At 42.2% G+C, this 136113-nt stretch overlaps 21 protein-coding genes, 2 long non-coding RNA genes, 1 other non-coding gene and 1 pseudogene across 40 annotated transcripts in view; 15 read left to right on the top strand and 10 right to left on the bottom strand.

Moving 5' to 3' along the window:
* Window positions 1-8031: 8031 nt before the first annotated feature.
* On the bottom strand, window positions 8032-8111 carry TRNAL-UAG (transfer RNA leucine (anticodon UAG)). Its single transcript has one exon. It is a non-coding gene; the product is annotated as a tRNA-Leu (tRNA).
* Window positions 8112-10239: 2128 nt separating this feature from the next.
* Window positions 10240-12238, top strand: LOC103975549 (RNA exonuclease 4-like). Its single transcript, XM_009390546.2, has 7 exons — window positions 10240-10307; window positions 10461-10612; window positions 10693-10823; window positions 11129-11346; window positions 11461-11667; window positions 11747-11827; window positions 11913-12238. Exons 1-7 carry the CDS (start codon window positions 10276-10278, stop codon window positions 12139-12141), a joined length of 1050 nt encoding a protein of 349 aa, XP_009388821.2. The 5' UTR covers window positions 10240-10275; the 3' UTR covers window positions 12142-12238.
* A 907-nt stretch (window positions 12239-13145) lies between these two features.
* Window positions 13146-16728, top strand: LOC103975551 (protein NUCLEAR FUSION DEFECTIVE 6, mitochondrial-like). The gene is made up of 3 exons (XM_009390547.3): window positions 13146-13365; window positions 13735-13853; window positions 16455-16728. Exons 1-3 carry the CDS (start codon window positions 13202-13204, stop codon window positions 16472-16474), a joined length of 303 nt encoding a protein of 100 aa, XP_009388822.1. The 5' UTR covers window positions 13146-13201; the 3' UTR covers window positions 16475-16728.
* Window positions 16729-20634: 3906 nt separating this feature from the next.
* LOC103975545 (transcription factor bHLH162-like) lies at window positions 20635-21926 on the top strand. Its single transcript, XM_009390543.3, has 3 exons — window positions 20635-20823; window positions 21133-21450; window positions 21715-21926. The coding sequence occupies exons 1-3, from the start codon at window positions 20686-20688 to the stop codon at window positions 21781-21783; spliced, it is 525 nt and encodes a 174-aa protein (XP_009388818.2). The 5' UTR covers window positions 20635-20685; the 3' UTR covers window positions 21784-21926.
* Window positions 21927-23533: 1607 nt separating this feature from the next.
* LOC103976259 (serine/threonine-protein kinase 54) lies at window positions 23534-27391 on the top strand. Its single transcript, XM_065138272.1, has 6 exons — window positions 23534-24051; window positions 25146-25267; window positions 25527-25723; window positions 25879-26053; window positions 26750-26884; window positions 26963-27391. Exons 1-6 carry the CDS (start codon window positions 23805-23807, stop codon window positions 27173-27175), a joined length of 1089 nt encoding a protein of 362 aa, XP_064994344.1. The 5' UTR covers window positions 23534-23804; the 3' UTR covers window positions 27176-27391.
* An 8980-nt stretch (window positions 27392-36371) lies between these two features.
* LOC103975540 (proline-rich receptor-like protein kinase PERK8) lies at window positions 36372-41089 on the top strand. Its single transcript, XM_009390526.3, has 9 exons — window positions 36372-37038; window positions 37229-38246; window positions 38500-38910; window positions 39012-39098; window positions 39200-39270; window positions 39370-39446; window positions 39568-39715; window positions 40572-40733; window positions 40813-41089. The coding sequence occupies exons 2-9, from the start codon at window positions 37481-37483 to the stop codon at window positions 40996-40998; spliced, it is 1908 nt and encodes a 635-aa protein (XP_009388801.2). The 5' UTR covers window positions 36372-37038; window positions 37229-37480; the 3' UTR covers window positions 40999-41089.
* Window positions 41090-42383: 1294 nt separating this feature from the next.
* LOC135631592 (transcription factor RHD6-like) lies at window positions 42384-43624 on the bottom strand. Its single transcript, XM_065139330.1, has 4 exons — window positions 43081-43624; window positions 42672-42715; window positions 42541-42594; window positions 42384-42446 (listed from the first exon to the last, which is right to left on the bottom strand). The coding sequence occupies exons 1-4, from the start codon at window positions 43622-43624 to the stop codon at window positions 42384-42386; spliced, it is 705 nt and encodes a 234-aa protein (XP_064995402.1).
* A 1053-nt stretch (window positions 43625-44677) lies between these two features.
* On the bottom strand, window positions 44678-47339 carry LOC135631734 (alpha-1,3-arabinosyltransferase XAT2-like). Of its 4 annotated transcripts, none has more exons than XM_065139555.1 (5): window positions 46766-47339; window positions 46633-46668; window positions 46435-46518; window positions 46225-46323; window positions 44678-46053 (listed from the first exon to the last, which is right to left on the bottom strand). In XM_065139555.1, exons 1-5 carry the CDS (start codon window positions 46908-46910, stop codon window positions 44882-44884), a joined length of 1536 nt encoding a protein of 511 aa, XP_064995627.1. In that variant the 5' UTR covers window positions 46911-47339; the 3' UTR covers window positions 44678-44881. The 4 variants fall into 4 exon arrangements, with proteins under 4 accessions (XP_064995627.1, XP_064995626.1, XP_064995625.1 ...); XM_065139554.1 differs by having other exon boundaries at window positions 46225-46326; window positions 46766-47337; XM_065139553.1 differs by having other exon boundaries at window positions 44678-46056; window positions 46766-47335.
* A 3508-nt stretch (window positions 47340-50847) lies between these two features.
* Window positions 50848-54401, bottom strand: LOC135630787 (alpha-1,3-arabinosyltransferase XAT2-like). The gene is made up of 3 exons (XM_065137966.1): window positions 54131-54401; window positions 53956-54033; window positions 50848-52156 (listed from the first exon to the last, which is right to left on the bottom strand). The coding sequence occupies exons 1-3, from the start codon at window positions 54258-54260 to the stop codon at window positions 50970-50972; spliced, it is 1395 nt and encodes a 464-aa protein (XP_064994038.1). The 5' UTR covers window positions 54261-54401; the 3' UTR covers window positions 50848-50969.
* A 1837-nt stretch (window positions 54402-56238) lies between these two features.
* Window positions 56239-61016, top strand: LOC135583532 (alpha-1,3-arabinosyltransferase XAT2-like). Of its 8 annotated transcripts, none has more exons than XM_065137969.1 (9): window positions 56239-56534; window positions 56640-56711; window positions 58461-58526; window positions 58596-58661; window positions 58746-58808; window positions 58895-58960; window positions 59052-59159; window positions 59289-60400; window positions 60718-61016. In XM_065137969.1, exons 1-9 carry the CDS (start codon window positions 56402-56404, stop codon window positions 60913-60915), a joined length of 1884 nt encoding a protein of 627 aa, XP_064994041.1. In that variant the 5' UTR covers window positions 56239-56401; the 3' UTR covers window positions 60916-61016. The 8 variants fall into 8 exon arrangements, with proteins under 8 accessions (XP_064994041.1, XP_064994043.1, XP_064994040.1 ...); XM_065137971.1 differs by having other exon boundaries at window positions 59061-59159; XM_065137968.1 differs by having other exon boundaries at window positions 56240-56534; window positions 58746-58811.
* A 116-nt stretch (window positions 61017-61132) lies between these two features.
* On the bottom strand, window positions 61133-64472 carry LOC103975539 (uncharacterized). Of its 4 annotated transcripts, none has more exons than XR_010494137.1 (9): window positions 64244-64472; window positions 63915-63971; window positions 63586-63844; window positions 62783-62854; window positions 62480-62547; window positions 62237-62381; window positions 62094-62152; window positions 61885-61974; window positions 61133-61773 (listed from the first exon to the last, which is right to left on the bottom strand). XR_010494137.1 is itself a non-coding variant. In XM_065137978.1 (9 exons), exons 3-9 carry the CDS (start codon window positions 63838-63840, stop codon window positions 61723-61725), a joined length of 762 nt encoding a protein of 253 aa, XP_064994050.1. In that variant the 5' UTR covers window positions 63841-63844; window positions 63931-63971; window positions 64244-64472; the 3' UTR covers window positions 61133-61722. The 4 variants fall into 4 exon arrangements, 3 of the variants coding, with proteins under 3 accessions (XP_064994050.1, XP_064994049.1, XP_009388797.1); XM_065137978.1 differs by having other exon boundaries at window positions 62072-62152; window positions 63931-63971; XM_065137977.1 differs by having other exon boundaries at window positions 62072-62152; window positions 63586-63851.
* Window positions 64473-65771: 1299 nt separating this feature from the next.
* LOC135630789 (small ribosomal subunit protein RACK1-like) lies at window positions 65772-67439 on the top strand (annotated as a pseudogene).
* Window positions 67194-69380, bottom strand: LOC135630790 (uncharacterized). Its single transcript, XR_010494138.1, has 2 exons — window positions 68118-69380; window positions 67194-67775 (listed from the first exon to the last, which is right to left on the bottom strand). It is a non-coding gene; the product is annotated as an uncharacterized LOC135630790 (long non-coding RNA).
* A 2648-nt stretch (window positions 69381-72028) lies between these two features.
* LOC135630917 (LOB domain-containing protein 40-like) lies at window positions 72029-73123 on the bottom strand. Its single transcript, XM_065138219.1, has 2 exons — window positions 72800-73123; window positions 72029-72690 (listed from the first exon to the last, which is right to left on the bottom strand). The coding sequence occupies exons 1-2, from the start codon at window positions 72981-72983 to the stop codon at window positions 72152-72154; spliced, it is 723 nt and encodes a 240-aa protein (XP_064994291.1). The 5' UTR covers window positions 72984-73123; the 3' UTR covers window positions 72029-72151.
* Window positions 73124-76350: 3227 nt separating this feature from the next.
* Window positions 76351-77586, top strand: LOC135631317 (uncharacterized). The gene is made up of 2 exons (XM_065138876.1): window positions 76351-77043; window positions 77166-77586. The coding sequence occupies exons 1-2, from the start codon at window positions 76489-76491 to the stop codon at window positions 77226-77228; spliced, it is 618 nt and encodes a 205-aa protein (XP_064994948.1). The 5' UTR covers window positions 76351-76488; the 3' UTR covers window positions 77229-77586.
* A 1329-nt stretch (window positions 77587-78915) lies between these two features.
* Window positions 78916-80014, bottom strand: LOC135631473 (zinc finger protein GIS3-like). Its single transcript, XM_065139181.1, has one exon. The coding sequence runs from the start codon at window positions 79861-79863 to the stop codon at window positions 79207-79209; it is 657 nt and encodes a 218-aa protein (XP_064995253.1). The 5' UTR covers window positions 79864-80014; the 3' UTR covers window positions 78916-79206.
* Window positions 80015-83889: 3875 nt separating this feature from the next.
* LOC103975533 (protein SAR DEFICIENT 1-like) lies at window positions 83890-86618 on the top strand. Of its 2 annotated transcripts, none has more exons than XM_065139179.1 (8): window positions 83890-84135; window positions 84380-84455; window positions 84730-84785; window positions 84882-85378; window positions 85578-85738; window positions 85820-86017; window positions 86084-86186; window positions 86271-86618. In XM_065139179.1, exons 1-8 carry the CDS (start codon window positions 84047-84049, stop codon window positions 86408-86410), a joined length of 1320 nt encoding a protein of 439 aa, XP_064995251.1. In that variant the 5' UTR covers window positions 83890-84046; the 3' UTR covers window positions 86411-86618. The 2 variants fall into 2 exon arrangements, with proteins under 2 accessions (XP_064995251.1, XP_064995252.1); XM_065139180.1 differs by having other exon boundaries at window positions 86274-86618.
* Window positions 86619-90537: 3919 nt separating this feature from the next.
* Window positions 90538-92415, bottom strand: LOC103975531 (protein FAF-like, chloroplastic). The gene is made up of 2 exons (XM_009390514.3): window positions 92278-92415; window positions 90538-92144 (listed from the first exon to the last, which is right to left on the bottom strand). The coding sequence occupies exons 1-2, from the start codon at window positions 92295-92297 to the stop codon at window positions 90800-90802; spliced, it is 1365 nt and encodes a 454-aa protein (XP_009388789.2). The 5' UTR covers window positions 92298-92415; the 3' UTR covers window positions 90538-90799.
* Window positions 92416-99725: 7310 nt separating this feature from the next.
* On the top strand, window positions 99726-104564 carry LOC135630938 (phosphatidylinositol 4-phosphate 5-kinase 1-like). 2 transcript variants are annotated; one of them, XM_065138264.1, is made up of 8 exons: window positions 99726-101210; window positions 101303-101470; window positions 101559-101724; window positions 102221-102331; window positions 102465-102658; window positions 102761-102891; window positions 102967-103063; window positions 103839-104564. In XM_065138264.1, the coding sequence occupies exons 1-8, from the start codon at window positions 100039-100041 to the stop codon at window positions 104143-104145; spliced, it is 2346 nt and encodes a 781-aa protein (XP_064994336.1). In that variant the 5' UTR covers window positions 99726-100038; the 3' UTR covers window positions 104146-104564. The 2 variants fall into 2 exon arrangements, 1 of the variants encoding a protein (XP_064994336.1); XR_010494189.1 differs by having other exon boundaries at window positions 99899-101210; window positions 102954-103063; window positions 103839-103889.
* Window positions 104565-107183: 2619 nt separating this feature from the next.
* Window positions 107184-112127, bottom strand: LOC135631652 (uncharacterized). Of its 2 annotated transcripts, XR_010494418.1 has the most exons (4): window positions 111637-112127; window positions 111310-111521; window positions 109508-109653; window positions 107184-108057 (listed from the first exon to the last, which is right to left on the bottom strand). It is a non-coding gene; the product is annotated as an uncharacterized LOC135631652 (long non-coding RNA). The 2 variants fall into 2 exon arrangements; XR_010494417.1 differs by having other exon boundaries at window positions 109508-111521.
* A 248-nt stretch (window positions 112128-112375) lies between these two features.
* On the top strand, window positions 112376-116174 carry LOC103975529 (UDP-glycosyltransferase 87A1). The gene is made up of 2 exons (XM_009390512.3): window positions 112376-112920; window positions 115050-116174. The coding sequence occupies exons 1-2, from the start codon at window positions 112383-112385 to the stop codon at window positions 115931-115933; spliced, it is 1422 nt and encodes a 473-aa protein (XP_009388787.2). The 5' UTR covers window positions 112376-112382; the 3' UTR covers window positions 115934-116174.
* Window positions 116175-116291: 117 nt separating this feature from the next.
* Window positions 116292-118335, top strand: LOC103975528 (UDP-glycosyltransferase 87A1). The gene is made up of 2 exons (XM_009390511.3): window positions 116292-116934; window positions 117221-118335. Exons 1-2 carry the CDS (start codon window positions 116427-116429, stop codon window positions 118099-118101), a joined length of 1389 nt encoding a protein of 462 aa, XP_009388786.2. The 5' UTR covers window positions 116292-116426; the 3' UTR covers window positions 118102-118335.
* A 2697-nt stretch (window positions 118336-121032) lies between these two features.
* LOC135631093 (WAT1-related protein At1g21890-like) lies at window positions 121033-122894 on the top strand. The gene is made up of 7 exons (XM_065138496.1): window positions 121033-121279; window positions 121441-121503; window positions 121583-121699; window positions 121778-122015; window positions 122100-122258; window positions 122346-122497; window positions 122572-122894. The coding sequence occupies exons 1-7, from the start codon at window positions 121089-121091 to the stop codon at window positions 122741-122743; spliced, it is 1092 nt and encodes a 363-aa protein (XP_064994568.1). The 5' UTR covers window positions 121033-121088; the 3' UTR covers window positions 122744-122894.
* A 152-nt stretch (window positions 122895-123046) lies between these two features.
* On the top strand, window positions 123047-126642 carry LOC135631092 (G-type lectin S-receptor-like serine/threonine-protein kinase At5g35370). Its single transcript, XM_065138495.1, has one exon. The coding sequence runs from the start codon at window positions 123964-123966 to the stop codon at window positions 126520-126522; it is 2559 nt and encodes an 852-aa protein (XP_064994567.1). The 5' UTR covers window positions 123047-123963; the 3' UTR covers window positions 126523-126642.
* Window positions 126643-129283: 2641 nt separating this feature from the next.
* Window positions 129284-136113, top strand: part of LOC103975525 (heterogeneous nuclear ribonucleoprotein 1) — an 8112-nt gene continuing 1282 nt past the window's right edge. Inside the window, exons 1-12 of the mRNA XM_009390507.3 lie at window positions 129284-129399; window positions 129595-129798; window positions 129899-129988; window positions 131256-131321; window positions 132060-132125; window positions 132297-132382; window positions 132506-132551; window positions 133060-133114; window positions 134451-134527; window positions 134666-134801; window positions 134891-135024; window positions 135106-135210. Of these exons, the coding sequence (XP_009388782.1) occupies window positions 129781-129798; window positions 129899-129988; window positions 131256-131321; window positions 132060-132125; window positions 132297-132382; window positions 132506-132551; window positions 133060-133114; window positions 134451-134527; window positions 134666-134801; window positions 134891-135024; window positions 135106-135210 (879 nt within the window). The 5' untranslated portion in view covers window positions 129284-129399; window positions 129595-129780. The remainder of the gene's footprint in view (window positions 129400-129594; window positions 129799-129898; window positions 129989-131255; window positions 131322-132059; window positions 132126-132296; window positions 132383-132505; window positions 132552-133059; window positions 133115-134450; window positions 134528-134665; window positions 134802-134890; window positions 135025-135105; window positions 135211-136113) is intronic.

Raw genomic sequence — 136113 nt, forward strand, 5'->3', positions numbered from 1 at the left:
AGCCGACTGGGGTTGGATATATGAATGTGGATTATCAAACTAGTAGAAGGAAAGAAAAACAAAGTTTAATAGCGTTATTTTGTTGCAGATGGAGGAGCTGAAAGCTTGATTTTTGATCAATTTCTGTGGGACATTTGAATGAAATGATTGTGAAGTTTATTTGAACTTCATGGATTGGATTTAACTTGTGATAAAAACATTTTATGTCATGTGGTTCTAGGCCTAGTATATCCAAGTCATTAGATCAGTGATATGCTAGAATTGACAGTGACAAAATAGTTAATACAGGTTCCTTATTGTATTGTTGCTCTCTTTTTCTTGCAAACTTAATATGTTGTTGATAGACCGAAGATGGATAGTTGGTCATCAGACGATAGAAATAAATCCACAGTCATCTATCTATACATCATTGTATCAACTGTGAACATCTCTTCTTTTTATATATGTCCTGCATCCGTTTGAGTTGGTTTGATATCTGTCCTGTACTGCTGTTGTTAACTTTTTTAACATTCCCTAATGTAAGAGAAGAGCTAGAAATGTGAGTTTCCTTGTCATGGCCAAATTGCATCCTGAAGTTGGTCCAGAGCTTCGATATCTGTCGTATGTGTAGCTTGATCACTGTGCCACTGCTCCCCTCCATGTGCTGCTGTTTTTAGTGGTTTCATGAGAGTATGATCTTAATTATTCTGGCTTAATGTTTTGAATGGATTGCTTTAATTTTGGTACAAATTTCATTGCTTCAATCTCTATTTTCCCGAAATTTGTTGCCTTTGCACTCTGGCAGTGTTTTTGGGTTCTCTGTTACGTGTACCCATGCAATACTTGACATTTCTTGACATTTTATGATAGGTCTCGGAGTTCTTGTTCTTTCACTTTGGTAATCTGCGCTTCTTTATATATTGTTGACACAGATCCACTTGTGATCAATTATTGGGGACGGGAGACTTGTGGTAGTCACAGACTTGTGTTATTTAACGAAGGAATCGTTCGTGTGATAGTTAGTGCATACAATATCTTTTTGGGCGCTTCGGTATGTATTTAAGATTAATGCTAATATTTTACCATTCCACTGTGCAGGTGGACGGGTGGATGTTTGTCTACTAGTGGCTATGAATGTGACTGACACCCAAGCTACAATATTTGTGTTGATTGAGGTGAGCATTTTATATCATCACCCGCCGTCTTTTTATGCATATCCCATTGTGGTTGGTCAACTGGTAAAACTGGACAATTTGATTATAGAGCAGCTAAGTGTAATCGATTTATTAGTTATAATTGTAAAGGAGAGGGGAGGTTTATGATAACTCGTTTGCTACTACTAAGCAAAAGTCAAATAAGAGGTATCGTAGGCACTCACTCAAAGAAGCACGCTGGGCATTACCCACAACAACTTCTTCTTTTTTTAATCTTTTCTTTATTCTTTTTTATTTCGATGGTAGAGAGTGATCGAGCCCCGCTATGTTCCACGTAGCGGTCGGTCCCCCTGTACCCAAATCTGGTGTCGGCCTGTTTGTATAACAGAGCTCGGATTGCGCCGCGTCCGCCTCGAAGCTGCGGAAGTGGGTCACGATCAAGAAGGGGAACGCCGTCGCACTTCTGGGCCTGGGGTATGACGGCGATCTCTGATCCTCTTCCTAGATGGCGATCGTTTTGGAGTCACGGGTCTGATTTTGGTGCTTGGATCATCTGATGGATCACTTTCGGGTGGTTCATCGGACTCGATGGTGCTTCCCTCCCTCCCTTGTTCCTTTCTTTTCTTCTTTTCTTCGTCTTGAGTTGATTCTCCTCTCCGTTCTTGAGATGGACCGTTTCTTCTTTCTCGAGATGGATTCTTTTCTTCTTTGTTGAGATGGATGATGTCCGTTGGTGATGTTTCCCTCCCTCCTTCCTTCTCTTCTCTTGTCCTTTGTTGAGATAGGATCGTTTTTTCTTTCTCTTTTCTTCTATGCAAAGATGGATTCTTCTCTTCTTTTTCTCGAGACGAATCCTCGTATTCTTTCTTGAGATGGATCTCATGATCTGTTGATCTTGGGTTTGTTACTTTTTAGCTTTTAAGCATCAGGGTTTTCTTTTCTGGATGTTCTGCTCTTCTGGTTTCTGTTATTTTGATGCAGTTTGTTTCTTGAATCTTTCATCGGAACATTTGTTTTCTAATTCATGGTTTTCTTCTTTACATGATCATCTTACGAGCGAGCCGCATGTGCTTTTCGTTTGTTCTTAAATCTGAAGGTTAGAGATCATGAATTTTATTGATTTCCCGATTGCATTTTGTTTCATCACCATTTGTTGACAATTACGTAGATGCAACTGGAGCTTAACAATAAAGACAAAAGGAGAAAGGTTTTTGTGATTAATGCTGGTTTAATCCATCGCACAAGTTCTGACAGTTTCTTATATTCGTAGATTCATTCAATACTGCACATCAGTGACCTTTTTTCTTTTGCCGTGTCTGATCATGCCAAAGTACTATCACCAGCATTGTTATATAGATGTTTCCTGTCTCCTTAATTCTTTGTCTATTCTTCTCTGTTTTCATGCCATGTCTTTGTTGATAGCTTCGTTGTTTGAGTAACGCTCCTCATTCAGCATCCTTTATCAAGAGAAAAAAAAGGGGACTTCTTGGAATTAATCCTTTCAATAATTTTAAGATTCTAAACTTTTGATTCCTTGGTAGTTTGACCCCCCTACCTACCTACCGAAGACACAATGTTCTAAAATGGGCGTGTTGACACATTAGAAGAAAATTTCAGGGACATTTCCTGTCTCCATTCCTTTAATGGTTTTTTTTTTTTTTTTGCATATTCTTCTCTCTTTTCGAGCCATATCTTTGTTGATACTTTAGTTGATTGTACGAGTACTTGGATTCCAAGATACATTCAACACTCTGCATATTATTAGGCAAAAGAACTAAACGACCAGTGATCTCTTTCCACCTTTATTTTAAACGACAAGGGACTTGTTGCTTTCTTGACTGCTCCATCGTTTGACCCCTAAGACAACGTTATAACAAGTTTCAGATGAGTCCTGCGACTTGGACTAACTTTCCGTCCCAATTCTTTCTCGGTCAGATGGCATTCTCATAAATCTGACACGTGGAGTCAGGTTTGTATGGGAGCTACTCTCTCGAGAAACTTGTTGGGGTGGAACTTTAAGCGGTAGTATAGTATAGGAATAAAAGTGCAACCAAAGATTGCAGCACCCATGCTAACTTTCAATAATGGGTACCAAAGTCCTAAATTAACTGGAGAAACCGGATGGTTGAGATAGGCTGGAAGGGATTTCACCTAATAAAAAGGATTAAGTTGGTCGTGCACATTTTCTAGTTTTATTAACACATTTACGTAATTAGCTGCTCTCTGGATCATACGAATGTCTTAAGGAGGCTGTGTTTATGAGTTTTATTAACACATTTTCTCATTCTCATTTTCATTTACAATTATTATTTACTTCATTTGCTGAAAGGATTTTGGGCCTGTTTTTCCCTTCTTCGCTGTTTTCTCAAACTAACATGCTTGGTTTTCTCAAATCCCATACGTAGTTTGCTAGCTCAACCCATTCCAATCATCCATAGTTGACCGAACACCCTCGCTTGTTAATCCTGTTTCCATTACCTCTCAGGGTTTAAGGGTTCAGAGATTCTCTTAACCCTTAAACCCTGCATATATTTTTCTTACCACCTTCGGTGTTGTTCCGTCCACTTCAAACAATTTTGAAGGACATGAAATTACTTTTCTTTAAAAAAAAATAGTGGGAGACATTTTGGAAGGAATAATTTAAGCAGTTTAAAATACATAAACTGCAAATGTGTGTGTGTATATATATATATATATATATATATATATATATACACATGTAAAAAGTATTCCTTCTCATAGAACTATACTTAAAAATCACTAAGCAACTTATATATTTACAAAATCAGAGCGCTGTGGGCTTCAAAATTTTGGTAATAACCCTCTCTGCATCTGCACCGGCGTCATCGTACGTTACAAATTTGAGGTCCTTTCAATCCTGATGCATGATGCAGTTGAAGCGTCTAAATTTGACTGGATCTTCCAATCAGGACTTGTATCCAAGTCCTCACAAACATCAAGAAAATGTTTCCTGATACTGTGATCTTAACATTTTCCTTTTTTAAAATTTTCAGTTTCCGCATATGGACACCTAACTTATTTTTTTTTCTGGCTTGTTTTTTTCTTTGTAGGCAGTCCAAAACTCGAGTGCCTGAAGATTCCAAGCAAAGTGCACCGTCCAGATCTCGAAGAATGCATGCCACCCTAACGGAGTACAGATATGGTTAGAATCTGATTCAACTTAAGCTTGAAGCCGAAACAAAAGGAAATACTTAAACATGAATAACTTCCTCCGACAGAAGCAAGTGGACCATCCAAATCTCTCACACAGAGACTGTGAGAGATTTGTATTCAAATTTAGAAGACTGTTCAATGAGTCATCAGTGTTAATCAGCACCAGGACAGAAGTTTCCAGCACTCCAATCGAAGAAACTTTTCCTTTGATAATTGTAGTCCAATCAAATATGATCTGCAACTTTAAAACTAACAATGTAATTTTCATTTTATAGAAACTTCTTTGTGATTCCAAACCAAAAACAAAGCCTAGCCAGAAGAAAGTTTGTTGCCATTTGTGCGGCCTATATTTTATGGAAGAATAAATGAGAATATAACCATTAATTCCAATGAAATCAATGCAAAAGCATTTATTTAAGTCAGCAATGTTCTCTGCCTCATTTCCCTTAAGGAAATACATAATTTCACAACACAAAGAGTTTCTTTGGATCCTTTACCGCTACCATCTCCATGAAAGACTACCCCCCCCCCCCCCAAAAAAAAAAATACACACACACACACACTTTAATACAACAAACAACTTCCCTCTTTCATAGTCTAGTCCTAGCGGTGCATTTTGTCAGGTCATAAGCAACATCTGTGCAATACATATCATTTCCAAGAGTATATAACACACGAATATTCATACAACATCACTAGCAACCTTCAGGCTCATAAATTTCCATAATGCAGAAAATGTTGAATAGTCATTGAAGTAAGTTATACTCATATAAAAAATAATCACTTGATATAGTAAAAGTAAAACAACCCCTTTTTGATTAGTTACCACTATAAATTTCGCAATACCATCAAGTGGCATCAAATGCCAACGTTGTCAGGACTTGTTTCATATACCAGCGCTGAAGGCAATATATTTTTTATGTGTTCAAAGTCGCTACCATTAATAGTTGAAAATATGGACATCTCCTTGCCAAAAAAGCTCATGGAAGTAACCGACGAAATAAATCAGTATATCTCAAAAAAAAAAAAAAAACAGAATCATCCTGCACTGAGACAGCATTGGATCATAATGGGTCATCACAAACAAGAAAATCTGTCATTCTTTCATTCAAATCGTAAATGCTCAGAACACATATCTCAAAAGATAAAAAAACCCAACAAAAAGTAATCAGCAGAATTAAAGCATCCCGGATGAACAAGCACAAGCCATCCTACTGTACATAGAAACTCAAAATTAAAGCTAAAATACTGGATGAGGCATCGCAGCACATTTTTTGCTTTAGTACAATTAAAGTGATAACATGCAAAAATGCTATTCGATCATAAAAACTTAATTACATTATACTTAGAACAATTTTTACCAACTTCATTGCTGACTTTTCAGTGATCCAACAAGTAATAATCACTGAAGCAAATATGATAGAGAAAAGACACTGTTGAAAGCAAAACAGAAGATCTTGGTTAAAGCTAATTCGATAAGTGGAGTTAAGGTTCTTCTTTGGTTAGAAAACAAATCAGAAACAAGAACATCACAGTAAGAAAATTATGGACAAAAGGAATTCGGTTCTGAATCTTTTTGTTTACATATGTGTTAGTATGGAGAAGAAGGTGGCAGTCAACACTGCAACGAGAATATCTAAAGCAGATAGCAGCAAAAGTTGTTATTCACAACTCTCCATGACGGTGCACAAGTTGAACTGTGGGGTTTTGACCGTACGACAACCAAACATGGAGCACAATGATACAGTTACAATCCACAGTCATAAAAGGTTTAGTAAATATTGAACCTTAATATGCAAAAAGACTATAATTTTGTCTTTAGTCTGGCAAAAGATAAGAAACTTCATTAGTTGACAATACAAAAAATAACAGCATGTTTGGTTAGTAACAGCCTGAATCCACGTTTCCTCCAACTCCTATCACTAAAACCAATTCCTCAGTAGTCAGATGGCAAACCGACAGTATTTTGTTTCATCGATCCCATAAAGTATCTTATCTTCTGCCAGACTACGAATGTGAAAAACTGATGCATCTTTGTTCAATGATCATCAACCAACAAAAAGCAAGTTAAAATGGCCTTTGATTTCTGATACTCCAAATTATACAAGAGTCTCTTTACTCATCAAGATTTCACTCCCCGATCATAAAGTTTACACCAAAACTCCACGATCAGTCCAAGAAAAAGAATTAAGCAACATCTTTAAGAACAAACTAAAAGAAAACACGAACCAAGAAGAGTATAGCTAGACGAGCACCTGAAACGGAGCTGCGGAAAACCAGAATCAAGAAAGAATAAACAAAGAACGAGCAAATACCTAGATAAGCAACTAAAAACAAGATGCGGAACTTAGGGTTCCTTCTTTCTGTCCCAGATCGGCCGCCCTTCCTCTCAATCTCAAACAAGAATCAAGAAAGAACAAACACAGAAACGAGCGATTACCCACATGAGCAACTGAGATGAGGAACGTAGGGTTCCTTCTTTCTGGCCCGAATCGACCGCCTTTCCCTCTCGATCTCAAACAAGAACCAAGAAAGAACAAACACAGAAACGAGCGATTGCCCACACGAGCAACTGAAAAGGAGATGCGGAACGTAGGGTTCCTTCTTTGGGGTCCGAATCGACCGCCCTTCCCTCTCGATCTCAAACAAGAACCAAGAATGAACAAACACAGAAACGAGCGATTGCCCACACGAGCAACTGAAAAGGAGATGCGTAACAAAGGATTCCTTCTTTCTGGCCTGAATTGACCGCCCTTCCTCTCGGTAGGTAGCAAAGAAAGAAACGAGCAATCGCCGGAACAGAATGGATAAGAACGAAAGCAAGAAAGAAGGCGAAGAAAGGTCACCTTCCTCGACAAGAAGCTCCCATCCAAATCCCCACCTTCGCCAAGGATCCCGCGACCTTCTTCTTCTCAAACCCCTTAGGCGATCGCTGATACTATTAACTACCCCACCGGAGATGTGTCCCCGACGAACACCGTTGCGCGTGCGAGTAAGACCATATTACAGGGCGACGATGTGTCCCCGACGAACATTGTTGCGCGTGCTGCGGGTCCCACTGGAATCTGTTGTAACTTCCACATCACCCGATTCTGTTGTAACTTCCACATCACCCACGTGGACGCTGCCTGGAATCCTTCTGCGGGCGCGGTGAGGGAAAGGAACAATGACATCTGTGGTTCGGGATCGCCGGTCGCCTCTGGCACGCATGGGAAAAGGAAGATAAAAAGTGAATACCCCTTATTGGTATGCCATAGAAGGCAAGCTATCGGGATGAGATTCGAGCTTTTGTCCACGTCGGTTTCATCTTTTTCAATAATGAAACCCTTTTTTTCTGAATGACCAATTAAATTACATATCGAATAATTCTATACGGGTCTCAGACATAGTAAATATATATCAACGGGTTTGGGCGGACGTTTCCTTGAAGTGACTACAAGGCTTAAGCAGCAAGTGAAAAGCATCACGTGACATTTAGTACTAATCGAAATCAATCCTTATGCCATAAGGAATTGTCATATGGATTCTGGAATACTTGAAATATACATTTGGTGCGAAATTGATGCTGTGGTGCAGCAATGCATCGTTTTGATGAACCGATTTGTGAACCGAGATATTGATATAAGTGCTTTTCTCTCGATCAAAAGTATTCCGGAGACTGCAAAGAACAAAGTGCCTGACAAGACACACTGAAAAAATTAAAAAAAATAACAATTAATTAATTTGACAGCTGTGAGATTTGAACCCACGCCCTTTCGGACCAGAGCCTAAATCTGGCGCCTTAGACCACTCGGCCAAACTGTCTCTGTTGATGATTTTTCTCTTACAATAAAATATAATCACTCTATTTCGTTTCCTAAATAACCGACCACTTGTGTGTAGCGGATAGATATGCTTTCCTTTCTTGCTTACCTCTGTTTTGTAACAGCCGCTCTCTCCGGCCAAAATGTAGCGGGGAACAGAATATGAAGTCTGAGAGGGAAATGATAACTCCGGCTTTCCATCTTCTACTCCCACTTTCTTGTTTCTTCTCCTCTAAAAAGAATTCTCTTTTGGATAGTGGATTCCTGCTCTCTACATCATTGTTCCAACTTGGATTCAAAGATTGCAATCATTTACTTCACCTTTGTAACACGATGATTGACTGATGTTTTCCTCAGAAAGGACAAAAAAGATCATTGTCCATTGTGAGAAAGTATTATTCTGTAATGCAACGTTCCTAGTCAATGAGCACGACATCAAGTAGAACAGATACATATTAAAATGTACATGCAAAGCGGAAGGATGAAAGTAGCTCAAGGTTTCTTCGAGTTCCACACCATTCTTGATGGTGTTCTTGCTGGAACTGTGGAACACAATCTATATTGGCTTCTCAGGAATCGACACAGTAATACTATAGCATGGCTGAAGGACATGCAAGTCCAAGGTGAAGGGGAGGTTTACAGGTCACTCTGCTTTTAACCCTCCTCTCTTTCCAAAGAGTTGGCCCCTCACGGAAGCAAAGAATACTTTTGGTGGTAAAATCCCATGTTGACATCCAACTATTCATGGCTTGGAATTGGTGCAAACAGTTCTCGTCGGTGGCGGTCAAAGGATCCACAACTTTTGTATTCCTATTAGGGATGACCGGGGATAATATTGATGGTAGAACCCACCACAATGGACGGATATATTCTACTGCTTTAAAGAGAAAGAGCATCTACCAGCTTCCTTCGATCACCTGCGAGGACTGTGTCTCTTAGCATGCAATGTTGGTAGCTACCAGTTTCATTTTAGTGTTTACCGTCCAATATCATTACTTCATAAACATTTTGATCATGTAAGATCGACAAAATTTGAGAGGCTCTGCACGCACTTTGTTCAAACGAATCAACATTTACTGTAAGAGCAAGAACAGATGCAGATTAGAGAACATGATTGCTAGTTATAATACATACACTGTGATTGTAACTGAGGGTCAAACAACGCCTCCAAAAGGCAGAGGTAAATTGTGTCGATGATAAGGTCTGGAATAATCAAGTGAACAAAAGAAACCACAAGGTTAATGATGAGGTAGACATCTCTCGGCGATGTGCAGCGGATGTTCTTTATAATGCAGGAATATAATGCAGGACCTGCTGCTTTATCCTCCACATCTGACTGCATGTCAAAAGCAGATATCCAGTGCTCTCGAGATCCAAGATGAACCACTTGCGCATGCAATTGGACTGCCTGCTAGGGTGATTAACAGATTAAAATCACGACAGTGGCGAGATGACAGTCGACTACAAGAACAAAGTGTGCAAGCTCTATCATCAAGAGACGTGATTCCAGGTAAGGAAAGAATCTGACGAGCTGCTGCCATAGACACATTTGCATGTACACAAGGTCTGCGATGCAGGACAGCACAGTGCAACATGGACATCCATAGAGGATTCTACTTCTCCGACATTAAGAATGTCTTATGAATTTAGCTGCATCTTTTTGTCTGACATTTTTACTGTAGAGGTTCTAAAAGTCAAAGATATTATACATGGTGTGGACATGGAATCCTGAACCCTTTAAACCTTGTTCTTTTCCACCATTTCTTTTGACCGGGTATCTGTGAAAGACAAGAATCCGGTGGGACCATAATGAAAAGGTTACATATGGTGCACAAAGAACTCTCCGAGTCAAAACGCTTTACCCATGTCTGGAGCAATGGTGCCCTTCTCTTAAATCCGACATCGTATAAGGTTGATGATCCTAATTCCAGTTCAACTAATAGATCCACTTAGGGATTCGAAGGATCAAGACTACACCACCTAAAATCTATGGAGATGGGAGATCTCCGGTTTAATTGCTGATGCACTCGTACCCACTAGTTTCTAGTGAAGGCTGTACCTGAAGGCCGCTGCCAACCTTGTATATAAATACGGAACCAACACTCCGTCTCTTGGCCAACCTTGAGCCATTTCCCTCTGGCAGTTCAGAGCTACGCAGATCAGCCATGGACAATAGGCATGACTCTGAGACTGTTAGGTACACCACCAATCCTTCTTCACGTACACTCATCTTTTATGCATCATGCATGTGCACGTTCCTGTTTCTTTTCCTAATGTTCATACTTTATATTGTGTTATTTGAAGTTCTTTCGTATATTTCTAATCTGGCTATTAAATGCGGTGCGAGCAGAAACAAATGCGCAGCATGTTTCAGGCAATACAACAAGGTGGAGCATCTGGTGGAACATATGAGGGTTTCATTTCACTCGGTGCATGAGCCAAAGTGTGGGGTATGCCAAAAACACTGCAGGTTTTTTGAATCTCTTAGGGAGCATCTGATAGGTAAGCGATGTCTGAAGTTGGAAGCAGCTCTCGTCGCTCGACATTTGTATTCTAAGGATCAGATGATATCTTTGTTGAAGGACCACTGCCGAAGATTGAATGTGCCAGGGTATTCAGAACTCGAGGATGCAATCTATGCCTCAACATCTTCGAAAGTCCAAATGCTCTTAGAACTCACCGTGCATCATGCCAACTCTCTCGCGCTGCTTCGGTGAGTGACCTAAATGATAGAAATCAGCTCAAAACACGGCATCATCCCCTTAAAGGAAGAAAGAAGAAGTATCATGAAGGGCTGTGTTTCATGTTCTCATGTTGTTTTCTTCGTATGGTCTGAATTAAGTAGGAGTTGGATCTTTAATATCTGAAATAAGATTCTTTCCAGAACAGTATAGGTGACAGTTTGATGCACTTAATGGATCATCCGTTGATTCTCTCGAGTCTCTAAGTGCATCTTAATCATAGTCCGTAATCATAGTCGAGCCAGCATACCCATTATTATCTTCATTCTTCTTTTAGGGGCTTACCTCTCGGATGTCGAGGATGAGCTTGCAGGGCTCATCGGATTATGGCACTCGAAATCAAGGTTCCCAGGTAGTTGCTTTGGCTTGCAAGATGGTCGGGGGAGGAAGCGATGGATCACTAGACCTGTGTGCCAGGGTCTGCCTGATCGGCGAGGACGAGAACGTTATCTTCCAGACCTACATCAAGCCCCAAATACCGGTCACAAACTATAGGTGCCTTTGTATGCCTTCTTTATTTCCTGTACTTCTCTGAACAAACTCGGTGATCAACATGGAACTCCTTATCACACGAATAGGAGGAGCACCTAATACTTCAAATCGGTCCAGGTATGAAACGACAGGGATAAGACCTGAATACTTGAGGGACGCAATGGCGCTGAAGCAAGCACAGAGGAGGATTCAGGACTTCCTTAGCAACGGAGAACCCATCTGGAAGATACGCTCTCGGGGTGGAAAGGCAAGAATCCTCGTAGGGCACGGTCTGGATCACGACCTCGAGTCCCTTGGAGTTGAATACCCTGAATTCTTGATCAGGTACCTGCTGTATCCAATCTGAGTTTCAAGCGATCATCTTTCTGAGCAAGCGATCATCTCTCTCTCCGAGCGCATGCAGGGACACAGCAATCTACCCACCGCTGATGAGGACCAGCAAGCTCAGCAATTCGCTCAAGTATCTGACACAAGCCTACCTAGGGTGAGTGAACGAACACAAGTAAGGTTCATTTATCATGCTTCAGCTAGCACGCGCTTGTTCACGTATGCATATAATTCATCCGCAGATATGACATTCAAACCGGAACGCAAGACCCGTACGAGGACTGTCTGGCTGCGATGAGGATTTATATCAGGATGCGATCACAGAATCATCCGCGCGACTACGCCTCAGGCTGCGGCGAGAGCCGCAACAATTACCCAGCGTGGAGGCAACGGGAGCTGGAGAAGATGACACCGGATGCGTTACTGGAGCTCTCGGCATCCGATTACTACTGCTGGTGCCTGGACTCTTAAGCAAGTCGTGAAAGATGGCGCATGCATGTAGCCTACGTCTGCAGGACTAGGAGCAATCTTATCTAATCTGCTGTACTTAAAAAGGACTTCGGAGGCAGTCGATTATGCACTAGTTTTATAGATTGATAGGAGTTGCATCTCATGCAATTCTATAGCTTTAGATGTGTGCAATGAAAGTCATGTACTCTGTCTACGTAATCCTACATAATGTTTCAGTGCTACGGCTTATTTACTTGATAAAAAGTATGGAGCACATACATGCGTATGCCAATGTCTGTCTGCTGCATGCACATCCCTTGATTCCATGATTTGGAGATTTCACCAAAATCATTAAAATTCATCCATGATATAAAATCGTTTCTTTTCTGGATTTATTTGAGTAAATCAAAATCTCCCATTTTATTTTTAATATAATTAATCGATTTAATCTTCATCGTATTGTGCATATTCTATAGTCTAATAATACTGTAGTGCTTTTTAAAGTATGCTATGATGTGTCTAACGGTGCCATACCTTTTTCATAAAACGTATATTCTTAAATAACATTCGTTGTTTTTAAATGCTGTAAAATTTTATATAAACAAAGAAGGCTATAAATTTTGTTGGATTATTGGAAATTTAAAGAAAATAAAAGATAATCAATCAAATCATTTGCTGGTTGATACAGAGAAGAACTTAAAAATATAAGAGAAATTTTTGTGAAAAGACCGAGTTTCAAACTTCACTAATTAATTATATTATCATAATCAATCTGCACTATGGAGAAACTAATCAACCGTAAACGTATCGTACGGAAGTTTGACTTGAACGGTCGAGATTAGCGACGCTTCGATGAAGTTACCAATTATTTTTAGGAGCCGACTGAGCCATGTCACGTTAGCATGGTGAAATGGATTGAAGAATCCTTGTTTATGCAAAGACTGTCATATACCATGAGCCACGTCAACCATACGGCGTTAGCATCGTGGTCGTCCACCATGTCAATGTGGCATCGGTGGAACAGTGACTGCTACTACGCAACGGCAAAATAGCGGAGGTTAGAAGAGGGCCAAAAGTAAACATGGCGGCGGCGATTGGCGGCGCACGAAGAGCCCTCGCATGCCGTGGCATCCCTTCTTCTCTGATCTCCGTTGCCGCCACCTCGAGAGCTTTCCCATCTTCTTCTCCTCCAACTCGGGCCTTCTCTCGGCTCTCGCGCCGCAAGCGTCCCTCGGGAATCTCGAGGTACTTCTCCCTCGCATCTTTCGCCATCGTCTTCGATCTTATCTCATTCGTTTATTAGTTTTAACTTAGAATTTGGGCGATATGATCTGGAAAAGTTTACATCTTTTGTACTTACTAATCTACTTTTTTCCATGTGGAAGCGCTCACCAGTAGATTTATTTTTGGATCATCAACGCAGTCAATTTTTTTCAGAATTAAGAACTTCGAAGTTTTGTTATTCTTTTTTTCTTCTCGTTTCGCATCATCTTTCTTTTTATTTGAATATTTTTTATGGGTTCTTGTTTTATAGTTGGATTGTGTGTGGCAAAAGTGGTAGCTTTGTTATTGTAATGTGAATTGTATGCATTACTGACGGATTAGGTCCTGCAGGTCCGCGGTTGAGTTGGGTTGTGCACAGTCTTTGATGCCTTTTCACAGCGTTACTGCCACGGCATTGCTCACTTCTATGCTCTCCGCAAGGCCTGGAGGCTGGACTTGGCTTTCAGAAGGTAATCCGTTTATCCTCTCTTCTTTTTTGTAGTTCATCATAATTAGCAAATATTATATGATAATTTGCCTGTTTTACTTTAAAACATAATTGGTTTGATTCCATGAATTGGATTGAGAGACTATGACGGTATCACTTGTTGTAGCAGAAGTGTTTGTTTTGCTTAGGTTAGTTTTAGTTAGTTTACTTGTTTTACTTTGTCTGAAATGTTACGACAGATACTTCAAATCTAGCAAGTTTAGATCTTTCTTTATATTCTTCCTGACTTCTCAAGTCCCACATATACTTTTAGATCAGTTTAGTTATGAATTGGAACTGACCTCAAAGATGTTATCTGTTTTTTTTTTTGTTATAGAATATTTTAACACAACATACTTTTTTGTTTTAGTTTTTCTATAATTGTAGAGGTCCCTCAGGACTTCTGTTTGTTTGTTTTTTTTTTTCTGTTTGCAGGGTTACTATCACATTATTTAACTTTTCGACAGAAAAATCAACTAATTATAGACACAATTTTTAGGAGAAACAGTAGGTGATGGGATATATTTTCAACCACAAACTTTTAACTTTCCTAGCTGCTGTTTGATCAGTTACATTGGAGTCTTGTGGTTTTTTCTGTTTGTAAGGAATAGGTCCAGTGTAATATTGTTTTTATTATTCTAGTAATCTTCAGACCTCTGATTTTGGGTTTGAGAGTTTGCTCTTTGGTTAAAGAAGATTATGGGCATACCAAAGAAGAACTCTCAAATCCAAATCAGAGTTCTAAAGATTACTAGAATAATAAATTCTTTTAACCCCCTTATCTGTTGGTTTAGTATGCCCATAACCAAGATTCGCAATACCGTATCGTACCGGTATTTCGACCTGGGCTCGGTACCGGTACGGTACGGTATACCGAGCGGTACACCCAGGTGTACCGAGTACTGTAGCTGCAGTGATACAGTAACTTCTACAGTGATACAGTAACTGTTACAGTACTCGGACCGATACGTACCGCCCGTACCGGGCGGTACGGCTCGGTACGGCAAACCCTGCCCATAACCCCCTCTTATTCATTGGGTTTGAGAGCTTGTATGCCCATAACCTTCATTCGAGTTTGTTCTTTTAGCCCCCTTATTCGGTGAAGCGTTTTGCCTGAATTTTTAAAATTAGAAACTTAATTTTATTTTTCCTCTATGAAATTTCAAAAACCAAACAAAACAGATATGTTTTGTGGCCATCAGATGCTTCCAATACAGAGTTCTTAAACTTGTTTGTTTGAGTACCATGATATATTTATTTGAGTCCTGATCCTTTGATAGACTGTGGCATGTTTGTCGGAACTCAAATGGAAGAAAAGTGTTAAACTCTTGTTTTTATTTGGTTCTGGAGTACTAGAAAAAATAAAAAAGAAGGATTAGTATCTGACTGGCACCAATCATCATACTTAATAGAGGGGTTCTTGTATTGTTTGTTGCTCATATTTGTCCATATAATATAAAGGTCAAATAAGGATTTCCTGTAGCTTGATTGATATTTTGGAATTTCTGATATATGTAATGTGATAAAAGTTGAGTGTGCCGGCCCATATCTTTCTGAACTGTTGTCTCTTCTCTCCCTTGTTTCCCCTTATCTTTTCGTGAATTTTTTGTTGTTCATCCCTGATTTGTTATGGGAATCTATCCAGCAGTGTAGTTTTAGCTTCATCCATGCTTGTCAACCTTTGACTCGGTGAAATGTTATGCCAGCCTCACCAATTTATTCAATTTCTGAGTCATGCGTGAGGGATCTTATATGACAGTATTTGCAGAATCAGGAAAAAGTTCGAGATGGATTGTACAGCATAAAATTTCAATATGGAAACGCCAGGTCAAGCAAACTGGATCATGGTGGATTGAGTTGTTTTGAAATAATCAGAAATTTATTTTGTTTGGTACTTGACTGGTGTTCGTCAGTCTTTTGGGGGTTTCAAGACCCATCTCTATAACGAACAGCCAGATCAGATCAGTCCAAGAATAATATGGACCGTTTTAAGTGAGATAGTTGATATGCATCCACTGTAACTAGCATGCACGATATGTGTGGTACATAACTATGTAGTATGGAACCATGTTTTATGGTGACAAGCAACACTTGGTTTCTGTTTGCTAGCATTGGCAGTGCTTTTCTGCATCTCTGCTATAACTATCATTGGTTCTATTTACGGTCATTTCTATAGGCCATGGTTTGCTTAAGGTTATAAATTAGTGTTAGTGTTATCATTGTACTTATTTGGCATGTGCTTCTTCTATTTTCCAATAACTTCATCATGAATTTGACTCTATTGCTTTAGGAAACATTTTTCTAATGTTCCTAACCCGGCATTGTTCTTATGAACAGTCATTTATTTTGTTGCTTAACAAACAGGACAATGAGTGACTTCTGCTGGTTTAAATCATATTTACTCATGTTAAATTCCAAATATATCTACCTTGCTGAGTTTTTCTTTTCCACTTGAACAATGCATCACCTTATGTTATGAACCTTTGTTATCATCACTTGAACATGTAAATCATCTGGTTGTGTTAGTGAAATGTTGTCTGATATTTTATTTGCTTTGCATATGTAACATGATAACTTTTTGTAGGATTTGCAACGCCTCTATGACATCAGAGATAAACTTGAAACAAATGCTGTGCTGAGGATTGCTGAGTTTGTTTCTTGATCAATGTGCTTACTAGAAGGCGTCATTGCTCTAAACGATGATCTTGGTTCTTCTCTCTTCTAAAATAAATGTTACGTTGGATTTCAATTCTAGCATACCAGAAATATCTCAACAATTCCTTTCTGGTCTTGTGTTATGAAAGTGTGTCGCAACCTCCTGGCATAGTCATTCTTATAGTGGTTGAAACTTTTTATCATATTCTCAGGAACATCCAACTGCAGCTGTTTTCCTTTTTGTTATCTGTTTCATGTTTCAGTCACGTTTTTTAGATGCGTGTTTTTAATATTTGGATGCGCAAGGTTTCATTCGGATGCGCAAATGTTAACACAACATTGCTACTTGAGGTGCTGTCATCTGGCCAAACATTATGATGTTTGTAAGTTAGATAAGCAATCAATTGCTATTTTATGAGTCTGTCAGCCATCAAACCTTTAATTCAGTCATTCTAGTCGTTTGATTGGTTATAATAGTCAAGCTTGTTGGAGTTTTGGTTTTAGCTCTTTTTGTTTCCTACTTTGGATACGTCGAAACCATATTAATATCATGCACCTCAATGTGTTTTGTGCTTGGAGAAGGATGAACAGATGTCGAGATAATAATTGAAGCGAAAAATGTAGTAGACGGCATGCTGATTCACACTTTTTTGTATGATATTGTGCAATTCTGCTGTTGAGAAAAAGAGTGGGTGACCACAAGCTTATCAATGTACCCATTTCTTCTGATTCCTTCAGCAAAACATGCAGGTAAAAGGCAGCATCCAACTTTAGTCAGACTGATTTGAGGACTTGCAAGATGTTGCGACTAATTATAGCACTTCTCAACTGGACAGCATATTCTTGGTTCGTGCGAGGTTTGTGGTCATCAGCATCAATTGAAGCTCTCACATTTCCGGAGGATCACACCCAGCGGAGGTAGTGATTGAACTTGTTGAGGGATCTCTTGGGCAGTTCATTTGTAGGCACCAAGTAGCGTGTTATAATAATTATTTACATCATTGCAATTGGGAATCGCCTGACTGACCAAAACACCCGGCTTTGTCACTTCCACCACTAGAATGTCGGCGAATTAAGCTTACTATTCCTCGACTCGAATGTGAGATTCCGAGCGGAAGTGACATACCATTGACAAGATGTCGACGCGTGAAGGCAATGGGCATAGTTGATAATTGGTGGCTGATGGGGCTTCACATGTTGTCATCTACAATTATCAGCAGTCCACAGTTGGTACTGAGATGGGGACATGATGATTAACACGTTTTAGAGACTCCAATAATTGTGCTGAAGAATCGTATAATCGTGGATGATTTGATTGTTCCGAAGGCTGATAATAATGATGCTAATGCTGATGTTTCATCTTCCTGCTAACATGTGAATCTTTCGACGTTCAAGTTAGTAATTCATGATCGCAAGTGGTTCAAAATGATCTCTTTTTTTACTACATTAAAAATAAAATTTTATATTTAGTCAAAAAGGAATAATATTTTACGATGAGGTAGTCCTTAATCACCTCTAACTATCTATTTTATTTTTAATCTTTTCTCCACATAACTAATTAAAAGAAGATAACTTGTAATCATTTGTCTGATTCTTATTTATATGATGGGGATAGTCTCTGTCTCCTTCTATTAATCTGAAATATCATATAAAAATCATATAAAAATTATATATTAGATGACGATCGACTAAAAGCTTTTCAGTTTCTTGCCAAAATAATTCGTGAGGCATGACGAGGGTTTGAACGCTCGAATCGAGTAAAAGGATTCAAATACATGCACGCACACCAAACTTGACTGAATTCTCCATGCCCGCTTCTCTTGAAATTATTGATCCTTTATGCATTCTTTCCTGCTGTTTACAGTACGAGAGACTGATTCCAGTCTTTATTCGTTGCATCTCCCCGTATTATGGGTTGACTGCCGCGTTCATTGAGCTTCCCAGTATCCGAGTTCGGAAGCTGTACCGAACCGAGTCCACTGTCCAGAGAGAAACGTGGGATAAGATGACTATTCCAACTTGGTTTGTCCTGTTCACCGGATGAGATGACTCTTCCTCCGTGAAGCACGAACACATGGAGGAGAACTCCACCGGGCTCCGGCCATGGGCACAGCTGTGAGTCTTAAGAGCCCCAATCAAGTTGTTGGCAGTTTACTTCATCGAATGAATTTATTTGATGTTCCATCGTTGCCCATCTTCGTTAAGATTTGAGTTCAGTCTCTATCGAAGAAGACGTCAGCTGCATGGATTCAAAATGCACATTTATTCCGCCCTTTGGTGTTCTGAAAGAAAATCCAATACCTCCAACGTATGGGAACCGAAGGGAACGTGTTAGTCGTGGCATATCTGGAAGAAGAGGAAGACGAAGAAGAAGAATGGGGGTTCTGTGTAGCTCTCTACCTGTGCGTGTATTCACAGGGCCCGGGCATCAATTGTGCTGGTCGGCTATCATCGAACATGGCCTCATGGTCTCTCCCTGCAGATCTCGGATCTCGTACACTCCACCGTGGACAACAATGGCTACGAGGGTGGCCTTGTCTTCGCAGACTTCATTGCACAACAAAAAGGCACTCGACTGATTAGAAATCGAAGCATTAACCTTGCGTGATTACAAGTGTGTGGTACTGCAAAGGTAAAGCTATCAACATCCACCAACAAAAAACCGATACTTGTGCTTTCAGAGAAGACGTTGTCGTGCTGATATAGCAGATTATGAACATCAAGTGATTGCCACAGCATGCAGTTCTTAAGCGAATCAGATAGTAATGAGAGGGACGATAAAATGATGAATTCAGATCGACCATAGAGGTGAATTTAACTGAAATTACTCGATTCATTTGCAATGTGAACCTATAAACCCAAATCAGCATAAAAAAACAGCCAGTTTTGGTTAGCTATCGGATCCAGAAAGGAGAGACAGCGAGAGCGGAGTGTGTGGTGTAGACGTGACAAGGAGAGCGGAGTGTGTGGTGTAGACGTGAGCCAGCTTTGGTTGAAATGTTTGGCCGGTCAGTATTCATTTTTCGCATTCCACTCTGTTAAAAGATAAAGAAGAATTATTGAAGAAACTTTATTGAAAAAGTTTTGAAAAAGCTTTAGTTTAAATACTGTCCACTCTCCTATTTATACAGATTAAGAGGAATAATTTTCCTCAACGGAATAAAGGATTTCTCTCAACAGAATAGAGAGATTTCCTTGTATAGTTGAGAAAATCTTATTTACTATCATGCCCCCATAAGATATGCTTCTGTCAAGGATACCAATCTTGGATTGATGCAAAGCAAACAGTTTACGAGCCAGAGGCTTCGTGAGTAGAGCAAGAGCAGATCGTTGTTGCTGTTGTTGTTGTTGCTGCGATTGCGACGATGACAGCGACGGTTGCAGCAGAAGAGAAAGCTACAGTAATGAAAAAAGCTATAGCAATACTGTATGTAGCAAAGGAATAAGTTACAACGATGCTATAGCAAAGGAGGAAACTATAGCAGAGGAGGAAGCTGCAATAGAGGTGCAGTAGAGGAGGAAGCTGCAACGATGCTACAATAGAGAAGAAAGCTGCAACAGAGGAGGAAAGGGCAGTGCCACAACGAAAGGGAACAAACGTTGGCGCAGAGTGGCAATGGAGAAGACAATTGTTGTTCGTCGAGGAGAAAAGATTTGTCGCACTGATGGCCTAACAACGGAAAAACAGTAGTAGAAAGTCTTTTCTTTTATCGCCATAGATGAAGAAGCAACAATAATGAATCGGCAGCGAGAAAAGAGCTTGCTCTAGGTAAGCTCTGATATCATGTTGGAAAGAATAGAAGATAAGAATTATTGAAGAAACTTTATTGAATAAGTTTTAGCTTAAATATATTAACATGTCGCTCTCCCTCAAAAGAATAAAAAGATTTCCTCGTATAGTTGAAAAAATTTTATCTGATATCAACTTCTCTCTCATCCTCCCAATCCGGACAGCGGACCACAGATTTCCTCCTCTCACTTCTCTCTTGTTCTCATCCTCCCAATCCCGGCAGCGGACCACAGATTTCCTCGTCTCCTGGTTCGGCCACACTAAACACGGCTCCTCCGCCCACTATATATTCACCAGGCGCTAGGAATCATCAGACAAGGTGCGTGCAGAGAGTTGCAGAGATAATTAATTACCAACAGGAAGAGAGACCATGAGGAACTGTCACGGTGGTCGAGCAGATCTTAAGTTGGAGAGGAAGCTGGCGGAAAAATATAGGAGACTGCACATGAAGACCCTGTACTTGAAGCTTTCCTCCATCATTCCCGCGGAACACAGAACCACGGCAAAGGTAAGCATCTTGCTTCTTCCTTCGCTTCTGTTTCTTTCTCGGATGTTTTATCTCCATCAGAACCCTACTGCCTGATGAATGGGTTTCTCTCTCTTTCTTCTTTCTCTTACATGATTTGATTGATCTCAGAATGCGTCATCGCCATCATCCACGTTGACATTCCTTCCTGTCACAAAGTATTCTTAAACTAATAATCGATGGACAAAATAATTCCAGTAATTGTATGTCCTGAGATAAAAGTCGTGGACTTGTCTACTTTTCTTCCATCATCTGCTACATTATAATACAAGAATTGCTATTGAGTTACAGGATATAATGACAAAGCAAGACAACTTGGATCAAGCCGCATCTTACATCAAATATCTTGGTGAAAGGATCGAAAAGTTGAAGCAGAGAAGGCTCGTGCAGACCAGCGCGGCCAGAAATGAGATGGGAACGGGCTATCTATTGCCAATCATTGAAGTAAAATACCAGGATCTGAACCTGGAGATACTTCTGATAAGTGGTGTGAACAAAAGCTTCATGTTCCATGAGGTGATCAATGTTCTCGAGGAAGAAGGTGCCGAAGTCATCCATGCTAGCTTCTCAGTCGTCGGTGACAAGATCTACCACACAATACATTCGCAGGTAATCACCATCCGACTCTCTTTGGTCTTTACTAGTTTGGGTAGCTCGAGCTAAGGCAGATGATGATTTATGTCCAGGCAAGGGATCTTGTTTATAGGATTAGGACACCTTACCTTACGTAGGTTAACGAAATCCTTCCCAAAAACATATGGTTTTTTTGTGTTTGCAGCTACGATTCCAATCGATCAGGATGTGTCGGTCTTCCTGTTAGCCTACAGCATTTTACCTACATGTGTGATGAGCTGTTATTACCTGTGTTTGCAGGCTGTCAGCACCAGAATTGGCTTGGAGGCTTCGAGGGTATCCGAGAGACTGAAGGAGCTGGTTAAGTAATCATCTAGGAGACATGGTTTTCCAGATTCCTGAGGACATATGGACGTGTACCATGCACTTTTTTTAAGACTGCTATTGATATGGATCGGTTTCGTCGGAGGAGGAAGAAGAAGATGATCCCAACACCACGAACAGACGTAGTGCTTTCCTCTTTCCTTTTTTTGAGTTGAGATTGATGCTTGGAGCTTGCATGATTGTTGTACCCTCTGTAGTCTGCAGACTATTGACTAATGGAAGCTTCTCTTGTTTCAGTGGCATTTTAGTTCTCTTAAACACGTTCTTAGCGCTCGTATGGGAATCTTCCTCGTACTCACCAAACATTTTCTTCGACCGTGTCGGCGATCCGACAACCCTTGTCAGGTTACCGCATTGCAACTGACGGCAGAATGAAACCCTTAAATAGAAAACTTTTAGTCATCAAATGCTCCGTGTTGCGTCGTTTTACCATCACCGACGGTGAGCGGATTCCCCTGCATCTTCTTCGTCGCTACCCCGGGAATCGGGACGTCAAATCGACGGCGCTTCCTCACGTGTTCCCGGTGGGCGGCTGGCGGCTGGCGGCGGCGATCCTGGAACCGGCCCGGTTATGTCTCGGAGGCCCAGTTTACAAGATGGACGATTGAGCCCACATATATTTTCCAGCCCGAACTGCTTCGAGAAGAACTCGTCAACGGACTCTAATAGTTTCGTGCATAAATAGCTTATCTATCATAATATTATAAACATAATTGCAAATCAGTAATATATTTTCACAATATATTCACGTTCGATGGATCGGAGGAAAATTAATGTCGCTAACTAAAAATGGCACACAATATTTGAAATTATTCATTTAAAATTTTAATAAATATATAGTGATGTATTAATCTGTTCTCAAAATAGATGAATATATTTCCAAAAAAAAATATATAAATATGTTTCCAAACGTAACAGTCTACAAATATAAATGTGATTCACGCAGACGTCGATCGACTATTAATGGTTGACTACATAGGTAAATGTGACACGATCGGTCTTTGCTGCTGCTGCTGCTGCATTTATTTGGAATGAAGATGTCCAAAGTGGTCTCGGAATCATCCTCTACATATAACCCCTTCAACCATGCACTCGAAAAGGGTACAGATGAAGGGATTCTGATTTGATGTCTTTCTTAACTTAAATCTTTCTCCCAAATCCTTGTAGAAATCTTCGCATCATTAATGGTCGATCAAGGTGCCTGAATGTGGAATCATACATGATAGATATCTTTGACTACTTATAAATGCAAGGTTCTAATTCACTGTACATGGAATCTTCACCGGGGCCGTCATTATAGCGGACATGTATGTGATCTTCCATTTCTTGTGGGGATGATGGCATACAATGATACTCACTAAAATTAGTTTGGCTCACAAAAGAGAAATAAGAATAAAGGCTTGTATGAATCATGAAGAACAGTAGAGTCAACGCATAGATATGGTTTTCGTTTGGCTGATCATTTCACTAGTCTCGAGTCCAAACGCAATGACAAAGTCCACCACACATGCATGCTAACATAAGGCAGGACGGTCAATGTCTCAGATAAAACGAGGCACGGAAGGTGGATGTAAGTCTGGAGTCAAAGGAGAGCCGTGAAGGAAGTCTAAAAATACTGCAGAAGAAGAAGATTTGGATGTCTTTTGTGATCATGGACTCTTGATAATAGATAGAAAGGTGGGAAATATATAAAACAGGCTTTGATTGGGGGGAGAGAGAGAGAGGCAACCCATGTGCACAAATGGAAACATAGAGAGAGAAAGTGTGTGTGGTGTGTGTGTGAGACAAACACAGAGAGAGTAACAAGAGGGGAGACGAAGAAAGAAGAAAGTCTTTATGGAAAGAAGAGGAAGTAGCCTATACAAGTGGGTGGCATGGGGAGAGGAGAAGATGCAGTAGAGGAGGAGGTGAGAGTAGAAGAGAAGAGAAGCTTATAAAGATCCCATATTTTTGGCTTTGCGTGGTAGCCTTAGAGGCGGCAAAGGAGTGAGTGAGGGGAGAGAGGGATGAAGGAAGGGGGCGGAGATGGGTTCGTGAGGGCGGACCAGATCGATCTGAAGAGCTTGGACGAGCAACTGGAGCGGCACCTCAGCCGGGCATGGACGATGGAGAAGAGGAAGGAGGAGGAGAGGAGGGAGAGGCGGAGGGAGGAGTGGGAGATCGACCCATCGAAGCTGCTCATCAAGGGGGTAATCGCCAGGGGCACCTTCGGCACCGTCCACCGTGGGGTCTACGACGGCCAGGACGTCGCCGGTAAAAAGAGAGAGGGAGAGAGAGGAGGAATTCCGATGCATATTTGGTCTTCTCTGTCCAATAATGCTTGCGTTTTACTGCCGAAAATTGATCTTTTTGGCGATCGATTAGGGCTTTTAGCTCCATCGATTTTTCTCGTTTCGTGATTTCCTTCGAACTCTTCGAGACATCCCCTCTTTCTCTTGCGTCGAATCTACCGAATTCAATTGCTTCGAAGTGCTTCATCATCTTTCGAAGAATTCCCTTTTTTTTCTCTAGATTATTTGTTTTTATTTTTTTTCTGTGGAATCCGTTTAGATTTATGCTCTTTCTCTCCGTCTCCTGCTGAATCTGTTCGTATTTTCTACGATGCACAGACTCTGCTTGTTCCTTTACGTAGTGATGGAAATGAAGGGGAAAAGTATGCCTACTTGTCTCGTCATCAGTTTGGAGAAGATTCAAATGCAAATTTCCATTTGTGATACCATGATCTTTCTGTTTACGTCTCTGCTCTTGTGTTTGCCGGGTGATATGCTTCACCTTTTGGGGTTTGGTACGCCCCGGTTGGGCTTATAAAGGCTATTGTTCATTGATGTAGCCACAAACCTGCCTGTGACTTCACATGCTGGGTGGAGTGTTTTCCGTGACACTTGTTGCATCAGTTGTTTTCTCCCTTGTACTTCATGTGAACCGAACTAAACAACTATTACTGGTTTGACGTGGGTGTTGGTCTTGTGATATCTAAAGCAGAACAGAAAGCTGTAGCACTGACAAATGATGACAAGAAATGGTTGATATGCTATGCACTCTGGGGTGATTGAGTTTGACATTGTGTGGTTTTGATGCATGGTAGTTCATCTGTTTCAGCATTAGCAGGCACTTAAATATGTAAAACAGACTAATAAAAGTTGTGTTTTGCTTCAGAATCATTCTCTGGGGTTTACCTGAGTGAGCACCGGAAACCACATCCCTCTTGCTCATTTGTTTTGATGCAAGATTTTTTTTTTTTTTGAGTTTTGCATGTTGACCATGGATTTGAAGACGATTACACATTCAGCGTGTATGCTGCACTTCTTTTGCTAGTTGTTAAAGGATATCTTTTTTACTGCTCTCAGTGAAGTTGCTAGACTGGGGCGAAGAGGGAAACAGAACGGAAGCTGAAGTTGCGGCACTGCGGGCAGCCTTCTCTCAAGAAGTCTCAGTTTGGCATCAGCTTGATCATCCCAATGTAACTAAGGTAAAGATAGTTACGTAAAGATACGATATTATTTCTGTAACTATTGCAAAACTTTAATCCGAGTCATATGCTTTTCGTGTCCATTTGCTTGATGTATTTAGTTCTTTTATGTTGCTGTCATGTTAAGCAGAAAGATTAGGTTTACAAGGTGTCATCTGGTTGGAAATCTTCTCTGCATTCATCTTTTTGAATATGGTTATCTACTAATTCTTCTTGTTTGTGTGGCATTATGTCATTTTAAACTTCTTTTTATTTGCAGTTTATTGGTGCTGCCATTGGAGCAACAGACCTTAACATACAAACAGAAAATGGTCATCTTAGCATGCCAAGCAATATTTGCTGTGTTGTCGTTGAGTATCTCCCTGGCGGTGCACTGAAATCATTTCTTATAAAACACCACAGAAGAAAAATAGCTTTCAAAATAGTCGTCCAGATGGCTTTGGATCTTGCAAGCGGGTGAGAGTCGGTCTTAAGTTCTTTGATTCAGAAGCTCTTAGTTCACCACATATTTTTTCTGCTTGAATGTATAAATACTTTCATGCTTCTGATCCCTGTTAAAAGAGCTCTTTGCAAAATAAATCTGTTTGTGCAATTTGCATCTCTATCTGTAGGTTAAGCTATCTTCATTCCAAAAAGATTGTGCACAGAGATGTGAAGACAGAAAATATGCTTCTAGATAGAACAGGAAGAGTAAAAATTGCTGACTTTGGCGTCGCTCGAATTGAGGCTCAAAATCCTAATGACATGACGGGTGAGACAGGAACCCTTGGTTACATGGCACCAGAGGTACAAGATCCCTTTTGTGACATTCAACACCATCATTTTTTTTCTCTATTTTCTTTCCAGTACATTTTTCTGCAGCATGAACTATTTGTGGAGCCGTCATAATCATTAAAGATTAACTCATTTGGATTGTGTGTTGTATCAATACATCGTCTTGAAAGAAAGATTTTCTTATGATAAGCATGCTATGATATGTTATGATATTTTTTACTCTTTGAGTTCATGGCATCAATATGACATATTAGGTTGTCTAACGACGAAATAATTCGACACATATATGAATGTGAAAGGTAGTTTCTGGCTGTGTACACAGATAACAGAATGCTGTATACATGTTGTCTGCACCATGTATGATTGCATGCTAGAAAAGAAGAAAAAGTCAATCTGACAGAAAACAAACTGAAAGAAAGCTTCTCCTTAATTTTGTTAGGAAACTAATAGGTTTGTTGATAAAGAAAGATTCATCTAGACAGACACACAAACAAAATGATGGACAAAATAGAGAAGAATCGAAATGGAGCTTTCCTTGAGATGGAAGAATGAGAGAGAAAAGGGAGGTGAAATGAATGTAGCTCGGTACAAGTACAGCATAATCTGTTCTTTGTTAAAGATTACATTTCAGTGACATAAGGGTTTGTCTTAATTAGTCCATTGTCTTGTTTAACCAGAAGCAGTAACATGGTAGTGACACATTTGCAGGTCCTTAATGGCAACCCTTATAATCGAAAATGTGATGTTTATAGCTTTGGTATCTGCCTGTGGGAGATATACTGCTGTGATATGCCATATCCTGACCTTAGCTTTTCCGAGATCACATCTGCAGTCGTGCGGCAGGTATGCATTTCTCTTTCTCCCAAAGTCCAACCGCTACGGTGCTGGTAGGATCACAACTGATCATCCTTAAATTCGCAGAACTTGCGGCCAGAGATACCACGCTGTTGCCCGAGCTCTCTGGCAAATGTGATGAAAACCTGCTGGGATGCAAACCCTGACAGACGACCGGAGATGGATGAAGTGGTAGCCATGTTGGAAGCCATTGATACATCAAAGGGGGGAGGTATGATACCTCCAGATCAGCAACATCAGGGATGTTGCGGGTGTTTCGGCAGGTACCGAGGCCCTTGATCGGCAGCAAGCCATTGCTCTGGGGATGTTTAAACTTGGAAGAGACACAGCAATTTGCACAATCAATTGCAAATGTCGATGCAGAGCTGAGATATTATAGCAATGCATCTAGAGTATGTTCTTTATGTGATGATGTAAAGACATTCATCTTCATGTGTATAACTTGGCTTCTCACTTGTACTCTGGTTACCACACCTACGCATTAATATTCTTCTATGGCCTATCATCTTATGTGGACATGAAGAAGCACAAGGCTGCATCTTCATGTGCATTGCAAATTACTCATTAAGAGGACTGTCAGGCAGACAAAGGTGGGGACGTGTAGCATTAACCATCATCTTATGGTATCCAATGTGTTTACCATTCATGGAATCTTTCAAGTATTCTCTGTCGCCGAGCTGCTTGCTAGTTTGATGGTACTCATCGATGAGAACTCAATAATAACATCTTTCAGAGGCTCCGAAGGTGATCTGAAATGTTATCGCTGTCTGTGTATGGATGTTGCTGGCCTTCGGCAGACAGGTGGAGCTCGCCATATTTATGGCGGCCTCCTAGATGGCCTCGAACGGTTAAGCAGGCAGAGAACGAAGCGGAGGAGACTATCATCATTTGGGTGCCACTTGATGGAACTCTAATTCGAAGCGAAGAAGGCAGAGAACAAAGTGGAGACATTGCCAGCATTCGGCTATCATCATCCTGTGGGCGGTGGTGGGTGGGTCCGGCCCAACCTTTAAATGCCCACAGGAATATACCGACCGCATCATGGACGTGGCGTGCGTCGGCCCAAGCTTGTGTGGTCGCAGAGGCACGTGCATTCCAGAATGAAGCCGACGTGACAGCTTTAACAATCTTGTCCAAACGACATGACGACCACGAGAGCAAGCTGACTGACAGCTTTAATAACCTTTGTCCGAACGACATGACGAATACAAGAGCATAATAGATAAGGCTTTCTCATCGAGCTCGCCATTTCTTTGTCACCACCATATCTGTTTAAGCTGGAGAAGCTTGCCTAGCCAGCCTGCCTACAAATACAGCAGCGTCTCTGTCCCCTTATCATGCATGCATCAAGCAAAACGTCGAGCACATGGAAAATGGCTCTGCTACAGCCACAGTAGATGTTTGGAAGCTTCATTTCACTCCCCGGCATTCCTACCCCTCCTTGGGATTATTACAGAGCAAACAAACCAAGAGCCATATGCTTGCTGTTTGTTCTTCCAAGGCCTGCTGCTTTCCTGCGTCGCTTAAATAATCTTGATGTGGTGAGGGAAAGATCAATGAACCACGATGCTGGTTACAGCCTTGTGGGTGTTCATCACTATTGTTCCTCCAGATTCTGCCTCTACTAAGCTGATTCCAACGCATCATGTCTGTTAATCAAATAGGTTGTCAATCAATCAAAGCTTCATGTCAATCATCTTCCGTGGGTAAACTCGTAAAATATCAGCTAGCTCTCATGGAGCTAATATGTCTAATTTAATATCTTGTAGTGTACTAGACACAAAAGAGAAGAAGAATGAAACACAAGCATAGGTTGAAGACACAAGTATATAATGTCAACACATAAAACCTAATTCAAATTATTCCTTTTATTAACTTATGAACAGTAATATTAATAAATCACTGGTACTAGTAAACCTAGAAGCCACATGATCTCTAATCTTCTACATCATTTAAATACTAATTAATGCACTATTTTTTAATTCTACAACACCCCCACACTGAGCATCTGTTTCTCTAATTTTCATCCTGATAATATTACTTAACTACATTTGCCTTCTAAAGTTCATGACAATTCCAAGTTTTGCCTAGATGTTCTTGAAATGGTTACACACATGCACACACACTTGGACAGGAACTTTGGCAGAAATGATACACTGCATGCAACACTTGTAGGTAAACTTCATTTACACCTACACCCAGATTATTCATACACCAAAATGGAAGCATCAGCAACTGCATGAATAATGATAACTATTATATCTCATTTGAGAAAGGGGTCATAACTAATATCAGTTTTGAAAATGAGTAAATACTCACCACAGAACAACAAAGTGGTAAGAAACACAAGAATCTTGTCTCAACATATTATGTTCTGATGTATAACTAAATAAAAGAATTATCATTTTATGATGGAGCAAAATAGCAGAAACAGTATAGGAACTGCTATGATAAACAGGTAATAGAAGATAAAGATACTTAATAATTTCTCCAAGCTCAATAGCAGAGATTTACCATGACTTTTTTCTTGTCAATTTTACATGAAATATGTCTCCATATCTTTTCTGAAATAGGAAGATCTGGAGGAAGATATTTCTCATTTATGTAGTTTCATTCCTGTTTCAAATATCTGCAATTAGCTTCTGCATATTAGGTTTATAAAGAATCCCACATTTCATGTTATAGAGTTCAAAACCATACATAAACTATGGACACTAACATGACATGTACATGGCAAGTTATGAGCATAATGACATGGAAAATATTGTAAAAATAGGGCACAGACATGTATATTTGATTATAATTTTTTTACTATATACAATTTAGGCATTTGTTGTCTCTCTCTCTCTCTCACACACACACACACAGACATACACACACGCCTGCTCTCTGTGTTGATCATCTTCCCAGACCAAAACCATTTGGTCATACCTAAGGTAAAAATACAAATTCAAGCAAAAGAAATAATGAACAGACATAAAGAACATAAAATGCATTGCCCAAGAGGAACCATGGTGTGCTTACTATATGACAAGCAGGCATTCATCAAAGGAAGCTGAATTGCACAACTACAGAGAATGTTGTTAAACACTACAAGAGCCTAATCGGCAGAAAGTTGAATTTGACTGAAAAACCATAAAGATTCTACTTGAATAAACACAATAATTCGAAAAACAATGGATCGTTATTTAAAGTCTTCTTGTAGATGTTCACAAGAGGTCTTTGAAAAGGCTTGCCATACTTAAAACAGCTAGTTAATTTAGCAACACCAGACTACAAAATCATCATCTCAACATGTTTTTAAAAAAATGATCCTTCGAGTGAAACAGCTTCCTTAAGTTTCTTGTAAAAGTAGGTATTGAAAAAATGATAGTCTCCTCTTGGTCATTCAGCCACAGATGAGGGCCTTTGCAGGTACCTAAAACAAGCCACTGCTCAACATATACAAACATGAATGTGAATGCTACCTAACTTTGTATCATCAAGAAATTAAACAAAAGTTAGATTTAGTAAAAGTGTTAAAAGCAATGCAGAGCAACTCAGAAGACAAGAATTGCTATTCTGTGCGCTGGTCTCACATTGGTTCTTATGGACAAAGTTAGATTTCATAAAAGTGTTAAAAGCAAAGCAGAAGACAAGAATTGCTATTCTGTGCCCTGGCCATATCTATTAAGCCGGTAAATTCAAATTACTGTGCACTGGTCTCACATTACAAAGATATATTATAGTCACTAGCACGTGACATTCTGAGCTATTATAACTACGAGAAATTTCTTATTCATTGACGTATATATAGAAGCGACAGTTTCAGAAGGCAATGCCATATACACACACACATGCAGAAACAAGAGATAAGGAGGTCACTTTCATGAAGGAATAAAGAGATTGCTAGAACCCAGCTGTACTGTACATGTTCCTTTCAGAAAACGAAACAAAAGCCTTCTATTAATACATATCACATACACGCCAACTCTTGCATTAGCAAGCTAGCGTTCTAAATATATATGAACTGTAGGAAACTCTTCTGCTTAGCTGTGTTATCTAAAGATGCACGCAAAGATAACTCTTGTACTCACTAGTCTCTTCAGCTTAGCGTTCTAATTAAGAGTCTACACATGCTATGCTTGGGATTAAAGATGCAACTCACAAGGTGTTCGACTGAATTCCTCTCATCTGGTTTGCAGTAAGACCATACCAATCCTTGACCTATCCTTTGTGCACTAATGGCAATGAATTTCGAAGCATGATGACTCCATGCTACCTATATTAGTTGATTAAGAGATGTAGGTTTGAACAATTGGAACTGCTCGCAGAAGTTGACCTGTTGGTGGCTTTTGAATTGGAAACACGCACAATGATTGAAGATGAAGATAAAGTTTGGTTGGAGTTGCAATTTGGATCAGGTCATCTTAATTTCCATATGCTGGAGTTGCACAACAAGCAGGTGCAGATTTGGGGCAGAGATTTAGAATAGGAACAAGATTGGGCTTATTCTGGAAATCTGCCAGCTTCTACTTGTACATATGTCAATAGAGGCTATTCTTAGTTATCTATGGAGTTTAAGATGCACTTGATACAGGTGGATTTCCAAGTATACCTCTTTCATTTGAGGAAGCACAGCTAAGCGATTGAGTCACTTCAAGGAGGTGAATGCTATTTGTATTCATCAAGTGAAGGTGAATCTAATGTCTTGGTAAATCTCCAGCTTAGAGTAATTAGACTTGAATGGTAGGTAAAGAAGCAGCAATACTTCCACAGGCACCGAAGGAAAAGAAAGATGAGAAAGAAGCACATGCAGGTAAAGCAACAATTCATTACTAGGAAATAGGTCATCGACCAATCGGCAAGTTGGTTGACTCTGTCTATGGTGCATTAGATGCAGATACAGCAACAAGCTTAACCTCGACAACAATGGAAGACATGGAGTTGGATGAACCAGCTACAGGTGGTGGGTGCAAACATTTCACTACGTCTTCAGGAGTTAACATATCTACAGTGGTAAAGAATAAGCCTGTAAACTTATTTCTGCAGGCAATCAAACTGTGACACTGCAACTTCAGCATGAAGACAAGCATGGTGGTGGTGACTCAAATGAAGGTTAGAGTAATCCCTTTGCTGTAACACTGAGTTATAGAGCTTGACATTTAAGTGGAAATTTAGCATAATTTATACACATCTGTAAAGAATAAGCCTGTATAGTTATTTCTGCATACAAAATGGAATGGTATGGCACCAGCCTTAAGACTCATGTCAACCGATACAAGCTAACTATCTTGCAAAGGGTGTATTATACTCCCAGCACAATACAAGACCGAGTACCAATTCTCAAGAAGGAAATTCATGCTGATTAGACATTTCAGCAAATTTAAAACATAGGATACGAGAAAGGTATTAGCACCATGCAGATAAATGCCATGGTTATTAATGTGGCTAGGTCAAATTTTGGCAAATGACAATCAGCACAGGGTAATACCAACTAATTTGACATTGAATTGCATCATGACATAGAACTATAGAAGTATCAATAAACCCCACGTCAGGGCATGACACTCCTTGCTCGAGACAATTGGCACATTTAGTATGCTCTGGTGGTGTGACAAATGTCCAAAATAAACCAAAGTAAAATAAGTACCATCACAAAATTCAATTGTGAAAAACCAAAATGAAACAAAAGAGAAAATATTTTGCCATAGAAAAACAAAGAGAATTAGACTATGACACCATGGTTAAATCCATCGGAAGTAGATTGAAACTTAAAATGATTTATAAGGGTCTAATGGGTATACTAATATTAATTTTAACTTAATCATTTTGATGAATGGTTTGAGCTTAACGAAGTTGACATATCAGTTATCCCATCAGGTCGGGTTATGATAAATTGGTATCAGAGTTGACCTAATATTGGCGTTCGCCCGACACGCAAAGGTCGGGCGTCCTCGACCCCCATCGAGGTCCGTTTGATGCAACTAATTGAAGAAACATAAACTTAACATGTCGGATAAACCAGATGTCAAGTCCCTCCTATGAGAGCTCCCGAAGTATATCTTTAGGGGGGAAGGGAATGGGGCCGATAATCAACCAACATATGTCCACATGTGTGGCAGTCGTGTTAGGCACATAAACAAAGTCTGGCCTCTCTTTGTTTGCCTATGTGGACGTAAGTCCGACACATCGATTATAAATTGCCTCCCTTTCGGACCTATAAGGACAAGTGAGGCAGTTTTACACTGCACCCTCTAGAACATTCCAAGGAATATTCTTTCCTCTTCTACCCATTCTAAAAGGTTTTTCACAGTATGGTAAGAGGAGACTTTTGGGTGATTAACCATCTTTACTACTTATACCGGGTACAAAAGGTTCTTCATAGCATGGTAAGAAAGGATTTTTGACTGATTAACCATCTTTTACTACTTTTGACCTCAAGGTCAGCTAACGTACCGTCCGAAGGTTTGGATCAGGAAACCCGCTCCCGACCCCAGTCCATCCAACTCCTTCAGGAGCATCTCGGCGATACTTCGTCCAACTTGTGCACACGCCCCGAACCACATCGGGCTGACAAAGTCGTCACCGATGTTTCCGCCATCAACAGCAAACCATTGCTTTTGCTACGACCTCCTTCCATCATTTGTTCGAGTCCACGATGATCAACTTATGTAATTCACCAATTCATATAACTTTCTAGTAATGAACCAGAAAGATACCTTCTTTTCACGAAACTGCTACACGAAACCCTATATTTTCAAGAACTTCCGATCCCGAACCCTATCCTCTCGCATTGTCGTTAACGCTCTACCGAACTTAAAACCCAGACGACGCACTCTTCCTCTTATTCTCCCAATCCGATTGTCGTCTACCACAGTCTAGATTCCGATCCCCGTCCTCTCCCTTCATAGTCATCAGGCACAAAATCTCTCAAATCCTTTCTCCTCTCAGTCTGCGCACACATCCATCGACGGAACCATTAAGCGTACCTCGGGAACATGGGACCACTTCCTCCGATCGAGCTCGTCTGCATCTGGCGGAGGCTGGCCCTCAACTTGGCGCCGCTATCGACCAGCCGGCTCCGAATATCCGACGAGAGATGATTCAGCACCCTTTAGATCTTGTCCCGCAGCACGTGATCGGAAAGATGCGCGAGCTCCGACGCCTCTGCCGGCGCGGCGTCCCTCCCGCCAGGCGCTGCGGCCACCACCTCGACCTCCGCCGTCGTCTCTTCCGGGGAGCATCTCCTTCCAATCAGTCTGAAGAGGTTCCTTTACCATCTCTGGCGAAGAGAGGGCAACTGAGCACGATCAAGAACGAACGAAAGCGAGAGATTACAGTGGTGGCAGTCGGCGTGGTCGTGATGTGATGTAATGTATAAAAGAGGAAGGAAGGCAGATCGATGGAAGAGGTAAGAGAATGCTGGACGATTTCCTCGGGCCCACATAACGAATGAAGAACATGAGTTGAATCGACGCTCTCACTCCAGAAAACCTAAATAAATATTATTGAATATAATACAATAAGGGTTCCAAATATTGGATTCTTTAAAATATGGCATATTCTTTTGAAAACACTAAAAATGAAGTAAAACGCCAATAGGATTATATCACAAAAGAAGGAATATAATTATAATATTGCAATATGAACGAACAATCAGTTTCTTTAGTCAATTTCTGAGTTTTTAAAAATAAAATAAAAAAAATAAAAAAAAATTATATTTATGTGAATTTATAGGGTTAATTACATAGTACCTTCTATAATTATTTATCCTTAACATATCTACACTTTCAAATATTATATTGGGATCCTGTATATGAAAATGAAATATTGAGATTCTTATATGGGATTAAAATTTAAGAGGGAGAAGGTCTTGTTAGATTATAAGATTAAATATTTCACTTTGAAAATATAAATATCTTAACATAATTTTAAAAAATATAAGGATTAAAATGCTAAAAGTAACTATTTTATGATGGAAGGAGCAAGTAAATAATATGATCATTCTCATAATACATTATTTCTTTAGGATAATTATATCTGTTAAATTCTCTCTGATAGGGCATATTATGGATTCCGCCACATGAACACGACCCTTGCCCACCAGCCCAAGCGTAGAGCCTCGGGAGGCAGACGTAGCACCACATTGGGTGTGCCACTAGGAATTCGGGATGACAACTGTTCTCCTCTCGCACCGTCTAAGGTTGCACTAACCAGTGTCACCTCAACAAGGATCGTGTCGGAAAGCTTGGAACGATGCCATGTGGCACCATTCCACATATCTTGGGTGGCGAACGTCCAAAGATACACACTTGCCGCTCAGGGAGTTAACCACCGTGCGAGGGTCGCGTACGGTCGACCCCCAAGCACTATGATAAAAACCCTTTACCAACATTTGACAAGGGAAAGGACATTGGATAAGAGCATTCCACTAACTTGATTTTTGGAGGGGCCTAAGTCAAATTTCTCTCCCCATCCCGACCTAAGCTGGTGTGCAAGAATCCGACGACGACAAAGGTGGCAGGCTCGCTGAAGAGACACATCCCAACCAAATCCGAGCTTAAACCGATCGAGCGAAGACCTCGTCCCCGAGACGATCTTAGACATCACCAGTTGGATCAAGCCGTACGAACTCCTCGATCACAGCATAAAGTTTACTAATACCCTCGATACGTAAAGACGCATAATTAGGGACGGCCTATACGTGGGCCTGCAAGTAATGGCCCAAACATCGAAGGGGTTGAAGCCCATTCGTATTCGAACTTTGTTAAAAGACTAACATGGATATCGAGGTCTTCACTGTCACATAATCCATATTATCTTCCACTAGAGGGAGATGCATCGCGCACCAAAGTAGCAGTCTCCATTTGGCGTTCGAGGGGAAGCCGGGAATCAATCGAAGGGTCGAATACATGCCTACCTTATCTTTATCTTGCAAGTTGTGCGAGAACTTTGGGAAAAGGATGCCTCGAGACGACGGATTCCCTTGAAGTGGTGAGTTCATGGCACCATCAGAACAGCATCACGGTCGGGCTCTCTCATCCTTCTTATCCATGGTTGGATGCAGAATAGAAATGGAGCCCTTCGCAGGAATGGAAAACGAAGAGTCAATGCCTTGTGTAGCACTGCATGGTTGAACGTGTTGTCCTTCGACGTAGAAATAGGGGCACATGGCTCGACAAACACGTCGCCAAGTGGGGGGAGGCCATTGGCCAGAGACCGGCAGTCGCACCGCCAACTTTTCTTAGAGTTCATCATGTATCGTTTAATCGCTGATCCATAATACCGCAGTATTTTCCCAAAACACTTTATGCAGAGATAAAAGAAGATGGATTATGTCCGAGGCTTCCCTTTTGATGTTTCTTCATCCACAAATCTTCCTTCCGAAGAGATTGAAGTTTTGAGTCGTCTCCGTCAACGATGAAACGGACTGCTGCGCATTGAAAGCAGATACGATGAGTGGGTATGTGCTATACTTAGGCTTGCCAATATTAATGCCAAGAACAGGAAAAATATCTTTCCCGTGTCAGCGAACTGACTTTGGAGGACGTATTCTTTAATTCTCGGCATAAGGTAAAACAATAATCGAAGCGAAGCGAAGCAATAATTTAGAGGTCTTCGCTTCCTGACGCATGGAGGAAAGCCTGGTCCTTGAGGTGGGAAGACGGGAACTTGGGAGGTAAGTTCACAGGGAGCGCCATTTTTTCTCCGGCAGAAAAAAAAAGAACTAACGTGACAAAAATGTGCGGTGGATTCTTCCTTCACTGACAGTGAGTGGAAAATGACTCGATACTTGCACACTGTTGAGACCTTTTGATGTTCTGTTCCAAGTTGAGATAAGGAACAGAGGAGGAGGTGAGATCTACTTGTCCAGAGCTTTGAGCATTTGGAATTTTCAGTTTTAGTTCGGCTATTTGTTTCCTGAGATGTGCTACACTCGGACGGCAGATTGGGGAGTACTGTTTTCGTCTTTTACGATCCGTGTTCTTCAAGGTTTGTCCTTCTGCTGTGCAATCTCGGGGAAAGGTGGGATCTTGGCGGCTTTGTTCAGGAAAACTGGGGATTGCTTGTTGGAATTCCGAACGCTATAGATGTCCGGGGTCTTGGACTTGAGTTCGGACGCAGATCATCCTTGGCCTGGCGAGGGAATTTTGGTAAAGGTACGACCTTGCGGGGTTTGTTCGACAAAAGTTGAGATTTTTTTGGCGGATCATTTTCCACTGGAGTTTCTGATTTGGATTTCGTGGCTTTGAGTTTCTGATTCTGGCGTCTGATGATACAAATTTTGGGTTTCTTCACTTGATTTGACGATTTAATTGATATTTTCGCTGTTTTTGGCTCTGTTTGCAGAGATAGATACATCAAGAGTTTTTTTTCCCGCAGTCGATCTGGAAGATCTGGTTCTTGAGGTTTTGCTGATTCCGTAACATTCTGAAAGCAAGAAATTTTGGAGTTGCTTTCCACGAGAACGAAAGAAAAGAGAGAAACAGTTGAGAGGTCGAGGAATGACGTTGATTTTATTGCTGCAAGATGGTTAATGGGTCATTAGAGCTTGATTTGGTTACAGAGAAGATAGGAAGAAAGCGCAACTTGTGGTGAAAGATGTCATCCTCCCCTCCGCCTTCTCCGTCAGCGACTCCTCCGTCTTCCTCAGCTTCTCCTCCTCCTCCTGTTTCTAGCGCACCACCTCCTTCCACTTTTTCTCCACCACCACCCATCGCCAGTTCGCCCCCTCCTGTCACTAGCCCCTCGCCGCCGGTGCCATCGTCGTCTCCCTCACCTTCTGCGTCTCCCCCACCACCAGTATTGTCTCCTCCGCCGACTTCCATTGCTGCCCCTCCACCTCCTTCGTTACCATCTCCTCCACCATCTTCTGGCTCCCCAACACCTCCGGCGTCGCCATCTCCACCCTCAGGTTCTCCTCCGCCGGTGCCATCGGCTAAACCACCTAAGAGTGCGCCTTCCCCACCTTCTCCTCCATCAGCATCCCCAAGTCCGCCTTCGAAGCCACCACCTAAACATGCATCGCCACCTACTACATCTCCACCCAGTAATTCTTTTGGTGGTACAACTCCTAACCAGCCTGGTCTTTCTCCCCCATTATCCTCTTCCATCGCTCCTCCAGGCATTAGCGCTACTCCAGTTATCCCGGTTTCCCACAGTCGCCCGGGTCCTGGCTCAGATTCTGGACAGGGAGGTGGTGGATTGAATACTGCATCTGTTGTAGCTATTGGAGCAGTTGCGGCTTTCGTGATGCTTTGTATAGCAGGACTGGTTGTGTTCATCATGAGGAAGAGGAGAAAACCAGTTACAGGATATAATGCAGGGTTTGTGATGCCTTCACCATTTACATCTTCAATAATGTCAGGTAATGCTCAGTGCCTTTCAGTTTTTAAACTCAGATTGATTGTGTTGTTGATTGTTTCTTGTGAGTTTCATAAATCATTGTTAATAGTCTTGAATTATATTCTCAAAAAGACTTTTTATTTGAGGTTTTGGACATAGGACCCTCTGAAATTACTGGAATTTTCTTGGGCCAGTCAGCTACCAAAATTGATAATTCAGATATGCTCTAACACCATATGGCAATTTCAGTAACCTCACTTCATTTTACTTGTCAGATTCATCCCTTCCAAGGTCCCCATTGGCTCCTCTTGTACATCACAACAAGTCTGGAAGCATTGGAAGGATGAACTCACTACCTGATATAACAATATCTAGCTCAACAGTGTGGTTCTCGTATGAAGAGCTGTACGAGATAACCCATGGCTTTTCACCTCTAAATATATTAGGCGAGGGTGGGTTTGGTTCGGTGTACAAAGGGAGCTTACCTGATGGAAGAGAAGTAGCCGTAAAGCGATTAAAAGTTGACAGTGGACAGGGGGAACGTGAGTTCAAAGCTGAAGTCGAGATCATCAGCCGTGTGCACCATCGTCATTTGGTTTCTCTTGTAGGGTACTGCATATTTGAACAACAAAGATTGCTTGTATATGACTATGTGCCTAACGGAACACTTGAATCTCATCTTCATGGTACAGCATACTTTGTTTATTAAAACTTTGTGTCATAGTTTCTAAAAATAATTAATTTAGTTATCTGAGGCTCAATTGGAATACTATTTCTGCAATATCAGGGAAGGGAAGGCCAGTAATGGATTGGACCACCAGGGTGAAGGTTGCTGCTGGTGCAGCTCGTGGCATCGCGTACCTGCATGAGGATTGTAAGATTACAAATTGATACTTACGGGCAACATATTAATGTCTATTAAATTTGACAGCTGTAGATCGTCCTTTTTACATTCATTGTTGGAATTTTAACCAGGTCATCCCCGGATAATTCATAGAGATATAAAGTCTTCCAACATTCTATTGGACAACAACTTTGAAGCTCAGGTTATTTTCATTATAGTGTAATTTGTTTGGAAAAGAAAATATTAATTATCTTATATTGATTGTAATTAGTGTCATGACCGAATTGTCACTTTGAACTAGGTTTCTGATTTTGGGCTTGCAAGGTTAGCTGTTGATGCTTGTACACATGTAACTACACGTGTGATGGGGACATTTGGGTAGGTGAACCATGTCATAGTTGCAAACCTTTAATCTATAAATGCTTTTGGTATTTGATTGTAATCTCATGGCTCTTTTACCTATGGGCATAAACAGTCTGACACTGTTTTGTACCTTTAGATATTTGGCTCCAGAGTATGCATCAAGCGGCAAGTTGACTGAGAAATCTGATGTCTTTTCTTTTGGCGTTGTGCTCCTGGAACTTATTACCGGACGAAAGCCTGTTGACAGCACAAGGCCTTTGGGCGATGAGAGCCTTGTTGAGTGGGTAAGTTCTAAAATTTGAAGTTTCCCAAACTTTGTTCACTCGTGTCATCAAGTTACTAAGTAGCTTAAACAACAGTAATTTTGGATTTTTTTTTTCAAATTTCACTATGACTTTGAAGTGTATGGGCGAGTCAAATAATCATAAACATCACTTGAATTTGGTGTTTGAGTTGATGTATCCCAGCTACCAAGATTGCATCAGGCAACAGAAGTCCTCGTTCTTCACATACTTTACTAGATCATATTAAAGTATACCATAAACTAAAAGCAAAAATTTTCTGATTAGTAGTCTCTCACCTGGACAAGTAGCAGTTGCTTCAGGCTTACAATTTTCTTTTAAGCCATAATGTTTATCTAGTGCCAAATGATAACTATATCAAAGCCAGGTAATTGCGAAATTGAAAGGTTTAAATCTCTAGGATTTCACTTTGTAGAGGTTAGACACTTTTTGGTATCTCATCGTAGAGGATGACTGATAACCTGCTGTGTGCTTGATAACTAGTATTCCGTTGCTGATAGTGCAATTGTTATATTTGGTGTTTGGTCGGACCTGCATCAGACAAGCAGGGTCCCTCTACTTTGAAACTAAAACGAACCATGTACTACTAGAGAAAATGGGTTGACTCTTGACTGATTAGAAGTGCTATAACACCTGCAAAAACACCTGTCCTCAATCTCCGATGCTGGAATGAAAATTGTGCTGGCTAGAAGACATGCTCCAGACCATTGTTTTAGTTACTAGTATGCAAAAAAATAGAGTTGTCTGGCTTTACTACATCATCCTCTAAGTCACCTTTTCTCTTGTCTCGGTTTCAAAAAATAGGAATCTGCTTCATTAACTGCTAATGAAATTCCAGGCACGACCACTACTTTCCCGTGCACTTGAAACTGGAGAACTTGGAGAACTCCATGACCCTAGACTTGAGAAGAACTATGACGAAACTGAAATGTTCCGTATGATCGAAGCAGCAGCAGCATGCACCCGTCACTCAGCAGCAATGAGGCCTCAAATGGGAAAGGTTATGATGAAACACTATAAATCAACATGTAAAACGAATACATTTCGATGCATCCTAAGCAAACTTGTTCTTGCTACAGGTGGTCAGAGTTCTTGATAGCCTTGCTGATATTGATCTTAACAATGGTGTCACACCGGGGCAAAGTGAAGTGTTCAACGTAGCTCATTCAGCTGATATCAGAATATTTCAGCATTTGGCATTTGGGAGCCATGATTCTAGTTCTGATTACAGCCCGTATAATTGGAGTCGTCAAAGAGATGTGTAAATAGGTCATATAGGGGACTTGCCAATGAGAAATTTGTTTCTTCCTTTTGTATAGTGGTTTTCCGAAATCCAGATTGGACTCGAGTTCTTCATTTTTTTTATGCACATTTGATGCTTCTTGGTATATTATTTATTCCCTTGTCTGTTCCTACTACCAGAAACATTCAGGGGAAGCTGTTTTAGGCATGCGGAGGTATATTCTTATGCCACTTTAGAAGTTGAATTTTTAGTGAGAATCTTGTTGTTTAGTTAATGTTTCAGCAAATAGTTGAATCAATCAAACTTATCTTTGCAGGATCCATTATGCCATCAGAACAGTGACTGCTGCATGAGGAAGAAGGAGCATATTACACTATCTTTTGAACAGAGAGACCTTTTGAAAAGATAGCTATCTAATTTAGCATTGTCTCTGTACTAGTGTAGACTGGCTGCTTCCATTAACCTGACTTGGATGTTTAGATGTTGAGGAATCAGTCATCCATTCCTTTCATATCTGATGGTATGTATTTTGTTGCTTACTATTGACTGTAGCTTCATGAATGGATCCTTCTACCAAAAGGCAATGCATTTGGGTTGATTGCACACAGTTTTACTTGAACTTTTAACGGTGGTCCGGGGAGACGTATGAACCTGACACCGGTCCGGTGATGTGATGGATCATCTGCATCTTGAACCACAAAGAGAGTTGCTGTCTCTCTCTCTCTCTCTCTGAACCACAAAGAGAACAATTGTCTCTGTCTCTCCTCTCCCCCCTACACATCGGCATCGTAGTGGTAAATGGTTTCACCAAAAACACCTTTTGCTGAATAAGATAGTGTAACAAGTCCTATTACACCGGTCGTCGTTCGATGATGCTTGTGCTTTCCGGCAGTCTGACTTTTCGACCCTCCTCGCCCTCAGAAGTCAAACCAGCAGCACAGTGTTCAAGGATAAGTAACTTCTCCTGGAAGTAGGCAGGAGGTTGAATCCTCCTTTCAGGGTTTCGTCCCCAGATGGTGCTTTTCTATTTTGGCTTCGATTCGCATCCATGTATTTGATCGACCTCTTTGCTACTCCTACAAAGAAAGAGAAGAACACTGGTTTGCAAGACCCTGGCATTTCCGTCAGACTTATGCATCGTCTCTTTATTTCATTGCATCGCGTTGATGGTTACAAGTAGAGATAGAAGCTGATGCTGGTTTTAGAATTATTTTCTCGATGGAAGAGTCTCAAGTTACAAGGAGAATTTGAGTATTACCTAACAAAAGGGAAGAAGGTAGGCTTCACTGTACTCTCCTGATGTGCAGAACTCATCAAACTGAGGCTGTTTAGAGTTCTGTGTCAGCTAATATTACGTCTCAACAAAGATTCTATATGTTTCTACCTCCGTGAGTAGAAAAGATGACATCAATAGCCTCCTTCAGCTGCTTTCCCCCCTTGTGCAGACCAGAACTCATCGGTTTCCAACACCTGCACGGCAATCAGAAATCTCTCTCGCTGATCACAGAAGTGTATGATAGAGGACGAGTAGAGAGAAACTCGAATTCTCAGTGAAGTCAATTACCTTCACTTGCATCTGAAGGAACTTCACATGGTTAATGGCCTTTTCGAGCATGGCCTGTAAAAATTGCATGAACAATTAGAAGGGAAATAAGACAATTAGATATTGGTAAGATTGATGAAAGGCACGCACACCTTTGCCCCATTGGCAACAATATCTTGAAGAACCCTAAGGCGTTCTGCAACCACAAATTAGCTGTCGATAGAGTTATTAGAACCTTCAGATGTTTCAACTTGAAATGGTAACCAAAGTAAACACCTTTGCTGCAGCACCCTGGGGATGCTTTGATGGACTCTGCTTGTTCTTGGTCGTTCTGCTACCACCGCATTGCTTCTTGGGACTTGGCATTTCACCCTCCCGCATAGACGATTGCAATGAAATCTTTGTCAATCACAGATCATTATTTGAATTATACTAAGATGGATTTGATTTGGATATCAAGATGAACAGAAGCACCATGGATGGGCGCTTTTGGTGGCCTTCTCGCTTGTGTGATGCTTCGTTGTAGGATTCCAACCTCGGGGGCACCATGATTTCGTTTACCTTCCACTCGACCGCCCATAGAACTGTAGGCACTTACCATCTCAGCATAACTTCGGTCCTCGATTAGCCAAGAATCAACAGTGCCAGGGGTCATATCGAAGCTGAATCGCTTCGAAGCATCATAGTCGTCCTCAGGGTCCAAGTTCACGTAGTTGCTGCTGCTGCATGGCAGTCCATCACCTTGTTCGACCAAGGAGGAGTTCGAGTAGCACCAGCTACCAAACGCTCCCTTGTAGTCAATGACATTGAGAGCCTGTTGCCAAGAAGAACTCACCACTCTGCTACTAGATGAGTTGCCGGGATCAGATAGACCGGGAGGGAGAAGGCTGCTTGAGAAACTTCTCAGGAACTCTGAGGCTCCTCCTTCAAGCATCAGATTGTTCTGGCGTTCATAGCCGACTAACTCGCTGAGACAAAGCTGGTCTAACCACGAGAGCAGCTTACTCTGTCTCAGATGCCATGCACATAAAACCTGGTGCAGCAGCACGTTAGAGAAGCATTGAATGATCGAGGTGTGGATGGCCGGTGTCGCGCGGCTGCACATCATTCGCAAATAAGTCTGCTAAACACTCCAAAGATAACATCGAGAGAGAGAGATGTAGAACACAGCGGAAGGAATGGCTAGAGAAGACAGCAACAGAGATCGAGGCCCCTTCCCGTTCTGGCTTAAAAGCCATGTGGAGGTATGTGCATCATCTTCCTCGAAAGAGCTGTAGTTATCTTGAGTATTATAATGAAAGGAGTGTATCCCTCCCATCATTCGGTTGCTAAGCCCGAGTCCTCTAAGCTTCCCAGCAGAACTAGCGAAACAGAGCATTGAGCAAACGGGAAAGCATATCGAACTCTCCATTGTGTCGTTCTTCAACAGTGAGAACGAGACTTACAGAAGCCAATATCCAAGAACAAAAGTTGAATAAGAGTGAATCAAGAATTCCTCGGAAAGGAAATTGGAATCTTACTTGATGATTAAACAATTTTAGGAAAGATACTTTTCTATCAAGTCATGCATAAGAAAATGTCGTTATGTTTGTCTTTCCACTGGATCTTCACGTTCATCAGCCTCTTTACCAAACGGCAGCAGCCATTCCTGCCAACCTTCCTTCAAAACTACCGGTCACAGCCAAACAGTTTCACGAGTCCGTGACCTTTGCAATGTCTCGTCGGTGGCTTACATGGAGACAACGGAGTGAAAGGACGAGTCGTCGCATTTTGTTTGACGAAATCATTCAATGTTTTCTGCTCCATGTCTCACGGCCATGGGGCAGCAGCAACATGAAAGAAGACTGCAAACCTCAGGCTCCTGCACAAGCAGCCATCGAGCTCTTGACTTAGAAGACATTCTGCGAAGGCCACCAGAATTGTCGGCCGCCGCATGTGATCTCCCATGCCAAACACTTTGAACACGAAGGAGCACCAAATGTTGATATGTTACAGTGCCTTGCATTCGCGTATCCCTTTGACCTTTGTTCTGCTTGAAGACTTGGAACCTTTGACTCATTTCTTTCATACTTTTCTTGGTATTTATGGTGGAAATACTACTTTGAGGAAGAATTATTGCTCGAATGAAAGAGCTATAAAACAATAACGGAGTCCAAGATTGTCGGTAATTTGGTCGAACACATGGTATGTATCGTGCAAACTTCACACAAGTGAACAGAGGCATCACCCTGAGAAGAGTGACGTTCGCTACGATTTGTAGCTAACTCAAAACTACATCTAATTTGTTCTGAAGTAGACTGACCGACCGATGGCAGAAAGAATCGAGAGAAGAAATGCCGAGAAGAAATGCCGCCTCCCTCTGCTACTGGATCATCTTCTCCAGTGCTTCCCACAGAACACCCTTGAACCTGTTCACATCGAGCTTCACGTTCTGGGTCTTCATGAACGTCGACCTTACGACTTTGAACTCGCTGCCGTGGAACGACATAGGGTCCGTGAACACACGGTGGTCTCTTGGATACTGCTCCGTCAGAGTGCTCTCTTCTATGGTAATGCTGTGCTGCAGGTACTTGAGCCCCATGGCCATCGCAGGGTACCCAAAATCCAGCATCGACATCCACTCCAGCCCACCCCACGGAACAATCTGAATCATGGTGGCGTTCAGCGGCAGGAACACAAAGTTGGTGAGGCCAGCGCCGTGCACCCCCATCATCACGTCGCAGGAGTTGATGGTCCGCGCGAACTGAGCCATGTCGGATGACACATTTGCTTCGTCGACCACCACCTCGAAACCCAAGCCCTCCGCCATCGCCACTATCTCGCCGATGTTGGTGAACGCTCGCGTTTTCTTCCGCGCGATGATCAGCAGCCTTGGCTTCCTCGCAGCGAGGTCTTCGATGTTGTTCACTGTTTCTCGCTGCAACGAGTAGGTGCTCCTTATAAATCTGGTGAAGTCGTTCAAGGTGTAGCCATTGGGAGCTCTCGCCGGGTCGATTTGGAACTCCTTGTGCGCCCGAAGGCCTACGATGACCTGCTTGAAGCAGTGCACTTCCTCGTCGCCGTCGAAGTCCATCACCGGGTACTTGGACAGCCTCTGGAGCACAAGACGGTACTTGTTGATCCACCAGCGCCGGAAGTCGGTCACCACGAACTGGACCTCCCCGTCGAACTGGCGGGCGGTCACGAATAGAGGAATAAGCAGGTCGCTGAAGTCGTGGAAGAGGTTCCCGGTGTACCCGCTAACGGAGAAGACTATGGCGGAAACATTGTGGTGGACGGTGCATCGAGGGGCTTCGCTGGTGGCTCTGATGGTGAGTTCTCTAACCTCGCGGAGACAGGTCTCATCTCCTTTGCGAGGATATGGATGGACTCGCCATGCTTCTTTGTGCTCAGTGTTGTTGGATGACTCCATGAACAGGACAGACGAAGAGTTCCCGGGAATCCTGATATCTCCATACAATTCACAGATATCTACTCGTTCGTCTGAAAGATCACATGATGACTTCCTCTCCAGAGTTTGGATTTGCTCACCTCCTTCTTCGCATCAAAAAAAGATTTAGGAAGGGTTAAGAGTCGAACAGAATAGATAAAGGGATTCAGTTCTTTTTAGTGAGGTATGACTTATGGTAATAATATCTATCTCATGATTAGGAATATTTATGCTTCCAAGTATTTAATGTTCCAAGTATTGACATGATATAATACCTGTTAGTTCATCAGTTCTTGCTACTTCCTGCGAAGTGGAGTCAACAACGATGGCATTCTTTTCTCCTTGGATACTCTTCTCTTTCTCATCATTGCTTTCTGCTGCATGCGGAGCACTGTTAGCTTTTACAGATTTAAAGCTAAATCGCCTTTCAAAAGGGAAAGGGAATTTCAGCCGAGGAATATGGAACACAAGCACAAGTAGATTACCTGATGCCTGAGAGTTTTGTGGATCTTTCCCTCCCGAAGCAGTGGAATGCCTTCCGTTCTCATCTCCATTCAACACATCGTCACCTAAAGAAAGATGAACAAAGCCAAAACCTTTCAGACAACCAACGCCAAGTACGAGCTCAAAATAGCATTCCCATGCCCTGCATAAGAGTGAAGCATCCGAGATCCGCACAATACCTGATAATGGAGTCGGCATCGATGTCCTAAAACCGACTGCAACACGAATCAGCGCGGGTTATTAGCTCAAGAACAAGGAATTAGCAGTGGCAACATAGACGAAGGGGAACACGAAAGGAAGAGCGTAGCTTACGGCTCGAGCGAACTAGTCCCCGAGGCTTAGACGCCACCAAATAGGTCATCGTGACCAGGAAGCATCCGACGAGGAGCATCACGAGTCTCAATCTTCGCGACTGGTTGCCATTCCTTGCCAGCTTCAGTTTGGAGCCCATCTTCATCGGCTCTGCTGCAGCACCGCTCCTCTCTTTGCTCGTAACCGAGCAAGACGGCAGCCTCTACAACAAAAAGGCGCAGAGTTCGGGGACATATAATGACTATGGGTATGAGTCATAGGGAATGGGTGAGTGTGACAAGGACCAAATATGTAATTTTGACTCCTCAAAACAGGAGGCCACTTCCTCCCTTTCTTCTTCTTCTTCTTCTTCTTCCTCCACATCTTGGTTTGCATGCTTGCGAGTGGCGTGGGTCCACCGGCTTGAGGTTGGAGCGACTTGGACCGGGTTAGACGTAATTCTATTCCTGAGAAGGAGCAGGAAAGGATGATGGAGCTTCACTGCTACCATTTACTTCACTGAAGATACACATGCAGCAGAATTGTTCCAACCGGGGGGAGAGCCAACTCAGGTCTTCTGGTCCAACTAGAGAAACTAGAAGAAGCAGAGAAAAGGATTTTGGAATCCAATAATACGTTCGATGTAAGATGTAGGAGGGAGTGATCAGCTCGTGCAATTACTGAGTAGGGTGGTGGGTACAAAAAGGTGCAGAGAAAGCAGAATCTTCCCAGCTTTTACTGCAATGCTCCTCGAGTCACTTGCTTCAAATGCATGACAGGTGACGCAGGAAGAAGAAGCAAAATGTACCGTCGAAATGCCCCCTACCGACTCTGTGCCTGTCCTCCCACCATTAGAAGCCCGTCTTTAATCCGACAGAATCACCATTTCACGTGAACCGCATATCGATTTCCCTCGGTGATGTATTAGTGCTGCACACACCACCCCGTGGATGCTCATCTCATCTCCTGTACGAATTATACAGATGACAGATGAGTTCGAGTGAGAGACCGATCAAGGTCAAAAAATCTATATTAGAGCAGACATCAATTCAATCGAAATATTTAGATTATGACATCCAATTTTTTCAATTTGTATGTAGTATTTTCTTGGTAGTTAAATTGTCATGTCAAAGATCTTAGTCACGAAGTCAAGCAAAATCTCAGTCCTACATCTCGAAATGTTCATAGGCCTTTGTCAAAATGTCGGTAGCTATTATTTTAACTAAGAACAAAAAAAAGAAAAAAAAGTACTTGATTTCATAACCCCATTTAGCCACACTTGAGATTATATCTCATAATTACCTTATTTCACACAATATCATTTATATGCAACCGTGCTGAGTGTTGTCATCCTCCTTCGGACTCTCCCGGTAGATTGAATTGTACTTTAGATTTATTTTTCTTTTGATGTTGAGATTTTAAATCGATTATGAATAAATCGGAATCAAATGGGTCAAAGTTAATATACATTTAAACATGAATATTCTTAACGTCACTTACTTTTGACTTTGCTGTGACACAAATATCTCCGGAAAATCATGTAAGTTAATATACATTTGATAAGATTATTTAGTCCTACATTGATTGATTGAAGAGTATGAGTATGAGAATCGATGACTCATAAGTCTGTTAGATCTCTCTTATCATAATGGGTGATTTTTAGAACTCATTTGTTCTAAAACTAATAAAAACGAGTTTGTCAAAGCAAACAATTCCTTACTAATCATACGAATAGGCCGATGGTCGCTTACTTTTGACTTTGCTGTGGCACAAATGTCTCCGGGAAACCGTGTTCGGCAAGTCAATTCGTCGGCACATCTTTTTGCCGCGTGCTGTGAGGTTCGTCCGTTCGGCAAAGGCCGAAGAATTTGTCGACGCCTCAACCGGTCATCTAATCTGAAAGCAGATGGTTTGGTAGGAGATCGGACCAATATAAGAAGATGCCGAAGTTATCGAGGCTGCTCTCGTATCGGTCGTCGTCGACGTCGTCACCGCTCAAGCTGTCATGCAAGTGGTTTCCAACCAGAAGCCATTGGCGGGTATATGAGTCACCCATTTCCGCACGTAAGCTATTCGCTCTTTTTCCTCTGTTCGAGAAGGACTCGTGGATTTCAATGTGTTCGATTCTGCCCATTTTAGGTATCCATTCATCCATCGATTATATGTTTATTTTTTGCTTATCGTTGATAATGTGCTTCACCTGCCATCAGACCCCCCCTCCCTCCACATTCGATCACATCCCGAGAATAAAATTGTCATACACAGACAATAAGTAACGACCGACGACGACGATAACATCGAGGGGTTGACATATTCTTTTAGATTCTTAGAATCAACGTTAGGAATTCAACCATAGGACTTTTTTGTGTGAATTATTTTTTGAAATTAGGATGCATAAATAACACATACATCTTAAATTTCTATTGGGGACGCGAGTGAATACTTTAAATACTTTTAAGATTTACATGTTTTGATTGCGATTGACTGAATGCATTTATATCTCGATTTCATCTAGCGAAGATCTTAGATTTTCTTCATGCAGTGAGAAGCGTCGAACCATATAAATCTTATATTGACTCTCTCAATTATTATGTATATGATATAATGTATATATAAAGGGATTATATTTTAATTTTGTGATTGACACAATATATTTTAATTTTCATGGACATAGATGAGGATCATCAAATCATATAAATACTCCCTTAGGTTTGTGTTTACTATTAATCTCTTTTTTTTTTTTTTTATCTTTGCTTATGATATCAAAGTCTTCTCTCCCATTTTTTTTTTTTCATAGTATCAATCATAAGAGAATGTATTCGTAAAGAGATTCATAGTTGAATTTAGATTAAGTCAATTGATTTTTTTTTATTTTAAGTTACTTTTAGGCATATATGAGAAATATCGAAGCACATAAATTTTATATCAATTTTTTTTATTTGATATCGATGTTTTCGCTTCCCGACAAACAAACATCAACACAAACTCGAATAAAATCAATCACAATGTGAATAAAGTGGAAAATTCAATATGCAACAAAAGGTCAGAAATGAGAGAAACAGCGAATTTGGCCAAAGTGGCCGAATACCGGTATATGTGTGGGTGTGAGAAATGAGTTGTTTGAGGGTCCACATCAACTGCTCGCTGTCCACCGAAGACTTGCCACCGAATCAGGAATAGCAACACCAACAATTGAAGCAGCCATTATTGCCTACGGAATGAAAGATGACAGCAGCTCGTCGCACAAAGTCCCATCGAGAATAGCCAAAGCCATTAAACACAAAGCTCCTCTGCGAAGACTAATCAGAAGGACAAAGGGCGAGGCATTCAATGCGTGCGGCCCGCCAAAGCCGGTGAATTGGGTCCCACCCATCATCAGATCCCACGAATGAACTATTGAAATGCATCGTTCGTTTCCTATGACTCTCGAGGATGAAATTGCTGGAAATTTCTTCTCTTTTTCTTTTGGCTACAATTATACTTTATTAATTTAAAAAGACAATTATATTTATTTTATCCAAACTAATAAAATTATTATTTTTAAATTATATACATATATATGTATATATATACACACGAGGTTTTGAGCAAGAAAGGTCCAAACCTGTTCAGGTGAGGCCATTAATAGCTCATCCAAGCGTATGAATTGCCAAAAACACAGTGTCATTTATTAGACATTGTTGTGTCAGAGTGCTCTCCTCATCACTGATGCCATTCTGCAACGATCTGATTGACATTGTTGGCAGCAAGTAGAAGGTTTGGCTTCTTCTCCTTCTCCGGTCCTTATGGCAGATTACTCTCGCTTGAGCACATATACAACTCACATTTTGAAGTGTGGAATTACGAGCTTCATCTATCACAAATTATGTGTCTCGTATAACTTCACAAAGGAACGATCTAATCACCCCATTTGATGATTTGCAAATCTGAAAAGAGAACGTTTCCCCTGGTGATGGCATGTTTAATCCTATTATGTCGTAAATATGATTGTCGTAAATATATTATGTCCTGGTTGGATCTTTGACAATTCGGAAAAAACAAAACAAAATAAGTATATGTAAATAAAAATGACTTTCTGATGCAACCGCAAATGAAGTAAGAGATTAAAGAACACATACTCTATTTTCCTGGAAAGCACTGGGGGAACTTCATGTTTGTTTAATCTTATTAAGAAAAATACAATGCGAATTAATCAAGGCGAGTAGTTTCAAACTGGTGCCGCTATCTACCGTTGACGAAGAAGCTCAAGGGCATGCAGTAAAGTACTGCTGAACCTCTGTGTATCGAGCTTCACACCCTGTTTGAAAAAGTACAGCTCGATCATTCGATCCCACCCATGTTTTCTGTAAGCTTCCTTCTGATCAGAGAGCACTGGATCGCCTCTAGAAAACTGCTCTGTCAGCGTGCTCTCTTCTAGACTTATCATATACTGCAAGTAGTGCATCTTCATGCTTATGGTAGCCAATCCAAAGTCAATCCAACTTATCCCCTCCAATCCACCCAGAGGAATAACTTGGATCACCACTGCATTGGTTGGAAGGAAGACAAGATTAGTTAGCCCGGCGCCGTGAACTCCCAGCATCACATCACATGAGTTAACTATGCGTGCAAATTCAGCCAAGTCATACTTCGCCTCTGCAACAACAGCTTCGAAGCCCATCTCTTCCGCTTTCCGAACTATTTCATCGACATTGGCAAATATTCTCGTCCACTTCCTTGCAATAATTAGGATTCTAGGCTTCTTATCTTGATCTGGTCCCAGTTTAATCGTGGTGTCACGCTCCAATGCAAAAGATTTTCTGACATGCCTTCCAAAATCAACCATTGAGAGACCGTAAGGGGACCTTGAGGGCTCAATGCTCATCTCCTTGTGGAATTTAAGACCCACGATAACACGAGGAAAGCAGCGAACTGTATGGTCCTGGTTGAAGTCAATGATCTCATAATTAGTGAGAGGTTTTAGTAGTTTTCGATACTTGTCATTCCATATTGGAAGAATCTCACTTATTAGAAACTGAACTTCCCCGTTGAACTGTTGGGATGTTGTAAAGATAGGGATAAGTATATCAGTGAAGTCATGGAAGAAGTTCCCCATATAACCACCAGTTGAGAAGACTATTGCCGGAACTGTGCTACGTATGGCACATTTAGGAGCACCATGAGGAGACAAAGTTTTCACTGATATTTCAGTGACGCGAGCCATCGCTCTAGCATCTCCTTTCCGAGGATGAGGCTTCAACTGCCATGATTCTTGTATGTTTGTACCATTTGTATTTGAGGAAGTAACAAAGAGGATGGAGGAAGAGTTTCCATGGATCCTAATATCACCCTCCATCTCACAATAATCATTCCTTCTGTCTGAAAAATCACAAAAGGGATTTCTTGGAAGTTTCTCCTTTTGGGGCCTTGTCTCTGCACAAAAAATTATAAGCTTTAAATACAACAAACATGTTTAATTTCAATTCCTAGATCTGGAGTTCATCTACTTCTCTTCCGAGGAAAAAGCTAAATTTCAAAAATATTAATTTAGCTTTATGAAATTGTCTCAATAACTGGACAATTTTCAGTGTGTATATTTTCTTTGACATGAAAATTGTGTCTGAACTTTCTATTTATTTTCAGAAACAAAGGTGATAATTCACTTTGTCTTTAGTAAGGATTTGTAAAAGAGAAACACAAGGCTTTATAATTACAAGAAAATCTACATCTTTCGTGCAAATTAAGACTAACGAAAGAAGCATTAATAAAACTAACATATATATAGCAGAATAACATCTAGGATTATCATCTTTCACTCGCAATAGGTTTCCTATAATAATCCAGGAAATAGTGTACATTAATTCTATATTAGTCATCCCAAACTTACATCAGCTTCTATTTATGAAGTCAACAAGCATTCAATTATTTGGACTCGTTGCTACAAGGAGAACAAAAACGTCTAGTGTATTTTTAGTTGCACTTCACAAGTATACACCTTTAATTCCATGTAATGCAGAATTAATGGAATTGATTTTCTAGCCCAAGAAAGAATAATAAAATGTAAGTGCCATATTGTTAGGCAAGCAAACGATGTACTTATCTAAAGTTGAGGCACCTTTTGTGACAATTCATTATCTTTAATGCTAAACCTTGACATTTCTTGTATATTTGGTCCTTGTCCCTCTATGAACATTCCATAAGAAGGATTAAGCACTAAGGTAAATCAAATAGAAATGAACTTGATAAAGACATTGAAATAAAAGCAGATAGAAATGGACTTTCTCTAAGAGATCGAAAAGTATATATATAACGAAGATTGAGAGTGGATTCACAATCTTGAAAGACTTGAGCTAATGGTGGTTGGTGATTGTGAGTATGCACCAAGGAACTAGTTGGTTACCAATGCCCGTCGAGAAGAAATCCTTGAATTTACGATGCGTCAACTTGCTAAAGCAGAATATTTACTTCTTTTCTTGGCGTTCTATCAGGGTGATTGAGTAATCTTCCTGTTTGCCATTAACAATAGACGACAATGCACAAGGAAGCTATCAATGTGAGCTCTTCCTATTTGCCGTATGTTTCTCAAATCTTTTCAGCTACATATCGTCTGCAGATATCAACAAAAAAATCTACCTTGAGATGCTGCCAATTCCAGGAACCTCAAATCCACCTGCATTATATCAACGCATCTGTTCTTCTCCATTCCTAGTTTGCATGAGGATCGGACATCATGGATAACAGATGGAATTGATCCTAAAATCAAATTGGGATTCTACCATCGGACTCCAACTTTTTGTAGTGCATTCAGAAAAACATGAAGAATCGGCTTCAGAAATATAAAGAAACCAACAATTGCAGTCCATTGGAAGTTGAAAGTCTAATACGAGTACAGAAGGTATTCATCCTTACATATGTAGCTTGCTTTTCTCTACGTCTACAAGACTATTCTTTCTCCTACCTCTCTCTCAATTATCTTATTTCCAGATAATTTCCCTGTGTAATCTCACCCTTTCTTCTTTTCCCTCTTCCCATCTACTACTGCTTTCCTACTGACCTCCCTTTGAGGTGTTCTTGCCCTCTCTGATCCTTACTGTCGAATTGCTTGTAGGTGTTCACGAATCTCTAAAAGCAAGTGTTTTTTTATGTTGACTGGCAAGAAAATTCGTGGCCGATTAGAAGAGATTCTGCAACAATCATCTCAGATTCAAGAAGGCCAGCGAAAATTGGCTTACCCGCTGGATCAGAAGCTGTGATCTTGTGTTCTTCCTTGGGAACAGGAGGAGCCGCTTGATTTGAACGCCAGAAGGTCACTACACAACCAAATAAGATTGGGGGAAAATTAGCAAGACGATGAACTCAGCAGTCCACGGCACGAACATCTACGAGTACAGGATCAGAACAACTCACGGTTGGAGAAGGAAACAACGTAGCTGGTGTACACCACAAGAAGGATCATCGACAGCAGAAAGCATCCTCCAAGCAGCGCCGACCTGAGCCTTTGGGGTTCTCCTCGGCTGGGGCTCTTATGCTTCGCCATCTCCGATGTATCTTCGGGCCACTGCAATTATCTGCAGGAACTTCCCATCTTCTCAAAGAAGGGTTGGGTGAAGGTGGGTGGGGGGCAAACGGCTGACCTGCTCAATAATGGAGCTCAAGCGCTCTTCTGGTGATGCACCACGCATCAGTTGAGAAGAACTTTTCTGATGACGTTATTCCTGTGTTGACGAAATATTTCTAGGAAAAGGATTTGGTGGGCGAGAGTGACATTGTTCTTTAGATTTCGGGAAACGTGTTTGGACTTTTCCTCCAGAGTTGACTAAACTGCATGCTAGAAAATGGTTGATGGTTACTGGTCCTCATCTCCGTCCATCAAGACCTCGCACGTATCTCGACGAAAGCCAGCGGCAGAGCGGACGGCGACAAAGTTGCGCATGCCAGGACGCGGTGTCGGTGGGGAGTGACAGTAATTTAGACGATTACGTGATCGAGGTGACAAGTCACGATCAATTATTGTACAGCGTACATTAATGCTGCTGCTGAGACCATCACAATGTGTAGGTATACCATTAAGTATCCCAAGCGCTTACGAGATTCGTACTGGGGTCCAGCGGGAAGTGGTCTGGGCCCCATCAAATGTGTTGACTGGGCATGTCTCTCGTGAGATTTGCCGATGCGAATCAGTTGACCCACCGTCTCAATCGCAGTGTATGCCTTATTTGCATTGATTGATTGGGTAAGGGTTGTTGGTCTCATCCATGGACCAAATAGGCCCAAATGTAGTCTTTGTTGCCGGATCGTAATTGGGCTTCGATGGGCGAGACAGGCTTCTGCAGAGGGTTCGTCGAGCCCAACATAATCCCTTCTTCTTCCCCTTATATTTTCATTATAATGGATTTGTGGTGAAAATAAATTTTTAATTAGATATTAAAAAATAGAATTTTTAATAAAGATAACTAATATCTTCGATATATATATATATATAATAAAGTTGTATAATAATAATAATAATAATAATAACTACTTCATTAAATTATTGCCGGCTATGACGACGACTAAGAATATACCAAAGTCATTAATTCCAAGATAATTATATAAATGATACAAAACAAAAATATAATAAGGCTCTGGCCAAGTCAACTACTGGCTTCCGGTAGAAGAATCACATGAGGCCGGTTTCCATGCCCCTTTGCTTGAAGAGAGAACACAATTAGATAACCAAACATCACAGATCACTGATACAGGTTAAACACAAGTTGTAATAGATCAAGTAGGCCCATTTTTAATCATAATAACTAAGTAATTGTTGGTATTTAATTGTTGTGAGGAGACAAAAGTAGGGATCTACCAACAGTGAAGACAAAGAGAGTGGATGTTACCATCTACCTTACATTTTGTTTCTGTATGCATGCATGCATGCATGCACACTGAAAGATCTCATCACATGAGGACTCTACAGGACTTCAAAGCCCGAGAATGGAATTTATATACATACACTCGCATCCATTCATATAAATCTCAACAAAAATACGTACAGGAAACACCACTTTGCATAGGCTCCTTCCTCTTCCTTGGCCCACCAGCAGAAGGCGTCGTCCCCGGCGGCGCAGAGACTTCCACAGCTTACAGTATTGGAGAGTTTTCAATGTAATAGGTAAGCCATTAACATCTCAGTGACTTTCACTTCTTGGCTGTTTTCTCTAATTTATTGCAGTTCACATCAATCGTAGTATTTGTTGAATTCATCCGGTAGCATCTCTTTGTCTAAATTAGTTGCTTGACAAGCAATACGCTCGTCTTCTTCGACGTCCACTCTCTGAGAGACTCCAGGCTGTTCTCTATTTTTCTGCTTGAAATTTATATACACGCATTATTTGATGCATACATAGGAACAGATACTTCTGCATGTGCATCAGCTTTGGTTTGAAGGGTACTATACCTCCTCTTGATACAAGTATAATGTTGAGATAGCGTGGAACAATGAACTCATAAGATGAGAGCTGGGGAATATGTGTGTCCAGCTTTGCCCTTGAGGAACAGTATGCAGAATTGGGAGGACCACATAGGAAGGGATATATAAACTATGGTTCAAAGTCGTGTAGCATGCCAACACTGAGTATATAAAGCAGATAGAGGCAACTTCCAGTTCCATAGCAGGCTTTTCGAGAGAAGAAGATAGAGATGAGGCGATCCGAGAGCTTTAGCCATCTGAAACCATGGAAGCTCAGCCAGGCTGCCCTCTTCGGATGCCTTCTGATCATGACAGTGATCCTTGTTTGTCTCATCAAATCTGGTTCTAACACCATCGTTACATGTAAGTCCATGTACTATGTATCAGATGCTGCTTCTTCTTCTTCTTCTTCTTCTTCTTCTTCATATATGCTGCTGTTTAATTACACCACCCAGTTTCAATTCGCAGTGAATTTGCAGCTATCCAGCTATTCGAATATGGCTTTGCCCATGGAGGAGGAACTGAAGACTGGAGGACAAGGTCAGCCATCATTTTTCTCTTCATGATCTCTGAACTTGGATCTGATGTTAATCTAAGAGGACATATATAAATATATAAATAACTAAATAAATAAATATATCTATATATGTTGATCCAAATTATAGCTTTTGATTCTTCTTGGGAGTACATAAGGAGATATGGATGCGGTTAGCATTTCCAGTGGTCGGAACAGTTCTAAAAAATCTAAGTTGCACCTCGATGGAAATCCATTTGATTTTTTATATACATCGTTGAGCAGTCTAGTTGAAAGCGAAAAAGGTGGTAGAAGCATCTTGCGCATGTTTCATGGTTCTGAGTGCAGAGAATAAAAGACATCACCTTGGTGATCCATTAGGATGAACTCTTCATTGTACGTAGAACAGAGAGAGAGAGAGAGAGAGAGAGAGAGAGCAATATTTGAGGTTATACATTCCATGATCTTAAAGCTAGTTGAGCCCTCGCTGTGTTTTGAATGCGATAGTTAAGTTGTCACCATTAGATGTTGGTGGTACGTCATTTGGTGCATGGTCGAAATGTAAAGATGAGAAATGGTCCATCTGCCAGCCATTCGACTCCTTGGGATGGCGTCTTAACTTCACTTAGATCCCACAAAAAATATGTATATAACAGCAGACATGCCTTCTACAAGTTTGCTAGCTAGAGATTCCTCTTCTGCTGACTATCTTTGTCATTGCTACAAACCCTAGCTGTATATCTGCCCTACAAATGCCTCGGTGTGTGATTGGTTCAGGTTTTTTCTTTGAAGCACAATGAAGAGGATTTGGATATCATCCTGTTATCACGTCAACGTCTTTCTTGAGCTTTTGACGATAACCTAAGAATTATTCCATTACTAAGATATATTATAGTCACTATCACGTGACATTCTGAGCTATTATAACCATGACAAATTTCTTATTCATTGATGTATATGTCGAAGCGACAGTATCACAAGGCAATGCTATATATATACATATATGAATATAACACACACACACACAAACAAGAGATAAGAAGGTGGTCTCTTTCATGAAGGAATCAAGAGATTGCTACAACCCAGCTGTACCGTACATGTTCCTTTCAGAAAAGGAAACAAAGCCGTCTAATAATACATATCACTTACACGCCAGCCAACTCTTGCATTAGCAAGCAAGCGTTCTAAATATGTATGAACTGTAGGAAACTCTTCTTCTTAGCTGTGTTATCTAAAGATGCACGCAAAGATAACCCATGTACTCACTAGTCTCGTCAGCTTAGCGTTCTAATTAAGAGTCTACACATGCTCTGCTTGGGATTAAAGGTGCAAATCGCGGGGTGTTCGACAGAATTCCTCTCATCTAGTTTGCAGTAAGGCCATGCCAATCCGTGACCTATCCTTTACGCACTAATGGCACATGGATTTCGAAGCATGATGACTCCATGCTACCTTTATTAGTTGATTAAGAGATGAAGGTTTGAACACTTGGAACTGCTCGCAGAAGTTGACCTGTTTGGTTGCTTTTGAATTGGGAACATGCTTAATGATTGAAGATGAAGATAAAGTTTGGCTGGAGTTGCGACTCGGATCAGGTCATCTTAATTTCCATCTGCTGGAGTTGCACAACAAGCAGGTGCAGATTTGGGGCAGAGAGTTAGAGTAGGAAAGGGATTGGGCTTATTCTGGAAATCTGGCAGTTCTATTTGTACATGTATTAATAGAGGCTGTTCTTAGTTATCTATGGAGTTTACTCTAAGATGCACTTGATACAGGTGGATTACCAAGTACACCTGCTTCATTTGAGGAAGCACAGCTAAGCGATGAGTCACTTCAAGGAGGTGAGTGCTATTTGTATTCATCGAGTGAAGGTGAATCTCCAGCTTAGAGTAATTAGACTTGAACGGCAGGTAAAGAAGCAGCAATACTTCCACATGCACTGAAGGAAAAGCAAGATAAGAAAGAAGCACATGAAGGTAAAGCAACAATTCATTACACCGAAATAGGTCGTCGACCAATCGGCAAGTTGGTTGATTCTGTCTATGGCGCATTAAATGCAGATGCAGCAACAAGCTTAACCTCGACAACAATGGAAGATAAGGAGTTGGATGAACCGGCTACAGGTGGTGGGTGCAAACATTTCACTTCGTCTTCAGGAGTTGACATATCTACGGTGGTAAAGAATAAGCCTGTAAAGTTATTTCTGCAGGCAATCAAACAGTGACACTGCAACTTCAGCATGAAGACAAGCATGGTGGTGGTGACTCAAATAAAGGTTAGTGTAATCCCTTTGCTGTAAATCGAGCATAATTTATACACATCTGTATCGTGTTATGTCAGTAAAACCTATACTAACATCTACACAGATTGGACAGTGATAAAATTGCCTCCTGTTCCGAAGGAAAAGCAGAGAGAAGAAGAGACAACAGCTGGTTTGTGCTCTGTGATGGCTGGCAATATTAAGAGAATTACCAGTATAAAATCGTCTGTTGTGTGATGCTGCTAATATTAATTTAAACTATCAATCATGACTCTTGAGTGTTTCTTGTTGGTAAATCTTCTGATCAAGGAGTGGCATCACGGTTTCCTCTGTTCTAATGCAGAGAGATTGATCAAGGAGAGCAGAGTGGTGTGTGATTTCACGGCACCAAGATCAGATATCTGCTCGATGGATGGCGATGTTAGAGTTCTTGGCAGATCATCCATCATCATGTTGGCTTCGCCACCTACGGATCGATCTCCGACAGAGAACACGACATGGAAGATCAGACCGTATCCGAGGAAGTGGGAATCGACCATGGAGCTTATCAAGGAGCTCACCGTGACAGTAGCAGCTGAGCCTGAGAAGGCCCCTCGCTGCATGATAAACCACGGCGTCCCCGCCGTGTTCTTCTCCACCGGTGGGTTCGTCGGCAACTACTTCCACGACTTCACCGATGTGATCATCCCCCTCTTCATGATGGCTCGCCGATTCAACGGAGAGGTTCAGCTCGTCGTCACCGACTTCAACTACCAGTTCATGGCTAAGTATCAGCAGATCCTGAGGCACCTCTCCCACTACCCGGCCATCAACTTGGACGCAGACGATCGAGTTCATTGCTTCCCCCATGCACACGTGGGTCTTCACAGCCACAGAGCGCTGGGCATCGATGCCTCGAAATCTCCAAATGGGATATCCATGAGCGACTTCAGAGACTTCCTGAGGAAGTGCTTCTCGCTCAAGAGAAAGTACAGCGAGGGGATCGATCTGCAGTCGAGGAGGAAACCAAGGTTGCTGCTAATTCTTCGGAGAGGATCGCGGTCCTTCGTCAACGAAAGGCAGGTGATGAGGATGGTGAAAGGGCTCGGGTTCAAGCTGATCACGGCCGGGCCTGAGGAGACGAAGAACATCTCCCGCTTCGCGCAGATGGTGAACTCGGTGGATGTGTTGATGGGGATCCACGGGGCTGGGCTCACGAACATGGTCTTCCTTCCTTCGAATGCGACACTGGTTCAGATCATTCCTTGCTGTGATCTGGCGAAAGGGTGCAGATACATCTTCGCAGAGCCAGCTCCGGACATGGGAATAAGATACGTGGAGTACGAGATAAGAGTGGAGGAGAGCTCCCTGATAGAGAAGTACCCCAGGGATGATGTTTTGTTCAGGGACCCCCTTTCGATTCAGAAGCAACTAGGATTCAATGCATTCTGGAACATATTTCTGAACCAGCAAAAGGTAAAGCTCGATGTGCGTAGGTTTAGGAGTATCTTATCAGGAGTACTTCGGTCCATCAAACACTAGATTTAGAGAGATTGCATGAGAATCCTGCCTTTACCTGTGTTTCTTGTAGTAATTCATTGACTCCATTGGAAAAATGTACTCACTCAGAATAAGCAAGTCCATGAATGAAAATTGCAGCAAAATGATTCTTGTTTACATTTTCAGTAATCAGCAGCTGAGCTGCTTCCAGTGAACCATCTTATAATGGAAGTGCATAACAATTTGCTGAGCTCTGAAGGATCTGACTAAATCGCTTGTATATCTTTGGGCAGGGATTGCAGCAACCAGGAAGAAAGCGAAGTTTGTGGAGGTCTTCGTTGGAGATGCAGGTGAGGCCTCGATCCATCAGGATGGAGATGATGGACATGGAAATGAAGATTCTCGATGGCTTTCTTCTCTTCTTCGTCGTCGTTTGGTTTTGGAATGTAGCGGGGAGGAGGTTTCGGTTCTTTTGGTCGCGTGTGCTGTGATCTGCTGACCTGAGTTGGAATGTTGCATGACCTTTTGCAAGGGTTAATCTTTGATTGGCAGCTTTTATTCTTTTCCTATTTAGATCTCTTTTTATCAAAAAGTTCTTTTTTTTTCTCTGCAAATCTGTAGATAATAAAATCATTCAATTTTTTTTTCTGAACTGAAACAATGTAAATCAATAAACTAATAGAATGAAGCCATTTCGAGGGCCATTCCAATACCATTCCCCTTGATTTCTCAAAGCCACCTGCATATTATGAACCATGAAATTTCTGGCTACAGGGAAAAGACCAGTATGATGTAAATCCTTAACAATGAGGGGTTGTTTAGGCAACATCATTTCAAGAATCCAACCGTCGATGTTAAACAGGAAACAACTTCAGGAAACTTTTATAGCAAACAAATGAAGAACATCAAGGTGAAATGCACATTTTGATACAGAGTTGAACCTTTGGATTTGTTTCCATTATATCTGGCACAAATTCCATCTTTCATATGAATGTGAAGTATCATGTTCAGCTGCTGAATTCTTCCAGTGCTGAAATGTTTCGAACTTTTCCTCGCAACCTTTATAGAGGCAGAGAACGGTTTTATGTTGCGCATTCTGAAGTAACATTCCTCGAGAAGCTTCAATTATCATTGGCACTTCTTTTCTTTACAGGTATATTGGTGTCATATATTGCCTTCATTATGACACTTGCGACTGTGAAGCTTCACATAATTGGTCACCAACTCTACAATTTGTTTGGTGCCGGTAGGCTCGGACGATATGTGGCTGAGACTGCATGTGAATGGAAGGACTTCATTTACATATTCTCTGCTTGAGATGAAGAGGCAGATAATATTCGCCGAGTTGCCTGCAATGTTATTTAGCAAATTTGATCTCTTTCTTGATTAAAATAAAAATGAAAGAAAATTGCACGATTAGGTTCCAAAGCATATCGGTAGCCACAAAGGCGAACAAGTACCTGTCGGCGACGGGAGTGATGAAACGTTGTTAATGTTCCAGCAATAAAAAAGATGGGTACAAGTATTCCAGCAGTCCTCAACACCAGCAGCTTTGTTTTAGATATGCAACATTTAAAAGTTATTCAGAGCTTCAGAAGCTAGGAATTACAGAAATACATTTGGAAGTTTGTTTTATTAGAGCTTTACTGAGAATAGAGTAAATGAGTACTGCTCAGCTCCACTGATTATGAGAGGAAGAGTATGGCGAAGAACCAAAAGAATCATGAACTGGATAAAAAGAAGTATCACTAATTAGATCAAAGTGCATCTACAAAGCAAAAACATCGTCTTACAAACGAGAAAGGAACTCACGATTATGGTGACTGACCGACAACAAATTGCGCTTCTTAACCTTGAAACTAATTGGTCATAATAATTTGACTCAATGACACCAGATGGAACCACTGTTAGAATCTGGGGATCATGAAGGTCCTGACTGGATACATCCCAGCTTCCCCTGAGAGTGTGTCTAAAGTAAAGGATCTTTGAAAGAATGGCCTGATTTATTGCCTAGATAAGTTACACAACAAATGCGACCACACATATTGAAGATACCTGAAGTTCATCGGAGCTCTCCCATAATGAAACAACTTTGGCAGAGCGGTATATCCTGGCTTGAATTGCTGAATATAAGTAGAGAAAGTTTCATATATGACAGTACAATCTGCTCCATAAAAGACTACATGGCTTCCACGCTACATCCACATGCATGTGTAGGTGAACAATGAGCCTATGACGGCCCACGCTACATCCACTGAGCTGTTCTCTTAACTTCAGTGTGCATGTTACTCAACTAATCAACATGGAAGAAGTAGCATGTTGAGATTAAAAGATAACTTTAGAAATTTGACGACAAACCTGGAGGCATATCTCACACATTGTGTTTCCTTTCTCATTGCACCACCGCTGAATGCATACCCGATGAGCATACTGCAAGCCAAAAACAAAATATAATTCAATTATCCTATTATAAGATTTGATGATCTTTTGCTGGAGTCAATTACAACCTTGAAATGGCATCAGAAGCAGTGTTGTGGTGCTGAAAATGCAAACTAGACTCCATTAAAAGTGATACTTTCCAAAGTTCACCTGAAAATACTGATCAAGTTGTCTAATAATAAGTGTATCCTAATAAAAATGAATTGCTAGTGTCTTTGCTCAATGTAGCTCTATGTGTAGTACTCCTAGTTAAACTTGACAGTTAATTCAGTGATCATTTCGAGGGAACTCACGTAGTACATTTACATATTTGAAACCCAAATCTACATCAGAATTTGAAATGTAAGCTTAAACTGGAATATGTTTATGGATGTCCATGGACGGGTAAATGATGCTGCTATTTTCAACACTAATTGTGCATCCTCTTCACTGCATCACTATTTACTCGGCGGAATAAGATTACTCACAAGTTGGATGTCATTTTATTTCGGAAAGGAAAAGTGCATGTGAAGGAGGGAGAGAGCGCAAAGTTTCACAGATTGTGTTGTGAAAAGCAAGGTACAAAGCAGCAGCCCTGTGATGATCTACCAGGAAGACGGATCTCAAAGATGTATCATGACAAGGAGACTCTATGGACTGGGTACAATGAGAAGAGCATCTATTTGATTAGGAATTAGTCTTGAAGAATGATCTTTAAGGCAAATTAGGAATTTGCAGTTCACCTTCAAGCTGCCACAGCATGAGCAAGGGATCTCCATGTTGGAATCATGGTCATCCTCTTGGCAGATTCTGCACTCCACCAGCTTCCCTGAGGGTGTCCGGTGCCCAACAGACGTATCCGGGGTAGAATTACTGCCAAGGTCACCCGATGAGGCAGAATCGGCAGCTATTTGGGCTTGTTTCCCGTTTCCAATTGCAGCCTCAAGCGTCGACTCAGTGAGCAAATGGTCCACAAGCAGAGCAAGATGGTCGCCCATTGTTCTGGAATCTAAAATGTGATGAGGATGAAGAAATACAATAACCATAGCTTCGCATATCGAAAGAAACTTACCAAGGTTAAAAGGGACCTGTTTGAGGAAAGCGATCTGCTCTACCGTGAAGAATTAAGCTGCAAGAACGACAAAATGCCATTATCGAAGCAGAAAAAGTACGCCGAGCTTAATCAAAACCTGCTTACAGCACTAAAAGCGTGTGATTTCATTAGCAAAATCCGAAACCATAAGATCTACGCACAGGCAAACCATAAGCATGAGAAAGATGCCGCCTTTATCAACATAGACGGCAGGAATTAAACCAAGCTTTCATAGCAATCACAAAAGCAAACACAGATAGGCCACTACAAAGAAGAAACCATATGGAAAGAATGGAGAAAGCAAGAACCTTGGCGAAATAGGAGCAAGCCGGAATGGCTAACGGCGAAAGGTGGCAGCTTTCCTGCGGCTTCCGAAGGCACTCGCTCTTCCCTCCCTCGAGAGAGAGAAATAGGCCAAGGAAAACCCGAGTAGGAGAAGGGAAGGAGGAGAAGGCTTAGAAGGTGGGATTTGGATGAAGAAAGAGAAACCTGAGAAGAGGAGGCAACAGAGGAAGAGGCAGGGGGGGTATTTGTGCTGGAAGCAAGAGATGGAGTGGGGTGAAGGTGTTCGTAAAGTACCCCAACCAGCAATTTCTAATTCAAAAAGTTCCCTTTCATGTCATGCATGCTTTGGGTATGCCAAAGATTCCAAACACTGTTGTAATTAGCTACAACAGTGCAAAATTCTACGATGGATTTGACACTTCAAATAAAGATTCAGTTAGCCAAAGTCATTCCTTGGTCGCATGATGTTTTTTAGGCTATCTAATTAGTCAAAATTAACCAAACGTTTGTTAAGCAAAATGGTGTGTTAGGACAGGGGAGATCACCAAAGTCACAAACTGCGCCATTGCATGCATTATGGTGGAAAGTTGATGCGGTTGGGTTGCCTACTCTCATCGTGGACTTGTGTGATGAAGAGTTCATTCTGCTGCGTTGTTGAGCTTCCTCTTGTCTGATGAGTTTGGCTGACATGCATCATTAAATTCGATTGGCTTAGCTCCAAGCTTCCATAGTTTGAGGACCACACTAAGCTTAGCTGCTCCATTCGAAAATATTTTCTGCATCACATTACTCATTAACGCGTGCGCACCTCTTTTATTTCCTACTTCTTAGAGCAAATCATTCACCATACAGATAAACTTAGATGCATCCCATTGTTGGGTTAGTACTCATTAGGTATTAGTTTTCTTAGTATAACAACAAAAAACAAGCAAAAGATATGTAGACGGCGCAGCACGTCTCCCTTTGGACTTTGAACGTTCCACCACCAATAAAAAGCAGCTTTCTTCTGCCCTGTTATCATGCAGCGTGCGCCACTGCAAGACACAGTCGTCTTCTTGTGCTTACGATCTTGGAATCTTGAAAGTACAGGAATTCCAATATCCATGTTTTACGACAAGAAAGATAGTATACGCAGGCGTGCACCACACCGTCACAAACAACAAGCACACGGCAAGGGAACGCAATGAGATACGCAACATGGGCGTGACATATCCATTCCTCGTTTATCTTCTTACCCGGATCTGTTGCTTCAAAGGCGGAAGATTGCCACCTTTGATCACAAGCAATGGCGGCCTCCTCTTCCTCGCTCGCTTCCTTGCCTTTGTCTTCGCTAAATTCTTCCCTTGAAAGACCCCGCCTCCATGAGAAGAGGAGATCATCAATCGTGGTCGTTTCTGGTTGTAGTAAGGATACCGACAACGTGGGCGAGAACATGGTCGTGCTGAGGAAGAGGATATACGTGCTGAAGATGGCGGAGGAGAAGTACGAGGAACCGTCGGGGTGGATGGAGTGGGAGAGGCGGTGGGGATGGTGCAGGGGTTGCTGCTGAGCTGCAGGCCTTGCATGTGGTTGGCATGCATGGCGATGGTGGCGTTGAGCTTGCCCACGGTGGCGCTGCTGGTGGTGCTCTGTGCTTGAACAGACGACGGGATGGGATGTGCTGGTCACATAGCAGTTGAACATTCTAGAAGATTGATGGATCATCTAGAACTCTCTAGAACTCCATCCGGGCTTTGGATCGATCAAGTCCATGCAAATCATACGGCTCTCGTCGATATAAAGCCCACCCGTCGCTGCTATGTATAAGAGCCCTGAAGGCGCGCCACCAGAAATTTGATCGCCACCTCCCCTTCTGCCTCCTTCACCCATCACAGAGCTCCCGCCCACCGTTCTATCGGTATTATTCCGATGGCACAGATTGCCGTTCTCCGCGACACGCTCGCGGGCCACACGGACATGGTGACGGCGATCGCCGTCTCCGCTTATTACTCCCCCATCGTGGTCTCCTCCTGCCGTGACAAGTCCGTCCTCATCTGAATAATCAAGGACGACGGCACCGTCGTCCCCCACCGCCGACTCACGGGACATTCACATTTCGTCGAGGACGTGGGTCACCGCCGACACACCGGCGACGTCCGCTTCCGGGATGTCGCCACCGGATCCATCACCTCGCGCTTCGTGGGTCACACAAAGGATGTCCTCTCGGTTACCATCTCCCCCGACAACCGCCAGATCGTTTCGGGGGGGCGCGACCGCACCATCAAGGTCTGGAATTCGCTCGGCGAGTGCAAGTGCACGATTGAGGGTGCCGACGCCCACACCGAGTGGGTCAGCTGCGTCCGTTTCAGCCACAACTTCCACAAACTGGTCCTCGTGTCCGGCTCCTGGGATCGGACGGTCAAGGTGTGGAACTTCACCAAGCGCAAGCTCATGTACACGCTGGTGGGCCACACAGGCTACGTCAACGCCGTGGCTGTCAACCCCGACGGCACAATGTGCGCGAGCGGCGGCAAGGACACCCTCGTCTTGCAATGGGAGCTCGCCATCGGGGCGAAGGTCCACGAGTTCAACGCCGGCTCCATCATCCACGCGATTTGCTTCAGCCCCCGCTGGTACTGGCTGTGCGTCGCGTCGGAGAACGACAACTGTATCTGGGACCTCGCCGAGAAGACTCTGCTCCAGGTTCTCAAGCCGGAGACGGCCGTCGGCAGGAAAAAGGTCCTCGACTGGTACTTGATATGTTTGCCCTTCTCCAAATTTAGCGATCAGCTGTTCGTTTACATGCATAAAGCATTTGGTTCCTCCGATAAACGATGCCTATAAAGACTTTTGTGCTGATTTATGCATGGAATTAACCGATTCTTGATCTTGCCGATGATATACAATAATGTACCAGCCTCAGTCTTCATCATTCATTTAATGCGTTTACGAATTGTGCTTTCAGTAAGTGTTACCGAATTCCAAACCAAAAGGTAGATCAAGAAAATATAAATTAGATTGCAGAATTGACCATCTGAACATTAAAAATCCAGTGATGGTAATTCATCTTGATCTACAGACAAGTGTTCACTGTTGCTGCATCTAATGGCTTTCTTTTTGTTGGCGCGATGCTGGCAGAGACCCTTCTGCACCAGCTTAACCTGGAGCAGTAATGGCCTCACGCTGTATTCTGGATACAAGGATGGCACAATCAGATTTTGGGGCTTTTCTCCTGCTTAGATAGTGGCACTTTGGCTGCGCAAGGTAGAACTTTGATATCTTCGATTCGTTTAGCTGATCGATCGGCAGATCTCGTTATGGACAGGATATATGATTTGCAAACTCTCTATCTTGGGTGCGATGAAGCTGATTCCATCTGCATCCGCAACATTCCCCTATTCAAACAGCGCAGCACTTCACGGCGTTGTAAATTGGGAGAAGTGAGTGACTGCTGCTTGAATTCTCGTCATGTCAGTAAGTGTGCAAGATGTAATTGCATGGCAATATCCAGCCAATTGTGCTTTTGATTTGCCTGCTGACAACCATCTCTGGGCGCGAATCCTTCCCCAATTCGGGCTGTCCATTGGTAAAGAAAGAAGATTGTAATTTGCGGATCAACGAGAAAAAACAAAAACCCTGTTTTGGCCTCAGATATTGCCATCCGAAATCAAAGAAAACAGACAAAAAAACCCCTCAGATGTCTCTTCATCTCCACACAAAGCACAGCATTTAGGCGCTGCATTCAGGAATTGGAACGATAGAAGATTCATTCATCACAGGAGCGATTTCGTACCACCATCCACATATCCTAAATTCTACCTCGATGACTCAATATCGACAAAGCTCGAACAGAAACATTGAATCCGGTTAGGGTTCGTAACTCAACTTTATCCCAATAATAGCAAAAGCCAATATTACCATCGCATAAAATAGGTAGAAGAAGCGAGAATGCGTTTTACTCAGCCGCCGCGCCGCTTCTCCTCGTAGAGCGAAACAATGGAGACGGTAGGAACGGAGAGGCGGCGATAGGGTTTTTATGCAACTCTCGCCGACAACTCGGCCCTAAAGTAGAGATGGGCTCGAACGCAGCCCAAGAATTAGCCCAAGACCACTTGGGAATGACAAAATCACATAACGGTTTCACATGGCGAAGAGCTTAAAGAAAACCTAATCTTGTAGTAGTCTTGAAAGGTATCGGAGGCGAAGTGGCGACAAGGAGGAGGACCAACTTGCTCCCTTTTAGTCATCATGTGACAGTGAGTAGATACCTTCCGCGAAGAACCTTCCTACCTTTCAAACAGTGCCATGAACCTTAGATAGGGCTTTCCCTCCCCCCCCCTTGAAACTTGGGACGACGCTCTGCTCTGCGCTTGCAGCTAATTGCTGTAGGTATATATGAACATATGGTGCTCTATGCTTGTGATCATGTGACGAGTCCGAGTAAGGTCAAGCACCGATATCATAAATGCAAAAAAGCGAATGTAATGTCGTGTCCGAGTTGCGTCCTTCACAGTAAAAAGTAATTAAAGAGAAGAACCAAGTGTCACTTGTTGTGAAGGGGATCGGGGCAAGTTGGCACTCGTCGCTTGCTTTCATGGACGCTGGAAGTCGTTTCCGGCGGCGTCGGTCTTCTCCCTATCATAGTCATCTTCTCCCGTGCTCCTTCGGCGCCGATCCTCGGACCAAGTATTGGAGTCGCGATTGCTGGGCAGCCACAGGCGAAGCAGACGAAGATGGCGTATAGTACTGTCACCAAGCAGAAGAAGCCAAGCCTTCTCCGCTTCTCCCTTCTCTCGTCTCTCGTTGGAGGCATCGATCATAAGGCAGCGAGCTTCTATTGAAAGCTCGAGAGAGCGAGAGAGAGGGAGAGTTATTGAAGTCACAGAAAGAATGGGCTGGACATTTAGCAGTGTGTTTGGTGGTATCAACCACATGCAGAACGGTGTTTGTTGCCTTCTCCTTTCTTTTCTCTTCTCCATTGATTCGAAATGCATGGCTCTGATAACAAAGGGCCCATAACACAGCTTTACATGTGGAGTCACATGTCTCATCTTGTCTCAAATTCGACACAGGCATATCAAGATCCGAGAACATAATTGGATTTGAAGAACAACTAATGATTGTGTCTTATTGTAATCAAGCGTAGGTGTTGTTCTCATGACGAAGGACACAGATTTGGTTTTACCTCGGCAATTATTTGAGGGTGCAGAAGGAAGGCACGAGCTGGGCAGCCTTCGCCTCTCCGGGCGACTGGCAATGCTTATCGAGATAGTCATTCTAAACTGAGCTCTAAAGACCATCTGTCCTTCTGAAAGCCGACACTGCCACACACCCCTTTCTCCCTCAAGTTGGAACCTTGTGGTTTCCTCTTCAGCCCTTTCCCTCTGACGCTCGTTGCCATCTTGTGCTCCTCCTCCTCTACTTCTCTCTCATGTCTGCCTTCTTCACCTCTCCACAAATCCATATGCATGTAAGCAGCATCTTTTTGCTTCCTGCAATCTCTTACACGACAATGTTAGCTGAAACATGCATATGCTCTATCCACTTCAGTTTTGGTCTTCTTCGTCCGATTGGCTGTCATTTCGATCAAAAATCTGCTACGGGAATTGATCATCTACAACGAACTGTGCATTGATATAGTGATCAGGAATTGTTGTTGTCTAGCTTCAGAATAAATTACACTGTTCTTAATGCAAATCTGCAACAAAAATACCAAGTCTTTTCCAACAGAGAAATGGCTCTCCTCATTCCACGCTTGGTGTGTACGCACAATGAAGGCAGAATGTCAACCAATCCAACCGTTGACTAGACCTAAAATACTTACCAAATTCGGTATCATCCGACACTTGCAATTCGTTGACCCAACAACACCCTATATTAGTCGTACGACGAAGCAAATATATACGTACCCGAGCAAGGTTGACATATCATATTAATGGAGTGACAGCATGCATGTGGAACAGTGGCATGGCTAGCACACGCTCGTTACTTACGATCATCGCTTACCAAGGCATGAGTTAATGTTGAGAATTCCATGTACAGAACTAAACAATATATACTTTCTAATAATAATAAATTATTTTCTTTTTGGTGAAAGCGAAATTTGATTTCAGGAGCTTATGATAATTTAACTAATTTTTTACCAATTAGAATAGTTGATCCTTTAATGAATGGACTTCATACACCACTAACATATCAAGAATTCATTATTTCATCGATCCAACTATGTGATGCATCCAACCTACCTTTGTGATGAAGCATGTGCTGTACCTAATAGAATAAGACCTAACAAATGGTCCTGCCACATTAAATACTTACTCTCCCCTTCTCTTCTTCTTCTTCCTCTGACCCAATAAATAATGTGTCACGGACTCTTTTGTTCAAGACAATAATAAAAGCTGCATGATCCATCCAACGATGGCATTATTCTCTATTCAACTCCATCATTTAACCTTACTATATGCCCACCTGACCTGACCTGGCTAAGGGAATAATAACCTCTTGGACGTGACACATCAATATCACACTTGAGGGAATATTTTGTATGCTTGTTAGGTCATTGGACATATGGTATATAAGCATGACACATGAGGAAATATGATAGTATATATTATTGACTCACTGAAGTGAACTTCAGCTAGTAAGTTTCTATCGCATATATTCGTATTATAATAAAAAAAAATCAAAACTAGATGGTTAGAATCATGTTGAGTTTACTCCCGATACAATCTTTTGACCGATCACACGAAATAATTCTTGATAAAATGTTTTCTCATCCAATCAAAATTATTTTTCTCCTCCGATTATAACAATACTATAAGATAGACCATGTTTTACCATTAAGATTGGGTCCGATAAAGATAGATTATAAATTAAATTAGATTTTAACTAAAATTATACTTCTCGATTGTCTTATTATTATTATTTTTATCCTAAGTTATACCACGATGGAGATGGATGACTCTTAATTAGTTCGATTAAATGAAAGCTATTTTGAAGTCATGCACTGAGTGCATACCATGTTTTAACATCTCAAACATGATGTGAGTAAATCTTATTTGTTTCTAATGAATGAGGCTGTGCAATATAAGATGTTGCTTGTTGTGACCACACGCCTTCTTCTTGAATTAATCTTTCACACTGACATTGTTGTTTTATATTCCATCACGTCATTCCTTGCGAGGATGGATGTCCAATGAATCCTTTTCAAGTTGTGGCATTAGAGAAATCAAACTTTCTTATTTTCATCAACCAAAATGGAAAAAGAAGACGTTTTTGGTCTATTTAGATTGTGTAAGTTATACTAAGATTATCCAACTAAAATGAAAAAAATTAAACTTTCTTATGGATGTAAGTTGTACTTTTGAAGTGTCATATGTATGAAAATAATCATCCAGAGAGGTTTGTTTTCTAACTTAATCCCTTCAACATTTAAGTTAATAACCTAAGATAAATTTATTATTTGTAACTATATTAAAAGTAAATTTTTATATCTAATCATAAAAGGATAAAATATTCTATGAGGAAGTAGTCCTCAATCGTCTCTAATAACATCCTCTACTTTTTCTCCATATAATCTATAAAAAAAAAGAAGATAATATGTATAGATACTTATACACACAAGCAAGCTAGTTGAGGGTCAACCTGTCTTTCCCATATCATATGTCAGATAATAAATATATATATATATAACATATTTTAAAGCCATATGCGATGAGATAATATTTCCAGCTAATAAGGATAAAGCTATACAAATCACACCTACATACATACCCCCATATGGAAGGATGTTGGAATCGTGCAACTAATTGTAGGGAAGCACACAAACATAACATAACAGGAAATGTTATTAAGCATGAACATGCATCTTCTTCTTATACTTGTAGCACAAAGAAACCAAAACCCATTGGAACATCAAGATATGATTGTGATCTACGACTGTTGCGTGACTCTCAACGCAGTCTCAGCCGCAGATCCTCTGGACACCCCTCGGAGAACCAGGCCGTCCCCTCCCCGTTCTGTCGTATTACTGGTCCACGTCCACCGGCTGCTCCCCGTGCTGTCGGTTCGAACCCAAGAGTGAGGTCCAGCTCATCAGCATCGTCCTCCTGCACCGTCTCTTCCGGCAGCTTTCCCTCCGCCTCGGTCTGATGCATCCCCTCAGCGAACGGGTCAGAACTTGGCGAGGAGGGTGGCCTCAGGGCGTTAGCGGAGCGCTTGAACCGGACCCGGGAGTTGGCCGTCGCCTTGTGGAGGTCGCAGTTGGCCCCGTCGCCGTTGTCAGAGGGGATCCTTGTCATGTAGCGGATGTCGTACGGCTTGGGGGCGGTCGCGTCAGCTGGGAAACGGGTGGCTGGCTCGCCCCTCAGCAGCACGGACTCGACGGCGGCCTGGCAGACCCGCCAGCTGCCGGACCAGAGCAAGCCGACGGAGCCGTAGACGGGGTCAATAATCCTCCCGCAGGCCTCGTATAACAGCGACCGGTAAATAGCTGAAGGAAGCCGAACCACCACGACAAGAAACACATAATTCAACCCTTTCCGTGACGTGCATGCATGGCATCTGTCCGTGCGCAAGAGACGGAAACGCTAGATGCGTACCAGGGCGTAGATGAGGGGGACCGGCGTTTATGAGGTTGATGAGGCCGGCACGGCCGTAGAACTTGGCGAGGAAGACGGTGGCGTTTGCCTGGGCTTCGGGGCTCCTTATCCACTGAAGGCAAGGGCGGATGGTGCAGCCATCGCTGCACCCTTTCCGGAGGACCCGACACCCATTGCAACTCATCTTCACCTTGCCTCGATGCCGATCAGATCGGGAACAACACAGTAGTGTTAGAAGGAAGGAGAGCAGTACGGAGAAGAAGGGAAGCAATGGGGATATGTTATAAGGCCGAGAGAGGGTGGCAAAGCCAGCAGTTTGGAGAAGAGTGGGAAAGCGGTTTCCTACTCCATCTTGCTGTTGGAGTTCGTAGACTATAATACAAGAATATGCACCTTCTTGATTACTACTTCCCTATACATATATAGAAGAATCGCAAGAACTTCTAAATTAAGTATTGCAACTTGGAGGACTCAGAATCTAATCACCCACAAAACCTTGGTTTGACCGAGCATAGCATTGTTTCGAAAATCCACTGACCCAAACGTTGACTCCATCTCTACCTTGGATTCTTCACCTCGGATTAAAATCCTAGCCACTGGTCTCATTTGCCTTCAACATACGTCGCAATGATACGGAGAACATTGCCTTATCAATATGCTTTCTACAAGTTTTTTTAAATCAACCAGAAGAAGTGTGAGAGAGAGAGAGAGGAGAGAGAGAGAAAGAGAGAGAGAGAGAGAGAGAGAGAGAGACGTGTTTAAACCCGCGTGTGGTTTGCGCGGCGCTGTGGGCGGAGCCCCAAAAAGAAATCATTTCTGGACTTGCTTTTGGTATTTTATTGTTCCTTTATGTTTGGGCACAACATTTCTTGTGACTCCACTTGGCTTCTGATGTCATAATTCTGATGCATGAACAAGATGGAAAATACCAACTGCGCTCATGGCTTTCCTAATCGGAAGGATTTCCATCTGTCATTAAATTCCATCAGCAGTAAAGAAATCATGTGCATGATGAAATAGAAGGTTCTATTGATGTAGATTAAAGATAAAAAGACAAGCTAGGTTAGGAGAAACCAGCACCCGTAAGCAGAGACTTAGGAACACCCACGTACTACGTACTGCCTCTCTTAGCATGTACTACGCTGCATGTGAGACGAGACCGAGTCAACAGGTTTCGTGTTCCATAGTACCATGAGGCCTCCGTGCCGCAACTCGTATCCATCGTTGTTTGAGTCATACCATGAGACCGAGTCAAACTCGGAAGCATAGCTGAGTCAACTCCCGTAGCCCGTGCAGCATAACCGATGCTGTGGAGATACATAGTCTATAGATTGACTTGGGTTGCTCAATCGAAAGGACAGGTCATCGGTTGATGCTCGAGTCAACCTCCTTAAAATGAGAATATGTTGTAACAAGTTATTAAGTGCTGTAATTTACTACTGACGCATTAAATTAGTAGTAGCACAATGGTAGTAGAGTCCAAATTGCTTTGAGTTCATCCAATCCTGTACGATCTTCCAATTACCTTATAAATGATTTGATCTGTGAAGACTATTAGTCTCTGTTGTCACCCATCCAAAACCCCGACTTGTGATAGGTGGAAAGCCATAAGACCCATGTAAGCCGTCCGTAAGCTCATTCCTTATAGGTGTAGTTGAATGGTGATTGAAGATCGGGTGCAATGATCCATCTGCTTCCAATTTGTAATTGGTTTTGCTGTTGGATTTAGTGATCACAAGGATATTTAGATCATAATTAATTTGCGAAAGGATATTTATCAAGGCCTCCACGCCACCTGGCACTTTCTGGTGCTATCCACGTGGCAGCAGGTGAAGGACCTTTGGGCTGAAGCAGTGCGACACTTTAGACCTGGACGAAGCGACGAACTAGCCTCTACCTTGTTTGGCGCCGTACAGGTTGGCGTTAGACACTCTAGAGCCGTTTCGCAAAGCTTTAGATAGAGTCGGACGGCTCGACCCGAGCGACGCCACACGAGCTAACACAGTATGATACCTTAAGACTCATACGAAGTGACCCTCAGCCTCTGCCTTGTTCAGCATCGTATAGGTCGACACCGAACACTCCGGAGTCATGTCGCAATGCTTAAGACAGCATCGCACGACCTGACTCGAGTGACGTCACATGAGCTGACATAGTACGACACCTCAGACCCGGGCAAGGCGACCCCCAGCCTCCACCTCGTTTGGCGTTGAACACCCTATAACCGTTCTACAAAACTCGAGACGATGTCGCATGGCCCAACCCAAGCAACACTATAATTTAGTATCGTTTCATGCTATTCCGTTTATGCCATGAGAGGCTTCCCTTCCTCCCTCTCGTATGCTCGTATGGGCTCAGCCTTCGTCTTCACGATAATTTACTATCGTTTCTATCTCCATGTAATGGGTGAAAATGATGAAGAGTAAAAGATGAGGGAAACAAGTAGTGGGGGGACGATACGAGTAAGGCAATTAAACAATAGAACAAAGGTTAGAGATAATATCTTTTTTATAGAAATAAGATATATTTCATAAAAATAAAACGAGACTTTATGAAAAAGAAAAAAATTAAGATTTTTTTTGCAAGAAATTTATTAAAAAAAACTTATATTTGTACCTAGAAAATATACTGATTCAATAATATATTGATTCTCCCGTATGATGTCATAGTATCGTTCATGCGAACGTCACATGATACGTGAAGGCAATATATTAAATAGGTCCATCATGGCCCATATTATGAAATGCCACGTAGTGGCCAACTTGATGTGTACATTCTTCTTTTAGTGGATCGAAAGGACCCAAGTAATGGCTTCCGCGTGTTAACCTCACACTTTTCTGTTTTTATTTTTTTTTCAGTTAATTCGATATATACGGGTGAATTCTCATAAAAAAATTCTGTAACTTTGAGAATATTCCGGATAACGCTGTAACTTTTTTTTTTTCATAGCATCTTTACTTTTCAAAATGATTATTTTATCTTTATCGATTATTACTTTTTGTCCCGATCACCTTTACTTTGTCGTCCCCCTTTACAGTCCCCCCTCACCTCTCGCTTGTGATCGACGACGAGGATGCACCCTCTCCTTCCTCGTCAGCGATTGATGATGAAGAGAGGGTGCAAGGAGACTGTGGGTGAGGGTAGGTCACCCCCCCTTCCTCGCCCTCAATTGACAATAAAGGGTGTTACAAGTAACTTGCAACAAAGGTTGCGCCTTCGTTAATGAGCAAGTCCAATGAAGGTGAAGGTATCACTCTTATTGAGGAAGAAGATATCATACTAGACAAAGAAGGAGAGTCACGAAGGCTATACCTCAGTCACTTAGTAGTTTTGACGGAGGAACTTACTTAAAATTAAGAGTGGCCGACGAGCAAAGGTTGGTTCAGGAGGGGTAAAATCATCTTTTCATGTGATTATGGGTGTTTTACATGATATTCTAAAAATTAAATTTTATTTCGAGGATTATATATATATATATATATATATATATATATATATATATATATATATATATATATATATATATATATATATTGAGTGGCCCACTTGGAACCCTTGAATCGGGAGTCTCCTCACCGGCCACAACCCCGAGGCGAACGTTAATTAGCTACACCCTTCCTCTTCTCCCCACTGGCGGTGTCCCGACCCCGCGAGAACCGGATCCTGTCACCGCCCACCAGCCGAGAGCGATGATCTCTGCCGAGACCGCCTCCCGGCCGCCAGATTCCGCGACGGCGGCCGCGACGCCGCCCTGCGCCTTGTTCAAGACGTGGGGAAGCCAGCGGCTCCTCCCCTTCGTAAACGCGAGCGGCAAGGGCAAGACCGCCGTTGCGGAGGCGGAGGGGGCGTCCATGAGGAACCCAGCGTGCGGTGACGACGCGGGGCTCGATCAGGTGAGGGAGAAGCTCTTGGTTCACCTCCGGGAGGCGGCGGACCGGATGAAGTTCGTGGTCCCCTCACCGCCTCCCCCGCCGCAACAACCCAAGGACGGGAGGCCGTGGAACCTGAGGGCTCGGCGGGGGCGGCCCAGGGTTCCGACAGAAATTGAGCAGCATCTTGGGGGGTCACCGTCGCCCGCGGTAGAGAGGAGGGCGGCACGGGCGAGGCCGGCGGAGTCGGACCGTCCCAGGTTCTCGATCTCTCTCTCGAGGGAGGAGATCGAGGAGGACATCTACGCGGTGACCGGATGCAGGGCTCGCCGCCGGCCCCGAAAGCGGCCCCGAGTCGTCCAAAAGCAGCTCGACGTGAGTCTCCTCACCCCATCCCCCCCATCGTTTCTCGCTACCTCTCCACCCGAAAACCCTAGTTTGCCGGAAAAGCTTCGATCTCATTTCTTATGGTGTCGTTCTTCGTCTCCTGATAACAGGGTCTGTTTCCCGGCGCATGGCTGTCGGAGATCACCGTCGACTCGTATCGGGTCCCGGAGTAGCCTTTTGCGGGAGGTAAGAATACCTGCGGTGACGTGAATCAGTCAACCAAAGATTCTCGATTTGCCTCACACGGCAATTGGGTTCGAACAGTAAGCAATCCAAAAGAGCCTTTTGGCTAATTCTTTTACTCGCAAAAGGTGAGAGGGAATTCGGTTGCACTGTCATTGTGGTGTGGTGTGTTGTGTTTGAAAGCATCCCCTGCTTCTAATTTGTAGCTACAGATCTGGAAACAATTATTGATGCCACCCAGATTAGTTTATTTTATGTATGAGCTAATAATACTTAGCATGGTGGGCAGTTTCTTTCCAGGGGTCGTATAATTGCAGGAATAAATGTGTCTCGAGTTTGGTTGCTTCATAGTTTTAATACCCCCCCGTCCTTTGTCTGTGTGTTTTGGCAGTACCTTCTTTGCTCAATTCATAAGACATGGAAGCAAGATTTGGCGTTGAGATCGGCACCATGGAAAAGGGTTGGGGTAATTAATTGGTGGAAAATTCCATTGAAGGTGTTTCCAAATTTCTCTTTTGGCATGTACAATTTGTCTCTAAATGAAACGAATCATGGGAAGGGGGTGAATGAAATGATTTCTTTTTTCTAGTGGTGCTGGGTGTTCCTGAATAGCTTGAGCTGGATTCCTTTTATGTGTACCACATTCCATATGGATTGTGCATGAATCATTAATAAAATGATGTCGGAATGTGAATATTAATAATGTTGGGCTCAAATTCCACGGATTCATAATACATAGAATCTACGTATAAACAATCCCAAGAAGAAGCACGAGACAGTTTTGATGTTGACCATCGAAGGGGGATGAATCAGGGATAAACATGAGGTTGACTACTGCGTTGACTTTGGAAGGTCAAGGTAGGACGTGGTGGAGTTGGATCGCACTAGCCTTGCAATAAAGCCAGCGATTGCTTCGTATTTTCCGTCGTTAAGGTGGAATCGAGCCATAAAGCGAGAGTGACGACGATACCCTCGACAGCTTTATTTCCTTTGTTTGATTTGGTGCGTAATGAATGAATCATGGGAAGGGGGGAAGCACCGAAGTCTGCTGCTTACTCGTTTGACAGGTAGATCAAAGGAATCGAATCGAAGTCAATGATTCACGTTGCTAGATAAACTCTCTGATTTGGTGGAATCATGAAAATGGAGTGAGTGAGTCTGCACTAGTAAAAATATTATTCGGTAGACCAACGAGGCTTGTCATCATGCTAAAAGGTTGAGCATATGTCAGATAGGTATTGGCTCGGTCTTCGTAATTTACGTCTTGGCTTGTGTGGATAGCACGACAGGTGATGCCTTCCGAGTGGGTCTGTTGATGTGGAAGTGCCAATGTCTTCCGTGGAGAGGTGTTTTGTTCTGGGAGTGAACATAAATCACGTATTAGATGTCTTCCTTATCAATGTTGCAAACGAAGCAAGGCTAGTGGCATTAGGGCTTCTTCACCACCATCACAATGGGAGTAGGTTTACAGGTGGGTTGGGACACCCTTAGCTTCCATTACATCATCTTGCATCATTGAGTGCGTCCGAGTCCCACGTCCCGATTTCCCATTGCATAGCCTCCGTCGACATCCACAAGATGGCAACAGATGGCAGCATATCTAAGACACTTGTTTTGAGCTTCGAGCCATCCAAGCCATGAAAGTACATTCGGTGGAAAAAGGCAGATACGACACTCTGTGAAATGACAACCCCAATCAAACTTTGGAAGTATAGACCTCCTAGCAAGTCTCGAAGCATAAAGCACAGTAGCCCGATGCATTGTAGCAGGAAAGAATAATCCTGCTTCTTTATTCTATCACATAATGATGCTACTATGTCATCAACGTAAACCATATGTATCTAAGGAAATTGATGCTGATATCAAACACAACAAAGGAGAAGGAAAATATAAGCTGAAAGATAGATAGATAGCTGGACGTCCTCATACTATGAGATCCGAGTCATGCATGGTAATAGCTGGGTTGAGTCACGACCCGGTGGGAGCTAGCCTGAGCTGGAGGTCCAACCCGGACGACTCGCCCGAGTCCGACGAGTCCTTGCGCTTCGTGACGGGAACTGTCGCAGAGAACCTCGTGAACGAGCCTGCGTCCTGCTCCAACAACCGCGCGCCGCCACCGGCGGTGGAGTACGGGACAGCAGGAGGAACAATCGGAGGGACGGACGAGGAGGGAAAGGCGCATGCATGCGACACGTGGAAGGGCGGCGGCCGTGAGATGCACACCCACCCGGTGGGGACCGGGAGGAGATGGGGCTGCGGCCCGATGGCGGACGCCATGGGGTTCGCCGGGCACATCTGGCCGGTAGGCGCCCAGAAGCCGCCTCCGTGGTGGTGCATGTGGGCGCGATTCAGCTGTTGCCGCTCCTTCTTGTGCGCGTTCTGGTGGCCGCCCAAGGCCTGCGAGTTGGCGAACTCGCGGCGGCAGTACTGGCACTGGTACTTCCGCACGTCTGCGCCGTAGCCGTCGCCGCCACCGTACGCGGGGGCTGTGGCCATGGTGCTCGTCGATGACGAATACGACTCCGACCTGAGCCGGGTCTTCTCTTCCTCAGACACGTGGAATCCCAACAGCTTCTTCCTCGAGCTGCTGCTGCTGTTCTCGGACGTGCACTTGATCCCTGACATACTGGGCTCTCTCTGTACTTCGCTCTCTCTCTGGCGAGAGAAGCACAGATGCGCACACAAACAGAGGAGGTACGGATGAGAAATACTTGAGGGAGTTAGGTTGGTCTGCTTTGCTTGTGAGTTGGGCTCAGACCCCTCTCTCTTTCTCTGTATATATGGATGAACTTTTAGGTTTAGAAGATTAAAGAAAGCAAAATGAGTCACGTAGGTTATCTTAAATTGGTTTTATGAGCATCATTCTACAAATAGCTGTGTCATATCATTAAATAAGACATGATTTACTGATATATATTTTTGGTTCTCTCATCACCGATAATAGATCAGCTCACATCTAACACACAGGTTGTGATAATTAAGATCGCCTGACTTCGATCACGCACACGTAGCAGGTCGAATCAAATTATCCTTTATTTTTATTATGGTGCGAAATCCTTCATCTTCTTGAAGGCTGGATCGAATAAAAGGTTCCAGTTCGATTGTTCTTGGAACCTTAAAAAAGTTTGTATCTTTTAAAAGAGTTCACATCCTTAGCTTTGTCTTGCTGCTTGACAAAGGAACTGAGCTTATATTCAATTTTTGGAGTTCATTTCCTTTTGCATAGGGCTTCTTTCTCTTACTAAAGGATAAGCCTTCAACATTGTTCTTTTGTTCTCTCATTCTTCAGGCCAATGATCACAAGCATGGTAGTAATCTGCTAATTTCTTACATCAACATTAATTCCTAGAAAAAACTTCCTCCCACTAAGAAGTTGGCCAATGATCAGCAAATTCAACATCATGAGATAATATCTTTATTTAATCTATGATTTACAATGCTGATTCAAATAATCGAACTACTTAGGTCATTGACTCCATGCATGCTCCTATCTTGTTCTCTCACTGGCTGAATGCATAATGTTTGAGCTACCCTCGAGGAAATAACTCCATCAGAGATGAAGAACATTAGGCTATAGGTGACAACCACCCACCTTCGCTCACCATTGCTGATGTGATGAAGCTGCCATAATCAACGTTGCATCTTGTGTCGCACGTCTAATCTACCTTATCAACCATCCCTTTTCACTCGAGGAACTCTCTTGGCCTCTTGCGAATCATAGAGAAGCCTGATTAAGTGTCACATAAGCCTTGCAGTATCTTATCTTCTTTATAGTCTTCCCCGCCTTGTCTCCCTTCTTTTAAGCTCATTCCACTCATTGCCTTATTTCTTGTGCCAATAAAAGATGTTTATTAGGGTTTGCCTTGTGCATTTTTTGTTTTCTTTCCAGGAAATATATAATACTGACAACTAAAGGAGAAACGAGACAGATTCCAACAGTGCTCAACTTATAATTGACAGATTAATTACGTTTATTGATATTATTTATTCCCTCTAATAAGAAAGAAAAGAGAAGTCAAGAGGATAAGTGCATGGCAGGAAATTGTGAAAGAGGCAAATGAAAATTTTTATCAAGAGACATCTTATCTATTTATGGAGTTATAGTACTCATATTTGATGGCACATTTATACTATCATCTCTTTATCTTCATAACCCAAATAATCTCCTCCTTCATTGACATCTTTAAAATGGTGTTACAACATAACCTCTCATATCTCACAAATCCTAAAGATTATATCTCTATTTTCACACGAGAGAGACTTAATTCTCTCTCTCTCTCTCTCGTTTTTAATTGTCTAATTTTTCTTAACAATAACATATATATATATATATATATATTAAATGTCCAGACAAGAAGGGCAGGTCCAACATGATAATGATGATATTTGATGGCATTAGCATCTTGCCATGAGATAAATAAGGGTTGATATTTAGGGCCCATGATCTGACATCTCTCTCTCTCTCTCTCTCTCTCTCTTTCTCATCTACTTGCTCTTGAGACCCACCATGGTCAGTTTTCTCTTGTACATCTTCCCCGCACAAAGTGCTTGAAGTGACCCTTTCAGATATCAGTCATGTCCTTATTTATTAATTGAGCTCCTGCATTCCCCTTGGGCTAGCATAGTGCACCTGATCAAGTTAATTACTTGCAGATGTGAGAAACCATTGTAACAGTGTTTAAGTAGCTTCAATCTCCCCTTTGCTTTATGTCCTTCCTATCATGTCAGGACTCACAACTCTACTGTTCTATCTTCAACAAATATGTGCAACGTGGCCGATGCTTTTGGCGATTACTAGTTTGTAAAGCATATATCCTTTTTCTTTTCATATATGGAACTGTCTTAGATGATGCACAACTTTAGCATGTGATGTGTGCATGATAAGCATCTTGGACGGTCATTATGTTCCAGTGTAGATACGTAAAGGACAAACACAGACAAATTCTCGTTTAACTTGCTGTAGAGAACTCGACATGCGTGAAAGCGGATTCCTTGTGTATTCTTTGTGTCTATATCATGACGTCCATGCATGGGTCGAGTGAGAAGTTAATACATTTAGCTTGTGAATAGCAAACAATAATGGATAACCTCAGTAAGCATCAAAGGAGCCATCAACTTGTTTGATTGCACCGTTCTCTTCCCTTTCAGCATACCTGCAAAGTGCAATGTCACAGACAAGCTGCAACGGAGGTGATGGTTGAATCGAAGACCATTTCTTTGCGGACTACTCGTAGGCATCTACTACAATATCATATGCATCAGCCCACTTTAACTGGAGACTTGATGTAATTCAAAGTCAGCTTCTTAGACCAGTGGAGTTGATTACTTGAATCAGAGAAGTCATCATAGCCAGGACATCCAACACTCTGAATTGGTCAACTGGAGGGAGTGGGCAATGCAGCAAGATAGATGTGATTTCAAGTCAGAAACACATGTGAATCTCCAATCAAGAATTTGAAGTCATCTGATGATGATTGTTTACTGCCAGGAGTGCTATGACATGGCCTTCAATGATCAGTGCATGAAGCTTAAGGCTAAACCCTAATGTGCCAGGCAAGAGCTGGTGACTAACAGCTCTGAATTGTTCACAAATATATAATGATAGGACACTAAAGGAATCGGTGACTTGACCGAATCCTTCAGACAAACATGGTCACCAAGAATTTGCTTAAGAAGGTTGAATCTTTCAAACACCAGTTTGAATGGTCCAACAGTCTCTTAATGAAAGAATTAGATGCAGATCACAGAACACGACCTTTTGTTTGCCATCAATGTTCATGTCACATACGCACATATCGGAAGAGAGAGACTGTAAGCTCCAAACGCCAGGCAATTGGTTCCATCTCAGAAACACACTATGACCTAAAACTCTCTGCTGGTGTTAGTGCTCATATCAGAAACTAAAGGCAGTACCATTTGCCATCAAGAATAGAACCTTTTGATGGTATCATCTGAGAACAGAATCTTTTCCTATAATGCAACAAGCATCAACTACTTCAAGAACAAGAGGTTCCAAGCCTTTCTTTATATCATCCTGCGTCCTTCAAGTCTGTTTGAAGGGGTCAAATCTAGCAATCTTGAGGTCCTCTCTTCATCGGTCGTCATGCTCGTGAGAGTAAAAAATGATGGGGTGGTGCAGAAGACAGTACTCGATGTCTTAGTTTAAGCGTTACGGTAGAACATATCACATGGATCGGAGCTCTCAAGAGCACGGAGCCAACGACCCGTGAATTGCTGCTCACTGCATGGTTGATGGTCCTCGCGTTGCGTGGGTCTGCTCACCGCTGGAATCATACACCCGAACTTGCATTGAAATGCCTGGAAGCAGGAATACATCAGACTACAACAAGTCATCATGCAAAGAATCAAAGCACATTTTGTATATAACATATTTTCTGTATTGGAACTCCCAAACTGTTGAATTGCTCAGCAGCAGCACGATCTAGTCTTAGGTTTTCATGCAACAGTCAACCGATGGCAGAGAGAGGAAACTCCTCATGCAACAGCCAACAGGCGGTGAGCTTACCGCAAGGGTGGTGCTCGGACCTCATCTGCGCGTGAGAGACAGATGGTGACATCAAAGAGACTACATCAATGAATAACTAGGCTTGGAGGTTGTCTTCCTCAAGCCATCCTTCCACCTTCCAACCTACTTCTTGGGACTTTCTGGCTCATTGCCATCGCAGTATAAACCTCGGTCGCCCTCTCTACTGCTTCCGTAGTCCTTCATTGTACCTGCGAGGCCTTTGAGTCTGCCACCCTTCCCATATCTTTTACTCAGTTTGTTCTTCCTCTCCTCATCGAGATCATGGCCGCTAAAAGGCCTCGGGGTGACTCTGACGAAAACTCGGATCGGCTCGGTGATAAAAGGATCAAGCGCAGACCTTCATTTGCGACGTTCGTAATCCTAATACCTCCGTTTCTCGATTCCATCTCTTCCTACCTACCATGATCATCTAATTCGTGTTTCCTTTATCTTCCTCGAGAAAGATTTTGTATTACTTAGATGAGATATTGTTCCGAACATTGTAGTGCAGTACCACTAATTCCCTTCAAAAAGATGATGCTGTTCGATGTTTAATTAAGCAGGTGACGAAAAAAAATATCTATCTTGCTTACCTTCATCCTCTCTCTTTGACAGGGTGATAAAGGAAGCTATGATGGTGAGCAAACATCAGAGCATGCTTTCGTCCTTGGAGCCATTGTTTCGCAAAGTGGTACGACGAAATCTCTAACAAAGCATTCCCATGTCATGGAAGCATCTCGTATTGCTCGACTATGCTAGCCAAGACTCGTTCGTCGTCTTCTTTCTTTATAGCTTTAAGCATACTGCATGTCTCCAGTTCACTGCCATTCGCTTATACTATTCATCAACAAGTATGCAAAAGAAAATGATTATAGTGTGACAAATGAGTAGGTTAGCTTATGGCAGCTGCATTTTAATTATTCCTGGATACCTATATTTAAATGAAACTGGATGTATCTTATCAGGTGCAAGAGGAAGTGGAAAGAATACTGCTTCACGGTACCTATTTACGCCCTCAAAGGTAATTGCTGCAGCTGCTTGTTTCGATTAAGATACGCTTCCATGGAACGTCTGAAGACATCCTAAGATACAAAAAGTACTGTTTGATCTTTTGCAGGTCGCTCCAACTGCAAGTTGAACCAGCAGAGCCATCAAGCTTCAAACTCATCTTCCAAAAGCCGCTATCACAGCCCATCTTCACTGGGACCAAAATCGACGGCTTTGACAACACTCCACTCCAAATCCTCCTTGTAGCCACTAATACTTTGGAAGCTCCTCCATCCTTGATCCATTTACACCCTCTCAGAGTTGAACTAGTAGCACTGCAGGGAGATTTCCCTGCCGGGGATCAGGAGGATTGGACCAGCGACGAGTTCAATATCCAGATTGTGAAAGAAAGAACCGGGAAGAGGCCACTGCTCATCGGAGATGTCACCGTGATGCTTAGAGATGGAGCTGCGTTCGTATCCGAGCTATATTTCACCGATAACTCGAGCTGGGGAAAGAGTGGGATGTTCAAGATAGGTGCCAGGGTTGTGCCAGGAAGCTACCGCGGACCAAGGATTAGAGAAGCCATGACCGAGCCTTTCAAGGTCAAAGATCACAGAGGCGAATGTAAGTTTGGTATCCTCTCCTCTGTTTTAGTTAATTTTCTTCAACTAGTTTCATCAGATGAACCATCTACTCGCTGCTAATGCTTTTATCTTAAGATGATTCCATGTAACGATGAATTTTTCTATGTCTATTCAACCAACTCTCTAGTTTGATCAAGATATAGAATTTATGAACCAACAAATAAAAATAATTTGTGCAGCATACAAAAAGCATTATCCACCAGCCCTAGAAGATGAGGTATGGCGGCTGGAGAAGATCGCCAAGGACGGTAAATTCCACAAGAAGCTGGCAGATGCCAAAATTAACACCGTCCAAGACTTCTTGAAGCTGTGGTTTGTCAACCCACAGAGCCTTCGACAGGTGAAGCTTGAACACATTCGGTGATCTTATCTAAAGTAGTAAGCGTTCAGTGATCTTATCAGACTCTTCCTTGTGCATCAGATACTGGGACAAGGAATGTCGGATCGGAAGTGGGAGGCGACCATCAATCACGCGAAGACCTGCGTCGTCGGCGACAAACTCTACATCCACCACGGCCGGCGATATGCTATCGTCCTGAACTCAGTTTGCCAGGTTGTGAACATCATTGCCGGCGCTTATAGATACACCCTACAGGATCTGGTTAACAGAGCTGACAGAGTAAGAACTCAACTTACCCGATGTTGCTCCACAATGCAAACTCATCGTCTCTTAACTGCTCCGCAGGACCATGTTCATCAACTAGCTCGAGAAGCATACGAAAATTGGGGTCATTTGGAAGAGTTCCACGGATTGCTGCCTAATACTAATCTTCCTCTACATCAAATTAGTACGCAAAGAGAACTACCGATTGTGATCTGTTTACTTGGATTGGTTTCTAGCTGCGATTGATCTGACAGCTTTATCCTCTTAGCAGATGTGCAGATGCCACGAGGTACTGTAGAACCTGATCTGTACACGGATCAAGACGAGGTTGGAACATTCGTGTGTGACTTTGGCGACGACGGCGTTGGTCCTTTCAACTTTTCTGATGTGCAGTCAACAACATACTAAGAGTCATCGTAACATTCCAGGAATTGAAGTAAGCTCTATGAGTGCATATGGCAGTGACATGAACTATGTATCAGTCGGTGCCTTATTTGCATGCAATGTAGGCGTATCCAAATTATTTTATTCTTTTACGTTTTTTTTTTTTTGTGGCTTTGCATCATTTTGTTCCAATAACGAAGATAGATGTCTAATCCAGTTGGTAACTTCGTTCGACCCTGGTCTGATGAGCTAACTGATATATTAATTTTCTTTGATCTAAATTATTAATTAAAATATTTAAGTTGAAAGTAATAGTGGTACATTCATACTTTTATAAGTCGATTTTAATCTTATCCGCTTCGATTGTGAAACTGATATATTTCGATATATCAATTCTCAATACCCTCTATACATTATTGTACATTCAGATATGTTTATGATAAAACAACTTTAACAGATCTTTTAGCTTTCATATCGATTTACTTCAATTTAGCTATCCAACTTTTTTTTTATTAAATGTAACTAGAAATCTGTGATAAAGATTTGTTGTTGAAATATTAAATCAAAAGAGATGTGATTTTGGTTTAGAAGTTTAAGTCAAGATAAGAATTTGCTTGCTTAGAATCAAAGTTTTGAATATATATATATATATATATATATATATATATATATATATATATATATATATATATATATATATATATATATATATGATTGTAAATTGTGATATTTAATATGAATTTAGTTTAAAATTATATTTTCTACTCTACTCTATTATCACTCCAATGCGGTGACCCAGTCAAAGGATTTATGCCCCACCGTATCGAGCACTCGATTCGGTCGGCCATGCCTGTCCACCACCGGGGTTGACTGGGGCGGTGGCGGCTAAAGGTGCTGCCTTTGCGCCAGCCAGTCGGAGCTCCACGGCGTTGAATTTTGAGATGGATGCAATCAATTAAACACGGCAACGGGGAAATTTCTTCCCTACTTCAGCTGAGAGCGAGACTTGTCAACATCGTGCCAGAGGAAAGAAACCAGAAAGAAGAAAGAACGAGAGAGATGATGTGTTCGTCGGACCTGGTCCTACTATTCTTGGGACAAGACGACAACAATCCCATGAAGAGCGGCTTAACGAAGACGTCAAGCTGGGAGATTGTGATGCCCAGATTTAACTTATCTTTTAACGTCAAGGCTCACGTCGTTCAACTGATCATTAATGCAGAGGAGACTAAGCAACAGCTCCTTATTTGTTGATTCAAGTAGAAAGACATACAGGCAGCATATTTCGACGTTCACACTTTAGAGACCTGCAACTTGCTGCAGTGGAGGGCAACCAAATAGCGACTGCTAGTAATATATAAGATAGATGGATAGATATATAGATACATGGACATGAGATGTTTGTTTGATGGTAGGAACGGTATCAGCAGCTTGGAAGTGATACTCCACAAGCAGCGGCGACCTTCTTCCCGCCGCTGATATACCCACTCAAGCTGGGGTCGTTCAAGTACTGGCAGTAGCAAGGGACCTGAGATTTGATCCTGGAGCAGCACAGGCTGCTGGGCCGCGTAGAGAACAGGAAGGCTGCCGCACAGGGGTTCAGCAACGTCGGGTCGCATGTCACCGACTCCACCGCGGTCGGAGTTCGGAGCAGGAGAAGCGCAGAGATCATGCAAAAGAACACGACCGAGGAGGGCTTCATCTTGGACAAGAAGAAGCGGGTGTTGCAGTGAAGTGGAGGAATTATGATGCTCCTACTTATAGACGAAATTTGACTCCTTTTTCCCACTCATTCACATCTTAGCCAAGTTGGGCATCGAGCTTTTGAGGGCAAATGGCATCGATGATGATCATGTCATTTAGGTCACCTGTGCTTCATGTGAGGCCGACACAGAACAAACAGTACATCCATTTTAGCAAACAGATCATGTGCATCTACACTAAAGAAAATAGAGAAGATGTGTTATCTTTCCAAGCTAACATCCAAACGATTTATATTAAAATGGATTGCAGATCTACAGATGAGATTACCAGGAAATTGGTGTTGCTTTCAAGAGGCATTATTGCACATAGTGGCCAAGCCGCCTTACGAAGAAATGTCGCCGTAGGCCTCCTGCTCGTGGGAGAACGAGTCCACCGTTAGTCAAAAAGGTGTTCACCACTTCGATAACAACAACGTGAAAGTTGACTTGCTCTTCACCTTGAGGTTACTTGGGGTCTTGCATCATTGTCCATATTATAATGGCGCACCTGCATTATAATGCTTGGATGATTAACTCAAGCACTCTGTCGTCCATTGTCTACGATGCAGAGCATCCGCACTGCTGCTCGTAGATAGTCTTGAATTTTAATCGGAATCAAATCAGTTCGATAGTCCATCGATTTCATTCTAAAATGAAATCAAACTTAAATGGTTTGATTATAAATCTTAATCATCATCATTCCCATTAATGGAGTTTATCCCGGTTGGTTGAATGGCACTACTACAAAGCCCAAACCTGCACTCTTAGTGCCGACATATACAGTACGTGATCGTCGTCATCACCATGCATCCCCTCATTAACGGAGATCTGTCCAAGCTGGTTGCCTTTCTTCCTCTTCTCGCGGAAGACGACGATGGTTGGCGACAGACCATATAAGACAGGATATCTACCGCAGGCAAACAAACAAGACACTGAAGAGAGGTGACACATCAACAATGGCTGTGGGGACTACACCGGCGGCTTTGATCCAAAGAAACTGTTGCTGTTTCTCCCACCGTGGGCAGAGGTTGGAAATATGCATGCAAAACTCGTCTGCGATGGAAGACTTTTCCATGCTCGTATAGGAGAGATAATTGGGCCTACGAACGGCCCAGATCTACTCCAAAGGGCCTGCTGTAAACGCTTCCATTGACCCATCTCAGAGATCGCACGTCTGCAAGATCCTGTGCCAGCCACTACGGCACAAGCAAACAAGTGCGTGAGACCTACAAGATATGAACCAGATTCCCCATGTCCACTGGGTGCTACTTTCCAAACGTGTATCATGCACACATTTCACAGCTGGGGGAGAAGCAATGGGGGACTCGCTGGTGGGATATTGGAGTAATTGCAAAGCTTGCTTTACCATGGGAGGAAGCATTGGGTTCTTCATCTTTTCTTTTGCCTTTTAGCTTTGTCTTTGCTCTGTTTAACGTTGTGCGGTAATGGATGTTATGCTAATCCAACGCCTCTCAGATTCCCACGCTCCTCTCTCTTCCTCCACCACCCCTCCCCCCTGATAAGACCAGTAGGTCAACATCCAATTCCCTGCTTTAATTGCTTCTGCCTCAAGCAATCTTTGTACTTGCCCTGTTCTCCATCTTTCAAACAATACATGTATTCACCCATACTTCGTGGCTCTTATTTAGCTTATCTTTCATCATAGACTGTGGTCCATGTTCCTGTTGCATTACTAGTCTTGATAGAGAGAACATTCGACTCACAGAAGAATAAACTTCTGTGAGCAGAACGCATGAAAGGCCTCTGTTATGTCTTTTACCTTCTGTAGATGCTTCAACACAAAGGTACTCATTTGCTTTTGATCATTAGCTTAATCGCGGGTATCGTTTGACAATCGATATCGGTCTTCACAATGCAAGTTTCGGCAACGGATTGCAAGAAGTCATACCACTGATCTCATAGAATCTCTGCTGTGTGTCATGACATCCATACATATGAACACAATTGCTGAAACTTTTGCCTCGATGCTCTGATTAAAGTACTATCTCCTTTCCGTCATTTGTTAATCGTAGGTATCATTTAGCTCCAGTATTTTTCTCTGCAATGCAGTAATAACTATTCGAGAAATCGTTGTTTTCATTGTGCTGTCTTAGTAGATAAAGAAGGCAGAAAAACTCATGATATGGACGTACTGCAGTCATGACTGCATGGCCGAGATGTTTCATATGGAGATTGGTGGCATGAGCCTGCATGAAGGCAGAAACAACTAAAAGATTGTCTCTGTTCGAACCATGCAGATGTAAATCACTGATGCAGTAAGTTTCTCTTCTCTTTGAACCATGCAGGAAACCACATCGTTGTCGAATCTGTGTTAGCAGACAGAAAAGCTAAGACATTTGAGCAGGATTATTTCCCAACACAGTGAGAGACAGCATGGAACAAACAAAATTCTAATAACAATGATATCAAGTTGTCCATTATCACGGTGTCGATGTGCCAGCACTGAGTGGGAAAAACAGGGACATTGGCAGTCCAAAAGCAGCAGACTGACCTGCTGATGCAAAGGGAGCCAAACAGTGAGGCTTTTGACACTTAATTGTTGGGCGACCTTAGTATGTTAATGACTATAATATCGACGTGGATAGGTAGAGATATAGGTAGATAAATAGGTAGTATCAGTGAGGTAGAATGATCCATGGGAGGCTGTGGCTCAGGAGGAAGTGGCAATGCAACAGGGTTCCCTGATGAACAATGGCCTGCGCAGCTGACTGCATCTCCTCATGCTGTGCAGCAGCTCCTCCCGGTTCCGACGCTTGGACGTGAACAGCAGCTTGTTGTCCGGTGGCAGGTGTCCGTCGTTGCCGATCGGCAACCTCGTTTCGTCACTGTAAGCTTCGGCCGAGGCACTGAGGGTGGAGGCTACCGCCACTGCAGCTGCTGCAGTGGTGGTTGTTGGCGGGGGTCGACGTACGATTGGAGCTGCTGTGGTAGCCTGCAGTTTGCCGGCGTTGTTGAGATCGGTTTTGCTTGCTTCATCGCTTTCCGGCGGCAGCCCGCACTTGGTGTTGCTTCTCTGTGGCGTGATGCCGACGAATTTGTTGATGACGAGGGAAGAGCGGAGGACCTTCATGGCACCGCCGGTCTGTTGCTGGGGTTGTGTGCTCACTTTTACCTCGATGACGGCTCCCCTGTCGACTACTTCCACTTCCTCTTCTTCTTCTTCCTCCTCCTCGTCTTCGTCTTCCGCGCAGCAGTTCTTCTCTTCCACTTCTTCTTCCTCTGCTGACCGTTCGATCTCTTCTACTTCGATTCCATTTGATTCTTCGTTGATTTGTATGTTGTCGGAGGAGGCTTCTGGATCGTCGAAGGTGGCGTCGATGAAGGAGAGGAGGAGGCGGCCGTCCCCGCGCTGGGCGTGGAAGTAGTTCTGAGAAGGTACAGGGACAGCCTCAACGAGAAGCCGGCCTTCACGGCGATGAGGCCTCATGTGCAGGCACGGCACCCCGTCGCGGCGGGAGATGGATGGCAGCGGCGGAGGGAACGACCTCAGATGCGACTGTCTGCTGACGGAGCAATGATAGTTCACTGATGTGAGCTCCTTTCCTTTGCGTAGCGGCACTTGGACCTCCTCTGTTTCCTTCTTCCTAAACCACACTCCTCCTTCTTCCATGACTACCAGCTTGTCATGCATGTCATGATTCGCTTCTTCTTTCTCCGCTCCAATATCGAGCGAGTAATCGTGGTCAAGCTCATCGAGGAACGAAGAGAAGTCATCAGAGCCGGTCTCCGATCCAAGGCTCTCCGTGCATATCTCGAGGCTCTTCTGGCTCAGCGAACTGGAGGACCGCCTCACAAGAGGATGAACATAAGGAGCTGGTGCATCAGAGGCGACCGGATTGGCAGCTTTCTGCGCCTGGATGGCGCTCCATACGTCGAATTGCCCGGGCAGGTCCTCTTCATCGTGCAGGGCCATCACAGGATCATCCTTAGCGAGGTCGCACTTCTCCAGTCGGAAGGGCGTTTGCAGCAAAGCCACCGACATCTCAAGTTCGGACCTTGATCAGAAAAGCAATGAGGATTCTGAGGATAGTCGAGCCGAAGCTCACAGATCATATACCAGCAGAGCAGAAAGGAGGTGAGGTAGTTTAGTTCTACGAAATGAAGAGAAGTCGGTAAAGCTGTGGTTACCTCAAACAAGGAGGTGCCATGTAATTTCCTCTCTTTCTCTCTTGTCGACCACCCTCACCTTCTCTTCTCAGAGAGAGAGAGAGAGAGGATGGGTTTGGTTGGCTTGTGGCTTGTCAGAGGCAGCCCTGCTGATGAGGAATGGCGGGGGGAGAGGTGGTATTTGTAGTAGGAGAAAGCAGGGTTGCCTTCTGTCTCTCACTCTCCGGGTGGAACCTTTAGCTGCGCGGGGCCCTCCCACCACTCGCTGCTGCAGCCAGAATCACACCCTCTTTTCCAGCTTTATCTATCGTCCGTTTCCCCGTCTTTTCTTTCCCCATCACTCGCTCACCTTTCTCATACATTTCTCAGCCATGAAAATGGAATAACAATTATATGTAATATGTATATATGGAGGAGCTTTCGTAGATAGATGATGCATCATTCACATGCTCTCTATAGATGATTCCCTTGCCTTGCTTTTTACTAGTAGAAAAGAAGAGTGGAATACTCTCCTGTCATTGTAGCATCTTTTTGGCCCATTCATCAGACTAAATTCCGAGAATAAACCTCTGGTTAATGTGCTGAGGCATTTTTCCGACACATTACTGGAGTCAGTTTGATCGCCAGAGCTCGCCAGCACTGCCATGCGTATGTATTACTTAAGTTGATGAGTACCACAGTGAAGCATATTAGCATCCATTCCCACTTCAGCTGAGCTTTTTGGGATCCATATTCTTCTACAATTTGATGAATTTTTAGACGTATGATACCGACTCATGACGTAGTATCCTCCTCCTCCTCTCTCTCTCTCTCTCTCTCTCACACACACACACACACACACACATTAGATTCCATTCTTAACATTAACAGAGGTAACACCTAACGTTTGAACGCGGCAGTGCATGCATACAAAAAGCTCTTGTTCTCGACTCAGAACCACAGTGTTGCATTGGCCTGGACGAGGCAGGTGGAGCCACGTTGAGATAAAACTATTACACGCACGTCGCTGTCGTCCTTCGACGAGCCAGCATATTCTCGGCCACCTTTCATCAATCAAGCACAGGAAGAATCGTTTAATGGATAGGGAAGGACATTTGGTGACGACAAGCCCAATAAACACGATGATCATGAGACAATTCTGTCGATATTGTGGTTGTGGTTTGGACTTGGAAAGACCTCTCTCTCTCTCTCTCTCTCTCTCTATCTCTGTTCGAATAATTTGCTCTGTAGCAGATCCAAGTAAATCGTGATGTCTTCTCTCCGACTCTATAATATTATGTTGACCAATCCGTTCTGAAGCTTTGTCGAGTTCATCTCAACTGTCCAACCCAGAATTCGCTTAAACCTTGGCCACCATGTTATGGCGAGCTTGCCTCTTCTTGCTCTGCACCATCTGAGATTTAGCTCCGGCATGCGATCCAGCAAAGGGAGCATCTTTCATCACAGACAAGCACTTGAGATCCAGGGGAGATCTCCGACTCTCTCCTAGCGTGAGGCCTTTTTGCAGCTGATGAGAGAAGAAAGCTAAAGAACACTAATAATTGTGGACTGGCCCATCATCACCTGCCACAGATTCTAATCTGGCTGACGGAGCGGCAGCAGTGCCAATTTGGTTCCATGTTGTCGGGCACTTGGATTACCTATGCCGGTAGTAGGGATCATAGACAGAGGATCTCTGCACTTGTGGACAAAGGCAAAGGCATACTTTGCTGGTGGTGGGTCGAGCAAGATCAAGCTACATGGACGTAAACCTATCTATATTCTCTACTCAAGAGAGAATCCACATTTTATGTAACAAGATCATATCATCGACAGAGGATTTCAGAGACACTTTCATGATCATATCATCGAAGCTCTCATGACAGTTCTGAAATCATTTCTGCGGCAACCATAGTTGTAATCAGATGAGCTTTCAGCTTTCTTTTAGTTACAGTAAGAACAAACTGCACCGGAGGCAAGAGGCATAAGCAGCAAATCTGATTACATTGTATTCATAAGTACTGTTGCAAGAGAATTAAATCGAATTCCTATAAATCAATTTATTTTCTTACCCACTTTGATATGAGACTAATTCAGAGTATTCATACTCTTCCTCTCTTAAGATAGTATTGATATCTTATCAAAAAGCTAACATAATCTTAAAATAGTACACACTGTCTCACACTCATCGTAAATCTTAATGATAGTTCCATATCATAAATCCGAGTTAATAATAATACATTCATTATTCGTCGGATTCTTATAAATCAATTTTTTTCCGACGAAATAAAATTGGCCCATAACAAAAAAATTGCAAAAGCCATCAGGCCCAAGCCCATAAACTCACCAAAACTAAATCTATGTGACCGTGTCTAGCCCAATCAAATGCATGGAGAGGGAAGGCATTTTTCCCATAACTCACTTCAGAAGATTTGAGATATGACAAGTGCAGGGAGATAGAGAGAGAGAGAGAGAGAGAGAGAGAGGAGTGTTAGATTAAGAACTAATTCCTATGCAAGTCGAGAACAATTGGTCAATTGTGTTTGCTTAGATATCGGGGAGTCATGCATGACAAAGGCCCATTGCTTTATATCTATAGCTATTTTCGATTGACTTTGTGTTCTTCTAATCATGCGTGACTTCTACTCTATGCATGTTGGAGTTATGTTTCAAGCTTTCTCTAAGGCCATCATCTCTAGGGTTGATCAATACTACGTGCATCATGTTAATTAATATATCTTTATAGACCTCCATGTGATATTATTTTTCACAGAGTTGTGACATTGTTGTCCTCACCAAAGACAAATGCTCATATTATAGAGCCCGACCTCTCTCTCTCTCTCTCTCTCTAGCTGTGGTGCACAACATCATGTCCATATATTATGAAGAAGTGATGACGCTAGAAAAGTTCATGATAATTTCTTTTAAATTGAGGTGATGTTGGACGCTATTTAAATGATATGTGTATACATTATATAATACTAAGATACAAAAGTACCTTGTTTGTGTATATTTCTATCCATCTTCGATATAGAATTGGACACCACATGACATCGTAATGGACGTGGGATCAGTGGACATTCCAATAGGGGATCCCACTACTTGAGAAATGGGTAACATAGGACACCCCATTGATGGCTGCATCAACTTATGTAAAGTTAGTGAATTGGTGGTGGAGACAACATTTTTGTCTATGATAGTCACTCATCGAGTGCTTGCAAAGACATTACACCACTCGAGTGGAACCCCTCCTACCATGCACTTGGGATGTCAAGTTATCTATCCGATTGTGTCCATCGAGTAAGACTTCAATCACCCATATTCAAATTGTTTTCTCTTTTTATTTTCATTTAGGGTTCGATAAGAATGATGATTGATAAGACATCAAATAACTTTATAAGTATTTTCTCGTAAATGAATCTTGTCGAAATCAAATTATAGGACACTTAGAATTTATCTTAAATTCTAAGAGTAAGTTTTATATAGTTTTATTATCCATAGAGAATTAGTGTTAAATCGAAAAAGTAAAAAAAAAAATTTATTTTTTTTATTGGAGTCTAGTCGTACTCCATATGAAGTCAGTCCACCTCCTTAGATTAAAACGATGGAGGGACCAAATGAATACATTAGGTTTTCATCATCATCAAGACAAGTGGACCACAACACCTCATCTTTGAAATCATATAGGGTCCCTTATTTTGACATACTTGATTGTTATTGTGTTGTCTTAATTGTTATTCTTCTTATATCGAGATAGATTCTTGGTACATCAATTTCATTTGTTGACACAAACTACTAAGTTACAAGTCTTTGGTCAACTTTATTTATTGCAAGCTCCAAATTTAGGTATTGATCTTTGACTCGACATGTGTTTTTTGTTTTCCTTTACATACTCATTCATCTTTTTTATTTTTATTTCCTCGACATATTAATGTTGATATTCTAAGCAATTGCACATACACTCATATAATCCAAAGAAAAACTTATCTTTTTCAACATTTCACGAATTTTGTCCTACATCAATAACCAAATTGTTCAAAGGCACACATATAGTAGTACATTTTGTTATATCGGCATTTATTTTGATGTGTGTGTGACATCATGCCATCATCTCGTGTTAGATATGGACTAACTAATGAATTTAATTTAAAAGAACAAAAAATTTAAGAAAATGTTGGTAGTGTATCCCATCTCTTCGATTCATTAATGCACCCAAATCAATTCCCATTTTGGAGTTTTAATTCCAACCATTTAAGTGATTTTTTTAATTTTAATTTCTCATAATTGAACTAAAAATGAACTAATAACGATAAAATAAAACTATATTTTTTTAATCTTTTTTTCTTCTTCTTTTCGAAGGATAATATTAAGAGCGAGACGAACAGAGTCTTTAGTATCAACCATAGTGATGAACGACGATAAGGATGAAATAAGAGGAAAGAATAAAATTGATAATATTAGGATGATAAAAAAATAATATGTTATTATATTTTTTTAAAAAAGTTATCAATAATAAAATGAGACTATAAACTTCTAACTAAAATATTATATTATCGAATGCTCTCAAATATGAACTCGGCAACATTCAATTTAATGCATACACACAAGTCGAAGAAGATTGACACACACACACACACACACGTTGAGCTCTACTTGGAATTCTCCATGGCTACTAGTCTCATCACTAATCATTTCGCTATCGCTGTGGACGATAAGTTTGAGGTCATTGATATGATTATTCTAACACATACATCCTAATCTATCACATCATAAAAGCAAGCTTCGAGTATGTTAATAATCCCACTGATCGATACCATTGAATCCACCAGCAGCACTGAACCAACTACGATCGCCTCTCTATGACACCTTTGATGTATTACCAGACAATTAAATCCTAATCGACATTGCAATTCTTGATTCCCAATCCGACTAATTGAAATTGACTTGACCTGACCAATTTTTCAAGCATTGTCGCATTGGACAGAAAAAAAAAAGATGAAAAATGCTTGTATCTTGTAACCTTTGTTTCTGAAATTTTCTTATCACATATTGCTCTTCTTCTTCTTCTCTCGCAAAAGATTTTACTAGAGGTATCGAAAGTCCATGAAAATTTTGATATTTATCTAATTAGATGTTGCTTTGACTAATATCATTTTTTGCAGCTATCGATTCAACAAAACAATATTCCTTAAGATGACATGTATCAAGTTTTGATTGGAAATGCTAATCATATCACTTATTGATAACATCAAGTTAATTAAGTTTGGTAATTTTTCTTCATAATCTCTTGAATTATATAATATGTCATTCTAACAAAAAATTATAAAAACACATCAAAATCAATCATCCTTGAACCCTCGAGTTGTAACTAAATCATCAAATAGGTTATCATCCATTTATTTATGATGTTGGATTCCAGCAACGTTATGTGTAATATCTCTATTAATCCAACATTAAAGGTGGATATCTCTATTAATCCAACATTAAAGGTGAATAAAATTAAGATTGACTTGTAAAAATTTTATGAATATACTACTATTAACTTTAGTCTAGATAATTTGATTAATAGTTTAGACCAAATAAAATTGATAAACGAATAGTCGTTCTCGCTATATGTACTAAATTCATAAATTTAATAAAGAAACAAACAAGATCAAATAAGAAAGCGGGAGAAGAAGCAAGATCTATTACAGAAGTAGTATTTTCAACTACAGAATAGATTATTTTTATTTCATTGACCAGATTTATTGCAGAAGAGATTAAATTACTAGTTCTACTGGTCTAGACTTCTTAATGTGTCGCAAGTTAGTACATCAAGCTTGGGTTATGATATTTGATATAAGAATCGATCTAGTATTTTGACATAGTGAAAAAGCTCGAGTAAGAAATGTGATAGGGGTAAAAATGGTGATGTGACACGCCATGACAGCAACCCCCTGAGCAACACACTGCCCGAGGCTCGCCATACCCTGCGGCAGCTCGGCCTCCCACGCAATCCCAGTGGTAATGTCAGACGCCACTGAAGGTACAGTCCTGCCCTGCAGACAACCACGTCAGGTAACATCAAACTTCATCTATAAATACCCCCAAACTCTAAAGAGAAAGGGTGGGGGGGAGACACACAACCTCTACGGGAACTCACTCAGACACAAAACACTCAGAGGCTCTTCTTCTGCCTCATCCACAACCCCCTCCACATCTTCCTCTAACTTGATCGTCAGAGGGGTCGGGCCGAGCTCCCGGCCCGACCTGTGTGCAGGTACGAGACGGTGTCGCCTCTTCCCGAAGCTGCGGCGGAGCTGCCTCCCGACCCGAACCACCGACTCGAACCGTCGACCCGAACTACCGAACCGACCTCCCGACCCGAACCACCGTGCTTGGCCGCCGGGAGACCCCGAGGGACGCCGCCCGAGATCCCCGACATCCGGACCCCCGAACCGAGCCGCGACGGCCCCGAGGCCACGGCTTAAAAAGTTACTTACCGTAACAAAATGATTATCAATAAAATAAGAAGACTTCTCAAGATGTTGAATCTCCATTCACTACGCCATATATACATAGAGTTTGATTAACAAATAAATAATATTAAAATTAACTTATAAGAATTTAACGAGTATATTGTTATCGACTTCTATTTTGATCAATGATTTAGATCAAATGAAATTGATAATCATGCCGAGAACACAAAAAAAAAAAAAGCTTCAATATCGACCTAAATCTTTTATCAGCCTTCACACCCATTAATTAACACAACGTGAGGACCCCATCATCTTTCACTTTCTCTCTCATCTAGGTGTCAATCTCACCGTCGATCTCCAGGGTGATGATCACAACCCATATGAACCCGGTCTCTCTTTTGATCAATAGCAAGTCATGCATTCGACCTCCCAATTTACATTGCCAATTATATCCGCACCTAATTAGAATTTAATCCTCACCCACCTCAATCAATTAAATGCGAGAATTTAATCTGTGAATTGAAAATTGAGGTGATTAACAAAGACGAGAGAATCTAATTAGGAGCCGACATCAGCTACGTTTACCTAAATAACGGCGAGCATCGAACGAAGAAATCCACGACAATTAAGACCAAGTAGTCTACCAAAGATGGAAACATATCATGTCGGATTTTTCCAAGGACGATACCGTTAAAAACGCCGATCCGCAAAACCAAGTCACCATCGAGACAGCGGGCACGGGATCAGCCGTCTCACGCGCTAAATCCTCGCCACGCCTGAGTGGGCCCGGGATACGTACTTCAGTTGATCGAATCAGAGGGAGTAATATGGTAAACTGTGCTCCGTGTGGGTTTGGCGATCCTGGTAAATAGTCCTCGGGGGCTGACAGTTGGAGCTAATGGTCTGTTGGGTAATTAAGGATGAGTCTAGAAGCATTATCGTCATTGCGACACGATACGGTGTCTCCGCGGATCAGTATAAGTGTCGTTGGATTGTATTATTACTACTCTCTCTCTCTCTCTCTCGCGTCGCGGCTGCAACGTTTCCTACACGAAGGGTAAAGCGGCAACTGTGGCAGACCTTCCTCTCCTCTTCCGCGTCCTCTCTCGACAAAAATCTTTTCTCTTCTCTGGTCCTCTCTCTCTCCGTCTATCAACTCATCTCATTTTTTTGGAGACCCTTTCCTGTCTTTGTTCTCCGGTTCGGCTTGGGTCTTGATTCGCTTCGGAAAAGAGCCATCTTTTGGGGGAGGAGGAAACAGGCGCTGGATCTGCATTCATCGGTGAGGAATGCGCGTCGCAACGGCCGGCGATTAGGGCTTGCGATCGCCGGGGGAGGACGTAGAATGCGGCGACCTGCTGATGACAATAGCGACGCGACCGTTGGCACCACCACTACCGGAGCCGGCGTGGAGGAGGCGGCTGAGGACGGGGAAAAGCCTCCTGTTCATCCTAGGGGTAGATCGCAGGGTGGGGGAGGCGGGCGGAGGGTGACGCCTACGGTCGACTCCGCTGAGGAGGCGGCGGTGGAGAAGGTGCTACCGAACGGGGACCTGTATACGGGAGGGTTCGTGGGCAGCGCGCCGCACGGGCGTGGGAAGTACCTTTGGGCGGACGGGTGTATGTACGAGGGGGAGTGGCGGCGGGGGAAGGCTACTGGGAAGGGCAAGTTCTCTTGGCCCTCCGGCGCCACCTTCGAGGGCGATTTCCGCTCCGGCCGGATGGAGGGCTTCGGCACCTTCACAGGAGCCGACGGAGACACCTACCGCGGCCAGTGGGTGGCAGACCGAAAGCACGGATTCGGCAGCAAGTCCTACGCCAACGGCGACTATTATGAGGGCATGTGGCGGCGCAACCTTCAGGAGGGCCGCGGCCGCTACGTCTGGCGGAATGGCAACCAGTACGTGGGCGAGTGGCGGGGCGGCGTCATCAACGGCCGCGGCGCGCTCATCTGGGCTAACGGCAACCGATACGACGGCCAGTGGGAGAACGGCGTCCCAAGGGGCAGCGGCGTCTTCACCTGGCCGGACGGCAGTTGCTACGTCGGCAGCTGGAACCGCGGCGAGCCGAAGGCCCTCAACGGAACCTTTTACCCCGCCGCCACTGCTGCTTGGAAGGAGACCGACGGGAGGAGAAACCCCTTCTTTCAGTTGTACGATGGATCGGCGCCAACTGCACCGCTGGTCCTTGCTCCCAGGAAGCGGTCGTCGTCGGTCGATGGAGGAGCGGCCGGTAGGGGGAGCTCGGCGGCCGAGAAGAACTTCCCCAGGATCTGCATTTGGGAGTCGGACGGAGACGCAGGGGACATCACCTGCGATATCATCGACACCCTCGAGGCATCGATGCTGTACAAAGATGGTTTGGCATTCGACCATGGAAGTGGCACCCTCATCGGGTCTGTGCACCAGCGACGCAGGCCCAGCGTCTTGTTGATGCAGGAGGCAAAGAAGCCGGGGCAGACAATATCGAAGGGGCACAAGAACTACGATCTGATGTTAAACCTTCAATTAGGCATTAGGTAGATGGTCAAAGGGTTTATCATGCAATTGCTAAGATTGACCCATGAATGCAAGCACTGAATTGTTTCGTCGATTTGGTTTTTGGATTCAGATACTCGATTGGAAAGCCAGGATCGACTCAACTGCGGGAGCTGAGGCCAGCAGATTTCGATCCGATGGAGAAGTTCTGGACAAGGTTTCCTCCTGAGGGATCAAAGACTACTCCACCCCACCAGTCGGTTGAATTCCGCTGGAAGGACTACTGCCCCAGGGTCTTCGGGTATTTTTTTTTATTCGAATGATTTCTAGCTTAATGGAATTTGCGTCTTTAATTGATGAAAGTATGTGATTTGGTTCTTGGATTGCAGACACCTGAGGAAGTTGTTCTCGGTGGATCCGGCAGATTATATGTTAGCTATTTGTGGAAATGACGCATTGAGGGAGCTGTCTTCCCCTGGGAAGAGTGGCAGCTTCTTTTTCCTGACCCAGGATGATCGATTTATGATTAAGACAGTAAAGAAATCTGAAGTGAAGGTTAGCTGATTAGCTCTCCAGGATTTCCTTTACCAAAATTGTGGATTCTCCAGGTCTTCTAGTTATGGATCACCTTCGTCGAGTCATTTCATTTGTTGTGGGAAGGAAAGACATGTTTTATTATTCAATTATTGCCGATGAACTTGAAAAGGCATTGATAAATTTAATTGTTAATAGTTTTGATATAGATTGGGGTTTTTCTTTTGGCCATTGGTATTTATATAACTAGTGAAATGACAATGTGCTATAACACACTGTGGGTTCCTTTTTTTTCTTCAGTTGGGAGTGATCAATGCTTCCAAGCCTGTTTATTTTGGAGTTGGTTTTATTACTTGTTTCAAAGTAAACACTTAATTTTTCCCTTGGGGTCTTTGATGAATTTAACAATGTTAATTTGAGATTTTTTTCGGCTGGTAATACTTATGTATTTTGTGTACGTTTCTTGCAAAGTATGGCCCTTGATACTGATTCCATTTGTTTTGCAATGCACTTTCAGGTACTCCTTAGGATGTTACCCAGTTATTACCGACATGTATGTCACTGTGAGAATTCGTTAGTGACGAGATTCTATGGTGTGCATTGTGTGAAACCAATTGGTGGTCAGAAGGTATGCAAATATTTCAGCATAAGCTTGTGTATATTACAGTAACATAACCACATGGCTTCACTTTTTATTGTAATTTCTACATATATTTGTTATTATCTGATCTTATGACACATGTATGTTGGCTGGAATCCAGGTCCGTTTCATTGTTATGGGTAATTTGTTCTGCTCTGGATATCAAATACATAGAAGATTTGATTTGAAAGGTTCTTCCCATGGCCGAACAACTGACAAGGCTGAGGGTGAGATTGATGAGACAACAACCCTTAAGGATCTCGACCTCGACTTTGTATTTCGCCTTAAAACGTCTTGGTACATAGAGCTTCTCGAGTAAGATCACATTCTAATACTAGAAATTTGATTGATTGCTTTGGTTTGTTTCAATCTCCCCTTTGTGTTCTTTGGTCTGATAGAACCTTTATCACCTTGTAGACAAATCAAGCAGGACTGCGAGTTCTTAGAAGCAGAGGGGATTATGGATTATAGTCTCCTGGTGGGAGTTCACTTCTGTGATCATCTCTCAGCTTCTAAAATAAGCCTGTCACCATTTCCGGATTTGCCAAGTAAGTCGAAGCTTGATTTTAACTGTAAACAGTTCATGAATCTGACATTGATCTAATCATAGAAATGATGATCAGAATTATATGACAAAGACCCATTTCACCGTGGAGAAGCCTGGTCTGACTTGAGCTTCTCAGCGTCAACCTGTCAAGATGATCAGATGCTGGACACACGGTATGTCTTATCATTGTTGAGTTCAATGTATGTTTTCTGATTAAAAGCTTAGTGGTGTTACATGCTCCTTGAGCAACATTAGTGATGCATGGTGTGATAGAAAAGTGGTGCTTCCGGTTAATCTTCATTCTTGGTATGGTAGAAAACTAGATTTCAGATGCCTTCTTGTACTGCAATTTGTGCTAATTGGATGAGTGCTTTTGTAAATCCAAGTTAGCTTTTCATAGAGAACCTTGTGGTAGAGTAATTCTAGGAGTCATTGTCTGCTACCATCAGAGATAGGGGATCACTGTTTCCGAATCTTGTCCATAGAACACAGCACCAAGAACTAATTATTTATTCTCTTTTATGCTTTCATACATCTGCAATTAATTAATCATTTTGCTAACTCAACCCGTTAAAGCTGTTGCTTTGTAAACTGTCAAGTAGTCATCAGCCAATGATCTACTTCTGTTCCCGTGGATGGAGTAATTGGATCATTATAAAATTCATGGACTCTTTCCTCCTCCATCAGGCCCCACGTAGCAATTGTAAGTGGCATGATGTGGTTCTCATCATGATGTAGCTCCACTGTCATCTAGTTGGCCTACATGGGATGAATATGGCATCATTTGAGTCCTAGGTGTGCTTCATGTGTAGCAAAAGGAGAGAACATGATCTCTTAATTATCTTCTGTAGAATGATTACATTTCCTGTTTCAAGGACAATTGTTCCTGTTGTTGTAATGTTTCTCTTGATCATATCTTCTATATCGAAATTTCTTTGCAATGAACAGGAAACCATCGATCCGTCTGGGTGCAAACATGCCTGCAAGAGCAGAGCGCATTACAAGAACAGAGTCCGAGCCATTTCTTGTAGCTGGTGGTGGGTTGTCGACGCCAACACGAAGTGGTGAGCTCCATGATGTGCTGCTCTGCTTTGGTATAATCGATATCCTCCAGGACTACGACATCACTAAAAAATTGGAGCATGCCTACAAATCGCTGCATGTCGATCCCAATTCCATCTCGGCGGTGGACCCCAAGCTCTACTCGAGAAGGTTCCAGGATTTCATTGGCAGAATCTTTGTGGAAGATGATTAACATAAGCTATCATTGCACAGAGGATTGCTGCAGCAGTGGGAGCAACATGCATCAAATGTTAATACATATGTGCAGCATGGAGTTGCATTGTGTGATTATATAGGCAATTTTATGGTTGCTAAAGTCGATGGCCGAGGCTGAATTTTGAAGCTCAGCCATGGTGAAAGATGTGTACATGGTCATTGGGGTGAGGGAGAGTTGAATTCCGTTTCTTTTTTTTACTTTACCTTTTGTTTTTAATCTTTTTTCCTTCTGATGATAGGGAGGGAGTAGAATTCTTTTACTTCCTGAAATGAAGGAATCTCTAAGCAAGCTTTTGTTAGGGGCATAGAATAAGGTGGATGATGATGTTGATGATGTTTTTTATGAGGATAGGAAAGTAAAATACAGATATTTAATTGCACCAGCTGTTTGTGTGACTGAGACACCTCTCTCTCTCTCTCTCTCTCTCTCTCTGTTATTGTTCCTTCCTTTCCCAGTACTTAAATGGCTGGGGGGGTAAGCTTTTGCAGAGGATGCAGAGAAAGCTTATGCTGCTACACTTGGTAGCTTGTGGAAGGGTTAAACCGAGGGGGCATTGGAGGTGGGAAAAAGTGTGAGGGAGAATGGCATCAAAAGGAGAGAAAAGTGCGACATGGAAGATGCGCTGCTGATCCCCTCTCCCTCTCTCTCTCTCTCTCTCTCTCTCTGGTTTATCTCCTTCCTTTGTTCCAAGTTCAATGTTAATTCTTCTTTTCCTCATCCTTTTGGCCTTTTGATTTCTTGGGAGGCAGCCTTGGATTGGTTTGACTAGCGAGTACCATGGACTTATCCACGTGGCTTCCTGTCGTGTCTTGTGGATGTGGGTCCTCTTTAACTGCAACTTTTGATTGGTTACTGAGCCCATCACATGATTGGGGAGCATCCGATGGTAACGAAACTATGCAAGAACTGTAAGAACACTTACCGCCACCACTGTTTTGGGATCCACCATTGGGGCAATTTTTTTTACCTTTATATTTAATTTTTATAAAATTATTTTTTAGTCGCTAAATCTCATATTTTAATTTCTTGTTTCAAAATTTCTTCGTAGCACTTTTTTAATTCTCAGAAATAAAAAAATAGAAATAATTATTCGTATGACTTCACGAAGCATTTTAATATCTATCTATCTATCTATTAACGAATTCACAAAAGCGTTTCTATATACTCACTCTGTCAAAGTATCAGAGAGAGAGGGAGGCACATCGGACGTCGTGCCCTCCTCTTCCTATTCTCCCCCCTCGCTCTCTCTGTCTGCGCCTCGTTGCTCTCATGAGGTCAAAGTCTGTGTCAGGGCATGAGCCTTTCCGTACTTCCATCTCGTTTCTACTTTTGCTGCTACTATTATAACCTGATGAACTGGCCACAGTCTTCGGTCTTTAACCTATGCGGAGTACACGATGATAGAGGTCGCAATGCTTGTTTATATCAAGCAGCTGCAAGTACAGCAGCAGAAGAGAGAGAGAGAGAGAGAGAGAGAGAGAGAGAGCGCTTCTTGCGATGACGACTGTCGACGAAGCCTGCAACCTAAAGCATGTTACCGAATCCATCCATGCACCGCATCTGTATCTTTCGAGATCTCACGTACCCCATGAAACTTGTCCATGTCATTGCATTAACAAGTCCCATTGGATTAATGGAAGAGGAGGAGAAAAATGGAGGGGATGGAGCCACTACCACGTCCCTGTCTTCTCCTACTGTTGATGGCCCGGCCGGTCTGGGGCTTGTCTGCAGTGTTTGAGCAAAACACAGCAATCCAATGAATGCGGTGTTGGCGTTTGGCTATACGGCATTGGGAGCTTCCACATGCGAATATTAAGGCTTTTGCTTTATGTCAGTCTCCGCTCCATGGCTTGGATGTGAACGTGGTCAGAGACTCCCGTGGATGTTCTTAATCAGCTCCTTATCTATCCCCTCCCTCTCTCTTTCTCATCTCTTGCCGTGGATGTCACTTCTCCCTTCCCCATGGCATGCCAACAGCCAGGTTGTGAACAGGGAAGACACCACATTGGCATGGCCTATTAAATGCAAGACTAGCTTCGAGAGGAGAAGTGTGAGCAGATTAAATATGGGAGACCACCAAGTTTTCCTTCCTGCCTCGTAATTAATGGGTTTTGCTGAAACGGATGAAACCAATTAAAGGAGAAGGAGACTCGGTGGCAAGTTCTTCTTTAATGCCTTGCAGACGCCATTCACTTTCACGAGGAGGAAGCCAAAGTTGACCCACGGACACTGTTCATTCTTCCCCGATGAGAGTTGACATCATACGAAGAAGAGAGGGGAATTGTTCCCTTCCTGACTCCAGCCATCCCCATAAATCCCAGCGTTCCTTTTCGGGGAGAGGGCAGGGCGGGGGTGAATGCGCTTGCAGCTCAAAGCGGCTACAGGAACGGAACAAAGCTCGTCAAGGTGTAAATGCAAACAGTATTGGCGTCGCTGCTTTCACCTTTTCCCTCACCTGCCCATTCTCGGTGCTGCAGAACCACCGACAGCGCCCGGCCATCCGGTGGCTTGCTCTTCCTCCCTACGCCTTGTGTCTGGGCCGAGTGACCCGAGCACAGGAAGAGACCTCCCCCACTTCGTCAATAAATGACATCTTTAATTTAATTCCACATATGATGTTACACAATATCTAAATTATTTTATGAAGATTTAATGTTCATACTATCATTTATTTAGATTTAATATTTAAACTCTATAATTTACGATTATCAAATCAATGAGTCTAAAATTATCTCATCACTCGAGTTTGTCAATTCACTATAGAAAATATTATAATTATAAAAAAAATGATAATTTATCATAACAATATTTTTTTTACTTGAGTTTCTAATCATGATCTAATATTAGATAACTAATCTATTAATTTTATTAAAACTAGATTATTAATTTTAAAATATTTAAATTAAAAATTAATCGTAATATATCCATCAAATCTTTATAAATCAATCGAATTAGGATTTTCACGGAACAATAATAAACAATAATTGAAAGACATGTATCTTTAGCTCAAGTAATATCAAAAACATTATTCCACAACTGCTCGTTGAAACATCATGAAACATGGTGGGATGATATAATGCTACTTAATCATCACCACAAGTCATATCTATTTTGATCCTCTGTTATAATTTGGTCTAACTGTACATTGTAGTTGTGTGCATTGGAATCTTGTACTTCGTCAAAGCATGCTATCGAGTCCAGCTCAATAAGTTAGGAGGAAATGTACCAAAAGAAATAAAATAGGAGAGTGTGGCAGTAAGATCATGTGTAGCACTGCAGTCAAGTAGATATTGGGGATGCCTGCCAGAAACATAATCATTTGCGGTAGAACAGCAATAACCCAAATCCAAGGTAGGGATTTGTTTCTCTGGAACTGCAACATTTCGATCTAAGATACTAATATAAGAGAGATAAGAGGTGCAATCCAAGGCAGAGATCCACAGGCATAGTGTTGGCTCCTTCTATGCTTTCTCATTTCTCAAGATCTGGACATGGCTTGTTGGAAGCTTGCAACAGAGTTTGGTCACTTGATGAGCACTCCCATTGTACTGCAATCCTACTTGTGAGAAGCATGAACTGGTGGCAGCTCACATGGCGTTGCAGGAACAACAAGTGCATATGTTGAAGCCGCTGCAGCATCCACCACCTCATGTAAGACATCTCTGCAGGTACCATACGCTGGAGACAGGCTCTCACACAAATCTAATGATACCTATCTGTGATGCGCTTGAACTTGTCCCTCGAACTTTGTACTCTGCAGAGCCATCGACTATTTCGCAACACTCATAAGAATGATAGTGTTTCTGCTTCCGGTCATGTTTGACACACATGAATGCTTTGTTCCCGCCTGCAACAAACAGTGGCCATTCTTTGCCTTCTATCATCTGTCTGCAGAACATGACAAAATTTAAGCAATTTCAAAGTGCTGGTGATCTCCATATAGCTTTAGAAATTCAAAAGTCAACAAAGTGGAGTGAAACTATAACAAATAAAATTTTGAGAGGGTTCGAATCAGAGTGAACCTTGCTCGCGCAGCTAAAAATGACTTATTTTGGATAGTTTTTTTAAACGTTTTTGCAGCCGGAGAGACCGCGACAAGCGGTGCGAAACGTCAGCTATCTCAGCACTATGAAACCCTATGCACTAACACTGCTGAGCATCACTGTAACAGATTTGAGTATTTTGGTGCTTCAAAGATGTCACTATTCCGATATGAAGAAAGGCCACAGTTTTATGAAAGCATACAGTGAGCCATGAAAAGAACAGGTCTGTATGCTGTATGGAAACACTCAACATGCCCAAGTATGCGAGAATGCATATGAGAAATGCAGATCTAGCAGCCTAAACCCGAGTATGCTACCGTTGTCAACATATTTCTTAGTTAAAACTGAGTTCATGTTGATACCAGCAAAAGAGTTCCTGAGTTGCCTGTAGTGTATTAAAGTTAAACAGGCTTTAATTATTCTAGCATATTACTGTATCAATATTCTAGTTGTGACTTAGCATGTTTAGATACCTGTATCCAACTAAGTTCAAGCCTAAGTAATACATGTCAAATCAATTATGTGGACTATAAAATCGAATAAAAAAATGAATGATCAAAGTCTTAAAGATCATTGGACAGAAAGTACAGGATTGTGCTTATACAACCATACAAAGAAAATTATAGAGCCTAATTAAACATACCATGTAATTGCTTATGCAAAATCATGAGCAGAGGTCCCAATTAATTCTTAGAAGGTAAGTTTGTAATATGCCACTTATGTTGCAACTTAAGCAGCATTCCCATTTTAGTGCACGGCATCAGCTTAAGAGGATGAGGTCTCAAGTAGTGCATATATAACATATGTCTGAGGCTTAAACTTGAATAAAATCACAAGCAACAAAGGTAACAAGAACAAGAACGACACAACAATAACAACCACATATCTCGACTTTTTACAATCTGGGTTCTTCTAGATAAACCATTTCTTCTCCATTTGGCTGAAAACCTTCTCTTAGAAATGGCAATTTTCTAGAAAAGGAAATTTCAGGTCACCGCATAGGTAGACAACCTGCAGGAGATAGTGATTTAAAACAAATTGCATTGATCCACATTACCGACTTGCCATTAGGTATGGCATCATCACTCACGCTCTTCCCATCCAAGTTTTTGGAATTCCCTTTTCCATTAAGAAAAGAAAGATCTGAGTTGTTTCTAAGGTCTGTGCAATCTTTCTTTTGAAACCAGCATAAACACATTCGAATAGATTGCTTCAGTAAACCAGTTCAAACAGAAGAAAAATAGATTCAATTGGCTCCATTGCATTAAGGAAAGCACTCAGTGACAGTTAACTACCTTCTTCAACATAAGCATCACTGAGAATTAGATGGAAGTCAAAAGTAGCAAAAGCAAACTGGATTTGAAGTTCCTTGTTCTCTTTCACAAAATGATGTCCCCTCCGCAAATGCCTATCACATATCATGAATTTTTGGGAGCTCTACCTGTCTCAATTCAATCCATAATGATATAAGAGTCAGAGATCAGAAACTGTATATTCGATTTTGTCATTTCAGTATTCAGCTTTTCATCTAAAATTAAAAAAATCTTTCACAAAATTGGAAAAGAAATTAACTCTGCTTAGTTGAGGCAATTCCACTATGCAATAAGAAAACAATTATTGTGAAGCCAAACACATACAGCGGAGGACCTCCCGCATTTCACAGTAAAGCTACAATGTATGATGAAATGTACTCATTTTAGTTGAGGCAATTCCACTATGGAATAAGAAAACAATTATTGTGAAGCCAAACACATACAGCGGAGGACCTCCCACATTTCACGGTAAAGCTATGATGTATGATGAAATGTACTCATTCCTCAAAACCAAACATACATCAACAAGAAGATTGAAGATATCACATGACTATAATTCATATGAATAGCCAAAAGTAATTGGACAAGAAAGATAACCATTCGCATATGCAAATCATAACCACATAAAAGACCACTGTGATTTGCTACTTGTATCCAGGGTCTACCTTGTCTATCATCTCATTCATTTAGAAAGAGTTGCATGTATCATTTTAATCATTTTTAGACTACAACACTCTTCCAATATCTAAAAGCAACTTCAGTCAAAGATGATCAACGTGATCTTACAATAATTGCAAAAGAAGTAAAAAGAACCAACTTAATAAGGTTACCGTTCTTAAGGAGGAAACTAAAAGAATGGTCCAAGAGAATTATTACAGCAATGAACAAAGTTGTTCCAGAGTTCAATCTTTAAGTCCTAATTTAGTTATGCGACTGAGCTAGGGAAAGAATATTGTGCAAACAATCAGGTTCAAGCAAAATAATTGCCAAAGGTAGTGCGCACTAAGAATCTTAACAATGAATACAGGAATCATACTTAAAGCGATTGCATGCTACGAATATTGTTCAATGTGGAAATGTATTTGCAGGTGCAAATTCAGCTACAGAAACAACTTTCTTCCTATCATAGCCAAGAAATAATTATTATAAACTAAAATAAAAAAAAGATAAAATAGAATTCAGTATCTGATAATATCACCATGGTATGGTTATTATAAACATTAATCATTATTGTAGAATGACACTCCCAAAGATTTGCTATGCGACAACCAAGTATTTGCTCCAAAACAATAAAGGATCACTCAGAGAAACGTTGCATAAATCTTCGATGAATCCAAAAGAATCAGTGTTCAATGATGGCTATGACAAATTTGTGAAACTAAAGTCAACAGATGGGAAAACATAAATAACATCTTAAGCCTTACCGGTGCATCTTTCAAGGTGGGGTGGAGGGGCCTCAGTCAACTACTATAAAAGACTCAGTAGCCATGAGTTAGCAACACAAAGATTATTTTAAACGACAAAATAATTTGCAGCAAAAGTTTCAGGGTCATGATGGCGAACGGAAACTCAGTTACATAAATATTAAGTTTTAAAGTTTTAAGAGTAGAAAATGCCAATATTATGACTCAATAATGAACCGTGTATTCAATCACAAGTCAACCATGGTATTGGTGCATTTCATAAAGCAACAACAGAACCTGAAAAAGTTTCTCTATCACATAGTTGGATTATTAACACCCATAAGGGCCTGTAGAAATTGTTGTCAACAGAACATAACTCACCACGGTCGAAGCAATTCTAAGAGAATATGTGATGAACAGATTACTTGACGAGCAGCTCTCTTTCTTGCCAGCAACAGCAACCTTCTTGCCCTGAGCATGCGGCAGTTATTCTCTGTTCTCTGCCCTCGACAAGGCAGCCCCATCTCATGCTTAATCTTCCTATAACACCAAATCTCCTTCAGTCTCTCAATCGTTAGCCTATTGAACCCCTTCTGCTAGTTGCGATCACAAAGAGAGAGAAAAACTAAAAGAAATTACAACTTTAGCTCATTTAACCAACAAAAATCAAACCAACGGCCCAAAAAGAGAAGAGCTTCGCATCCGAACCTGGTAAACCCCGCAATTTGGTGGTTCGAATGAGGTGAAACCCGCACTGAGGACACCATCAAAATCGCAACTTTGACGCAAAAAAAAAAACAAATCCCGAGAGAATTGAGAGTTTTGGTTTCTCACGGCGTCGCTTTCGATCGTGTAATTGGAGACGTCATCCCGGAGCGCCATGAGCTCCTCGTCAGAGGGTACCTAGGCGACCTTGTTGTCCATTCACAGAGGATCCCTTGGTGTACTGGCGCGAGGACTCCGCCAGCAAATGGATAGGGCCCCTCGGTGCTACGACAGCGGCCAACGAGATCGGAGTTTTGGGTCAGCGAGAGGAGAGTGTGACGATAGAGAAAAGGAGGAAAGAGGTAATAACTCTAAGGCAGGAGAGGAAGTCGGGAAGGACGGTGAGCTTGGGAGCGAGAAGGATGAACCTCTACTCACGCTGCAGAAAGGAGGGCGAGAGAGGCAAAGCAGAGACGACGCCATGGAGAGGTCGGCCGTTTCCTTCCTCGTTTCGGCTATAACCGTCATTGTACAGGTGACGTCTATATTAATATTCGACAAAAATTAAACCTGAAAACTTCGTTCGAACTTGGAATACTGCATTTTTTTTAGTTTAAATCCGGTTAAAAACATATAATCCAAATTAAATTAAAAATGCAACCCGTTTTGACACATCCAATCGATTTAGAGCACGTGTACTCACTACTCATATATCATGCGGTTCTCACCCCCAAAAGAAGAGGGCACACATGGATCCCGACCCCCGTAATCTCGACGCAAAAGCGGCGAACGCCACAACCGTTGCGGCGAGCTGCCACGTGGTGGTGGTTCCCTACCCGGGCCGCGGCCACATCAACCCCATGATGTGTCTGTCCCACCTCCTCGCGGCCCACGGGGCCGTCGTCACCTTCGTTGTCACCGAGGACTGGCTTGCCCTCCTCCACGCCGCCGACGCCGTCCCGCCGCCTGCCGCCGTCCGCCTCCGCACCATACCTAACGTCATCCCTTCCGAGGCGGGCCGCGGCGCCGACTTCCCTAGCTTCCTCGAGGCCGTCTATACCAAGATGGGCGACCCCTTCGAGCGCCTCCTCGACGAGCTGGATCTCCCGCCGGCCGCGATCATCGCCGACTCGTACCTGTCGTGGGCGGTGGCTGCCGGCAACCGCAGGGGCATCCCGGTGGCCTTGCTGGTCACCATATCCCCCGCCGCCTTCTCCGTTCTCTACCACTTCGACCGCATCCCTAGTCATCTGCTGTCTCTGGTGGCTGTGTCCGACCACGTCGCAGGTCTTCTCGCTCATTTCCCTATGTTTTTTTTCTTTAATCTTTATTTCTATACCTTCTTCTGATGCTGCACTTTGAGAGAGAATTTTAGAAAGGGTAACTGAATTCCTACCAGTCTTAAGCTTTTGGGGCAATTATTGACTCCAATTATTTAGAATCATGCAACAATCTTGTGACTTTTTTAGAATTCTTGCATCTCAGATGGGTATGTTAAATATAGATAACAAAAGTTGATAATTGAGATGGGTTTTTGCTTAATTATAAACCTATGCGGTACTTCTTAACCATAATTATTATTTCTGGCAGAATGAAATCCAATTAATAGATTTGAAAATAACCCTTAAATAAAAGATAAAGGTAAGTTCAATAACATTGTTTGGAGTACCACAAACATCAAAATCCATGTAGCAAATTATACTATCAAATTTAAACTAGCGTAATCTCAAGAAAAGGAGCTTCCTGAGCAAACCTGCTCATTAACCACTCATTGAGATCTAAAAATTTGTAAATAATTAACGTAATGATGCTTAGCATCATGGGACAAGTACATTTGATTGTTCATTACCCAAAAATGTGAAATTTGGTCTCTTAGAAGTTTCTTATTGAGGAGACCCTAATCGATTGTCTGCCCGAGGAGGAGAATTGAAGCCAACATTGACGAAGCATGTTCCAAGTAGGTGGTGGAAATTGCTAAGGTGGCAATTCTCCAAGGTGGACTCGTGGAGCTGAAACCATAGGGTCCTGCAAGAATAGATGGAATTGGAAATACGGTAATTGGGAGCAACGAAAAAAAGTGGATACCCTTACCTTTGAATTAAATCCTTTTTATGGTATGGAGATTTTAAACAGCTTGGTTTAAAAGAAAAACCCAGTGCTGATGTGGCAGGTGAACTGATAGGTCACTGTGGAATTTCTTAAGAGTCCAATGTGTGGTTCTGTCCATGTGTCAATCTTTTATTGGTGATACAATGGTGACTCTTGATTTTTTATGAAATAAAGTGGCTCAAAATTGTGGCAATCACTCCCTTGAAGCAATGATCAGCTGCAGCTTAAAACTACCCACATCAACTTAGTGCAAGAAATGCATTTTAATGTATATAAGCTAGTCTGGACCACAGACTCTCATCAGCTTAGTCAAGATCAACCTTGAAGAGTAGGGGTTTTGTTGTGGGTGAAATTTGATTAATCACATGTTGCCTATCCAGGTATTATATTTTAACAATCCCAATTTAGTCTCACATCACCCGTCGGAAGTGGACTAAGAGTTACTTATAAAGATCATGCAACTATTATTAACCTATTAACTTGAACGTAAGCACTGGGCCGGTGTTCAGGTTCAACAAACTTAATAAGTTAGTCTTCTACCATTTTCGTTTTCCTATTTTGAAATCGTCAATAGGATCATTCGCTGCCTCCAAGGAGATTGGCAGGAAATGCATAAGACCCCTAGAAGCCTAGTGTAAGGGGGTATGCATGCATTATTTATAAGACATTATCATATGCCTGCTGGACTCATTTCTCTCTTTTCAAAATCTCTCTCTGAAAACCAATTTGTAGTTTGATCATAAGATGGAACCACACCATGTGCTTGCAAATTGTGGCGTTTCTTTTAATTCTCTTTTAGTAGGTTGCCATACCATCAACAACATCTGTATTCAGTCGCATGATTCATAGAACAAAGCTAGGGCCTTCTTGAGGTTCCAGCCAATTTTAAGTTTGAGGAGAGTTAATAAATAGTCTTATAGAGAGGTTGTTTTGGTGACTCCAATCCTGATTGCTTGCAAAAGAACAATTGTCCTATTTTATCAAGGCTCATCCTACCAAAAAGACTAATTCAATTATACCTTTCTTTAAAATAGATCCATAGTATAGTACAGAACTTCATGCTTCCGTTATGCCAAAAGAGTAATTTTTTTCTTCTGTTTCATTTTATATGAAGGTAAAACACGATTCAGTTTAAAAGTTCAATTTGCACATAAGAATCTGGACTGAAATAATATCAAGTTTGTGCTTTCAGTGATTTGTTTATTTGTTGCTCGTTTTAATTCATCTTGCATATGTGCATAGGATCAAAAAGAATATTTTGGTCTGACACTTACAGCATACTTGTGATATTTGTAACTTCTACTCAGGAGAAGAGTTTTTGGGACAGTGGGTTCCTGGCCTAATTTCATTTAGATTAGCTGATGTCAAGTCCATCTCAATGGCGACGACACTAAACAGAGCATTGGAGTCTGTCTATTGGGTTCTAAAAGCACAAATCATTCTCTTCACTTCATTTTATGAGCTCGGGCCTCGTGTAATTGACTCGCTACGATCAGAGCTCTCATGCCCTGTGTATTCTGTGGGCCCTTGTATTCCTTACATGATGCCGCAAGTGAACAAGTCAATTCCATGCAGTGGCAACGATGTCGACTACTTCAGTTGGCTCGATTCCCAGAAGGAGCAATCCGTACTTTATGTCTCGTTGGGCAGTTTCCTCTCAGTCCTGGAATCTCAGATGGAAGAGATTGCAATGGGCTTACGTGCCAGTGAAACCAAGTTTCTGTGGGTTGCTCATGGCAACTCTCCAAGAATGCAGGAGGTATGTGGTAAATCGGGCTTTGTCGTGCCATGGTGTGACCAGTTAAGGGTCTTGCATCATCCTTCGGTTGGAGGATTCTTGACTCATTGTGGGTGGAATTCAATACTAGAAGCCATATTTGCAGGGGTTCCAATGCTCACTTTCCCCATAGCGTGGGATCAACCACTTAATAGCCGACTTGTAGTCGATGAATGGAAGATTGGTCTCAGTTTGAAGGAAGAGTTGCGGAAAGACAACATTGTTGGAAGAGATAATGTTGCCATGCTTGTCAAGAGACTCATGGACTCGGACGGTGGCGTCGAGGGTAAAGAGATGAGGAGAAGAGCAAGAGAACTGCAGACGGCTTCTCTTAAAGCGATCGACGAAGGTGGTTCATCACACGGTAGCATCATTTCTTTTCTAAAAGGACTTAAGCAGTCAAAAACTGAATAATAGATATTCTGCTTTGTAAGACTATTTACGGAAATATTGCTCTTAGGTTGTGATTTGTCTTTCTAAAACCTAAGGCCAAGGACTTCATTTGAGGATGATGCATGTCAGCTATGAATGTGCTAGGTGTGTTGAATTGCTACACATGTGCATCAACTATGACTTGTATCAAACTTCTGTTTATGCATTCTCTGTATCTGCCAACATTGAATTGTAATGTTTGTCGGATTGATGACTCTTTTGAGTTTTCGATTCCAGCTTGATTGGTTTTATTCTTCCGTCATACGACATGATATAAACGATCAAAATGTGCGGAGTCTTTTTAGCAGCCTTAGCCAAAGCACATCTGCATGTGGTCCTCCCAGAAAATAAATATCGTACGTACAATAGGGCAAACGCCATGCCCATTGTGTGGCCTTCACCAGCTTCACTCATTTTGCGCCTTTTCTCTCGCTCTCACCTCTCTCAACCCACACATTAAGCGGCGCACGGGAGAATGACAGAGTCCATGGCGGCCGCCTCGTCGACCTGCCACCTGGTGGCGGTTCCCTACCCGGGCCGCGGCCACGTCAACCCCATGATGTGCCTGTGCCGCCTCCTCGCCGCCCACGGCGCCCTCGTCACTTTCGTCGTCACCGAGGAGTGGCTCGCCCTGCTCCGCGCCGCACCCGGCCGGCCGCCGCCCACCGCAATCCGCCTCCGCACCATCCCCAACGTCATCCCCTCCGAGTCGGGCCGCGCCGCCGACTTCCCCGGGTTCCTCGACGCCGTGTTCACCAGGATGGGCGACCCCTTCGAGCGCCTCCTCGACGAGCTGGAGCCCGCACCGGCCGCCATCGTGGCCGACTCGTACCTGCCCTGGGCCGTGGCGATCGGCAACCGCAGGGGCATCCCGGTGGCCTCGCTGTTCACCATGTCCGCCGCCTTCTTCTCCGTTTTCTACCAAGTGGACCGCGTCCCTGGCCTGCTGCGGCCTCAGGCAGCCGTGCCTGACCACGCAATAGGTCCGCTTTCTATTTCTTGGGCACATTATCTTCTTCCGATGATGCAACACTCGTAGAAATAATGTTAGAAAGATCAATTGTTCTCCATAGCAATCTAATTTATCGTGGCAGGTTGTGCTTTCAGCAATTATCTTGAATTCCATCAGCTCTTCTGTAAGCATTACTGATTCAAGTCTCATCTGTTTGCTGCTTCTCTTACTTCTTCTAGCATGCGTGTATAGGATAAAAAAGAGTACTTTGGTCTGATACTTGTGGCATCGTGTTGATACTTGTGACTTCCACTCAGGAGGAGATCTTTTGGCGCAATGGATTCCTGGCCTAACTTCTCTTAGATCAGCAGACTTCATGCCCTTAATTCGAATGAAGAAGCCAACCGAGAGAGTGTTGGAGACCTTCTCCTGGATTCCAAAGGCACAAACTGTTCTCTTCACTACCTTCTACGAGCTCGAGCCTCGTGTACTTGACTCACTTCGATCAGAGCTCTCATGCCCTGTGTACTCTGTCGGACCCTGTATTCCTTACATGCTGCCACAAGTGAACGGCTCAATTCCATGCAGTGGCAATGAGGACGACTACTTCAGCTGGCTCGATTCCCAGATGGAACGATCTGTGCTTTATGTCTCATTGGGCAGCTTCCTCTCTGTCTCAAAGTCACAGATGGAAGAGATAGCAATGGGCCTCTGTGCCAGCCAACCCAAGTTCCTGTGGGTTGCTCGTGATGACTCTCTCAGAATTCAGCAGATGTGTGCTAGATCGGGCCTCGTGGTGCCATGGTGCGACCAGCTGAGGGTCCTGCATCATCCTTCAGTTGGAGGATTCCTGACTCACTGTGGGTGGAATTCAACTCTGGAAGCTGTGTTTGCAGGGGTTCCAATGCTCACCTTCCCCCTACTATGGGATCAAATAGCTAATAGCCGACTTGTTGTAGAAGAATGGAAGGTTGGTCTCAGTTTGAAGGAAAAGTTGGGCGAAGACAACGTTATTGGAAGAGATGACATCGCCATGTTTGTCAAGAGACTAATGGATTCCAATGGCCTTGAGAGTACAGAGATGAGGAGAAGAGCCACGGAACTCCGAATAGCTTCTCTTAAAGCGATTGAGGAAGGTGGTTCTTCCGACACTGGCATCACTTCCTTCCTACATGGCCTTATGAAGTGTAATGATTGATCAGGAGGTTAGTCTGATAGCTGCTGATGTTGTGCTTTGTAAGACCAAGAGCAGAAACATTGATTGATGTGCAAGGACTTCCATTTGAGGGTTTTCCAATGACAAGTATTAGCTAAAATCTCAGGTCTTAGGCTGTGATAACAACTCTGTGACTTCTCTTGTTTGTGTTCTGACTTTGTTGAGGATGATCCACTTGCAGTCTTGAGGTGATAAAGACTTCTCTTGTTTGTGTTCTGACTTTGTTGAGGATGATCCTCTTTCAGTCTTGAGGTGCTTGGTCTATTGATTTGTTACTTAACAACCTAAAATCTAAAGACAGAAGAATCCATCATAAATCTTAATGAGGGAGAGAGTATTATTTCTTTAAGTATCTTTGACCTATGTTTATTGGTTCATAAAGCAGCCTTACAATTCTGATTACTGCAACTCTAGTAGAATGGACACCTTTATCTAACAGCATGTACATGGGCATGCGACGAGGGAGTCCACCGACGACTGGTGTCCGATGAGCCACCGGATGTGGAGGAAGTCGTCCTCGGAACAAGGAAGCCTCAGTGGGCCTGCCGAACGGTGATCATAGGTCTTGAGCCTTACCAAGGAGATCAGCGAGGAGTGGATGATGAAGACGAGATACAGGTTTCATCAACTTCCGGGACCCACCGTCTTCTTCTTCCTCGAGCCCCACTTGCTCCGCTAACCTTCCCTTCTTCACATCAATCTTCTTGTAAGAGTAGCAGGAAAGAGTCGTAGGATGAAAGAAAAGGAAACAAACGAGCACGAAGGATATATAGCCTCATGGTGGTGTGTACGTTGGCTGGATTCATATTACTGTAGAAACCGAGTTCCAGATTACTGTTGCTGAGTTCAATCCTCACTGAAGCACTGGAGATTGGCGAAGCTAATGGTAGTGCCATTTCATGGCATCGTTCTTCTTCTAACTTAAACTTGGAGAAGCTGAAGCGAGTTGAGATAAGCCTTGGAAAACTTCGCCTTTCGAGGGAGAACTACTGGCACACCATCCTCTCCTCTGCCTTAGATGTCTTCTTTCCCTTGCTCAACACGATGCAGAACATCCAGTAAACTCACCATGCGCTTCATGAGGCAGTCTCATGATTCAGCATGATTCGTATCAGGTGATTTCACTGCAAATGGGTAAAAATCGAACTTGCATCATCTAGTTCATTGATTGAAGGTGTGTAGCAACAAAGCTGTTTCTGCTGTTGGAGCGTAAGATCCCATCAATTGGTAGACGTTTGTATCTCCATCTATTCTCACTGCAGAGCAAAATGGACGTGATGTCTAATCCCTTCCCTCTGCATACAGTAAGCATGATAAATATAATATCTTTTTTGGTCCTTAGTGAAGTTACTATGGAGGCATTATCATCAAAATCAGACAAGTCAACTTCATCTTTAAGATCATGCACCATTTGATTTAAGATCAACATGTGTTTGATAATGGTTGGGCTGCTTGTGCAAAGCTATATTGGTGCTTCTAACACCCACAACATGCTTTCCGAATGCCAGTAATTTCTAATGAGATGTTGCAAATATGTAGCAGTAGATGTAGAACTGCTACATCTATATGTGCAGTGTTTACTCATCTCTGTTCTGATGCTTATGGAACACTTCTCTTTTGTAATGTCTTCTAAATCTGCTTCATTGCAGCTGCACAAAATGCTTGCTCAAACCATCAACTTTGGGTGGATAACAGCAGAATCATCTTCTTGATTACAAGTTGTGTTTTGAGCTAGCTTTTCTGCTGCTCTACGTGGCTTGAGTTGGAAACACAGGGATTTCATGCTTTGCCTGTCACATCAGGTTTGATTCAGTTGATGGATCGCCTTCACGTCGTGTCTACTTTTTCCTAGCAGATCGACGAATGGATAGTATATTATTCGATGGAATTGTGGCTGTAACATCTCAAGGGAGAAACTTGGAATGTCATGCAATTGTTCTGTGCTAATGGTGGTCATGACCCCAATTTGGCTGGAGGTTCCAAGCTTTTGAACTCTTTCAATTTGGTAGAATATTATATGGGCATGAAAGCAGATTGAGATATGTTCCATGCAACTTCTCCTAAGCCTCGCTGATTCTCCATGACCTCTGCTCTCTGTCTTGAGATTCTTGTTCTGATGGCACATTGCTGGCAGGCTTAACTTTCATCCTCGTGTTGTCGTTCATCTTGATAACCTTCATCCTTGTTAGAAATGCAGCTGATCGTGCATGTAAAACACTACAAGTTAGTGCCATTTGGTGGAAATCAGGTTCTTCTCCTATTGACATCTCTTGTTGGCATAAAAGATAACTGATCCCCAAGGAAAAAGGAAAGATTGACATCTGATGCAGCTTCCTGTTAAGATTCTTCTTAGATAATAGAACAAAGCAGCCTGTCCTTTACAATGGCAGCACCATCACAAAATGGAGAAGGAATTCCCAGCATATGATATTGATCTTTAGGATTTTTAGTTTTCCTTCTGCAACTTCTTTCTTAAGTACTCTTCTTGGATGACAGAGAAGGTAGAACTAAAGGAAGGTTGCAAGTTTCAGTCGCTCAGATAAGCTCCAAAATCTGCAATCCGAGCTTGAGCGCACCATGGCACTCTTCCCCAACCTGCTGCCACCTATAGGTGCCCAGACCTCATCAGCAACCACTAGTGCTTGTTTCCATTAAGGTCTTTGCTTTGCGTAGTCACGTCCCAATACGCATTTTTCTATGTCAAAAGAGAGCGTCCAGTGTCCGAGCACCTCCTTCCCCATCGAACTTCTCTGTCGGGCACAAATCCTTGTTAGTGCTTGGAATACTCGTCCTCACTGTTGTTTATGGACGTGATGGAACGTCGTAAGACCTGCCGTGGCCCTCCGATGGACGAGATTCTCCTGTGTTCAACTGGGTAGGACTTGGTTCGCTACCTATATAAGGCTGCTGTGGGCTTAGAGCCTCTGCATTGTAGAGGAGAGGTGGCAGAGGTCGTGGAGGAGAAGACCATGGCTGTTGGTGGTGCTTGGAAGAGTGTGAAGCCCTACTTGGCCATGGTGTTCCTGCAGTTTGGGTACTCGGGCATGTACGTGATCTCCGTCGCCTCGCTCAAGAGCGGCATGAGCCACTACGTGCTTGTCGTGTACCGGAATGCCGTCGCGGCAGCTGTCGTCGCTCCGTTTGCTCTCTGGTTTGAACGGTCTCTCTCCATCTCTATCTCTTTCTCTCCCTCTCTCATATAAAAGAAAGAATTTGATGTGCGTGAATGCATGATAAGTTTCACTCTCACACCGGTGAGGCAGCCATGGAGCAGAATGAGATCAGTCCATCTAAATGTCGATTTCTCTCTCTTGATACCAGGAAGACAAGGCCCAAGATGACACTGGCCATCTTCCTCAAGATAATGGCTCTGGCGTTCCTGGAGTACTGATCCACCCAACATCCACTGTTTCACTTACTTGGCTTCGATTCCAGTAGAATTGGCTAACGTGTCTTCATCCAGGCCGGTGCTCGACCAAAACTTCTACTACATGGGCGCCAAGAACACATCAGCAAGCTTCTCCTCTGCCCTCTTCAACGTGTTGCCTGCTGTTACTTTTGTCAATGCCGTTATCCTCAGGTGATTCTTATCGACACATCAAAGTTTTAGATCACGAAACTGCGTCTTACACCGGCGATCCTCTGTTCGTGTCGGTAGGATGGAGAAGATCGATATCAAGAAACGACGTAGCCAGGCGAAGGTTGTCGGCACTCTGGTGACGGTGATCGGTGCACTGCTCATGATACTATACACAGGCCCAATCATCGAGTTCGTATGGACCAAGGGAAGGAGCCACCACGCCGGGGACAGCGGCCAGAACGAAAGCCACTGGCTTATCGGCACGTTCATGCTGCTGTTCAGCTGCTTCTGCTGGTCTGCTTTCTTCATCCTGCAGGTAGCAGAGGTTCCAGTTACGGTGAACTTTGAATGAACGAGAACACGTTAAGATGGCTCATCATGGTGGATTTTGATGTTACAGTCGCACACGTTGAAGTCCTATCCTGCAGAGCTCTCCCTGAGCACCTTGATATGCCTCATGGGCGCGGGACAAGGTGGAGCCCTTGCTCTTGTGATGGAGCGCAGCACCAAGCCATGGCTGATAGGATTCGACACAAGACTCTTCACCGCCGTGTACTCCGTAAGATGCTTCTCGGGATCGCATCTTCCCGTGCATTAGAAGAAGAATACGTTCGCAAGCTCTTCAGCTGTCGCCCTTCCTCTGCAGGGAATCATGTGCTCTGGAGTCGCTTACTATGTTCAAGGCATCGTGATGAAGGAGAGAGGCCCTGTCTTCGTCACAGCCTTCAACCCTCTTTGCATGATCATCACGGCCATAATGGGCTCCATTATTCTGGCGGAGGAGATCACCTTAGGAAGGTACGTAGCTACAGCGTTAACCGTCTCAATCCACCACCAACAGCTGACACCTTCTGCTGGAAATCAATCTGCAGGGTATTAGGTGCAGTCATAATAGTGATCGGCCTCTACTCCCTCATCTGGGGGAAGAGCAAAGATCACTTAACGGAGCCCTCGCAGCCGAGGGAGAAGGAAGCAGCACTCGTGAAGACGAGCCCGATCGACCACGTCGCCGTCATCGACATCCAACCTGCGAGGAATCCTTAAGGCGATGAGAGCTCCATCTACGTCTGTACCTAGTCAACCATCAACACAATTGCTGTATGCAACTTTGTGATGCCTCCTAATGTTCGCAATGCGTGAACTATATGATATGATTGATACTTTCAATAAGCTTTGTCATCACTTGTCACTATCATGATTCGTGCACACAACTTGCATGCACTATGGGGATCATGGTTGGTGTTGGTGCCACCATCTTTTCTTTTCAGAAACTTTGTGCTTCACCTCACTGCAAGTTGTGCTTGGATGGTAGAGTGGCTACAGCACCATGCAAATGGGAATGGCGAGAGAGGAAATATATCTAGTGGCTCTAATTACCACCACTGAGCTTTGCCTTTGTCCAATTCTAATATAGGATTATATTAAGATAATTATAATTAGTCCAAAATGCTTAAATCAAATTTATAGCAGTACATCCTCCTGGACGGACTTGGCCGACAGCAACAATCTACCTTCTAATTCAACTTCCACAAGAGAACATTCAAAGGCACACGTTTGGACGTCTCACTTGCGGGCATCTGATAGAGGAAATTAATGCAAGACGTGCTACCAGTGCCATTAAGTCCCAAAGGTCAACCCTTGATGCGTAGACGCATCTTCCTCCATTGGCACACATCTCTTCGTCTCGAAGCAGGAGGACGAGGTGGTGGCGTGTGACAATGTCTTCGTCAGGGTATAACAACAGCTTGCTGCTGCATTTCCTAGTCAGCTAGGGCATCAATACATCATGACAACAGTCCACTGTACACTTTGAGGAAGACATCTTTGTCCAGTAACTTAGCCTTGCCAATCCTTCATCTTGTTTGACTTTTAAGTTTGACCACTAATCTTGGAAACACATCAGATAGTGCTAAAACATCCTCTTATTCTAAGTGCAATCGTATTTCATAATAATGCAGTCCATTGTAGGTCCTGTTGGAATCAAAATTCTATGGTTTTTGATGAGCAATCTAAACAGACTTTGGAGTCCCCGTTGCCCAAAAGTCAACCTTGACGACAAAGCTTCAATTTCTTATCATGTACAGAAATCATACATGCAAATAACGGGTGCATTATTAATGGCAAATCACATGTTTGACTGCTGAATCAGTCTTCCCACCTGCCCTCTTCCGGGCATTCACTCCCCGGTCAACGTTATTGACTGACTGTAGACTAAACACGCAGCTGAAACTTCTGATGGCCTCAGTATCCTGTCTCCTCCGACCATGGCTTCCTTCTCCTCCTCCTCTGCTCCTACTATTCTGCGGCTCTTCCTCTTACTACTCTTCTCAGTATCTGCACCTCTCCTAACCGTTGCCGGCTCTGTCGCCCACGAGTTCGTCTACCCCAACTTCACCGCCTCCTACCTCCATTTCGTCGACAACTCCGGCGTGTTCCTCTCCTCCTCCGCTTTCTCCGCTGGCTTTCACAACCCCGGTGGACAGAGCTCCCGCTACTACCTCTCCGTAATCCACGCCCCGTCCTTAACCGTCGTCTGGACCGCCAACCCCGCCGCCCCTGTCCCTCCCTCCACCAACCTCGTCCTCGCCCCCGCCGGCCTCACCCTCTCTCTGCCCGACGGCTCTCTCGCTTGGTCCACCCCGCGCCTCGCAGCCCCTGTCGTCGCCCTCCAGCTCCTCTCTTCCGGCGAGTTCCGCCTCCTTGACGCCGCCAACGCTTCCCTCTGGTCCTCCTTCGACCACCCCACCGACACCCTCCTCCCGTCCCAGCTCCTCCCTGCCTCCGCCTCTCTCTCCTCCGCTGTCTCCGACAACGACCCCTCCCCTGGAAACTACCGCCTCCTCATCACCCCCGGCGACGCCCTCCTGCGATGGACCGTGATCTCGCAGAACTACTGGTCCCTCTCCACTGACGTCCGCTTCACCAAAGACTCCAACTTGGAGGTCGGTTACATGGCCGTAAACGCCACCGGGCTCTACCTCCTTGCCGGCGATAGGCAAACAACCGTCTTCAGGATGATCTCCCCGCCGCCGCATTCGTCGTCCCCCGACGAGTTCCGCATCGCGAAGCTAGACCCCAGCGGCAAGTTTCGGATCCTGAGCTTCGACACCGACTTCGTAGCGCCGAGCAACGACTGCGACCTCCCTTCCGTTTGTGGCTCGCTGGGCCTCTGCTTCCCCATCGCCAATAACTCCATCTGTAGATGCCCGGCCTCGTTCGGGGCTTCGCTGGCCGGCGGGTGCTCCCCGGCCGACGGCTCCATTTTGGCGAACTCCTCTTGTCCCGATGAGGACAACAGTGGCTCGGTCTCCTACATTAGCTTGGGTAGCCAAATCGACTACTTTGGGACCAAATTCTCGACGCCTATCACTGCCGGAGCTAACATTTCCGCATGCAGCGACCTCTGTTCTCGGAATTGCTCCTGTCTCGGCTTCTTCTACAATAACTCATCAAAGTCGTGCTACATCCTCGAGCACCAGATAGGTTCTCTCTTCATCGTGGACAACGGCAGCGGCGACACCTCCACCGCCGGTTACATCAAGACGCTCAGTCAGCCATCGCGGCAGCCGCCTTCGAGCGGTTCTCAGTCTTCGGCCCGTCTCCTCGTCGTTTTACTGCCAACTACGGCTACAGTTCTTCTGGTGATCTCCATCTGCCTTGTATGTTACGCAATGCGGAGGAGGAACAAACGTCAAACGACTGCAGAAATTTCTCATGAAGAGGCCGGGAAGGAGGACGAGATCGCGATCCCCGGTCTGCCGACCAGGTACACCTACGCTGAGCTCGAGGCCGCCACCGATAACTTCCAGACACGGATCGGCTCCGGTGGTTTCGGCTCCGTATACAAAGGACAGCTCCAGGACAAGTCGTTCGTCGCCGTCAAAAAGATCAACGCCGTCAGCGTGCAGGGGAGGAGGGAATTCTGCACGGAGATCGCCGTCATCGGCAACATCCACCACGTCAATCTCGTGCGGCTGCGGGGGTTCTGCGCCCAGGGCCAGTCGCGGCTGCTCGTCTACGAATACATGAACCGCTTCTCGCTCGACCGCGCCCTGTTCGGCCACAGCCTGGTGCTAGAGTGGCGGGAGAGGCTCCAGATCGCTGTCGGGGCGGCGCGGGGCCTCGCATACCTCCACACAGGCTGCGAGCACAAGATCATTCATTGCGACGTGAAGCCGGAGAACATACTTCTTCATGATCACAACCAAGTGAAGATTGCGGACTTCGGATTGGCCAAGCTGATGAGCCCGGAGCAGTCGGGGCTCTTCACCACAATGAGAGGGACAAGGGGCTACCTGGCGCCGGAATGGCTAACGAACTCCGCCATCACCGACAAGGCGGACGTGTACAGCTTCGGAATGGTGCTGCTGGAGATCGTGAGAGGGCGGAAGAACCGCAAGGAACAGCTCTGGACAGAGCCGAGCGGTTCGTGTGGCTCGTCCACGCCGGAGACGTACTTCCCGATGGTGGCACTAGAGATGCACGGGAGGGGGACGTACGAGGATTTGGCCGACCCGAGGCTGGAAGGGAGGGTGAACGAGCCGGAATTGGAGAGGGTAGTGAAGGTGGCGCTGTGCTGTCTGCACCGAGAGCCGGCGCAGAGGCCGAGCATGACGAAGGTGGCCGCGATGCTGGAGGGAACGATGCTGGTCCCCCATCCGAGGTTGGAGTCCCTCGACTTCTTGAGGTCGTACGGGAGGGGATTCGGGGATCCGAATGCGAGGAGAGGGTGTGGGCCGAACTCCACAAGCGCCGGCAGCGGGTCCTCTGCGTCGCCGCTGCTCTCTTACGTGTCGTCACAGGAGGTGTCGGGACCGAGATAGCACGCAAACTGTGGAAGCCATATCCTATCCTACCTTCGCGATCACGGATCACAATATAGATTTTAAGCATTATGTAGTTATCACATCTTGAATTTATTATAAATATTTTATTATAATTTATTTTATTGATCAAAATATAAGTAAAAAATAATCTTATATTTTATTATAAATATAGTAATATTAGCTCAAAAATAAAATTTAACCTCTAACTAGCAGTAGAGGTAAGTATATGCTCCATCGAAATTCGATCTTTAGTATTATTGGGAGATTGTTGGGTAGAAAATTTTAATATTAATCATCAACGCCGAAATCTCATAAGTTATCTGTAAAATAAATAAATAAATAAATATATATATATATATTCAAATTTTAATTAATCTTATTAGCTTATATGAAATGATGGAAAGAGCACTTTCCTCAACGAGAAAAATACTTTATACTAAAGAATTAATTTTTTTCTCAAATAAACAAACTTATATGGTATTTCTAATAGTAGATGGAATAGTATTCCTCACCATATATTTCTCTCAATAATGGAAGGGAATCATTAAAATATAATAAATAGTAGTTAATAAGAAAAATAAAATTACATAAGAGAGTAAATAAATTTTCTAATCAACTATTATATAAGTTTAATAGAAATTAAGAATTACAACTAGTATCATGCAAGATAAAAATTTTAGAAATTATATATAGCATGAATATTTATAATATACTTTAATCCAAAAACTTTAAACACTTGAAGGAACATAAGAGAATTTTAAAATACATGTAGTATGAATAATTATAATATATTTGAATATAAAATAAAATTTTAAAGATGTGCAGGAATAGAAGAAAAAATTTATTTTTTAGAAAAGATAAAAAAAAACCTGAAATGAAATAAAGGAATCCATTCCTTTGAACAGGAGGAGATGAGCCTTCCACCTAATATATTTTTTTAAATTTTTTATTATAATTATTTAATCTTTTATTTTTTTTTATTTAATTTATTGATAAAAATAACATCACTTAACTTAGAAGGTTAAATATTTATTTTTAAAAAATTATTAGTAAAAAATACAATAAATATATTTAAATCGAGGGATTTGACCACAGTAGTTATATTCGATTCAAAGCTAATCAATCTGTGTTTCAGTCATGTAGACATTGTTTGACACAAAATTATCTCACTTTATTTGTCTTCTTCACCAAGCAAACATAACCAAAGAGCTTACAAGTCATGTACTTCGCTTTCTTCCAGCAAGGTTGCAGAATTTGTGGGCAGTGAAGCACTTGCACAAACATATATGAATAGCCATCATATATATATATATATATATATATATATATATATATATATATATATATATATATATATATATATATATATGTCATGTATGCGAATACTACCTGCTCACAGTGGGCATGATCCGATGGGTGTGGTAGTAAAAAATTGCTTGGTCTTAGAAACTTGGGATGTGAGTCACCACACAAGTCAATGACGAGAACTGTGATTTGGACATGCATGAAGATTTCCAATTTATTGATGACATAATTGCTGAGTCGAGATCCTACGAAGACTACATAAGCCGCATATGTATTGTAGTATTAGTAAAATGAGTCAAATGTATGCAAGTCTTTTATACAATGATACTTTGCTATTCTAGTAGGGTAGGATAAACTATACTACTAAAACAAGCACATGTACATAATGAATTAGTAGAATACAGTATAATATATACACTATATTGTAGTATTAGTAAATTGCAACATACTGCCATTACTACATGTCTGGTTGCGAATTCACATCAATAGCTTTCATAAAGTAGGTTTGAATTTATTAAAGGGATAAAAGAATTAAATCCATAGGTTATTGCAAATTGCTTTTTGTTGTTTGCCTTTTGATGACAGAGTACCGTGGTTTACGTACAAGATTGAAATTTTATCTTCTTCTGATGTCATGAGTACAGTAGATTGATGAGTTGATAAGGATTTGTTCATCATCAAAGGTGCAAGGTCATCCAAGTATCTATTCATGTGAGAGATTTGGTGAGGTGAAATCGTATGGGTCAATTAGAAGAGGCTCTATTAGCGTGGACCCAATTCGAAGTGATGGAGTAAATGATTTAGAATCTTCTTAACGGTAAGATTCCCTCTCAAGATCGAGTCATCCGGGTGTCCCTGAATAACAGGGTTATCTTCTGATCGTTGACGATCCTACATGACCCTCGACGGTAGCTCCTTTGATGCTTAAGTTAGCAAAAGGGAGAAGACAGTAGTATAAGTTGTAAGATTGAGTTAGTGTGTAGAGAATTACCTCCTTCAATGTAAGTTAATGAATTTTATTTTTTATATTTGATTCTTAGGTTTCTTATTGAGAATAAGATTAGATCTTGATAAGGTAGGACGATTATCGTCAATCATTGATACGGTATATATCGGGACACACTATCATGTCATTTTGGGGCTAGTGATCTGGAGCCTTACTTAGATGTTAGCTTCTTAGATGTTAGCTTCGGTGGCAAATGAGTTAGCATTAGATTAATTCAAATTAATTTGTCTTTGAAAGCAAACATAAAAGACTTAAATCGTACCGAACAGTTATATCCGATCCGATATGAACAATCGATGTGTGTTTCTTTGGAAGACACTTTGGCTTATATCAGATCAGATCGAAATTAACGTTGTCCAACGTTCCCAATGGAGTACCTAAGAATGGACGGCTCTGATGAAATATGTTCCGATTTGCTGTCTCCGCCCTATTAATGTCTTCCCCCGACCCGTCTCAAATCCCCAAATAGTAGCGGAGAGGGGAGGAGAGGGGCGTCGGACGAGCGAGCGAGCGAGCGGCTTCACCACGGCCACCGGCATCGAGTGTGCGAGGGGAGACGCGAGGTAAGCGCGTTTTGTGAGCGCGTGATCTCTATGGCCTATTCTTCCTCCTCATCTTGTTTACCCCTTCTCTCGTTCCTTTTTCGCTTCTCGGCCGGCCACCGGCGGAGAACTAAAGAGGAGAAAGAGGAAAGCTGTTTGGTTCAACAAACCGGAAATGCAAAAAACGATTATTATGCGTTGTGTGATCCTCTGCAGGAGAGTGAGAGGTTTTGAGAGTGCTGTAGAAGAGGGAGAGATAGAGAGACTGAGATATAGCAATAAAAGAACCGTTCTTGAGGGAACTAAGAGTGAAAGAAAGGGAGAATTGTGATTAAGAGAGGGAGAGAGAGTTAGAGATAGCGTCTCTCGCTCTACCTGATCTGTGCGCTTGCGACCGTCATCATGGCTAACAAGCTCGTGGTCAGTGTTTTTCTTTAATATTCTTTTGTTTTCCTGGATGAAGCTTTTGCAGTTCAATTTGTGTTTATTTATTGAGGATGTTTGGATTGTTTTTTTTTAGGTTCTCGGAATCCCCTGGGATGTGGATACGGAAGGGCTGAGACAGTACATGAGCAAGTTTGGTCCTTTGGATGATTGTGTCGTCATGAAGGTTGATCTTTTTTGTGCTCCACCATCTGAAATTATATTGCTTTATTGGTGTAGCTCATTTGATTTCTGATAGATCAGGTTACTTATATATGGTTTTACTTTCTCATTTTCGCTTCTATTGGTGGAGTGGGAGATTTGTTGCTATGTTTTAACTTCTAGAGTTCCATGGCCTTCCCTTGAGTGGGATTATCCATGGTACTTGAACTGCATGTTCTTTTTCTGTATCAACTCTTTTTTTGTGCTCGTCAGTTCAGTAATACTTTTTCCTTCATGGAAGAAGAAATTTTGCTTTTGCTCCATGATTTCATTTATCTCTCCTTATGTCTCTTAAATTACATTATCGCTTAAATGGATGTCAATTTTCCTTTTTTTTTTCGTCAGTTCTTACTGATGCATGGTTAGATAAGATGTGCAATTATGTGTTTATTGTAATTGCATGCCTTTCTATGATTTCCCTCTGGGAAACAATTTGTTACATTTTAATTTTGGAAATATAATTGTGGTGATACTGTACTCTGAAATCAAGATTTCCAATGTTTTTGAAATTTTTTTTTCAGGCCTCGAGGAGAAGGGTTATAATTAGATTGCCATCTTTTTATTTTTCTTTCTTGCAAGTAAACATGCTGTTTTCAGAGGGGAAAAAAAACAACAAAAAGTAAACATGCTGTTTTCAGAATGCAAACTTTGAAATGAATAGTCAACAGAAAAAAGTATGAATACAGTTCTATAAGTTGTTTATGCACTTAATTGACAAAAAATACTTTTTCTGTTTGAGTTCTGACTTTACGGAAGTTTAAACACAAAATTCTTTTGTATTTTCCATGTTATTTTTATTCTATATGTATGTATGCATGTAACTGACAGAACGGAGAAAATAACATGTGGAAACTTTATGGATTTAGTTTTGACTTTGCTTTTTTTGGGAATCATTCTGAAGGCTAAAATAGGTATCCTGTGCAGGATCATGTGACTGCAGAAGGTAGCTATAGTGTACATTTTGGCTTCATGACCAATTAAATTGAGAATTCTTGATCAGAATTATATTGTTGAAAAACTAGGATTCCTCAAAAGATGTTGAAGCACTAGGAGAAATATGTATTGGATTTGAAAAGTAGTTCTGGATTCTATTAGCACAAACACTTGGTTCTCTCTAATGTTCTCTTTTATTTTCCTTGTATAATTATATGGTGTTTGATTTTCTGGCTTTCATTTGAGTGGATTATTTTTCAAGTCATCAATAATGGTTCTTGTAATTTTTTAAACATCAGGAGCGTTCTACTGGTCGTTCTCGAGGTTTTGGCTATGTAACTTTCTCATCAGAGGAGGACGCTAAGGTGAACATAATCCGATCCTGTGTGTTTGCTTTAATTTTTATAAAGATTTCAGAAGTATATCTCTAAACAGTAACTTCTGCTGATGCTTATAAAATATGACTATACTCTTTGGGGGCTGCTTTATTATACTTTTTTATCATTATTACTTTCTTATATTCATCAGTGACCTTTAAGAACAAAAAAGTAAATACTCAGTGGGAATTTGTAGCTTTTTTATGTGATTACGGTGCATGGTAATTAGTGCTTAGAGTTACTAGTTAATAACAAACACCCGATAAACAAGTGTTCCAGTTAAGCTGAAGCTCCTTGTCTATTTCCTTTTTTTTACTTCTTGATATCATGTCTGAAAACATATGTTATTAAGGACATCATCAACTGCCTACTGCTGGTCCTAGATCTGTCTTATTTGTCGTATCTACCTAAAAGAAGCTTCTCTATTTCGTGACGAATACTAGTTGGTTTTACTGCTTGTCTGCTGTAGATTTTCTGTCTTGCATCTTCTAGTGTATAATCATTTCTAATAGGCATTAGATCATAAGATTGATTTATAAGCATTCATGCGCATGTAGGAATATTTACACAGTTTTTTCTAGGTAATTATATAATTCTATTGATGTTTATTCTTTTTTGCTAAAGTTGCTTTGTCATCTATTATTTAGCATTCTGCTTAAAACTGTCATTTTATGCAATAATTTTTGGGAAATAATGCTGGAAAGTCAATTTTGCACTCTCATCCAGAATGCACTTGAAAGCGAGCATGTTCTTGGTACCAGAACTCTTGATGTGAAAGTGGCAACACCTAAGGTAATTTTGATGAGTTATGCATTAGCACTGTTATTTAGCTTGTCCTTTTTTCCCTTGTTGGTGGTTTCACTTAAATACTATTGCAACAAATGGCTAATGCAAACATAGAGTTTATTTTCTTGCTTTCCTCCATGTGTACTTGCATGACACTTATGATTTCTTAATATATAGGAAGAAATGAGAGGACCATTGAAGAAAGCTACTCGAATATTTGTTGCAAGGATACCACCCTCAGTAACAGAAGACTTGTTCCGAAGGTTAGTTTTTCTTTATGGTTGTGTTGGCTGTGGAATCATTGCTGCGATGGTGACATAATTATTAAAATTGATATATATTTGACCTTGCTACAAATTTTATTTACCTTTTGTTGTTTCTTGCAGTTATTTTGAAACTTATGGAGTAATAACAGATCTGTTCATGCCAAAGGTTAGAGATGTTATTTTTACATTTTTCTTTAATTGAACTAAAACTGCTCTCAGTAGTTAAAATTATGCATTTTGATTCAGCTATCATTAGGTATTAATATGTATATGGCACATTTGAAATTTTGGATCTACTGTGAGGTTTAATAATGGTGTACATATTCTTAAATAAGATTCTTTTACATATTTAATTTACTATATTCTTCGTGGAATTTGTTTTCTGACTTGCAGAGATTAAACTAGTGTGTACATCTGAAAGAATATTTGAAAATTTTCCTTCAATTCTTGCTTGATATGTGTTTGAACAAATTCTTGAAGTTCAGGAGGGAAATTTTATGGTAATGAAAGCTTTTGACTTGCATGAATTGTAATCGTCTTTGTTGCTCAACAGCATGAGAACATGTTTTGAGACGTAACTTCTATCTGATATTTAGCAGAGTCTGTATATTGAAATTTGGATCTATGATAAATTTGCTAACAGTTTTGATCAATTTTTATCTATTGGTTTGTAGGATCAAGGTTCAAAAGGGCATCGGGGAATTGGATTTATTACTTTTGATAGTGCTGGTATGACATTCTTCTTGATCTTATATTTTTAATACTTCTCATATTATTAAATTGAAACTAGTTTGTAAAAGTATTAATATCAAGTGATAGCAAAATTTTACAGTTTAACACTGTGATTATATGTACTTGATTTGAAATCCTTGATTTGAGTTTGTAACTTGCTTGTAGTAGCCTCGTTAATACAACTTTGTTTCTTTCCCTAATGAATGTCGTATAGTTGCAAGGAAGTCCTACTTCTAATCATGGATGCTTCTATGTACTTTCTCTTTGGTAAATCATTAGGTGAATAGGTTGCATAATTTTCCTTAGCATGCAAGTAACAATATCCTGCGTCATTTGTAATTTTGACATTGTAAATAATGATGTTATTTTTTCTACTTCATCTTTGTTTTAAGTCTTGAGATAAGAGGTTTTGTAAACACTCCACTCATCTCCCTATCCCTAGTTTCTTGTATAGTTATCCATTTTTAAAATATTGATGAGGCATGTTGCCAATGCTATTTGATTTGCTTAGTACTATTTGGCATGGGTTTAATGCATTACGCATTGATCCTTGTTGAGGATTGCTACATCCTGGTTAATGCTGAGACCACCTCATGTATTTTACTAAAGTTGGGAAAGATAAGTATAGAATTCAGATTGTCAGAACGACACCTATGCTTGTAAGCCCTTCAACTTTTACCATCATAATAAACTTTATGTTGTTGACTTTTGGTGCATAATATTCATTGTTTTTTTAATTAGCATTAGAATATTCAATGCAAATAGTATTCATTTTTAGATGTGTGCTGCAACCCAGTTTTTCACAAACTAGATTATTGCATCTGTCCTAAAAATACATACGACAATATTGTAATATGCACACCCCACTCAGAACTAAGTGTATAATTCAATTTACCCTGTTATCTATGTGCAAGAAATCCTAAGACACGATATTTTATTTTCACAGTGAGTTGCTACGTTTTTCTCTAAAACTATCTTCCTCTTAGTCCTATTCTTATTAAATGAGCGCAAGGAATGCTTGTTAAGCTAAACTTGGAGAAAACAACAAGCTGTTTGAAACTGTTTCTTCATTTCACAGCTATGTACATGCATGTACACTATTGCCTACTACACAATGGTTAGTTTGGGTAAGATTTTTATGCCCTAAAGAACCTGCATCTCCATTATCATGCCCATTATTTAGTATGAATCTTCCTTCAGTTTAGTCTTGTAATGAATCCAGCAGCTTTTTTGCAATGGATGTTCTGCATGAGCGCACTCCAATAGCTGATTTCATCTAGTGCTTTTTAGTCTATTAAATATGTGATCGTATATTGCCTTCTCAAATGAACAGATTCGGTGGATTCCATAATGGCAGAGTCTCATGAGCTTGATGGTTCTACGGTAGTTGTTGACCGTGCTACTCCTAGGGTAATGTCTGTTTGTAATGGGAGTTTGTGAATCAGAAATTGGAGATCACTTCCTTTGTCAGTTGTAATGATGAATGTTGTGTGTTCCATATATTAAACTTTTATGCCTCAAAAAGTTTTTGCTTTCTGTTTTACATAGAACGATGATATGAGATATCCAAGCAGAATGGCACAAGGTGGATATGGTGCATACAATGCATATATTTCAGCAGCAACTCGGTATGCCGCTCTTGGTGCTCCAACACTGTATGATCACTTTGGTTCTGCATATGGAAGTATGTGTCACATTTCAAGTTAAGCAATATTCACAGAGTGATCACCTCTGACGTCAAATAAAATAGAAACTCCTTTGTTAATGATCTAGGAGGATATTTTGGACCTTCGCGTGGGATGGGCAGAAAGATATTTGTTGGCAGACTTCCCCAGGATGCAAGTGCTGAAGATCTGCGCGAGTACTTCGGCAAATTTGGACATATCTTGGATGTTTATGTTCCAAAGGTTAATTTGGTACCTTTTGCATTCTTCAGTTTTGGTTAGTAGAACTTTTAATTTTCATAATTGCTGCTTTACCATTACCAGGATCCTAAAAGAAGTGGTCATCGAGGCTTCGGTTTTGTGACGTTTGCTGATGATGGTGTAGTGGATCGTGTCTCTCGCAGAACACATGAAATTCTTGGACAGGAGGTACATGATAGGATGATGTGGATTTTTATGATTATCATGTGTATGTTACTGAATATTAAAAGGATTTTATTTTTCTCCAAAGAAAGATGTTTCTCAAATTAAATTGCATTTTTGGAAGCAGTAAATGTTTGATTATGAAAATACTATCTATTTCTTGCTTGGTGTTGTTTAGATGTGATATCAATTCTCACAAATTTAGTAATTGTGTAAACAATAATGCCCTCTCTGTCTGTTAACTGTTCATATTCATTTGATTTACTCATGGAATTTATCCTAGAACTACTTAAACATAGTTTATATTAGAAAATATGTTGTGTATACCTTGAAGAGCACGTCATATGGTTTTAATATGTAAATTGCTATTGATATGTGCTGCTTAAAATTTTGATTATAGCAAATTGGTAATTCTACTTAGCAGCTTGATCGAGGTAAGCTGAAAACATATCGAGATCTTGACTATTACCTTCTGGCAACGGTCGACAGACTAGTCATGTACTTTAAGGAATGGGGGAGTTCTTTATGTACGTCCACACCCTATCTTCTAAGACACCTGTGGAACTTGCAATTGTTAGAGCTGCCTTCCAATCTTCTAAAAAGAATTTCATGAAAGCCCTTTTGTTGACTGTTGACAGACTAATGATAGAATAAAAAATCTGTGAAATACCCCTTGCATTTATGACAGTTAAAAATATAGTTGTATATTATGGGTTGCGATTTATGAACCTCAGGACTAAAATTTGTGGTCTCAGTTTTTTTTAATTTCAAAATATCTTCTAGAATCCTTAACTATGAGATTTTTTAGACTTTTTAAATCATAAGTTTATTTGAAACAGTTGTGGACCATTTGCTGCTGGCTCTGCAGTCCTTGTTTCTCCTACATTATACTTTTCTTTTTCATTTTTC

Source organism: Musa acuminata, chromosome BXJ3-2 (genome assembly GCF_036884655.1).
Source record: "Musa acuminata AAA Group cultivar baxijiao chromosome BXJ3-2, Cavendish_Baxijiao_AAA, whole genome shotgun sequence".
Classification (NCBI taxonomy): Eukaryota; Viridiplantae; Streptophyta; class Magnoliopsida; order Zingiberales; family Musaceae; genus Musa; species Musa acuminata.

Coding starts and splice junctions, on each gene's coding strand:
- LOC103975545 (XM_009390543.3), top strand. CDS start 20,686: ATGAGGAACTGTCACGGTGGTCGAGCAGATCTTAAGTTGGAGAGGAAG. Junction 20,824..21,132: donor AACACAGAACCACGGCAAAG/GTAAGCATCTTG, acceptor ATTGAGTTACAG/GATATAATGACAAAGCAAGA. Junction 21,451..21,714: donor ACCACACAATACATTCGCAG/GTAATCACCATC, acceptor CTGTGTTTGCAG/GCTGTCAGCACCAGAATTGG.
- LOC135630938 (XM_065138264.1), top strand. CDS start 100,039: ATGCGGCGACCTGCTGATGACAATAGCGACGCGACCGTTGGCACCACC. Junction 102,659..102,760: donor TGGTACATAGAGCTTCTCGA/GTAAGATCACAT, acceptor ATCACCTTGTAG/ACAAATCAAGCAGGACTGCG. Junction 103,064..103,838: donor GATCAGATGCTGGACACACG/GTATGTCTTATC, acceptor TGCAATGAACAG/GAAACCATCGATCCGTCTGG.
- LOC103975551 (XM_009390547.3), top strand. CDS start 13,202: ATGGCGGCGGCGATTGGCGGCGCACGAAGAGCCCTCGCATGCCGTGGC. Junction 13,366..13,734: donor CGTCCCTCGGGAATCTCGAG/GTACTTCTCCCT, acceptor TAGGTCCTGCAG/GTCCGCGGTTGAGTTGGGTT. Junction 13,854..16,454: donor CTGGACTTGGCTTTCAGAAG/GTAATCCGTTTA, acceptor AACTTTTTGTAG/GATTTGCAACGCCTCTATGA.
- LOC103975549 (XM_009390546.2), top strand. CDS start 10,276: ATGGACAATAGGCATGACTCTGAGACTGTTAG. Junction 10,613..10,692: donor TCTTAGGGAGCATCTGATAG/GTAAGCGATGTC, acceptor TCTTTGTTGAAG/GACCACTGCCGAAGATTGAA. Junction 11,668..11,746: donor TACCCTGAATTCTTGATCAG/GTACCTGCTGTA, acceptor GAGCGCATGCAG/GGACACAGCAATCTACCCAC.
- LOC135631473 (XM_065139181.1), bottom strand. CDS start 79,863: ATGTCAGGGATCAAGTGCACGTCCGAGAACAGCAGCAGCAGCTCGAGG.
- LOC135631093 (XM_065138496.1), top strand. CDS start 121,089: ATGGCTGTTGGTGGTGCTTGGAAGAGTGTGAAGCCCTACTTGGCCATG. Junction 122,259..122,345: donor TCTTCACCGCCGTGTACTCC/GTAAGATGCTTC, acceptor CTTCCTCTGCAG/GGAATCATGTGCTCTGGAGT. Junction 122,498..122,571: donor GAGGAGATCACCTTAGGAAG/GTACGTAGCTAC, acceptor ATCAATCTGCAG/GGTATTAGGTGCAGTCATAA.
- LOC135630917 (XM_065138219.1), bottom strand. CDS start 72,983: ATGAGTTGCAATGGGTGTCGGGTCCTCCGGAAAGGGTGCAGCGATGGC. Junction 72,691..72,799: donor TCCCCCTCATCTACGCCCTG/GTACGCATCTAG, acceptor GGCTTCCTTCAG/CTATTTACCGGTCGCTGTTA.
- LOC135630787 (XM_065137966.1), bottom strand. CDS start 54,260: ATGGCGAAGCATAAGAGCCCCAGCCGAGGAGAACCCCAAAGGCTCAGG. Junction 54,034..54,130: donor CGTTGTTTCCTTCTCCAACC/GTGAGTTGTTCT, acceptor TTGGTTGTGTAG/TGACCTTCTGGCGTTCAAAT. Junction 52,157..53,955: donor CACAGCTTCTGATCCAGCGG/GTAAGCCAATTT, acceptor TTTTTTGTGCAG/AGACAAGGCCCCAAAAGGAG.
- LOC103975540 (XM_009390526.3), top strand. CDS start 37,481: ATGTCATCCTCCCCTCCGCCTTCTCCGTCAGCGACTCCTCCGTCTTCC. Junction 39,099..39,199: donor CGCGTACCTGCATGAGGATT/GTAAGATTACAA, acceptor AATTTTAACCAG/GTCATCCCCGGATAATTCAT. Junction 39,716..40,571: donor ATGAGAGCCTTGTTGAGTGG/GTAAGTTCTAAA, acceptor ATGAAATTCCAG/GCACGACCACTACTTTCCCG.
- LOC103975529 (XM_009390512.3), top strand. CDS start 112,383: ATGGATCCCGACCCCCGTAATCTCGACGCAAAAGCGGCGAACGCCACA. Junction 112,921..115,049: donor TGTGTCCGACCACGTCGCAG/GTCTTCTCGCTC, acceptor ACTTCTACTCAG/GAGAAGAGTTTTTGGGACAG.
- LOC103975533 (XM_065139179.1), top strand. CDS start 84,047: ATGGCCGCTAAAAGGCCTCGGGGTGACTCTGACGAAAACTCGGATCGG. Junction 84,456..84,729: donor AGCCATTGTTTCGCAAAGTG/GTACGACGAAAT, acceptor GTATCTTATCAG/GTGCAAGAGGAAGTGGAAAG. Junction 86,018..86,083: donor TGGTTAACAGAGCTGACAGA/GTAAGAACTCAA, acceptor ACTGCTCCGCAG/GACCATGTTCATCAACTAGC.
- LOC135583532 (XM_065137968.1), top strand. CDS start 56,402: ATGAGGCGATCCGAGAGCTTTAGCCATCTGAAACCATGGAAGCTCAGC. Junction 56,712..58,460: donor ACTGAAGACTGGAGGACAAG/GTCAGCCATCAT, acceptor CACTTGATACAG/GTGGATTACCAAGTACACCT. Junction 58,961..59,051: donor TGGTGGTGACTCAAATAAAG/GTTAGTGTAATC, acceptor ACATCTACACAG/ATTGGACAGTGATAAAATTG.
- LOC135631092 (XM_065138495.1), top strand. CDS start 123,964: ATGGCTTCCTTCTCCTCCTCCTCTGCTCCTACTATTCTGCGGCTCTTC.
- LOC103975531 (XM_009390514.3), bottom strand. CDS start 92,297: ATGGCACCTCCTTGTTTGAG. Junction 92,145..92,277: donor ATGGCACCTCCTTGTTTGAG/GTAACCACAGCT, acceptor TTTCTGATCAAG/GTCCGAACTTGAGATGTCGG.
- LOC135631592 (XM_065139330.1), bottom strand. CDS start 43,624: ATGTGCAGCCGCGCGACACCGGCCATCCACACCTCGATCATTCAATGC. Junction 42,716..43,080: donor TATGGGCGGTCGAGTGGAAG/GTAAACGAAATC, acceptor TTGTGGTTGCAG/AACGCCTTAGGGTTCTTCAA. Junction 42,447..42,540: donor TCCTTCAGATGCAAGTGAAG/GTAATTGACTTC, acceptor ATTGCCGTGCAG/GTGTTGGAAACCGATGAGTT.
- LOC103975528 (XM_009390511.3), top strand. CDS start 116,427: ATGACAGAGTCCATGGCGGCCGCCTCGTCGACCTGCCACCTGGTGGCG. Junction 116,935..117,220: donor CGTGCCTGACCACGCAATAG/GTCCGCTTTCTA, acceptor ACTTCCACTCAG/GAGGAGATCTTTTGGCGCAA.
- LOC103975539 (XM_065137978.1), bottom strand. CDS start 63,840: ATGGGCGACCATCTTGCTCTGCTTGTGGACCATTTGCTCACTGAGTCG. Junction 62,382..62,479: donor AGAGCTCCGATGAACTTCAG/GTATCTTCAATA, acceptor ACACACTCTCAG/GGGAAGCTGGGATGTATCCA. Junction 61,975..62,071: donor ACTCATTTACTCTATTCTCA/GTAAAGCTCTAA, acceptor TCTAAAACAAAG/CTGCTGGTGTTGAGGACTGC.
- LOC135631734 (XM_065139552.1), bottom strand. CDS start 46,910: ATGAAGATGGGCTCCAAACTGAAGCTGGCAAGGAATGGCAACCAGTCG. Junction 46,669..46,765: donor GGGACTAGTTCGCTCGAGCC/GTAAGCTACGCT, acceptor TTCGTGTTGCAG/TCGGTTTTAGGACATCGATG. Junction 46,519..46,632: donor GATGCCGACTCCATTATCAG/GTATTGTGCGGA, acceptor ATCTTTCTTTAG/GTGACGATGTGTTGAATGGA.
- LOC103976259 (XM_065138272.1), top strand. CDS start 23,805: ATGAAGGAAGGGGGCGGAGATGGGTTCGTGAGGGCGGACCAGATCGAT. Junction 24,052..25,145: donor CGACGGCCAGGACGTCGCCG/GTAAAAAGAGAG, acceptor TACTGCTCTCAG/TGAAGTTGCTAGACTGGGGC. Junction 26,885..26,962: donor CATCTGCAGTCGTGCGGCAG/GTATGCATTTCT, acceptor TTAAATTCGCAG/AACTTGCGGCCAGAGATACC.
- LOC135631317 (XM_065138876.1), top strand. CDS start 76,489: ATGATCTCTGCCGAGACCGCCTCCCGGCCGCCAGATTCCGCGACGGCG. Junction 77,044..77,165: donor TCGTCCAAAAGCAGCTCGAC/GTGAGTCTCCTC, acceptor TCCTGATAACAG/GGTCTGTTTCCCGGCGCATG.